This window comes from Sturnus vulgaris, chromosome 29 (assembly GCF_052056855.1).
Source record: "Sturnus vulgaris isolate bStuVul1 chromosome 29, bStuVul1.hap1, whole genome shotgun sequence".
Lineage (NCBI taxonomy): Eukaryota > Metazoa > Chordata > Aves > Passeriformes > Sturnidae > Sturnus > Sturnus vulgaris.
The window spans coordinates 5,129,722-5,241,017 of NC_142271.1; the positions used below are offsets into that span (position 1 = coordinate 5,129,722).

The window sequence follows — 111,296 nt, forward strand, 5'->3', positions numbered from 1 at the left end:
AGGAGCAGCAATCTGAGCATTATTTGGAGCTTTCCCGTGGTGTGTCTGACCCCTCTGCGTGCCTCAGGAGTGACTCCAGGCTTGGCCCTGCATCCTGCAAAGCCCATTTGGCATCCAGAGGGGAGCTGATGGTTTTTTTGGCCGGTTGGAACTTCTGATAAACGCTGGCACATCTGATTTATTGTCTGACTCTGTTCCCAAGGAGACCACATGTGCAGCAGCCTGAGATAAAGCTGCTCACAGCCTAAAGGTGAACGCCTTGAAATATCAGAGTCCCTTTCTCTGTCCCCATCCCCGGTGAGCTCCTGCTTCCCCCTGCTCTCTTTATTTCACTGCTAGCAGAGAATTCAACCCTCTGTGCTCTGCTGGGGAACCTTTCTGTCCTCACCACTGGCAGAAGTTCCAAATTCCAGCGGGTTTCCTGTTGTCATTCCTGCTGGTGGCCCCGGTGGCAGCTCCTGTGCTGAGAGCTGGGGCTGCAATGTCCAGGATCCCCCAGGATCCCCATGGAACGTGCACAGCTGAGGCTTTGCTGCACCCCCAGCCCCTTTTTTTTTTGGGTTCTTCACCCTCCTCCTGCCTTGGATAGGTGCAGGTGTCCTGCTCTGAGTGTGAGCTGGACCATCCCACGATGGTTTGGGGTTGGAAAAGATCTTAAAAATCATCTCACCCCACCCCTGCCATGGCCAGGGATACCTCCAGTGCCAAAGCCATCAGTGGCCACTGCAATTAATGCTCAGGCCATCAGTGGCCACTGCAATTAATGCCAAACCATCAATACCCACTGCAATTAATGCCAAACCATCATTATCCACTGCAATTAATGCCCAAGCCATCATTATCCACTGAAATTAATGCCAAATCATCAATACCCACTGCCATTAATGCCAAATCATCAATACCCACTGCAATTAATGCCAAACCATCATTATCCACTGCAATTAATGCCAAATCATCAATACCCACTGCAATTAATGCCCAGGCCATGGTGCCCACGTGTGAGCCCTGGCAGGAGCAGGGGGAGGCTCCAGTGCTGTCACAGCACCTGATGCTCTCCAAAAGCTGCTGGTTATGAAATTCTGGGGGGGTTTGGGGCTGATTTGCAGCTCAGTTTGCTGAGAAGGGTTTTGTGCTGTCAGGGGAGTGCAAAGGAAAGCAGCAATTCAGGCTCATGCATCACTGGCATGTTTGTATCAAAGCAAAATTCGATCCAGTTAATAAAGTAAAAAGGGTTCTTATCAAGGCCAGTGCCAGCTGCTTTTAAGCAGTTTTTAAATTTTGATTTCCCATAAGGACTGGAATTAAAAAATTGGACATATTTTGCTGAATAAAGGCTTCCTGCCACTTAGGAGTGCTGCCTTCTGGTAGCAGGAGAGAGGGAAAAAAAAAAAACCTATTCATCTGAATTTTAAATTCCCAGCTACCAAAAAAAAGCAATTTGGACTCTGGGTAAAATTTGAAGCAGGGTAAAATCCACTTTACAGAATAAATAAAATTCACATCCAACCTGGGCTTCAAGAAAGAATGGAGCAACATTGTGGAAAGTCTTGTGGTGGGCTTTGCACAAGAGCAGATTGCTTAATTTTTTTTTTCCCAACATTTTAGGCTCTCATCAAACATGAGTGGATGCGAGACTGAATCTGCAGGAGCTTTCACAACCTCCCCTCAGCTGTGACTGTGCCATTCCATCTGCATTTTTAAACCAAATCATTCTCTCATCCTGTTGGCTTTGGGGAGCACCCTGGGGGGAAAAGAAATAAAAAAATTATTGCAGCTTTGGTGTTGTGAGGGGATCCAAACCCATCCACTGCTCTGTGCCCACCTGCAGGAGAATCAATGAATTGCTCAAAGCTCTAAAGAGATTAAAAAATTTAATAATTGGAAGGGCCTGGGTGTTGTGTTTAGCAGAGTCACACACTTTTAATTGAATATTTGGGGTTTGATTGGATATACGGGTTGGGAATAGATGCCATCTATGCTGTCTCCAAGTGGTTTTGGGTGTTTTTTCTGCTGTTTTTTCCTGTTTTTAGCGTGGCCAGGGAGGGCTGGCACTGCTCACACCCGAGGCAGTTTGTGGCACACGAGCTCCTGCCTGTTCCCTTGCCAGCCTTGCTGGAGGAGCTCTGGGTGCATCCTGCAGGCACAGCAGGAATCCCAGAGCACACAATAATCCTTCCTGTCCAAGCCCGAATCAAAGCTGTGCTTTGACAAAATGAAATCAATTGCTGGTTGGAGGAAGGAGCAGCTCTGGTGAAAGGTGCAGACAAAAGGGGGTGGGAGCTTTGTCCCCTTGTGGCTTGGCCCCAAAGCCCCTCTGCTGCCTGGCCAGTTGTCACTGGAGCGTGGTGTTGGCTCTGAGGGACAGATGATGAGGCAAAATCCGGTGAATCTCCTCCAAATTCACCTCTTATTAACCTGCCTTTGTGCCAGGACGTGCCCAGCACAGCCAGCACCAGCTTTGGTTTGGGGAAATCGGGGTGAGGCTCCCAGAATACCTGAATTTGTGGTGTTATCTCGTGTTTTTAGTGGAAATTTCCCCTTCCAAAGCAGGCCATATGCTGGAGAGGGATGAACTCATCAGCTTGTGCCTGGCACAGCAGGGAAGGATCCCAGTGCTCACGGAGCAGCCTCAGTTTTAATTAGCATTTCCCTCCAGGAAAGAAGTGCAGGAACAGAAATTCAAGAGATCAGGGCTTTTTTTTTTTTTTTTTTTTTTTTTTTTCCTCCTCATCCTGGCTTAGTGTGAGGCTGCACGGAGCTGTGCCCATGCAGATGGCAGAGCTGGGAGTGCTCTGGGGCTCAATTTCCCCCCGTGGTGGCATCACCCTGAGCAGCAGCTGGCAGCACCCAGGTGACAGCAGGAGTGAAGCACCAGAGAGATTTGGGTTGGCTTCTGTTTGATCAGCTTTGTCCCCTCTTGGTTTTTTGGTGGTTCCCCCCCCCCCCTTGTTGCTGTTCAAGATGTGAGAAATTTCTGGTGAGAAATCCCTAGTGCAGCTCTCTGGGCTGAGCTGGTGTCACACGGAGGTGACAAGAGGCACTGCAGACAGCAGAGCAGCTGGAATGTCCCCCTGGCCAAAAAAACTGCTTGGAAATGCTGCTGCTCGTTGGGAGAGCAGCGTGGTTGAGATTTCCTCTGGTGAGAGGATGGAATTTGGGGTGGTGCATCAACAGCTTGGAGTTAATTCCAGCGGAGATGCTCGGGGCAGCTCCTCTCTCCAGCTGTTCCCGTGTTCCATGAATTCAATTCATATTCCATGAAATCGAAATGGCAGCTCAGCTCTGTCAGTGCTGTATCTGCACAGGTTTGGAATAACCTGGGTTTTCTGTAGGTCTCTAATGGATATTTTGCTGGAGATCCAGCTGGCAGATGGAAGGATCCTTGATTTAGGTTTGAGGTGTTTGAGTTTGAGATGATCTTTAAGGGCCCTTCCAGACTTTTGTGTGATTCTGTGGCTGAGTCTGTGTGCTGGAAGAGCTGAGTTCTCCCAAAAATTCCTGTTGGAACAGGGAGAAGGGACCCGAAGCTGCAGGAACAGGCACAGTTCCGTTGTCTCTTGTGGTGTTGGAGCTCAGGAGTCTCCTCTTGAGGCTTCACCTCTGATCTCTGGCAGTCCCTGGTGCTTTTCCTTGTCCCCCTTTTTTCCACAGCAGCTCCCCTGAGCCTCCCAGTGCCCGTGCTCACAGCTCCTTGCACAACAGCCCCGTGGTGTGCTGGCCTGGGGACACTCCCTAAATCCAAATAACAGCACACAAAGGTTGTTTACTCGGCACACAGGCTGCTTCTTGGGGCCTGCTTTCAGAAACCACACAGAGTGAAAAAACGTAACCAAACATGCAGCAAAATCCTCTCATTACAAACTATTGGGTGCTTTAATAAATGAACATTTCACCTCTCTCTCCAAAGCGTGGCAGGCCAGGGAGAGGAGCAGAAAAGAAAAGAAAACTCAGTGATTTCTGTCTCTCACTGTTAGGCTCTTCCTCAGAGTCAAAGCCTGGGACTGCAGGTTCTGTCCCAGGAGTGGGGACCCTTCTGTCTCCTGCTGGAAGTGGCTGAGCTGCATTCCAGACTGGCCAGGTGATGGTTCTAAAGCTGAGCCTGGCTGGGTGATCAGGGATCAGTTTGTGCTGATGGAGATGATCAAACTGAGCTCCATCCCAGGGTGATCACAGATCATTTTGTGCCCACTCTCTGGGCTCCATCCCAGGGTGATCACAGATCATTTTGTGCTCACCCTCTGAGCTCCATCCCAGGGTGATCACAGATCATTTTGTGCTCACTCTCTGAGCTCCATCCCAGGGTGATCAGGGATCATTTTGTGCTCACCCTCTGGGCTCCATCCCAGGGTGATCACAGATCATTTTGTGCCCACTCTCTGGGCTCCATCCCAGGGTGATGCCCAGCCCAGGCCTGGCCACTCTCTGCCTCCCTTCCCTTGGCTGCAGTTCAGTGGCAGGACAATTCCTGTTTGTCATTGTAAAACACTGTGGGATGAATGGTGGCCCATAAATGTGAGGTTGTGATGAGGCTTTAGGCTGTGCTGGAATAAGGAAGAAGATTTAAATGGGCTTTTTCTCCCAGTAAATCTTATTTAATATGGAGGGGTGTCAATTTGTCACTTGCTCTGATCCTCCAGCTGATTTTGTGCACTGCAGGAAGGAAAATGGGTGGATATCAATAACAGAGTGATCACACAGCTCCCTGTGACTCAAACACCCAACTGAATTTAGTGATCATCAGTGCCTTTTGGAATTTTTATCCAAACAAGTCTGTGACCCTGAACCTACAAGTCTGTGTTGCACAAGATGTTCAAAACTGCTGGGCTGAGGTCTGGGGTGCCAGGAGAGGCAGCCCATGGGCAGAGGGATGGGCTCCAGCAGAGCTCTCAGTGCCAGCACACTCCAGAGTCTTGCAGATCTGACTCGGAGCCTAAAATTTGGGACCTTTTGCCTGGTGTTGAGTCCCTCCTAAATGAACCCTCATCTGATTAGAGGCACTTTAATTGCTCTGTGCCTTGGGTGCCTCGATGAGCAGAAGGAAAAGCCTTAGGATGCAGATCTTGTTTTTCAGCTTTGTGATTCAGGGGCTGCACAGCAAAGATCACATCCAATTTCCACGGGAAATCCTCGCCAAGAAAAGGAACAACACCTGCCCAGCCCCTCCTGCCCCACAGATCTGCCAGGGAATCCTGCCTGGATCCACCCTGGATCTCTCCATTGCCTGTCCTGGTGGCTTTTTATAGCAGAGGTTTGCAGCCAAGTGATCCACAGCACCAACAACCTCTGATGTGTCAAAAAGCAAAGAGAAAACAAAGCAGAGACCTGAGCTGCTGGTTCCAAACACAGCTTTGGGCAGGGGGTGTTTCTAGAAATATTGATCTGGTTTTGTGCCAGATTTTTTTTTTTTTTTTTGGGGGGGGTTAAATCTGTCTGTAACTGTGGTGATCCTTGGAAACTCAACCCCCAAACTTTGGGGCTCTGTGAATGAGCTGCTGTGGCTTTAACACAAACTGCTCAGTCAGTTTTTTACTTTAATTTCAGACAGAAAGGAGCAGCCCTGGAGATGATCGATTGCCTTGGTGACACTCATGACAGCTGGGGCAATAGGGGATGTTTGCACACTTTGTATAGAATACCTGCAGCTCCTTTATTGCCAGCAAGAAAGGGCTGAGCTCCTTTAAAAGCTCCTCACTCTTAATTTCCAGCTGATGAGGTGAACTGCTTTAATTACACGGCGAGTTCATGGTAGAACTTGCAGTTCTGTGTGTGCAGATGGGGAGCAAAACCAGAATTATGGATTTGATGGGGAGGATTTCATCCTCTGCTCTCCTGGGGGAGAGGAGCTCTGGCCCTGCTGAGTCACAGGGGTGAAGGGTACAAAGTGCTGGAGTGGCAACAATTAGGCTTGAACTCTGCTGGTGCTTATGCAAAAACAATCAGATTTATTTTTAGCTCATGAATTCTGCTAGGAAAAAAAAAAAAAAATTGAGGTGTCACCTTGATGCTGTAATGATCACAGAAACCTGGAAAAAAAATTGGATATTGAGTTATAGAAGGGTTAACAGAGGCTGAGAAACTGTCAGGGTTGTCAGCCCCAAGTGATTTTATTTTTGGGTTGTGTAAAACAAATTCTTAATACTAGAACCATAATTATTCTACTCTTTTAATGCAAGGTGCTATTGCATTGTTTTGATTATCTGATATCATTACACATCCATATTTATGATAACTCTGGAGTCCAAAGCTTTTATCTCCTGGGCAGACACAAGACAAGAATTCAAAACAAGACACACACACACACAAATATACACCAATGTACATTTCAACAGTGCAGAAGAGGTAGTACCATTAATTAAGAAATACATAATGAGCAGTAAAAATACTGAGACAATTCAGATCTGTCTCCATTGCAGCTCTTTCAAGCATCACAAGAGTGATTTGTTCAGCATCAATCCAAATTTCAAAGTGTTCTCTGAAATTATTTTACCTGGATCTTTTTTATTGGTGGCCTTCAAGTGAGTAGTTGAAAGGGACAGTATTCAGTTCAGAAATTAAACATCGTTTATTAACAACTCAGAAAATGGGCTTTGAATTCATTACCTACAGCAACCAGGTTGTCTGTGCACCTCAGGTTGGAAAATTAGGCATGAACACCAAATATTTAATCTCATCTCTTTTTTTTTTTTTGTCCTTTCTCTAAAAAGACACAATTTCATAACTGAGTTTTGTTTTGGAGAGGGGAAAAGAGATATATGTAATATATATATATATGAAAGTGGATGGGTTTTATTGCTGCCCTGAAGAAAATCTCCAGTGGAGCCTCAAAGTTCTACCAAGAAACTGCAGAATTTAGGTTTTATCAGGGAGAAAAAACATGAACTCGATTCTCTGTGGAGACAGAATCCTGAAAGTATTGAAAAATAAAGATGGAAAAAGCTCCAAGAAGCTTCCCAGGGCACATTCAGGAGCATCCTGGGGTGCCTCAGGTGCAGAAAATCTGCAAAGAGCAGGAGATCCCAGAGCTGAGCTCTTCCACAACTCCCCCTGATTATTCCTGAAGGTTTTTTCTAAACTGAAAGCAGCTGAGAGGTTTTGCTCTGTGAAAAGTGCTTTAGGGAAAAAGAAAAGAAGGATTATCAGCTGTGGAGAGTTAAGAATAAAAAGCAAAATAGAGCTGAGTAAATGCACTTTGTGTTTGCATTTCCAAGGTGTTTCTGCTCAGGGGATGCACACCAGGCAGATTCAGCAGTCCAGGGAAGGTTACAGGGAAAAAGCAAGAAGAATTCCCTTTTTCTGGATTTTTTTTTTTTTCCCACAGATTTCCTGTTTTTTTTTTTCCTGTTGTTTAAGCTCTGATGATGATGATGATGAAATTAAAGAAATCCAGACCAAACAGCCAGGCCACAAGTGGAGGGAAGCTCCTGCAGGTGCCATTTATCTGATGTACTCCTCCTCAGAGGTGCAGGATGTGTCTTCTGCTGTGCTCTCCTCCAGATCTGGCAAATTGCCCCACAGCAACACATTCACACCTGGTGAGAAGGAGACAAAGGGAAAAAAAAAAAAAAAAAGATATTTTTGGATTGTAACCTTATTTTTAAGTTGCACAACTGTCTGTTTTGAGAGAAAATAATCCCTGCAAAATCCAGGAAGTCACATTCACGATGAATAAATCTATTTTCTACCTTCCTTCAACGTGATCTTGGGAGTGTTGCTGTTTATTTTTTATCAGCTCAATTCAGAGCATAAATCCCTGCCCACAGGAATATTTATATAACCAATTCAGGCACTTATTGATAACCCCCTCCTGAATGATTTGTTTGTGAACAGCATTGATCCGAGGCACAGGTGACACTGCAGGCTTTGGGCTGGGAGTTTCCCTGGTGATTTATCAGGGGAAAATGCATTCCTGAGGATCCAACCCTGCCAGACACTTGGCATCTCTCCCACCAGGATGCAGGAGCTGCAATTCCAGCTCAGGAGGTCTCAGGGAGGGTCAAAGTGACAACGTGACTCACCCCCCCCCCCCAAAAAAAACCCAAAAACAAACAAAAAATCCCCAAAAAACCGAAATAAAACAACAACAACAACAACAACAAAAAACAACAAAAAAACCCACCAAAAAAAACCTCAAAAAAACCCAAACAAAACAAAAACAAACAAAAAAAAAAACCCTAAAAACAAACCAAAAAGAGATGCCCCTGGACAGCTGCCAGCCCATACATCCATCCCCACTATAAATAAACCTGGGTTTATACCAGTGGTGGCCTGTTAGAGACAGTAAATCAGGAGTCTCTCTGGATTCTTCAGAGAGAAATCAGAGTGCAGGAATTAAATTAAAGCCTTGGGATGGATTGAGGTGTTTTAAGCCACTCACACATAAAGCAGAAGTGAAAGTTTAGGTTTTAGTGTAAGTAAAAAAGTAAAATGGGTTTTTAGGGCTTTTAGTAAGTAAAAGGCCTTAGATACCAGTGTAGAAGTTTAAATTCCAGTGAAGGTTGATAAACATAGATATTAGAAGTTCTGTGGAGGCTTTAGAAACATAGTTTTAGACACAATAAAGTTATAGTTAAAAATATTGATTCTATTTTTCAGATAGGATAAGATAGACCATATTCATAGTTTATACATAGCCTGGTGTGCTAAGAAATTAAAATTCTAATAGGTTAAGAAGTGGTGATTTGAGTTTGTGTCAGCTTGTTGGAAAGTTTTTATATAAAAAAGTGTATTAGGGAGAGCTGGGACATTTTGCCATTGCCTTTTGCTTTTGTCTTTGAGACTGATGTGCTTCTGCAATAAACAACTTTATAGCAGCTATGAACTGCTTGGCTCATGAAAAAAGTGTGGGTGCCTAAGAGCACCCAGAGGTTCCAACCTCACAATTGGTGCCTCGTGTCTAATGCTGTGCTTTAATTCACTTTAATGTGCTTTAATTCGCTGCAGAAAATCCTGACTTATGTCCACCGAGGGGGAGGTTAAGAGCAATTTACACCAAAATTCTCATTCACAGCTGCCTCTGGTTTTCCACATCAGCAACACTTTCCCCTGTGCCTCCCTCCACATGCCCTGGCAATCTGGGGATGCCTCCCCAGGATGGGGTGGGGGGGATCAGGATTTTAGGGAAAGGGGAGGAAACAAAGGTGTCCCTCACCAGAAGGGTCGAGCCTGTTGATGCCAAACACTGCCTGGCTGTGGAACATCCAGAGGTGGCCGTTGTTGCAGGACAGCAGGCAGGGCTTGCAGGGACAAATCACGTGGTAGCCAACAACATTCCCACTGGAAAAAGCAAGAAAAAGAGGGAAAAGGTGGATCTTGGTGGCTTTTTCTAGCTCCAGTTAAATAGCCCCAGTGCCATTATGTAATGCTCGTGTTTTGATAGACTTAAGGGAACGGGGTTAAACAAGTATCTGAAATATTTAGGGAACATCTGTTGGGAGTTACAGAATATCTCAGTTTTAGATCTTTGGCACGCAGAGAAGCGTTTAGTAACCTAAATTGTGTAACCCGGATTAGTTTACATACCAACAAATGCTGGTGGATTTCTTTATTTGTTTTCCTTTGGAAGGCCAGTGATTCCAACCAGCAGAGAAATTCCTCACACCCAAAATCCACCTGTACCACAAGCACCGTGCACAGGAGGGTGCCAGCAGCAGGAGTGGTGAAACTGAGAATTATGGAATGGTTTGGGTCGGAAAGGAGCTTAAATCTCATCCAGTTCCACTCCCTGCCACAGGCAGGGACATCTTCCACTGCCCCAGGGTGCTCCAACCTGGCCTTGGACACTTCAGGGATGGGGATGGGGCAGCCACAGCAGCTCTGGGCCAGGTTATTGACCCTTATCCATCTCCTGGATGGAAACCATAATAGCCATTGATCCTTTTTCATGTGCTCTGATGAGATATTTCTGTCTAAAAACCAAAATATTGTGTCCCTATCACAATTCCCCCCCATCGTTCAAATCTGAGAAGGTGAAAATCTTGATTAGGGAGCTGGAAGAATTCTCTCAGATAACTGTGAGCTATTTGTGAGCTGTTGTTTTCACCCTTAAATATCAGGCATTAAGAAGAGGGATAAAAGAACTCCAAGAACTTTAACGACGGCGCGTTCCATCTGCTCCCAACAACCCGATCTGCCAAGAGGATGTTCTATTAATTAAAATATGAGTAACTGCCTCTTGCTGGGGCCCTGTTCACAGAGATATCTCAGTGTTGAGGCACACATTTCGTGGGGCAGGTGGCACAGAAGCTTTCAGGAGGCTCAGCCTCCTGACAATGCTGTCACATTTCCATTGGGGACTCGCACAGAAATACCCTGGCAGCCTTGCCCAAGGAGCAGCGAGCTGAGTTTCTCCCCAGCAGCGTTCAATTTGCGATTTGCTCGTCCATGCCCTAAGTCCTGCACTGCAGGAGGTGACAGCGAGGAGGGGACACAGGGCTGGGACACTCAGTGCTGTGTGCTCACCACTTCAAACAGGCGATGTTCTTCAGTTTGCATTTGCAGATTTCAGTGAAGTAGCAGTTTCCGATGAAATCGACAGTTCTGGAGGAATAAAATGGACAGAAGTTTGAGAGCTGTGGTGGTCACAGCGTTACAACAACATCGGGCTGAAATGAACAACCAAGTGATGCTGCCATCGGTCCTGGGTGCTTTAAACCTCCCCATGGTTTCATTTTCCTTTTGACTCTCAGCCTTACTCATACAGAAACTTTAACAAGACACGTGACATGGCACGAGTACCAAAAATCCTCCTAAAATAGCCCAAAAAAGCAGAGCCTGCCTTGGTCCTCGGAGGCTCTCGGGCTCAGTGTGGCACTGTCAGAACCTTGCTTAGGGACATCGCCCCGGCTGCTGCCAAACCCAGCTCAGAAACAGAGCAATACCTCAGAGGCTGGGCTGTTCAAACCCAAACCTTTGATTCCTTATCTCCTCCCCATCCCATACTTTCTGATTACCATGTCATTTCACAACCTGATTTCCTTACTATTCAAATCTCGCTATGGGAAAGCAGCACCGAGCCGAGCTGGGGGAGAGTGCTGGCAGCGGTGACAGATCAGGTTTGTTCTGTTTTTATTTCAAACTTTAATCTTCGCTTCGGAAAGGAGCGGGAGGAGCTTCCCGTGGCTGCCGAGCCTGTGTCATCCCCATGGATGGGTTAAAGCGGAGTTTGGATTTGCCCCGCACGGGACATCCTCGATTTTTGCTGTCCTGCCGTGGATTCCGCGGGGTTGGGGATGCAGGGATGGGCTGAACCGTGTTCTGGGGGCTGTTCTCCGGTGACACCGGCTTTTGGGGTGATGCTGAGAACCCTCCAGCCGTGTCCCCCGGGGCTGACAGGACCCCATCCCCCGATGGAATCCACCCTTTTCCCCCTTCCCGGCGCTTACCCCGAGGGTGGCATGTCGGTGGAGTACAGGTGGGTGTCGGTGTCCGCCAGCAGCACCGCCTGCATGCCCCGGGAGCTCAGCACCTGCCGGCAGAACCGGCAGCACAGCACGCTCACGCACCGGTCCTCGAAGGTGCAGCCTTCGGAGGACATGGCGGGTGCGACCCCGGTCCCGATCCTATCCCGGTCCTGATCCGGTCCCGATCCTGATCCCGGTCCCAATCCCGGTCCGGGTCCGGTTCGGTGCCAACGGCCACGCTCCCACCTGTCAGTTTGAATTCCCGGCCGCGCCCTCCCATTGGGCGCTTCAAGCCACGCCCACTCCCCCATTGAAAAATCCAGTGGTACCACCCCTCCAGCCTGGCTATTGGTGGAAAGGAGCGCCTGCCTCGCTTCTATTGGTTAGACCTGCTGTCAATCACATTCCCGTCCCACCCCCCGCGCCGCGCTCCACCGGCGGGGCGGCGCCACGAGCGCCAAGCGGCGGGAAGAGGGGGCGGGCTCATCTTGGAGACGGCGCTTTCTGATTGGTTGTCACGCCCGTCGCTCATGCCCAGCTCTCTGCTCCCATTGGCCGAGGCGCTGGGCGGGGTGGGACGGCGGCGGGCCGGTGCGGGAGACCGGGCGGCGGGCGCCAGCGGCCGGAGGACGCCCGGCTGCGGGAGGCGGCTCCGCAGCGCCCAGGTAATCGCTCCGCCCGGCTGCCCGACCCCCGGCCCTCCCGTGCCACCCCCCGGCGGACCGCGGGCAGCTCCCCGCCGCTGGCCCCGCCGCCTCCCCGGCGCCCCAAGCCGCGTTCCCCCAGCCCCGGGACCCCCCCACGCTTCCTCTCCCCGCCGCTCGCATTGTTCTTCCCGGGCGGGATGCGGATGCGGCGGGTGCCGTGTTTATTTATTTCTTCCTCCCATACGCGCATCTTCCGCGGGGGAATGCGGCCGCGCGCCCTCCTTCCTTCCCCCTCTCCCCAAAAAAAAAAAAAAAAAAAAAGGGGGGGGGGAAGGAATACAAATTGAAAAGAAAAGACGGGGGAAAAGTTGTGTCCCGTCCTGCGCAGCGGGCGCTGGAAGAAACCCTAAATCACCCCCCCAAAAGAAAAAAAAAAAACCAACAAAATGAAAAGGGAGAAGCTGCGGGCGGAGCCGCCCGGCGGGGGCGCGCCCGGTGTGCCCGGGGCTGCCGGCGGCGGGGCCGAGCCCGCGGTCAGCGGGGGATGCTGCGGGGCCCCGGAGCCCGAACAGCCCCCGTAACCCCCGGGAGCCGCACCCCAAATTCTCCCCCGGGAGCTGCACCCCAAACCAGCCCCAAATTCTACCCCGGGATTTGCGCTCCAAATCATCCCCAGCTCCCGTGGGAGCCGCGTCCCAAAGGAGCCCCGGCTCCCCAAACTGTGCTCTGTTCCCCCGGGACCGGCACCCCAAATTCTGCCCCGGGATTTGCGCTCCAAATCATCCCCAGCTCCCACGGGAGCCACATCTCAAAGGAGCCCCTGCTCCCCAAACTATGCTCCGCTCCCCCAGGACCGGCACCCAAAATCACCCTCCGGGACTTGCTCCCCAAATTCCCCCCCGGGACCCGCACCCCAAATCATCCCCAGCTCCCGTGGGAGCCGCGTCCCCAAGGAGCCCCTGCTCCCCAAACCATGTCTCTCTCCCCCGGGAGCCGCACCCCAAATCACCCCCGGTTTTCCGGGAGCTGCCCCCCAAGTTGTCCCCGGGAGCCGCATCCCGGAGCAGCCGCTGGCCCCTGGCCATCCCCCGCTGTAGGCGTGTTCCCTCGGTCACCTGCCCGGGCTGCAGCCGGAGCCTCTCGCTGCTGCTGCTCAAAGGACGATTTGCAATGTCAGGGTGTCAGGGCAGCTTTGCTTCCCATCATAAATTTGGGTTGCGAGCAGTAATTTTCTAAATATATATATATATATTATTGTTGTTATTGTTTGTGTTTGCAGGCAAACCAACCAAAGCTGCTTCTCCTCCGCTGCTGTTCTCGTTTGGGATTTGATTTGCATCATCTCTGAGCCCATTAAAAGAAATAAATTTTAAAAAAAAAAGAAGACGAGAGGAGGAAAAAAAAAAAAAAAAAAAAAAGGACAAACCAAACCCACACAAAACATGTGCGGAAGGACTTCCACTCCCTGGCTGTGCTATTGAGGATCAGGAAGAGCCTTTGGGGGCTGCAGGATCTCGCTAGGCTGATGCTGCTGCTCAAGGATTTGGTGCAGGGAGACAAAACTGCTGCCTCTTCCATCCGCTGATCTCAACATCTGCATTTTCCTGCTGCTGTGCTCCCTCTCACACCCTCTCTCCATGGACTGATTTTTTTATTTTTTTCCCTTTTTGCGGGGGGGGGAGGGAAGGACGAGCAGCAAGCCAAGGCATCGTGCTGAGAGGAGCGAAAATTGCCTTTATATATCTCGTGTTCTGGTGGATCTCTCTCGAGGTTATTCAGCTTTTTTGGAAAAGAAAACATGACGTCGCCAGCAAAATTCAAAAAGGATAAGGAGATCATAGCTGAATACGACACTCAAGTTAAAGGTAAGGAACGGTTTTATTTCCATGCCTTCGTTGCAAGGCTGCCTGGCGATTGTAGGAGTTTGCAGTGCATGTTTGGGTGGGGAAGAGGGAAATCATTTGCAGATTGCCTGGAATTTGCAGGGCTTTTTTCGGAGTACAAAGCTGGGTCGGCTTTGCAGTGCTGTCTGTCCCCATGGGGCAGTTCCTTTGGTGTTGCCTTTATTTTAAGGTACCACGGCAAGGGTTTTATTTTATTTTATTTTTTTTAATGGAACAGCCACATTTTTTTTTTTTTGAGTTCGGGGAGATCCATCTTTTCCTGCCTGCCGTTCCTAGAGACGGCTTTGCATGTGAAATATGAGAGGCAGGGAATTGCTTTTTAATCCTCTGCCTGTCATGGGAATCTTTGAACAATCTGTGCAGTGTCAGAGGAGCATATTTCCAGTGCTGCTGATGGGGGACTGTGCTCCAGGGTCCCTGTGAAGCTGTTTGTGCTAGAAACTTCCATTATTCAGGATTTTTGCTCGGGGTGAGTCCATAATAATTCCCTGCTTCTCTTTGCTGTGCTGGAGTGTAACACCTCGAGGCTGCAGTGTGGGTGTGGGTGTACACACACACAGACACAGACATTTAGAAATGAATAAAACTCGTGCAGCAGCGTTATTCCCATCATCACAGGGGATAATAAACACATTTAAACCGTGGGGTTTGCAATGACCGTGCAAGTCTCCTGCAGAATTCAGCTGGATGGGTTTCAGACCATCATGTGCCCTAGGTTAAAAAAGAAAAAAAATTAAATAAAAGGTGGTGAAATGCCCCCCCCCCCCCTTAGCTGCTTATTTTTGTGAAGTTTTCAGGACAAGACGTATTTAAAAGAATAATTAGGGCTTGTGCATGGCTTGATACGTTGCTGCTAGGAAGTTCAGAGATTCAGTGATTTATCTAATTGGTTAAAACTTGCTTGGTATGCTCAGAGCATGCAGGAAAGATGGCCTTCGGGCAGGGTTGATTGAGTTAAATCAATGCAATTTGAAAAAAAAAAAAAAAAAAAAAAAGAAAAGCCAGATTTAAATCTGAGTAGGAAACCTAGATTTAAATTGACAATTAAGATATTGTTTTGCAATTAGGTGCTCGTTTATTTCTCCTGCTGGGGAGGGGGGGGGGGGTGGGAATCTCCTTATTGGTTGCAAATCATTAAAATTTGTTTTTCTACAAGACATCCTACCCTGACCCAGTGCCCTGCACAGAGAAGCACTTTGGGTACACTTATCTTGAAAAATGCTTATTTGAGCAAACATGAAGCTGTGTTCAGAGTTTATTTAGATTTTTTTTTTTTTTTTTTTTTTTTTTAATATTGAGGTTCTTAAAGTTAGAAATGGAGAAGGGCGTGTTTCTCTTTTACTGGTTTAGTTTCTATTCCTGTTTTCGAGCTGTCTTTGGAACTGGGAATTGCAGTCAGTGTGAAATTAGAGGCTTGTAGGTTCTTTCATTATTTACCCCATCAAAATGTGCGTGATGGATCCGAGCTGGCAGTCACAATATTTGGGAATACCAGGGAAAACGAGGCTTTAGAATTAGCAAAGCACATCCTCTCACCTCTCAGCTCCTGCATGAATTAGAAATCCTTCCCTTCCTTTTCAGACAAGAGCCCGGGAAAATGGGAGAATTTCCCTGCTGCTGCCAGAGCTCAGCTCATCTCTGGGGCTCTCAGTTCATCAGGAAATTAAAAGCGGGTTGCAGTAGTGGCACATGGATATATTTTTTTTTTATTTTTTTTATTTTTTTTTTGGCCTTACAAAGCATTTCTGTGTTGGCTGCGGGAGGTGAAGGGGCCGGAAGCGTGTGAAGGGGTCAGGAGGAGCTGGGAGAAGGGGATTTCCTTCCTGAATTAGTGGCGAGGGCAGGATGAGTTCACCTCGGGATGCTCATCCCGTCCTTCTCCGGCGCAGGAATGGGGAAGGAGGCGCTGCTGCATCTCCTGCCCCTCTGGGAGGGAGGTGCAGGGGGAGCTCAGGGATGCTCACACTGCGATTTGCAGGGTCAGGGTGTCAGGGCAGCTTGGATTCCCGTCATAAAACTCGGCTGGGAGCAGTCATTTTCTAAATAAATATATATATTATAGTTATTGTTTGTATTTGCAGGCAAACCAAAGTCTTGTAGCAGCCCTGTCAGTATCCCAGGTGTATTTCACAGGGGGAATTTACCTTTTCCACACAGCAGTTTTCCAATAAATATATACATATATATATATATTATTGTTATTGTTTGTATTTGTAGCAGCCCTGTCAGTATCCCCGGTATATTTCAGAGGGGGAGTTTACCTTTTCCACACAGCAGTTTTCCAAATATATATATATATATGTGCATATAGATGTGTATATATATATATTATTGTTTGTATTTACAGGCAAACTAAAGTCCTGCAGAAGCCCTGTCAGTATCCCAGGTGTATTTCAGAGGGGGAGTTTCCCTTTTCCACACAGCAATTTTCCAAATAAATATATATATTATTGTTTGTATTTGCAGGCAAACAAACCAACCGTGTCAATATCCCCGGGTATATTTCAGAGGGGGAGTTTCCCTTTTCCACCCAGCAATTTTCCAAATATATATATATATCTATATTATTGTTATTGTTTGTGTTTTTAGCAGCCCTGTCAGTATCCCGGGTGTATTTCAGACGGGGAATTTCCCTTTTCCACCCAGCAGTGACATTTTGGGAGCCGCTTTTCCAGTGGGGGATTGTTCTCTCCTTGCCTTTGGCTCCCAACTTTTGGGGGAAACTTTTTGCTCCTTTTAAAACCCCACCGACCTTTGCTTTCCACGGCCCAGACCTCTCGGTTCTGAGCTGGAATCTGCTGTGATCGCTCAGGGAATCTCTGTGAATTCCAGGGATGTGCAGGTCTCTCCATCAGCTGAGATGATGCCAAATCCACTGGGATCCCCGGGTGTGGTGGTGCTGCCTCATCACCCAGCACACCAAGGTCCTTACTCAAAGATTTTGGTGTCCTGAAGCAAATTCTGCCCTCAGCTGTGGAATTGCTGTTAGCTCTGTTTGAAATCTTTTTTTTCCCTGAGCAGGGGCTGTGGGGGCGAGATGAATCCCGTGTTGGTGTGCTACACGAATTGTGAGGTGGCATCTGCTCCTCTGATGAGAAAACTCGGATTTTTTTCTTTTTTTTTTTTTTTTTTTTTTTTGTGCTTTGCCCCGTGCTGGGAGCTGCGTTTGGAGGCTTCGTTTTAAAACCCTTAATCCACAAACACCTCCTTAAGCACTTTAAATGATTGCTAATGGAATGATGGAGCTTTGTTTAAAAATTTAATAGCCTTAAGTGGTTAATCAGAAACCATTTAAAGAATGGCTTGATTAATAGATCATCGCCATGCAAAATTTTTGATTTTTTTTTTTTATTTTGTTGCTGAATGAGCTCGGTTGAAAAAGGGGCAGCAGGGTAAAGGATCATGGAATATTTTGGGTTGGGAGGGACCTGGAAGCTCAGCTCATGGACAGGGACACCTTCCACTACCCCAGGCTGGCCTCGGGCACTGCCAGGGATGGGCTGTGGATGAGTGAAACTTTCTGTTCTCCCAAAACCATCATTTAGGCATTTGTTGTCCTCCAGTTTCTCTGCCTCTTTTGGGTTGGAGCTGGCTCTTCCTGTGGTGTGTGTGTGTGGAGATAAACATTTGAATGAAATTAATTCCCGGAGTTGATTTATTTATTTTTTTTTTTTTTTTAGCTGGAGTTGCAGTGCAGTGATCAGGGGGTGTGGAGGGAAGGAGGGGCTCTTTTGTGGTGACAGCTTTGGGTGCTGGGTGTGACCTTTTCACTGGGGATGTGCTGGATGGGCTCCAGCGTTGGAGTTTCAGCTCCAAACTCACCCTTGTGCAGAAGGGAATGAACCCACAGGGGTGCCCAGGTTGATTTTCCCCAACACCTGCCCTGAGCTCCAACCTTTCTCTGGGGGTTTGTCCTCTTGGAGAGGCTCCCCAGCACTCCTGGGAGCGCCTCTTTTTGGGGAAACCCCATCAAGAATCAGTGGAATTATCCTGCCACGACACCCTGGGGCTGGCTTTGATGATGCCTGGCTGTGCCATGTGCTCACAGAGCCTGGCAGCCCCGGGAAGGAGCAGAGTGACATTCCCTGGGCTCCACATGGAGCCTTTGATATCTCCAGCTCATCCCCTTGTCTGGATTGTCTCTCCCAATTCCTTTGTGCGAGTTGTGGTGAGGCAGAGATAATGAATTTATGCTGTGCATCGTGTTCCGTGTGAGATCGGGATGCTGCCTCTCCGTGCCCCAGCAAGCACTGTCAGGGTGGGTTTTGTTTTTTTTTTTTTTTTTTTTTTTTTTTGGTTTAATATATTAAATTGGAGTGTACACTTGCTGAGGAAAGAAAAGCCAGTGATTTATCTCTTAATTCTCCTTTTCTTTCTCCTCGTGTCCCACGAGAGCCTTATATTTAATTAGTTTGTATAAAGCTTCAGTAAATAGCTGCATGGTTTGAGCTGCAGAAATTTAATACTGACTTTTTTTTTTTACACAGCGAGGGCTCATAAACCACTTCTGTCCTTGAGTAGTCGCTAGCAAAGGTTAAAATGCATCTCTTGCACATCTTGCAGCCCAGCCCAAAAAGTGCTAAAAATATGACAAATGGATGAGGTAATTTATAGCAGGAGCAAGCAGAGCCCAGAGGTGGTTGCTGAGCTGAGTTTGTCTTTGCTAAGGGAAGATTCCTGATAAGAACAACTTCAGGCAACCTCCCAGCTGCCATCACACTCAGCCTACTGAAATGTCTAAAAAACCTTCCCTTAAACGTCCCCAAAATGGCTGATAAATTTTGGATAAATCCCTTTTTCCCTCTCTGCACCGAGCATCTGAGAGCGTGTTTGATCTGATTGGGATTTTTTTTTTTTTTTTTTTTTTTTTTTGCCTTAAATGCCGTGTGGAAATCTCATTTGTATGGTCCATCTTCCTGAGGGATGCTCGGCAGTTTTTAATCCTGGTGAGCTCTCCCAACTGCTCCAGCACTTCTGGGTGTGAAAGATTGCAAAAGTAGCTGTGACAGGGTCAGCAGCTGTAATTTGGGAGCTGGAAGAGAAGTGAGATGCTTTTGGTGATGATTTGAACCAAAAATTGGCATTTCTCTCAATGCTTGCAGGTTTGTTTTTTTTTTTTACAGAATAGTCCTGAGATTTTTAGATCAATGAGCTGCAATCACTGTCATTTATTTTCCTGCTGAACTTGTGCACTTTGGGATTTTTCAGTGCTGTTGATGTTAGAGAAAAATGTCGATTTTTTGTGCTCGGGTCACCGGGTTGGTCATTGCACACTGTGACTGATCCTTGCACCACTTGGGTGGGGATTCCCAGAGATTTTAATACACCCTGTAAAGAGACTTTCCAGCCACTCACCCCGGTGTGGTTGAGTGAAATCCTCCTGAATTCTGATATTTTGACTCTGCATGCCCTGCATTAACGTTCCCATTTAAAATGTAAAACTACCTTTTAAGGGTTTTTTTTTTTTTGCAGTTAATCACGGCTCTGTGCCTGTAAGTGATTCCATTTGTTTGCAACAATGACTCGCTCCAAACTCGGGGCTCTGGAATTGCTGTGGAATCATCTGGTTTTCTGCAGTTCCTGATAGTGTTAATCCCTGGAGTTTTGGAGCTGGATCGGGCCAGCCGAGCTGCCTTGGTGCCAGAAAAAGGGGGGAAGGGGGATTTGGGAGAACTGCCTTGATGTTCCAGCAATAATTTGTGTTTTTTGTGTCCAACTCCTGCTAATGGATTATTAATGAGGATGGAAGGAGCTGAAGGAATGCAGAGTCTGCCTTCTTTCCTCTCCAAAATCCCGTTGGTTTTTTTTTTTGGTGGGTTTTTTTTTGTTTTTTTTGGTTTTTTTTTGGAGTTTCATCAGGTGTTGGAAGGCTGGAGACCAAAGCTCACCAAACCACTCCATCCTCTTTCAGTGCTGCAGTTTGCTCCAAAAGCACGAGGAATTGCCAGTGTAACTCCAGTAGGGTTCTATAAAAAGTTTACTGGTAATAGCCAGTTTTCCCTGACTCCCAGCTAAGGGACAGGACATTTTTCCTTAGCTCTAAATGATTTCCTTTCGTGGTGAGCTTACAAATGAGTATCTTTCCCTTTTCCTGTCACTTAAAAAGCTTGACTCCTCTTTTATTCCTTTTTTTTTTTTTTTTAAACCCTTCCTAATTTTTTTTTTTGCCGTTTTGGGGATTTACTTGGAAGAATCTCTTTGCCTGGTCAACTCTTTTTTTTTTTTTCAGCTGTCGTTCTGAAGAGTGAAAAATCCGAACCTTTGTTGAGATGGAAAGTATGTTCAAACACATGTTCCCTTGAATGGCTTTTGCTGTGCCATGCACAGTTGATATTCATTACTCACAACTTTATTTAGTTCATTTTTTGGTATGACTTTCACAGATTTCATGGTTTCTCTCGGAGAATTCCTACAACATCACGGGTGTCCTGCTCTTGGAATTCTGTCAGAGCTTTGTAGGGGATGGAAACAAATGCATTTATTGGGATTTATTGTGGGGTAAAAGTGTGCAAGAAAATGGGAGAAAGGCTCTGGACCTGGCAGTAACTCCTTCAGTGGAGATCAGTCTCTATTTTTTTTTTTACTTTCTCTCTCCCCTTTTCTTCCCAACTCTTCAGGAGACAAAACAGGGCATTCTTTCTGTGAAATCGCTGGGTAATGCTCATTAAAACTCCCCATGTGTTTGAAGTCAGAAACTGTATGGATATAAAGGCAGGAAGCTCAACTGGTGTTTTTCCAAGAAGATGCTGTAAATGGATTGGAACCATTTAAATACTGTAATTATTTTTTTTGCCAGCAGAGTAACTTTTTACTGTTATTAAAGTCCAAATCTTCTGACCCAGTTGTTTTGCTTTGAGTTTAGAGTTGGTCCCAGCTTCTCTGAAGGTGCTGCTGAACGTGGTGCAGGAATTCTTAGGTCTGTAAGGGTTTGATTTGTGTGCAATGGGCTGGGTTAGGCCAGGGGAGCTGTGGCACATGAGCAGCTCCTGGATTTTTGACCCTTGAGAAGGAGCCAAATCACCACATTAATGTGGATTTCGATTTCCAGCCCTGAACTGCTGCTGCAGGGTGAGTTGGTTGGTCCTGCTACATCTGATGTTGCTTTTGGTTTATTTTTTATTTTATTTTATTTTTTTACCTTAAATCATAGGACTTTCCAGGAAGAGCTCCTTGGCTTCTTGCAAGCAGGGCAGGATTTTTGGTTTGTTTTTGTAGTCCTGGCATTGGATGGTTTTCCTGCAGGGAGGAAACGATGCAATTTATAGATGGGGAGTGCTTGCAAATTGAACCACTGAAAATACCAGCAGTTGTTGCCTGGGAATGAGTCCCTGAGGGTGTCTTGGGCCAGCAGTCCAGTCCCACTGATCTTAACTTGGTGAATTTAGGTGGGAAAATTGGGAAATTCCACAACATCCTTTTCTTGATGCAAGTTCACACTGGAGGAGATCTCTTGCTGTTCTGCTGCTCTGAGTTTGTGGCACCAAAACACATTTTATGTGATTCTGCTGCTTCTAGGAGAAATAAAAATATCTATTCACCACTTCATTAGCACCGTTTAAAATACAGGGACTTTTTTTGGGATGGGATTGTGTAGCTGAGAAACTTCCACTCCTCCACCAGGTGTAATCTCTCAGTGTGGTGGGCAGGGCTGGTGACACCCTGGAGTGTGACAATTCCCCTCTCCTTCCACCCCAGCTGCTGTGGGAAGGGCTGCAGTGTTTTCCTGGGAATTCCCAAGTGTGAGCAGTGGGTGCCACTGTGGGTAACCATTGCTGGCTGCAAATGAAATTTGCTGATGCTCTTCACCCTCCTGGGCAGCCAGAGCTGTAGCAGGTGCCTGTGAAGCAGAATCAGGGAATTGTTTGGATGTGCAAAGATTCTGACATCCCTTCCCTCTGGCAGGGCTGCTTTCCTTTTTTTCCTGGGCAAATCCATTGTCAAAGTTCTATTTAGCTATACATTTATTGACCTATTAATTTATTTATCCTTTAGCTTTAATTTACTTATTATCTGTAGTTATTAATGGGTATTAACTTAATAAATTAATAGCTAAATTTAGATCATGTAGAATTTATTTTAATATTATTTTGGTTATTCACAAATGTAAATTCAGGCCTGTGACCCATAAAGCAAATTGTCACTGGTGTGTTTTGATAATGAGCCTAAAATGCATCAAAATCTGAGGATGGGAAAGTTCATCAATAAACAGCCACTGTTACTGAGAGGGGGAAAAAATAAAAAAAAAAATATCTCAATTTTCCTTAATCTGTGCAGGGGATGAATGAATGAATGAGTGACAATGCAGAGTGTGGAGGTGCAGATCCCAGGGAGGTTTTCCCCCTGTGTTTGATAAGCAGTCAGTGAGAAATTTAATAAAAGAACATCCCTGTGAAGTGGTTTTGGAAAGGAGCCTGGCTTTGCTTTTGGTCTCTTTAATGAATGGAACCCTTCAAACTTTTGCCTTCTCTCCATCTGCTGAAGGAGGAAGAGGATTCATCCCAGTTACCCTTTTAAAAATTACCAATAACGCTTTTAAAAATTACCAATAACCCACCAGGATTTGAGCTGCTTGTGCCTGTGTGTCCCAACTGCACGGGGAGGAACCCAGAACTGCAGGGAGATGCTGAATTGGGAACAAAAGGCTTTGCCAGTGAAGGACTTTTAAAAAGTTTGCAGCTGGAAAAGGGAGGGGGTGAGGAAGGAGAAAAGCAGCACTGCAAAGGTCACAGGATACACCTCTGATGTTTGGATGGAAACTCAGCTTGCTATGAATGAAATGAAATGAAATTGTGCTCTCGTTTTTTTTCCCCCTGGAGCTGAATGTCTAAAAACTCTCGTTCTGGGTTTTTTTTTGGGCTTGCTTCTTTTTTTTTGTTGTTGTTGTTGGGTTTTTTTTTTTCTTCTTCATTTCTTTTTTTGGTGCTTGTGAGTTGTGCTGTAAAAACGAAAAAAAAAAAAAAAAGGGGAAAAAAGGAGGATGGACATCACCCCCAGACGGGCTGGGAGAGGCTGAAATAGTCTCATTTCTGCCAGGTTCACCAGAGCTGTGACATTATTGGGTTCTGGTGATTTGCAAGGCAAAATTTTGTCTGCACTCAATGTGTGAGGTTCCTGAGCTGGGAACTTGTGCTGTGCTCACCAGGGTTGTTGGATAAACTCAGAATTTTGGGCTGAGCACCCCTTGGGGCCAACTTTTGGACCCCCTGAGTGTTGATTTTATTTCCTGTGTGTGAAGGCTCATTGCTGCTTGCTAAATTGCATTTTTCCCTTCCTTATGCCATCCAGATTGGCTGTGTTTGCTCTGAGGTTGGTTTGAACTTTTATCAATCCATATGCTGGTGTTACCTTCCATTGCATGATTAATTTCTGACTGTAATGATAAATTAATTTACATTAAAAAGTGTAAGAGAAGTCTTTTTATTTAGGCCAGTTGCCTAATGCCAAACACATTTATAACCATTGTCTTCATACTTAAGGAATTAATCTTAATTTAGGCTTTATGTCAAATTATTTCCTCCAACACAGTGAACTTCAGGGAATATAGCTGAGAAGGGTTCCTTGCATTCATTAATTTCCACTTTTCACACTTTCTCCCTGAAAATCTTGGCTAAAAATGCTCCCCACCAAAGCTGTCTGTGGAAATTCAGGTAGTTTGGTTTCAGATTTAAATCAGGAAGAAATTCTGGCACTGGCCCCTCTGGAAAATCCCCACAAGCAGAATTTTCTTTTATGTCTTGAAAGCAGTGACAGATTTTGGCAGTGAAGGAAATGTTTTGGTTTGGTTTTGTTGGGCCTTTTTGTTTTCTTTAATTCTGGAACCCCAAGGTATTTTCTGATAAACACCCTGCAACACTTGGGCATTCCTGCTGTGATTTATCCATTTGCTGCTTGCCTGCTCCTGACTCCTTGATTTTTTTTTTTTTATTTTTTTTTTCTTGTCCTTCCTGAAGTGGCAGAACTCAGAACTGAACCCAAAATTCCTCCATCAGTATTTTGGGGAGGAACAAGACAAACCCACGTGGAAGTTTGGGAAATTCCACACTCTCCAACATCCCATATGGAGGGGTGAGAGCTGATGTTGTTTTTGTGCTGCTGGAGGTTCCATCTGCAGCTTTGAATTCCACAATAAACGCTGCCTGTGAGCTGGACCAGCAGCTATAATTTTCTCCCAGCTCCTTTTTTTCTTTCTTTTTTTTTCCCCCAGCTCCCTCTCATCGTTTGCAGTGGTTTTAGGATGAGGCTCAATGCAAATAATTCCCATTGCACCCCACCCTCTCCCAAACCCAGAGCAGCTCCACCAGCTGCTATGGTTGGGATGAAAGTGCTGCTAATTTGCTGTTACCTTTAATTTAAGGATTCTGCAGCTTGGGGAAAGGCTCACTCTAAGTCAAGTGATTTATATGTTGACTGTTTAAACACATTTATCAGCCCCCAAAAAGATCCACGCCTGTCCTTGCAAGGACGAGGTTGCTTTGGGATGCTGCATGGAGAGGTGTGGGCAGGGCATGGGAGGAGTAAGTAGGTTTTTATTTTTATTTTTTTATCTATTTTTTTTTTTATTTTATTTTATTTTTGATGGAAGCCATCAGCATGCAGCCAGCCCTGCCTGGGCTGTCTTGTGGAGAGGTTGTGCTGAGTTTGCAGAATTAACTTTGGGTTTTTTGACAGCGATAGGAAGAACAAATCCAGCTCTGAGAAGTACAAGGAAAACAGGTTCCTCTTCCTTCCCACCTCCTTTTTTTTTTTTCTTTTTTTTTTTCATTTCTCCTTGTTGTGTTCCTGTCTAAAAGCTGATTTTGTTAATAAAGCAAAGCTCCCCCTGAAGTCTCAGTGCTCCTGTTTATGGCAATGACACCAAAATCTGAGCACAAATCCTCATTTCTCTTACAGAGAGTGGGTTTGATCAGATTGTAGGAAAGCACTTTTGGTTTTATGTTTTTATCCATCAGTGTATGAAGTATTTCTTTATCTGGGTTTGTTTGAAGTAGCCCAAACACAAAGTTCTTTTCAGTACACTAAAGAGCTCTGCAGCTGTAGCACAGATTGCTTGAAGTTTATATTTTATTTTTATTTTTATTACCTTCTAAATTTCACTTAACATCTTATCTCTGCTTAGATTTTGGTCTTGCTTGCTTCTTAGTGTAAATGAGGGTGCTTCTATATAATAATTATTATATAATTAATAATTATATATAATAATTATAAGTGAGAACTCTTGCATCTTTGATCCCTGAAAAACCCGAAAACCAGAATTGTCTCTCAGAGAATTCTGATTCTGAAACTTCCTGCAGCACATTTTAAACATCACAAACGTTCTCAGCTGCCTTAAAGCTAAATAATCAAATTATTAATGGCTATAACTGCGTGTTTATTATCACATGCATGCAATAAAAAATTTGCTTTCTTCCTTTAAAATTAAATCCATTTTCATTTTGAGAATATTATTTATGATCGTTGAAAGAGCATCCAGTTGGAGCCAGCCTGGTGTGATGTGTCAGAGCTTTGTGGGAGTTTTTTTGGTTTTGTTTTTTGGTTTTTTTTGCCTTGGCTGAGGACAGGGATCCTCCTGCCCTTGATCCAGATCTTTTTTTTTTTTTTTTGGGAGTCTGTGTTCTCTGGGTCCTTCAATTGGGGCTTTCAGCACATCCTGCTCAGCCATTGTGTTCCAAGCAGCCCAAAAGTAGGTGAGGAGATTAAATGGTTGTGAATTACTCGAAATGACCTAAATCAAGGTCTCTGGTGAGATTTATGGGATTCAGTTACACATCTTGAAACATGCTGAGAGAACACTGAATTTTTTATTTTTTTTTATATCTTGTTTTTTGTCTGGCAGTGCAGCCTGCGTGGCTGGACAGGATGTGCCTCTTCTTTTCAAGAAAATTACTTGGACAGAGGAGATAACTGCACAGTGCTTTTATTTTGTGATTTTTTTTTTTTTAATCTTTTTTTTTTGTTCTTCCCGGGTTTTTTTGGAGGGGAGAGAAGAACAAATCCCAGGGTGGTGTTGAATGAAGTTTCTGTCCAGCCAAAGGTGCTCCCTGGATCCAGCTGCAAACAGGGAGAGGAGGATGCAGCTCATCCCTCAAATCAAACTGAACTGCAAAGAACAATTAAAACCAACCCCAGGAATGAGTCAGGGCTTTGTAAAGTCTGGAATCAAATTGTCAGGAAGCTGAAATGTGGCTGCAGTTATCCCTTCCTTTGATTTTTTTTCTCCCTTCGCTTTTTTCCTCTCTTTCATTCCTGCTGTTTTGGGGATTAAGAGGGAAATAAACACTGCCCTGAAATGTCCCAACACAAACAATCAGGTTCGCTATTTTTAAGCGCCGTTTTTTTGTGATTCTCCCAAAGTTCTTTTTGCTCCACTGGGATTGAGTTTGAATGGCTGTTTTCTTTAAGTTTTATTTTTAGGAGTGGAAGGCTTGTGTGAACTTTAGTGCTGGCACAGATACCGGTTTGCCAGTCCTGGATGTCGAATTTATATTTTAAAAATCTTGAAATCTTTGAAGCTTTGCCAGGAAAAGGGGCCAGGTGAGAATGTGAAGGATGCTCATTTTGCCACCTCCTGTACTGGGAATTTTTTTTTCCTACATCTGTGAGGAGCCCTTAGTTTCCAACCTTCACTGTTCCCACTGAGGCTGAGCCTTGGGAAGATTTTTAATTTAAACAGGAGGAAGTTTGGGAATGTTAAATATATTTTTTGGGGGGGGTAGAGCAAGCACAACAAACTATTTGTGGGACTGATTCCTTGTCCTTTCCTGGTGCAGAATAATCTCTGTTTCCTTGGAGTGTGCCCCCCTCATTGCTGGGGGATGGATTTTTGGGCTGTGTGTGGGCAAAGAGGGGTTGGTGCCAGGGCAAACAGAAAATTCCCTGTGCTGCAGAGACCTTCTCCTGATTTTCAGTGCCTTTGCTGGGAATTCCCTCCTGCTTTCTGAGCTGTTTATCCCATCAGGAGGCTGCTCTGGTCCTTTCTCAGTGCTCTGAGCCCAGCTCAAGGTGTTCCTGCCTGAACACACACGCAAAAGGAAAAAGCTGCAGAGCAATGGGATGTGTTGGAGGGAGAGGAAAAATGTGTCGGGAGCAAAGAGAATTCCTGCCTTGCCCTGGCATTAATTAGGCTGGACTTGGAATTTCAGCCAGTGCCTGGTTCCGTGGTGATTTCATTTCCTACGTGCCAGGGCTTGCTTTGAGGTCAGGATGTTCAGCCCAGCGTTTTCTGCACACTGAGGATGGCTTCTCTTACTGATGGCAAATTGGTTAATAATGTGGTTACTCTAAATAAACTAATACTGCAGAACGGGTGTCTTCATATTTTTTTCCTACACCTACTATGAACTTGCTGGTGCGTGGGGATTTTATTTTTGGGTTAGTTTTTAGTTCTCTTGAGCAGCCAGATGCAGATTTTTTTTTTTGAGCATCAGCTCTGTGACCATCCATTCAAGCCTTTGGAGAGTGGTTCTTCCCTAGAAAGGCTTAAAATGCCATTTAATGCTCCAGGCTCGTGGCTTGAACTCACCAAGCCGCTTGTTAATGGCTTAATTGCTGTCATTTTGATTTGGGTAGAGGTTATTTTCAGTTTTCTCCTGTTGGCAGGGTTGTTGTAGATGAAGTCAGAAGTCCAGTGAATGCAGCAATTAGAAGAGAATTCATCAGCGAGTTCATTTTTGAGGCTGTTTTTTTTTTTTCCTCTTTGCTTGCTAAGAGGTTCCTTGATTGTTTTTTCTTTAATGCACTGCTCACATGCAGCAAACGGGGAAGAAGCAAAACTCACTTTGGTGCACGAGAAATCAGCGTGGATGACTCAACCTTCATCTTTTACAGGTCCTGATTCAAATTCATCCCCAGTTTGCAGCAGTGGAAATGTCACCAAATGTTCCCCTGGTTGGGGGTGGCTCCTGCCTGGGTGCTGCCAAAGGTGCCTGGTGGGTTCTGGATCCTGCTGGCAGGGAAATGGGAGCCTGCATGCAGAGTGGGAGCATAAATCACTTTTCTGCTCCTTTTTGGACCCAAACCGGAGGCAGGAGGAGCTTTTGGCTCTGCACAGCTGCAGAATAGAAGGAGAAATCCTGCCTTGGATTTGCAGATGTCTTAAGAGCACCGAGGTGCTGATGGGGCTCCTGGGGCTTGAGTAACTTGTTTTTTTTTTTTTTTTTTTAAAGGCTGATATTTGTGTGACAATTACAAATCACAACAATTAATGTTTACAGACGTTGCCTGAGTCTGTGGCTGTGTTTTTGTCAATGGGGTATCGTTCACAGAGAATTAAGAAGTCGTGCTGGGATGAGCAGCATCCCTGGGCATTGGCATTTATTCCCAGCACGTGTCTACTGGTTTTGATATTTTTGGATTTCTTTGCAAGTGACAGAGGTTAGCTGGTGTCGTTTTGTTCTTGGAAAGCAGAGAGGCTGCTGATTTCAGCTTCTGTGGCTGCCTTGCTCGGTGGTTTTGTGATTTATAAAGTACCTGTTTGTGTATCAGTGTAGGAATGATGCTGAATCAGTGGATTTTAATAATTCAAGGTAATTCAGGAAATTCAACGGAAAATTGACCTTCACTATTTCAAACCCTAGCAGTGTGCCAGAGGAACACCTGAATGAACTCTGTACAGCCCCTGGCCAGGTAACTCAATGGAACATTCAGGTAATTCAGTGGAAATCACTGGGCTGTGGCTCAGTGCAGGCACACTCGGAGCAGCAAAATTGGGATATATTTATTGTTAGAGGATTAGCTCACTGTGCATCCCCGTGCCAGGGATTGTCTTTTAAAACCTTGCCCAGGCTGGAAATGGGGGTGGCCTGGGGGTGACATCAGCCAGCTCCTGTTGGGAGGTGACACTTCATGGTCTGGGTGACACGGTGGGGATTGGGGACAGCCTGGGCTCCATCATCCTGGAGGTGTTTTCCAGTCTGGATATTGTGTGATCCTGGCTCATGGATTTGATGATCCTGGAGGTGTTTTCCAGTCTGGATGTTGTGTGATCCTGGCTCATGGATTTGATGATCCTGGAGGTGTTTTCCAAGCTGGATGTTGTGTGATCCTGTGAAGGAGGTGGCTCATGGATGTGCAGCTCTCCACACCTGCCCTGCTGTTTTCTCTCCTGGTTTTTTTGTTGTGAATAGTGGGGTTTTTTTGTGAGATTTTTTTTTTGTGAGTAGTAGTTTTTTGGTGAGATTTTTTTTGTGAGTAGTGAGTTTTTTTGTGAGATTTTTTTGTGAGTAGTGTATTTTTCGTGAGATTTTTTTTTTTTGTGAATAGTGTTTTTTCTGTGAGTTTTCCTCTCCCGTTGTTTTTAATCACAAACTCCACCCCAACACCGAGCGGGCAACGCTTTCAAATCCACAATCTCAAGACTTCCCTGGCTCTGACTTCCCAGCCGGAGCTGAAATCCAAGGAGGAGCTGTGGGAGGCTTTAAATAGCCCTGGCAGGGAGGTGGACAGCAGCACACAATGTGGCCGTGGGGCTCTGGGCTATTCTTAGAGGACAATGGCCGGAATGAAAAGCTGCAGCTTTTTTTTTTTTTATTTTATTTTTTTTATTTTTTTTTTGGCTGGGGAGAGTGGAGGTTCTGAGGGGAAATGGCTCCTGAGAGGAGACCCCAGCTTGCCCCACAAGGAACGGCCTTGTTTTCTGTCGCTGGCTCAGTTTTGAGAAAAGGGAACTGAAACCTCTTGAGGGAAGAATTTTCTGTTCGTTCTGTTCCGAGCGTGTTGTGAAATGAAGGGAAGTTCAGGCTGCTATCAGACGTGAATGGAGGTGATTTGGGACGCTGCAGGAATCAGAGTTTAAAGCCTGTGCTGGTGTGGGCACCGTGTCCGTGCCCACACTTCGGGCTGGATCCCTGCTCTTGGAGGAGGATTTCTAAAATCCTCTCCTCACAGGACAGGTGGGAGAAGCAGTTTCTCTCCCAACTTTTATTTTTAATTAAGGGCAGATCTTTCTGCAGGGAAGCTGCCACAGGGGAAGCAGCTGCTGCCACCCGGCTCGTTCCCCCGCAGCGTGTGGAGTTTGAGGGAGATGAATTCGCCTTGTTCAGGTGTTGGAGCGGTTTGTGTGAGCCCGGTCCTTGTGCCCATCATCACCTGCAAGGCTGCTCGGTGTCACTGCCACTCAAAAGGAAGATTTTTCAGGTTGGGCTGAGGTGGGAGCTGGAGAGGATCAGGCTGGCTCCAGATTGATTGACTTCCTTCCCACGCAGTGGTTTTTTAGCTTAGATTAAAAGCTGGACATCCTGTTTCAGGCAGGTTTTACCCCTCTGCCTTTGCTGTCTGGGTTACTTGGATGCAGGAATGCTGCAAGGATGGATGGATGCCTTGTGCTTATCTGGTTCGTTCCCAGTCCAGCACAGAGCACACTTCCAGCCACACTTTGGGACTTAAAATTCATTTTTGGCTCCCCTGGCTGCTGCAGCGTGTGGAATTCAGGACTTTGGAGCTTGCACACTGACTCTGTATTGCTGCACAGCATCCTGTGCTTGCTGTGTAATCCACGTTCTTCAGGCAAATCATTGTGTCCAGGCTTTGTTGGTGTGGTTTTTGTTGTTGTTTTTTTTTTTTTTTTTTTAAACCATAATTTTATTCCTTTTTAATTACAGCATCCTCTGCAGATGTTGGAGTGTCATAAAAATGAAATGTGGAAACGAATGCAAAGTTGTCATGGCTTGCTCCAGATTCTGGGTAGTAATTAAGCTGTCGGGGAGTAGTGGAAAGTTCGTCTGCTTTATCTGTGTGTCCTTTGGCAAATGACCTCTGGGCTCGTTAATGGGAAAGGCAAATGTGCAATGAGCTGGATCCAGTGCCTTGGCTGCATCAGCGTGTCTGCTTTGGCAGATAAAGGATAAAAACTACCCTGGATAATCAAGTCCAAGATTTGCTTTTTTTTTTTTTTTTTTTTTTAAATAGCTGGAGCCATTGCTGATTGCTGTCGGGGCAAACTGAGGTAGAAATGAGCAAGAATACCCAGATCTGAGTGGTTTTTTTGCTTTGTTTGCTTTTTTTTTTTTTTCCTTTGGTAGAAGGGATCAGTGTCACGATGTTGTTACTGGTGTAACTGGGAATAGCAGCTGGTGAATGGGACAGGCAGGTCCAGGAGTGGCTGAAGGGGCCAGGAACCAACAGAGATATTTCTGCTATCTCTGGAGACACTGCAGGAACTTCAGGCTGCACTGGCTGCTCTTGGGTTTTATAGCTGGAAAAGCTGGAAGGTGAAAAGATAAGCCCTAAGTGGATCCCAGAAGGATGCACGTTTCCTCCCCTCTGTCTGCTTTTAAAGATTTTTCTGGCTGTCTCTAACACGTTCGACAGATCATTTTGTGTAATCCTGTCTGGCAATTTGTTTCAAGATGTTGGCTTTTTTTTTTAATTTTTTTTTTTTTTGAAAGCTCTTGTCTGAATGTTTTGTCCAGATGGTCTCAGTGTGAGTCAGACTGGAAGGTGCAGTGGCTTGCTTTGATAAGGTTACTCACTCTGTTTGGAGAGTTGATGCCTTTATAGGAGTGAAAAAACAGATCTCTCATGTTAATGGGAAATTACCATTCAGGCTTTTAAAAAACAAAAATAGGACCAGAGCAGCTGAAGCTTTCACTGCTCATTTCCCTCTGTAAGTTATTCTGATGTTCCTGTGAAAGTGTTGGATTTTAAATGGTGATAACAAATCCATCTGTCCTGGCTCTTCACAGGAATGTCTCTCCACAGGAAAGGTCCAGCAGCATGAGAATTTACAAATGTCAGTCACAGCTTAATGGCATCAGTGATTGATAAACCTAACGAGCAGCAGGAGCTAATGAAATGTCGTGTATTGATAATCCATAATTCAGCCGTGCCAATAACTGGATTTCCTGTTATCTGAGATGTTGCCAGCATATAAATCAAATTGAAATAATTTTTATTGAAAGTTACACGTGTAACTTTATCAATGGAGCTTTTACTACACCATTTATTTGTGTGCTCAGGATTGTTAAGATAATATTTGTAGAGCTTCCTGACACAGGCTTTTGCTAAGTACAGATATATCCAAAAAAAAACCTCTGAACCCAAACGAAATGCTCCATTATTTTTGGTGCATTAACGAGACTGGGAAACGTGGATATTCCAGGGTTGGTTGGATCTCTGGATGAGCTGGCTCTGGAGGAAGTTTCCTTTCTCTCTGCCTTTTTTTTTTTTTCTCAAGGAGGATGGAGGAATTTCTTCCCCTGACTTTGCACTGGAGCTGTGCTGGTTATTCAGGAGCCCCTGGGCTCTCTGAAGCCTTTGGTGATTTCTGCTCTTTCCCTGCTGGTCTGGTTGCTTGTTTTGGGTGTGTTGTTTTCAGTCCGTGCTCGATGAAGCCACACAAACATTGCCTGTGCCTGCAGAGGAGCCTTTGCTGCTCTTCCCTGTTGGTTTTGGCTGGGTTTGTCCCCAGGGGCTCCCCTGCCCCATGGCTGGGCCTTCAGATATTCCAGGTAAATCAGGCACACCCATTGCTCTTACCTGTGCTTGCATTTCCTCCTGCCCCAGTGGCTTTGACAAATCTCAAACCTGAGTGAAAAGTGTCCCTGCCCATCAACAAAGACGAGCTTTAAGGTCCAACCCAAACCTTCCAACCCAAACCAGCCTGGGGTTCTGTGACTGAATCAAATTTGGATTTTTTTTTTTTTTTTTGGTGGTATTTTCTAGGGACTGAACTGTGCTGGTGTAGTGGCACCAAGCAAGTGAGAAATGAAGGGAATTAATCAGAGCTCAGCTCAAGCTTGAGCTGTGCAGAGCAGACCCAAACCTCAGGTCCCAGCCTGCATGGAAAGTGCAGCACATGGTGTTTAATTTCAGGGAATGCTGTGTACACTCTGTCATCCAGCTGATGCTGGGAATCCAGATTAATGCCTGCATCTGTGTCTCATACTCTGGCTTCAAATTATTCTAAGTTTTATTTATACAAATATAGGGATTTTTTCCCCTTTGACACCTAGTGAATGGTGGGTTGCACCTGAGTTTCTTTAGAAGAAGCTTTTTTTTTGGAAACGAGGTGATTTTTTTCCCCAGGGGAACTAGGATGGGATCAGAGAAGGAAAGAAAAAAAATTCAGATTAAGACCTTAATTCTATTGCAGAAGTTCCTACAGTGCAAAGACTGGGCAGAGCCCTGTGTATTTTCCAAAGAGTGTATGCAGTAAAGTCTTTTATTGAACCTTGAGTCATTTATTGTAAATGCTGGAGCAATATAAATGGTTTCTGAATGATAAAGCACACACGTGTGTGTGTGTGTGTGTGTAAAAAGGAGGACCTGAATTTTAATGTCAGTTCTCTGACAAAGGCTTATGAAAAATAAGCATCTCCTTGTTCTTGCTCTGGTCTAAGCTGTGCTGATTAATGGGTGCTGCTGTAGCTGACAATGAACTGATAGAAAAATGATGATTCACATAATTCGAGCGTTGCAGGCTCTGTCAAATATTCATTTCTTCCTTTACAAGAGATGCTGTGGAGTAAAATGTGAATTCCTTTTGAGACAGCAGTGCTGCACTTACACAGCTGAATATTTATACCTGAAGGAATTAGTGCTGTGATAGGAAAATGCTGCTTGGGATGGCTTTGCTTGCATTGAGTATTCCTGCTGTAAACTCCTTCTGAATGTGAACAGACTGAGCCAGAGAGCAACAGGGAGACTGGAGACTTTTTTTTTTTTTTTTTTTTTTAATGAATGTGTTTTGTGGTTTTCTGTTAGACTCCTGTCTGGCTTCTAGGTGTGTTATATCTGAATCAAAACAATGCTCCAATTTGATTTCTTATGCAAACAGTTAGGGCTGATTTATCATGAGCTCTCCTGCCAGCTGAAAGAGGAGTTACTTTGATTTTATGGGGCATTTTAATGGCAAGTGTTGGTGGGGAAAATGAGAGGCTGCTCTGGAGGAGAGGAGCTCTGTCATCATTGTCCACTGGGACCCTGGGCAAACAACCTGGCCCTTTTTGATGTCGTTCAGGTGAGCTGTGAAGTGTCTGTAATGATGCTCATTATTCACCTCCCCTGGAATGCTCAGGGTTAATTAATAGCCCTGAAAACCTCCCAGAAAGGCGCACACGGGGTTTGGCAGGGAGGCACTGCCAGCTCCTGGGTATTTGAGTCACCTTGTTGACTCCTGGGGACAGTCAGTGTCCTCCTGTCCATGGGCTGAGAGCCGGTGCTGCTGCTCCCGAGGGAAGGAAGGAGGGAAGAAGGGAGGAAGGAAGGGAGGAAGGAGGGAGGAGATCCTCCATGGTCCAGCTGTCCAGGTCCAGGGGCTGCTGGCCTGCCCCAGGCTGGGCTGCTCGGGACAGACCAGGTGAGTTCACCTGAACGGGCTGGGAGGGGTGTCCTGCTGGCACCAGGGAAGGGTCTTCAATCCCAGCATTTAATCCAGGCTGCCTCTGGAATGGTGGGACTAAGCCAAGCTTATCTTTCACTCTTATACAATGATATAACTTTAAAATGAAGCTTCATTTTATTCTCCATTTATTTATTTATTTTTCATCTTTAGATTAAATTGGTGTTGGTTCTTTTTTTAACACAAAGCAAGGATGGAAATTGTCCATGTGATTAAAAAAAAACCCGACCCCAAGTGTGTCTGACTTTCCCCTCGTTGCCTGGAATTTGGCAGCCTTGCTGGAAGTGATTTTGAAATTGAGTTTGCTGTGCTGTGCTTGAGGAGTGTTTACATGTCCCCTTTTGTTCCTCTCTTCATTTCTTTCTCAATCATTTATTCATGTTAACGTGTTAGGGACCAGAGAGGAGAGGGAGGCAAAGAAATCCTGAGGTGAAATTCAATTAGACACCAGCATTAATCATTCTGTTTGTATCTCTAAATATCTGACATCATTCACCAAAGGAGTTTCCTTTAATTGAAGAGATTAAGGCATGTAAGTTGTAAATTGCCACTTTTGTTCTAGCAGTTTTATTCATTTGACAAATATACCTGATGTTACTTTACATGAAATAATCGTGTGTAAGAGAGCAACTCTCAGCTCTCGTGAATTGGGAAGAAACAGTGATTTTTCTTATTAATGCTGTTTCTGGGTTCTGGCATCCCAAATTCTTTAGCACTTCCAAACTTTGAGCACCCTTGACAGAGAAATAAAAAAATTATTATATGGAATTAATGAAATTTTTGCAGAGCAGCTGGGAATGGGGGATTTGCCCCATTCCTGGGCTGTGGAGGGTTCCGTGTGTGTGTGAGGATGCTGCTGTCACCTCGGGATGTGTCTGTGTGATTGTGGCACCCTGGGGACGGGCAGGGAGCTGGAATTGGGATTCCTGAAGTGAACCGAGGCCCTGAGAGCGTGTGGGAAATGCCAGAAATAATGATCCCACCTTCCTGATGAATAACTCACCTCAGTTTAGGGCTTCTTTCACCGTTCCAATAAACCCCCACCCAATATTTGACACAGCACAGCTGAAACACTTGGGGGAGAAATTTTGGAAAGGTGAAAGGAGCCCTTGTTTAAATTCTGTTTTAATCAGCAGCAGCAGAGGAAATCTTAACACTTAGGAGGAAGATGTGTGAGGTTTTAGGATGGAGTTGTGGCTGTTACACAGCTGCTGCACTGTGGAGCAGGGGGAAGGACAGTGGGGTGAAAGGCTGCAAACAGAAACTCTGAAATAAGGCAGGAAAACACAGCAGAAAGTGCTGGAAACAGGAGTTGGGAGAAATGTGCCAGAGTTGTTTTTAAAATAAGAAAAGACTGTTTTTGGTTTTTTTTTCTTAACCCTAAAATCCACCTTTCTGCATCAGAGATTTGGGGCGAAACTACAACCGAATATTTCTGGGCTGTTTTTGCGAGGAGTTTTAGCACCCGTGGCTCCAGGGCTGTGTTTTGGGGACAGGGAAGTTCCTGAGCAGCCTTGGGGGGCAGAGCCTTGTCCTGCTGCCCACCCAAACCCCTGGCACAGCTGGAGCAGGAGCTGCTGCACACAGCAGGATGTTCCCGAGCATCCCCTGGGATGCTCCTGGAGCTGCACGGGCTCAGCAGCATCTGAGCTCAGCTTTTTGTTGAGTTCCTGGACCTGTTCTGCCGCCTCTCCCAGCTGCATTTATTCGGATTTATTCTAGAATAAATAAACAGATATTTGTGTCGAGAGCAAGTGCAGCCTCTCCCTGTCCAAAGGATCTGAGGTGCTTTGTGAGCATCACATTCTTCATTCAAATCTCAAAGAGCCCTGGTTCCCTCCTTCCCTCCCTCCCTCCCCACACCCAGGCAGATCATGGCTTGCAAATGAATTCTTTGCCCTGCTTCCTGCAGGGTGTTTCAGGGCATTTCCCACACTTTTGGGGCACTTTGGATTCATTCTTGAATTCTGATGCTCCATGGGAAGGCTCAGGGTTGATCACTGCTCAGGCACCTTCCCCAAACTGGATAACTTTTCATTAATTTATTTATATTATCCCTTCATAACTTTTTTTTTTTTAATTATTATTATTTTGGTGTTTAAGGTGTTAAAGAGTGGTGTCAGTGGGGCTGGGGTGCTCCAGGGGCTGCTGGAAGAGCAGGAGTTGAATTTTGCTTCCTTGGAGAGTGTGAGCCTTGTGCAACACCCACTGGAAATCCCCACTCCTGCCCTCCCTCCCTGAGAGGATCCAGAAACATTTTGCATTTTTACTTTTTAGTCATAACCAGCCTCGGTTTTGTGAGAAATCAGGAGGAATTTTGATTTAAATGTGTCTAGCACATGCTTAGCATCACTCCTTGCTGCATTCACTCCCTGCTCTTGGGAAGAACTGGGAGCAAATCTCCAGCTCCTTGCACTGAGAACACTTTGCTTTTTATTTTGTGATTAACACAGCAGGGTTTGAGGGAAAAATCTTTTCTTCCTGAGAGAAAGGTTTGGGTGAGCAGTAGGAGAGTTTGATGGAAAATAGCTGAGTTTGGTGCTCCAGGGGGAATTGGTTTGCCCTGGGCCAGAAACAGAAAGGGAACTAAAGCAGGAAAAAAAAACAACCCTTAATATTAAAAATATTCACTAAATTTTTGGCCATCGATACAGTGTTGGCTTTGTCACCCTGCAGGAGAGGAAACCATTGAAATAACTATGAAAAAGTTGTTTGGAGAACATATTATTCCAGGTTGTTTAGTGGGCCCAAAGCAATTCCTGCCTCCCAGGGCCACACAACACTCACTGTGCTCATTGCAGGAGGCTACAAAGAGATTTTTTTTTTGTTCAAATTGTTCTCTGAATCTTGAAAATATGAACTGGGGCATGTGTGTGTGTATGTTGCCTTTGATTGCAATAATAGTCTGTGTGTCAAAATGACTTTAAAATTGTTTATTCTCTAATTCCACGCTGCAAAACTGTGATAAAATGAAGTTTTACAACTCGCCCACGGTGTTTTTTCCAGCATTCGGAAATTGGGAAATCATAAGCAAAGCTTTGCCTGAGGTTTTTTTAATTTTGGCTTGGTGTCAGTTGGGGGAAAACCTTTAGCTGAGTCCAGACAATCCTAAAATAGCTGTGAAACTTCCTGGAGAGGAGGAGCTGCTGCTGCTGTTTGCACGTGGCTATTTGAAATGTATTGATAAACTTTTATTTCTTTTGAATAAACAGTTGTAGAAGCTAAAAATAGATGATTATTACCTGATGTACTCAACCATGTTGCCCTTATCAGGCTTGTTTGGAGGAGTTGCTCACGTTCTGCTGTTGGAATTAGGGCCATGAATCCCTGCCCAGGGGAATTTAATCTGAGTTCTGCTTTTAAACATCCTCCCCAAAAGTCAACAGCATGGGCTGTGTGCTTTGATGATAGCAAAGGAGACCTTCATTAGACAGAAAAAAACCCCTGAAATATTGAATTTGAATACTGGATGGATTAAATTCCTTGGCAGCTTTGTCGACGTGGTTAATTGCAGAATTTTTTTACTTGAAAGCTTTGCAGGTCTGAAGGCTCCCGTCAGTTTGCAGTCTGTGAATATCAGATGAGTGTTGTGTTTGTGTGGTTTTTTTTATTTTTTTGTGTGTGTGTGGATATGGAAAAGCAATGTCCAGGCTGGCTGTGGTCAGTGGGATTTTTTTTTTTTTTAAAGTTCCAGATTTTCCAGGCCCCAGCTGTGCTGGAGGCATCACCCAGGGCAGATGCAGCAGCTCCTGCAAGTGGCACTGGTGTGGTGCCTGCAAAAGCTGGGAGCCCCAGGTAATCAGTGATGCACATAAATTAGGGTGTAGGTGAGGAAATAAAAGCTGAATATCCTCAGTTCTTCCCTGAGACCTGAGACCAGCCTTAATTTTTTTGCTTTTAAGCACGTCTGGCGTCCTCTGCTTTCACTCCATTAATGCAAATCTCCGAGCACTCGTCTTGCACCTCAAAACAATTTCATCAATCTCTGTTGGAAAGAATTTCAGCTCCCAGCACCTCCAGCTCTGTTTATATATTTATAACTACAAAGGGATGCCTGTCAGTTTCTGTTACCCGCTGCTATTATTTCTCAAATGGAATATCTGGCTGGAGAAAGAATATTTACCTTTTCCAGGGCTTACAGTGGTTGTGAACCTGAATCTCCCTCCTGGCTCTGGTCTTAAACAAAAGGCTGTATTTCCTCCTCTTATATCATTTTCACTTCAAAGCTGAGCTTTTAGATTACCAGGGAGATTTTTAAGGCTGTGATGATCAACAGCTTTTGGCTGGTGACACAGCTTGTTTCCCTGGAATTCTGGCTGTTAATATATCAAGGCTTTTCTAAATCATTAAACCTCATAAAGCCACGTTGGGGTTGCTGGGGCTGGGCCTGTCATTAGTCACAGCCCTGTTTGTAATCATGTACCAATAAAAAATAGTCAGAAGTACCAAGTCCTTCACTCTTGGAGTACAGCCTCTCATATGTGATGGCAGGAGAAATGTGAATAATTTAGTGATGTGGTAAGGACATGTCAAAATCTGTGATTCAGCGAATTCTCTGCAAGTTACTTGTATATTTAAACAGTTATTGCTTTTACTTACAAGTTGTAGTGTTGGATGGTTTTGAATGGAGAGTTGGCTTTAAACTCAGCTGTAATCTTTAATTTGGGTTCCCTGGAGTCTCCAAAGGTGGATGCCCAAACATCTCATTCTGGTGTTCAGCACCGAGTGTTGGCAGCTTCCAGGAGAGGGGGGTTAAAAAAGGATGAGGCACAAGATCTAAAATCACTGCTCCAGCTTTGTCTGAAGTGGAGATTTAATTCATTTTGGCTTTTCTTGCCTTCCTTATGCTGTGGGGAGCCTGGAGGATAATCTTGTGCTAGGCTGGGTGTGCAGTTTAGCGTGGCTCCTCCTTAGTCAGGACTAACTGAGCTAACACAGCCCTGCTGCCACCTTCCCGTTCCTGCCTGGGTCCTGCTGTGCCTCCTGTCCCGTTTGTCCCCACCCAGAGCTGCCCCATCGCTGGAAGTGTTCAAGGCCAGGCTGGAGGGAGCCTGGAGCACCCTGGAGGGTGTGGGATGAGATGAGCTTTAGGGTCTCCTCCATCCCAAAGCATCCTCAGCATCCTCAGCCTCCACCGGACACAGCCGAGTTCTGCAGGGATTTGTGTTTTCATCCAACACTTCCCCCTGCCCTGTTGGGGTCCCGTGGCAGTGCCGGGGGATGGGGCAGGTGTGGGACCCCCAGGCACAGCTGGATTTGCAGCTGGGCTCTGCCCGGTGCAGCAGATCCGTGTGGGTGAGAGCCTGGCTGTTTCCCCTGGGCGGGAGCTGGGGCTTGGTGTTTCTGTTCTGCTGCCATCCCACTCCTTTCCCAAGCTTGTCCTCCTTTCATCCAGCGTGGCACTCGGGCTGGGGCGGGGAATCCTTGGCAAAGCCACGCTGGGGATGCAGGAGATGGGGCAGATACTGAGCTGGGGCTGCTCCTGCCTGCTCCAGGTGCCCTGTGCTGGCAGCCTGTGATTCACCCTGCTGCCATCCAGCCCCTGCAGTTCCAGCTTATCCCTGGGGACAGCTGGAACCCTTCCTAGGCAGGGACACGGTGCTGCTCCGAGCAGGAATGTTCCTTAGAGCCCCTGAAGGAGGGCTCTGGGCTCTGAGGTCACCTGTGGGGGAATGAACACGATGGTACAGAAGATTCAGTTCCGTATTCTGACTTTATAGGATGCTTAAGCCTTAAAAAGTGGAGTTTGGGAAATTATTTTTCCAGAAGGTGAATGTTGAGAGCAAGGTGCAGTGGCAGGCACTGTGGATATCCAGGTGGAAGTGTTGGATGAAAACTCAAATCCCTGCAGAACTCTGCTGTGCTTGGTGGAGGCTGAGGATGCTGGAATGCTTTGGGATGGAAGAGACCCTAAAGCTCATCTAATTCCATACTCTGCCAAGGGCAAGGGCACCTTCCAGGGATGGGGCAGGCACAGCTGCTCTGCGTGGAAAATGGGACTAAAATACAGAAGGCAGAAAATCCTTCCTTACCCTCTGAATTATAAACTGGACCTGTCTCCTGTGTGCTGCATGGAATGTTGAAAAGGTGGCTGCAGGATGGATAAAAGTCAAGTGATGCAACTGTCCAGGATTATACAATGCTCTGTCCCTCAGTGACCCAGGTGACTTTATAATCTGGTGATGGAAATGAATAAATGGATTGTTTGAAGCGGATGGAAAACTTTCTGTGGCCACTGAGGATGTTTGCATGATGCAATTGTGAGCCACGGGGGCTTGAAATACAGCAGACAGAATTCAGCAATACAAGCCAAGGTTTACAGTGGGAATACCTGGTGTTTAATCCTAATTTTGCCACTGGTGCTTTACCTTGAATTCAACATGTGCTTATTCACCTTCAGGCCCTTGAAGCACTGGAGCAGAGTCTTGGGGAGGTTGTTCCTTGTCTTCAACATCACAGTGGGTGGGATTGCCAAGCTCGAAAGGAAAGGAGGAGGAAAGGCTTTTTTTGGTGTTTAAAGTGGCTGTTAACCTAATAACCTGTGCAAATTAAAAGATGCAGAAGCAGTGGATTGAGGGCTGGAGTGGTTGTTGTGACTGGAGACATGAAAAGGTCCCGTGTAATTCGGTGACCCTCGGGTTAGAGCCCGACTCTGTGAGATGTGCTCGGGGCAGGGCTGAAAAAAAAAAAAAAAATACCTTCAGCTTGTGTAAGCAGTGGGAAAACAAGCAGACACTTTATACTCTGGAAAACCCAGTAAGCCTCAGGAAATTCCTGCATTCTTGATTTTTTTATTTTGTGGCAGAGGACCGCGGGGTGTGCGTTTGAAAGATGAGCAAGGTTGCCTCGATAAGCCGGGGCTGAATGGTTCATTGTTCTCTGCGGGAGCGCGATCAGCTGTCACCAGCTCCCCTCCAAAACACTGCCCGTATTTATCCAGAAAATAAATAAAAAAAAAAATAAATAAAATGTGCTGATATCACATTTCACACTGGAGGAGAGGTTGCTGGTTCTTGGTGCTTGTTCAGTGAGAGTTGTGTGTGCAGTGTCCACCTCGAGAGCCAAGAGCTCGAGCTCTGTTGGGATTTTCTGATTAAAACACTCGTGCTCTGCTCATCTTGTCTTTGAGAGCTGCTGGGTTTTTTTTGGAAGCGGTCCTTTGGAGTTCTGCTTTTGCTCCAGAAGGTGGTTTTCCAATTGAGAACATGATAGAGAATGTCCAATTTTGCTGGATTGTTGCCCTCATTAAAAAAAAAAAATCCATCAATTGAGGAGGGTGGGTGGTCACACCGTGATCTGCCTGAATCTGGTATTTGCCATCCCTACCCCAATTCTCTTCTCATCCGTGCTGAGAGGGTTGCTGACTTCTGAAAAATTGCAAATGAGCAATCCCTGAATGCACAAATAAAAACATCACAGGCAAAATTTGCTGCATTTGAATCCTGACTCTCTCTCTCAATGTGCTTAGCAGAAAACACCAGATCTGCTCAGGTATTTTCTTTGTGGGATCCCTTTCAATGAGTCCTCAACTTACTAAAATTGGTGTCCTTTGTCCAGTAGCTTCTGAAAAGGTCACAGAGTCGTTTCTGTGTTGGGAAGATCCCTTTTGGTGAGGAAAGGGTGGAGGAGAAAACACAAGGGAAGGAAGAGTTTTCTAATGCTTCTTGTGTTGAAGGATGTTCCTTTTTGGATGCCAGACCTGCAGGTGAGTGTCAGGTGAAGGAGAAATGAGGATTACAGCAAGGAGACGCCACCTCCCTGGCAATTTTGGTGCTGTTATCACCTCCTCTGCTTTAAAAAGTCGGAATGGCAAAGCCTGGGGTGGGATGGGGGTGTCTGGTTTGCATTTCCCTGCTTAAACCAGAGCCTTGCAAATCCTGGAGCAGGTTTGTGGCTCAAGTGTGTGCAGCACGTGTTGAGCATCAGCAGCAAAGTTTTCCATAAATGCTGGCAGGTCTGAATGTGTGTGAGCATCCCAGTTTTCCCCGTGGGCTGCCAGTCCTGAAACACCAGGATGGGATGGGGAAAACAACCCAGGCAGCTCAAAAGCAAAGGGACGTCCAGCGTTGCAGTAAATGCAGCGTGCACATTTCACCTGGTGGGGCTTCCCTGCACATCCAGGGTTGAGTTCCTCGTGGATTTGTCTCCTCGGCACCCTCAGAGGGTGCTGAGCCCTTCTGGGGTGACCCCACACTCTTCCCACCCGAGTTTGGGCATCCCTGAGCCCGGGGGAGAAGCAGAGCTGGAGTGGTTTAGGTTAAAGAAGTGCACAGACAGCTCAGGTTGATGTATTTGTATTTGTGTAGTTGTGTTTCCTGATGAAGAATCACAGGTTTTCTGGTTTTGAAGATTCTGTCCTGGGGGGAAAAAATAAACCTGACCAGCTTTGCTCCCACATTGCAGTGTTGACTCTTCCCTTTCGACAACCTTGCTGGCAGCAAAAATCCCTGGGTACCACAGGCTGAGAAGTTTGGAATGGCCAAATTCGGTGCTGATCAAGGTCATCTTCAAGCTTGAAAACCCCACGTTTGTGCAGCTTTTTTTTTTTCTTATTTTTTTTCTTTTTGGCAAGCCGGACCGGGAGCCGTGTTTTCATACATGTGGTTTGGGTTTGGGAGTCCCTAAAATCAAGATGTGGGGTTTTGTTCACGGAGAATCCCAGATTCCCTAAAACTGTTCCCGCAGATGTGAGCACGATCCGAGGCAACTGATCCTGGCAGTGCATGGCAGGAATGAAACCATGAAGGTCCAGATGGTTTTTCCTTTTTTTTTTTTTTTTTTTTAACCCTGGGCAGAGGGACAAACTCACAGAGGAGCCAAGCTGCTCTCTGTGATTTTTCCGTATTTCAGGAATCAGTGGTGAAGTCGTTGATTTCTTAAAAAAAATAAAAGCAACAAAAAACTGGATTTGGGAAATGCTCCCTCCCTGCCTTCCCCTGGGTGATGGAGCTGTGGGCGCCTGCAGTCTCAGTGTGGAGGTGTGAGGGAAGCTGTGAAACCTGAAATTTTTATTGCTGGTTCTGGGTTCAGCCTGGAACGACTCATCCTGGAAAACCTTTGGAGGGAGCAGCAGTCAGGCCATGGCAAATCTCTACAGTTTCACTGCTCAAAGACCTTTAGATGAAAGGGCATATTTTATTGATTTCATGTTGAGTTTATTGCCTGTGTAAAAGCCAAATAGCCTTTGCTGGCTGCATCACTGAATATTTCTGCATTTTTAGGCTGGGACTGACACACTTCTGCTGTGTTTTCTTGCCCTGTTTGACCGTGAGTGAGTCATTTTACTATTCTGTCCCTCAAATTCACGATCAGTGGGATAAGGAGAGAGCATGGGGCTGATGGAAGAAACTTTGATGTTTGTAAAGTGCTTGAAAACCGTTTGTAAAATGTTGTGTTAACGTAGAGACATTCATAGTAATTATGCTGTGATTATTATGAATATATATTAATAATTAATTATAATATTAACACTTATATTTATGGGGTTCTTAGATGGAGATAATGCTACTTGTAGATATTTTTAAAAGGAAAAGGAGCCTTCCTGGAGATGATTCCCTAATGGGAAGTGCCCTGGTGTTGGCTCTCCAGAGGGGTTTCTTCATCTCTTTCATGGCTTGCTTTATAATGAGCTGCACAGCTGGAGGCTCAGGAACAAACTGAATAATCTGAATTTGGTGCCTTTGGGGAGTGCCCCAGAATGTGCAATGTCTTGTTTCTGCATCAGGAGTAGTTTGCAGAGGAATTTGATAGAAATTCCCTGAAGTGATGTGCTGAGCTGACGTGGGGGATTGCAGCACTCAGTCCTTTTTCCAGACTGAGATTCAGTACATTTTTAGGCAGTGACCACTCGTTCCCCTTGCCAAAAATGCACTTGACACTTGCAGCTGATGCACTTTTCAGCAACAATGCTTTGCTGTGCACCAGGCTGTAGGGTTTGGGATGAATTTCCTGCAATTGCTGTGTCCAAGGTGCAACCCCAGTCCTTTCCTGCTGCAGACAGAGCCAATCCCCAGCAGGGTGACACTAACGAGGGAACATATTTTTTTAACGATGTTTTTTGCTGGAGGACTGCGATGGTGTTTTCTGTCATGGGATTGTGTTTAATCTGCAGTGCTTTTATTTGTTGCAGAGATCCGTGCCCAGTTGGTAGAGCAGCTGAAATGCCTTGACCAGCAGTGTGAGCTTCGGGTCCAGTTACTGCAGGACTTGCAGGATTTCTTCCGCAAGAAGGCAGAGATTGAGATGGATTACTCCAGGAATTTGGAGAAGTTGGCTGAGAGATTCCTGGCTAAAACTAGGAGCACCAAAGACCAGCAATTCAAGTAGAGTATTTGCCTTTTGTTTCTGCCCTTTTTTTTGTCCCCCTCCTCCGATGTAGATTTGATTGCAAGGACAGGAATGGAAAAGAGAATTGTTAGAGTGAATGTAGGCACCAGCGCTACTCTGAATTCCAGAGCCAAACATTCCCCAGGTTTGTGTTGGCCACAGAAGCCATTCCCTGCTTCTGGGTGCTCATTCATGTCAGTAATTCCTGGTAGGCTAAGAGGGAATGGGATGTAAGAGCTGGAATGTGCAAAAGGAGTCATTTTCTTGGGAAAGGTGGGCAAAGCTGTGTGCCAGATTTGATGGACAAAGCCAGGATTTCCTCCAGTGTCAGTGGCTTTGCTTTTCTGAAGGGAAGCCGTTCCCAATCTGTTCCCTGCTGTCAGTTCTCGTTTTTTGGGATCCCACACACGCTCTGTGTGGGAGTTGTGTTGCAGCTCTGCTACTATCACTTCAAACAGCAGGGAAATAAGGCCGGTAGCACTTCCAAAGAGAGCCGTGCCTCTGTGGGTGGGGGAATCCCTGGGTACCGAGCTGCTGGGACTCCATTAAAATCTGAACGTGTCCTCACTGAGAAATCCATTGATTCTCCTGCTTGAAACATCATTGCTGCTGGGCTCGGTGCTGGATGATGGCTCTTCCTCATTGCATGAGCTGGGATGGCTGATGCAGGTGGAGCTCGGTTTCCTGGGCTCACATCCTCCTGGGGGGCTTTTCCCAGGAGAAGGGGCTGCAGGAGGGGTTTGGGATGTGAGGAAGGGGCTGCAGGAGGGGTTTGTGGGGTGAGGAGGGGTTTGGGGATATGAGGAAGGGGCTGCAGGAGGGGTTTGGGGGGTGAGGAGAGGTTTGGGGGGTGAGGAAGGGGCTGCAGGAGGGGTCTGGGGGATGTGAGGAAGGGGCTGCAGGAGGGGTCTGGAGGATGTGAGGAAGGGGCTGCAGGAGGGGTCTGGAGGATGTGAGGAAGGGGCTGCAGGAGGGGTTTGGGGATGTGAGGAAGGGGCTGCAGGAGGGGTTTGGGGGATGTGAGGAAGGGGCTGCAGGAGGGGTTTGGGGGGTGAGGAGGGGTTTGGGGGTGAGGAAGGGGCTGCAGGAGGGGTCTGGGGGGTGTGAGGAAGGGGCTGCAGGAGGGGTCTGGGGGATGTGAGGAAGGGGCTGCAGGAGGGGTCTGGGGGATGTGAGGAAGGGGCTGCAGGAGGGGTCTGGGGGATGTGAGGAAGGGGCTGCAGGAGGGGTCTGGAGGATGTGAGGAAGGGGCTGCAGGAGGGGTCTGGAGGATGTGAGGAAGGGGCTGCAGGAGGGGTTTGGGGATATGAGGAAGGGGCTGCAGGAGGGGTTTGGGGGGTGTGAGGAAGGGGCTGCAGGAGGGGTCTGGGGGTGAGGAAGGGGCTGCAGGAGGGGTTTGGGGGGGTGAGGAAGGGGCTGCAGGAGGGGTTTGTGGGGTGAGAAGGGGTTTGGGGATGTGAGGAAGGGGCTGCAGGAGGGGTTTGGGGGATGTGAGGAAGGGGCTGCAGGAGGGGTTTGGGGATGTGAGGAAGGGGCTGCAGGAGGGGTTTGGGGGATGTGAGGAAGGGGCTGCAGGAGGGGTTTGTGGGGTGAGAAGGGGTTTGGGGATGTGAGGAAGGGGCTGCAGGAGGGGTCTGGGGGGTGATCACGAGTTCCCATCCGGGCAGAGCTCAGCCTTGTTTTGGGCTGTGTTGTCAGGGCAGCAGCCGGGGAAAACACAGAGGAGCAGCCCTGGGACCTGAATCATTTGTGCTTTGGCCATTTCGGGCTGAGAGGATCCATCTGGAGCTGCCCCCGCCCAAGGGCCCTTGTTGGTCGGTTTGGGTGGGGGCGTTCTGGCCGTGTTTGTCCCGTGTTGTTGCTGTGTTTGCAGGGACGTGGGGACAGCACAGCTTCCCGTTCCCGTTCCCAGCAGCTCTCTTTGTGGAAGCCATAAAGGAAGGCACCATTTTAGTTTCCTGTCTGCACAGCTTTGATGTCATTGCCTTCAGCCCTCACTTGGAGCACACGTTGTGCTGTGCTCTCAGGAAAGGCAGAGCTGTTTGACAGGCTGGGGAAGAGTTCTGCATATCCACAGACCTGTCAGAGTCTGAAGGATTTTTTTTTTTCTTTGCCTTTAGAGTGGAAGTGTTGTTACAGCTATAAACTGTGCACACCCTGCAGGTGCCTTTAAGATGGCATTAAAGAGATGATGTCTCGAATGACAATTTTTCCTCTGCAGCATGGTCGGTGTTTTCAGTTGATTTTGTTATTTCTGGTGAAAACCGAGGTGGTTTTCTTTACGTAACATGATATGAAACAACCTATCAGAAGCAGCTTGAGAAAGTTGCACAGAACTTAACCTTCTGCTTGGGGATTTAGAATGAATTTCTAGTGTGGAAGTTTTGACCAGAATCGTGCTGGGTTTGCAGGGAGGAGGCTGGTGCTGCTCAGGATTTCACTTGAGCAGCAGATTGCTCCTGGCAGAAAAATGCCTTGCTCTTGGAATATGCTATCCCTGCAAGGTCTGAGTCCTAAATACACAAATTTAGAGTTGGAATAAGAAAAGCAGCACAAAGTGTGAGGCTGCTGGGCAGTGTTGGTCAGCAGTGGCACAGGTCAGGCTGGCCATGCAAGCACTTTTTTAGCCATTTGTGTTGTGGCTGTGCCAGCCACAGCAGAGCCAGAATGCCACAGGGATGCAGCAATTCCCACTGTAACCACCTGTCCCCAGTGCTGCTGTGCCTGAATCACAGGGACTATCGTGGCTGGCATCTCTTGTGGAGATGCTGGAGCTGCAATGCCATGGGGAGCCCCCTGTTTGATCAAAGGCAGCCATCAGCTCCCTGCTCCTCGGGATTACACGTCTGGGAGAGGAGCCTGCTCTGTAATTGCCTGCCTCTGACCCTATAAATACCCCATAATAGGCTGCTCTCCCCAGAAGCTGGTAATTATGTCAGAAGGTACCATATCATTGCCTGCCTGCTCCCCGTGGCACATCCCGTGTTTAGATCTCCTGACACAGGGGCTGGGAGGAAATCTGTCAGCAGCCACCCTGTAATTTGCATGTGCTTTCCTGCTCTGCAGCTCTTGTGGAATTGGGATCTGCTCCCACTCTTGTTTGTTCAAGGGAATGCTCTCCAGGGCAGGAGGCTTCGGGCTGACCCCTGGAATTGGAGTCTGTGGATTCCTCCACGCTGGGAGGAGCAGTGTGGGAGGTGCAGGCTTCCCAAAGCCTGCTGAGGTTCATTTTTCTTAGATGTGGCTGTCTCAGGTGGCCACGTTTGCAGTGAATCACAGCATGGTTTGAGTTGGAAGGGACCTTAAAGCTCAGCTGGGACATCTTTCACTATCCCAGGTTGCTCCAAGCCCAGCCTTGCACACTTCCATGGATGGGGCAGCCACAGCTTCTCTGGGAAACTTCTGCCAGTTTCTTACAGGAAAGAATTTATTCCCAATAAATATCCCTTCTAAACCTGCCCCCTGTCAGTTTGAAGCCATTCCTCTTGTCCTGTCCCTCCAGCCCCTTGTGAATCATCTCCCTCCATCTTTCACCAGCTCCTTCAGGCACTGGAAGGGCACAGTCAGGTCACCCCAAAGCTTCTCTTAATCCTGAGCAAACCCAGTTCTGGGATGTTTTGTCCAAGCCCAGCTCTGGGATGTTCTGTCCAAGCCCAGCTCTGGGATGTTCTGTCCAAGCCCAGCTCTGGGATGTTCTGTCCAAGCCCAGCTCTGGGATGTTCTGTCCAAGCCCAGCTCTGGGATGTTCTGTCCAAGCCCATTTCTCTGATCCTTTCCTTGCAGGAGAATTTCCCACATGGGTTTTGAGCTGGAGGTGGGTCTGGGCTGAAGGGGCTCAGTTTGGAGGTTCTCTAGAGCATCTTAATGTAATTTCCAGGGGTGGGTGTGTGTTTCCTCATGTGATGTCTCTGAAGAAGGGGAACAGATTGGTTTAGCCAGGGTGACACAGGAGCTGATGGCAGTTGGATACAGCCCAGGTTTTACTTGCTTTTAACTGCTCTGCCATGGCTGTTAGACCTCACTGTGCCTCTTATTTATTTTTTTTTCCTAACTAGGCTATTAAAGGAATAGTCACACACAATATTTGCTGTGTATATTGTACATATTCCTCAGCATCTGTTGGTAAATACCCTTTCAAAGCCCAGGTGTTGTAACTGTGGTTGTTACAGGAGTTTTTTTGTCCCAGGTTTGGTACCTGAGGTGTAAATCAGAGCATCCATCTCACAGCTGACTCCTGGGCCTGGGGGTCCCTGCAGGCTGCAGGGCTGGGGGTGACTTCCAGCCCCCCCAAAAAGGCTCTGTCCCCCTGCACTCAGACCCTGGGACCTCCAACCCCAGCCTTCAGTTCTCCTGTTTCATGTGATTTTTTTTGTCCTGGAGGCGTTTGCCTATTCAAATCATCAATCAACAATATGAAAACCATGGCAAATCTTGAGTGATTGCTTTTGAGGGAGAAAATGGGAAAAAAAAAAGGAAAAAAAAAGAAGAAAAGACAATGCTATTTTAAGACCATATTTTAAATCAAGATAATCTTTGGAAGCAGGATCCTGAGTAGCAATTGTCAGCTGGAGAGCTGAATGTCCAGGATATCCCAGCATGAAATTCAGATGGCTTTCTGGCAGCCTTTGCCTTGAAGTAGAAGATGCAGAATAAGTCTGGCAACCTTCAGGCTGAGCACTTGTAAACAACAGATGTTCATGACTGGAATCTTTTGGAAGAGAAGGGCAGGGAGCAGCGTGGATGTCCATGCTTTTAATTCCCAAAATTTGCAGTTAACACAGAGCTGTGTCAGGGAAAATCAAATGTGGATTTGAATGAGCAGCTTGCAGAGTTCAGCTTTCATTTGCCTAAAATCAGAATGATTTCTGTAAAGCAGGGGTGATACAGGTTATGAGGGAGGAATTGACAGAAGCATTTGGCTCACATGGACTTCACTTACATTATTAATAATAATAATAAACATTGCCATAGGCTATTTTTGTGGTTCTTTTTGCTGAAACCGAGTCCTGCCCATTTTATTCTGAGCCTGTCAAACAAGCCCATTTGGAAGGATTCTGTAAGCATTAAACATTCATTGATTCAGTGACCTCCATGAATGCAGAGAGCCAGGGATGCATGACCAGCAGAAATGGATGGAAAACCTCAGGGAGGGTTTTTGTGCTCTTTTCCATCATCTCAGTGATGCTGCTCTCACACCCTGTTGCTGTGATTTTGGCCTCTCTTGCCACAGCACAGAGGACAGAATTCAGAGAGGGTTGCAGGAGTGTTCAGAGGAACAATTAAATCTCTGCTCTCACACTTGGCCCAGCTCCAGCTCCAAGGCTTTGCAGAGCTGACTGTCCTGGGATGCACCAGCTTTGGAAAAGCCTGTTGGACACATCTAGGGAAAAACCTGGATATTTCGGGTGGAACAGGAGACTTCAGGTGTCGTTTTAAACACCTCATTCACAGCAGGGATGGCCGGGGAAGTTTTCTGTTGCCATGGACAGTGGGATGTCCCTTGGAGAAGAAAACCCTTCATCAGGACAGGACAGGGAGTGATGGGTTCAGACTGAGAGGGGGTTTAGGGGAGGTATTGGGAAGGAATTCTCCCTGTGAGGGTGGGGAGGGCCTGGCACAGGGTGCCCAGAGCAGCTGTGACTGCCCCATGCCTGGAAATGTCCAAGGCCAGCTTGGACAGGGATTTCTCAGCAGTAATATTTTCATTCTCATCTGGTTCATTGCTTCATCTTGTGCTCCTTATGGAAACACAGGGTTCCTATCCCTGCTTTGTGGGTGTGGTTTTAGACCATTATTTATTTTTTTTTATTGGCTTTTTTTTTTTATTTGAATCTATTTTGTAAGAGGACTTTTCTCCTCTTTCCTTGCAATGCCCAGCTCAGCGTCTGTCGCTCTCCCCTGCTCGCCTTGAAGCAGATCAGCCTTGGATTGTCTGCAAGTCCCTTGTATGAATGAGTAATTTAATTAAGATTGAGACTCAAATCTTCCCTTATGATCTTTTTGAGACCCAGCTGAAGCCTTTGAAGTGGAAGCTGTGCAGGACCCCATCAAGATAACACCGAGTAACCACAGGGCTTCGTTTGTGGTTCCCTAAAAATCTGTGCAGGGCTTCCTCTTCCTGCTGCCAGCCAGCCCCCCTCGCTGTGCTCTGCTGTCATTTAGGCTAGCCTAAATCAACCCTCCCTGCTCACTATCAGCACACCATCTTTACACCAGGAGAAGCAGTGCTTGGAATAAACCTGGATAAAATTTGGCATCATCATCATCTTCTTTTTCCTGCTCATGGGGGAATTAAGAGTCAGAAAGTTGTTGTCAGTGTGAAGGAACCAGCACTCTGGCAAAGTTCATGTTCACATCCTGGAGTTTTTGGGAGTTTTGATCTCATCAGTTTTACCTCCCCAGGGTGAGGGGGGCTCTGTCCCTCTGCAGAATGAGGGGATGGAGCTCACCAGTCCCTGCTGAGATTTCCCTTTTCCACCCCTCCTCTGTGGTGCCGTGGAGCTGGGAGCAGAATGCCTTTGCCAGCTCCTTGGGGGGCTGGAATGGTTAATTGGGAGCAGAGTTTGCTCCCTGCCATCTGCTTGTGCTGAGCATTGGAGAAGTTCTGCTGTGAGCAGTTGTGGAGCTCCTGCTCCCTGTTGGGAGAACTGTGCCCATATCCCACCCCAGGAGCAGCTGCAGTTCCAGAGGTGCATTAAAAGTTAATGTGTGTGGAGTTTTAAACTGCTGCTTGGCAGGTTTGAAGCAACTCTTTCCTTTACTGTTTCATTTCTGCCTTGAATATCTGCTTTTTGTGGGTAACATCATCACTAGCAAATAATGGAGAGGTTTTGCCTCCTTTCCTGGCTGGATGTGTACAAAAGCAAGTTGCAGCAAGGCATTGAAAGGGTTACTGAAAACCAAGAGACAGCAAGAAATTAAAGGAATTTAAAATGAGAACCTGGCTGTGTGTGGCTGGAGCATCCCAAAGGTGACAATCCCGGAGTGTGTGGGGTTTGGGCTGGTTTTTTTCCTGCAGTTTTGCCCTTTCATGTGTAACCACACAGAGCGTGTCAACAACCCACGTGGCGCCAGCACATCCCAGCCTTTCCTTCCCCAGCCTTTCCTTCCCAACCTTTCCCTCCCCAGCATTTCCAACCCCTTATTTCCATCCCCAGCCTTTCCTTCCCAACCTTTCCCTCCCCAGCCCTTCCCTCCCAACCTTTCCATCCCCAGCATTTCCAACCCCTTATTTCCATCCCCAGCCTTTCCCTCCCACCTTTCCCACCCCAGCATTTCCTACCGATTATTTCCCTCCCTGCCTTTCCCTCCCCACCTTTCCTACCCCATTATTTCCCTCCCCAGCCTTTCTACCCCAGCATTTCCCACCCCATTATTTCCCTCCCAGCATTTTCTACCCCATTATTTCCTTCCCCAGCCTTTCTACCCCAGCATTTCCTACCGATTATTTCCTTCCCTCCCCATCCTTCCTACCCCAGCCTTTCCTTCCCAACCTTTCCTACCTCATTATTTCCCACCCCAGTTTTTCCCGCCCCAGTTTTTCCTACCCCAGCATTTCCTACCCCATTATTTCCCTCCCAACCTTTCCCACCTCAGCCTTTCCTACCCCAGCCTTTCCTACCGATTATTTCCCTCCCCACCTTTCCTACCCCAGCCTTTCTACCCCAGCCTTTCCCACCCCATTATTTCCCTCCCCAGCCTTTTCCTGGGCTCCTGCTATTGCTGTTTTTTGGGGTTGCTGTGGCTGGCACAGCTGGCCTTGCTGCAGTGCCCTCCTGCAGCTCTGCTCTCCCTTTCCTTAGGGAATCCTGCTGCTCCTTCCCCTTGGTGGCTCCCAGCTCTCCTCAGGCTGTTTCTGGTGGTGATGGAGCAGGAATGAGGCTCTGAGGATTTTTGGTCAGAGGATTTTATTTTTTTTTTTTTTCACCCCCCCCCAAACTCGTCATGGTAGCTGGGTAATTTTCATTTGTGGCTCTGCCAGCTTTAGAGGGCAGTCAGTGGGTGAAGCAGTCTGGATCACAGGCTGCAGTCAGTCATGAGCTTTCCAATTTATTTTATTATTTTTTTTTTAAGAAAAAAAAAAAACCACAAGGTCAGCTGTTCTGAAATTCTTTATCTAAAATTATCCATATTGCAGCACAAATCCAACTGCTGGTGTCATGAGAAGGGTAATGAAACTCTGCCCTGGCTCAGTTTTCCCATTTTCCCAATGTTTCTTGCAGCAGAGATTGCTGTCCTTTCAAGTTCAGAATATTCCCTTTGCACTGGAAATTAAACTGCATTTTTTTTTTTTTTTTTTTTTAGGAGGAAAGAAATCCTCAAGATAGAGTCTTGTACAATAATCAGGGAGAGCTCTGGCTTTGCACCAGAGGTTTTTCTCTTTTCTAGATAAATATTATTGTGTAAATGAATGGCAAACAGAGCTGCAGAGAAATAAATTCTGTCCTTAAGGCTCCACCTGTGAGAGCCCAGCTTCCACCTGGGATGAAATGCTGCCCTGAGCAACGACTTCTTCCTTCCAATACACGAAATATTGACCCAAATAAACCAAGGTTCCTCTCCTCTCCCCTGCTGCCCTTTGCTGGGTGCCTCAGCTGAAAGAAGGTGGGGAAAGTTCAGAGATGAGAAAATTTTGGGAGTGCTGGGGACAGATAGAGGAGCCTTCCCTGAATGGGCTTTGCACAGGAGACACAACATTTTGTTCCCTGTGCAGATGCTGGTTGGCTCACTGGGTGCTTGAAATCTTTTTTTTTTTTTTTATTGTGATTAAGACCCAAATGCTCGAGACAGGAGTGTGAAACTTTCTGTGAGACACTGGAGCCATCAGGCTCTGATTTATGCACAAAATCCTGGATTCAAAGGGGAAAAATGAAAGCCTGCATTGGCACACTGCAGCTTGCATTTGCAGGATCTGTTTGTTGGGGGACAGAAGCTGATGGGAACTGGAACTGAGCGTTTATTTTCTATATTTTCCTCAGCATCCCACCCACCCCGTGGCTGCATTTAGAGATACAGAAATCGTGGTAGGATCCTGTGCAGTTTTTCCTCTTGTGTGTCCCCTGCAGGAAGGATCAGAACGTGCTGTCCCCAGTGAACTGCTGGAACCTGCTGCTCAACCAGGTGAAGAGGGAGAGCAGGGACCACACGACCCTCAGTGACATTTATCTCAACAACATCATCCCACGCTTCGTGCAGGTCAGCGAGGACTCGGGACGCCTCTTCAAGAAGGTAACAGAGAGCTGCAGCTTCACTTTTGGGGCTCCTAAAATACAATTTACTTCTGCTGGATCCGTTTATTGGGGGTTTTATTTCCTCTTTGGGCTCGATTTGCCTTTGATTTTTTTATTTTTTTTTTTTTTTTCAGGCGTTTTACCCGGTGTGGTTGAGATTTGTTGATGTAAATTAAAGCTGTGTTTTTCTCCTCTTAGCCTGCTCCGCGGTTTTGTATGGGTGTTGAAAATTTAATTAAATCAGCAGAAACCTTCCAGTTCTACTCTGAACATGAGTCAAGAACAACTCTTTAAAGACAGAATTTTATCTGCCACGGAGGAATTGCCGTTCAAAGAAGAATTAGGGAGAATTCCTGCTATGCCAGATAATAAAAGGACGTGTTGTCCTTATCTGGGAAAAGGAGAAAACACAGCTGAGGTCTCTTTTGTTTGCCTTGTCCCCTTGATTTCCACCTGAGGAGGAAGGTGGGGCAGTGTGGGAGGGTTTTCCTATTAGGAATCTGTTCTTGCAGTTATGGAAACGTGATCTGGAAGCTTTGGGAGTGCTCAGGGGGTGATGCCTGATCCCTGCAGATCTTCACTTTGAAAAACCATTTATTTCTCTGCCTCCTCTCCCACCCCTGCAACCTGTCCTGAGTTATTTCTGCTCTTGCAAGGCCTGGAGAAGGGAGGGGTTGTTCAGATATTTCTTGTTTTCCTGTCTGTTGCTTTAAGTGTCCAAAAAAAAACCGATAAAAGGTTTGTTTAGGCTGCTGGAAAATGAGCAGTGCTGGATATTGTGAAGTTCCATGTCAGGGTGCACCTGAAGGAGCAGAATGTGGGTGTGTGTTACCTGGAGAGCAGAGTGCCCTGTTCCAGCAGGGGTTTGTGGGTGTGATTTCTCTGACAGAACAAAATCTGCTGTTCCCTCTGTCCTGCCTATTTCTTGAGTTTTTAATGATAATAATTCCACTTTTACATTCTGTTTCTCTTCTACTTCTTTTTTTTTTTTTTTTTTTTTTTAAGTCATTGCCTGAGCAGAGGAGGAATCTTCTCCTTTCCAAGTAATGTCACACTGAGGCCTTTTTGACCTTTTAAAACTTTCTGGTAATTACATTATGGTTGATTAGATACTTACACGGGATTATTGAATGGCAGTTACTCTCCAATTCCTCTAATCCCTCCAAAGGAGGAATAATCTCCCTGCTGAATTTCAACGAGGTCTGTGCTGGAGCAAGGTGGCCTGGAAAATGCCTTGGCAAAGCATTCCTTGGAAATTGATATTATCCCAGTTTGGCTGCAAATGGCAACTTTATCTTCAGCCCCTCATAAACCCGTGTTTATACTTTATTTTGTGTGGCATAATAAAAACAAATAAATAACCAATCAACGGCAGAATACCCTCCCTGGTTTGTTTCTCCCAGGCCAAGGGCAAACTCCACGTTAATTTGTGCAAACAAAAGGCACTTGTTGCTAAATCCCAGCTCCTTGTTTGGCTGTTGGCCAGGAATACCAGCTTGGCTGAAGGCCACATCAGGTGTTTGATTACAACTCCACTTGTGCTGGCTCCTTCAAACCAAAAATTGCCTCCTCTGTTATCTGGTAGCAGCTGATAAATAGAGAAATTTGGCTTGTGCTTTTTCACTTGAGTCTCTCTTCCCCTCCTGAGCTGCAGGAAGCTGCTTGAGTTGGTACAAAAGTTACTGCAGGCTAGAAAACAGATGAGGTGTGTGATTAAAATATTGCAAATCAGCTTTGCAGTCCGTGGAGTTAAAGAAATGTCACCCATTTATAAACCCCCCCGAGTGGCACGTTTGTAAAAAAACATCCCCAAAGCAGCACAGGAGGTGTCAGAGTATCCCTGGACCTCAGGAAAATGGGACCTTTTCCCCCTTTTCTCTTTTCCCCCTTTTTTCTTTTCTCCCTTTTTTCTTTTCTCCCTTTTTTCTTTTCCCCCTTTTTTCTTTTCCCCCTTTTTTCTTTTCCACCTTCTTCTTTTCCCCTTCTTTCTTTTCCACCTTCTTCTTTCCCCCTCTTTTCCCCCTTCTCCTTTCCCCCTTTTCTCTTTTCCTCCTTCTCCTTTTCCCCCTTCTTCTTTTCCCCTTCTTCTTTCCCCCCTTCTTTCTTTTCCCCCTTCATTCTTTTCCCCCTTCTTCTTTCCCCCTTTTTTCTTTTCCCCCTTTTTTCTTTTCCCCCTTTTCTCTTTTCCCCCTTTTCTCTTTTCCCCCTTTTCTCTTTTCCCCCCTTTTCTCTTTTCCCCCTTTTCTCTTTTCCCCCCTTTTCTCTTTTCCCCCTTTTCTCTTTTCCCCCTTTTCTCTTTTCCCCCTTTTCTCTTTTCCCCCTTTTCTCTTTTCCCCCTTCTTTCTTTTCCAGCTTCTCCTTTTCCCCCTTCTTCTTTTCCCCTTTCTTTCTCTTCCACCTTCTTTCTTTTCCACCTCTTTCCCCCTTTTCTCTTTTCCCCCTTCTTTCTTTCCCCCTTCTTTCTTTTTCCCCTTCTTCTTTTCCCCATTTTTCTTTTCCCCACTTTTTTCTTTTCCCCCTCTTTTCCCCCTTCTCCTTTCTCCCTTTTCTCTTTTCCCCCTTCTTCTTTTCCCCCTTCTTCTTTTCCCCATTTTTCTTTTCCACCCCTTTTCCACCTTTTTTTCCACTGTTAAAAGCAGGGACAGATTGCTGGCCCAGCCGGGTGCCTTCTGTAGGTGTTGATGAGGAATCCCCCAAGGTGAATTTGGGAAGTTTTCAGGTTGCAGGTAACGCCGTGGGATGTGGAGGGGATGGTGACCCGGCTCCTCACGCTCTGAGGACAGCCCAGAGCACATCCTGAGGCATCAAATCCTTTCCTCGGGTTCCTGCTCCCGGGGGTGTTTGGTGTCCTGCTGGGCTGGGAGGACACGCAGGGACAAGGGAGGTGCTCGAGGTCCCTTTTGTCCCTGAGCTCTTGAGCTGCTGCATCCCCGAGGGTGTGGAGAGCTTCACTGAGGACAGAGGGCAGCTGTGCTGGGGATGCTGGCTGTGAGAAGGGTGGGAAAGAAGAAGGGAAAAGGGGAGAAAAAGGGAAGGAAAAGGGAAGAGGGAAGGGAAAAGGAAAAAGGAGAAGGGGAGAAAAAGGGAAGGAAAAGGAAATAGGGAAGGAAAAGGAAAAAGGAGAAGGGGAGAAAAAGGGAAGGGAAAGGAAAGGGAAAAGGGGAGAAAAAGGAAAGAAAAGGAAAAAGGGAAGGGGAAGGAAAAAGGGAAGAAAAAGGGAAAAGGGGAGAAAAAGGAAAGAAAAGGAAAAAGGGAAGGGGAAGGGAAAAGGGGAGAAAAAGGGAAGGAAAAGGAAAAAGGGAAGGGGAAGGGAAAAGGAAAAAGGGAAGAAAAAGGGAAGGGAAAGGAAATAGGGAAGGGGAAGGGAAAAGGAAAAAGGGAAGGAAAAGGGAAAGGAAAGGAAAAGGAGAAGGAAAAGGGAAGAAATAGGGAAGGGGAAGGAAAAGGAGAAGGGAAAGGGAAAAGGGAAGAAAAAGGTAAAAGGTGAAGGGAAAGGGAAAAGGGAAGGAAAAAGGAAGGGAAAGGGAAATGAGAAAAGAGAAAGGAAAGGAGAAAATGAAAAGCAAAGGAAAGGGGGTTGGTCTCTGTTTCCACAGAACGACAGGACACAGCCTAAACCTGCACCAAGGGAAATTTAGGCTGAAATGTTTTTTACAGAAAGAGGAATAAAGTGCTGGAATTGTCTGCCCAGGGGGTGCTGCAGTCACAGCCCTGGGTGTGTTTGAAGGCAGCCTGGATGTGGCACTGGGTGCCATGGCTTGGTGCAGGTGTTCAGCACAGCTTTGCTATTCTGGTCACCTCTCCCTGCTTTGATGTCTGCTCCTTTTCATTCCTTCATCTCCCTTTGATTTCTTCTCCTTCAGCACAGCCCCCTTTATTTTTTTATTTATTTCTACATTTCTGTATCTAGGTATGTTTTTATATTTGTATATGTTTTTATATTTGTATATGTTTCCCCCCCCCCTCAAAATACTTTTCTATTTGAGCTGATCCCTGCTTTGATTTCCCCTTTTCTCTCTATCCCCCTGTCACCCTCTCTGTTTTTATATTTATAGATGTATTTTTCCCCCAAAAAAACCATTCCTCTATTTGAGCTGATTCCTGCTTTGATTTCCCTTTCTCCCTCTATCCCCCTGTCACCCTGTCTATTTAATGTGACCCTTCATTTCTGTGCATGGAACAACCTTCCTGTTTCTTGCCTGGTTATCAGCTTTTCTTGCCTCCAGTCATATCTTTTGAGTGGGATCCCTTGGGATTATTTATACATGTACAGACCTTTGAGCAGCAGCCTCTTTAATTTGGTCTCTTTAATCACTCTTTCTGTGTTGTCTCTTTGAAATTTTTCCTAGAAGCAGCCTAATAATCTTGTTCAAATTGAAGGAAAAAAAAAATGAAATTACCTTTTTTAAAAGACCAGACTGTGGAAGCCTCACTTTGGGCAGTGTCTGAACAAACTGATTATTTTCAGGTAGATTTTTTACACAGGGATATTGTGAAGTGACTGGCAAATGTTATTGGGCAGAAAAGCAGATTTATTCTGTGGGCAGAGGGGCCAGGTACCAGCTCAGCATCTGCCTGCCCTGCTGGGTTTAAAACATTAAAAAAAATTTCCTGCTCTGCCTTTAGTTGGGAGGTTCCATCCACTTAATTGAGAATATTTCTGGGGAGAAAACCCCGCTTGGAATCAAGAAAACCAACGTGAGGATTTGAAATTCTCCTCCTGTTTAGCACCTTTGGTGGGAAGAAACCCCAATTTATCTCCTGGTACACTGCAGGCTGTTTGATGTGAAATGGAAAATCCACAATGAGTTGGTTAAAAGCCTTGCAGTAATCAAGGAAGAGGAATTATTAATTCTCTGAAGGGGTCTGGCATGACCTACTTTACACTGTGGCTCTTGCTGCTCTGGTACCAGAATGTGACAAATCTTAAAGCACCCCACACATTGCAGAAATGTAATGGTTAAAATGCTGGGCATTTGTAAAAGTATTTTTCTGTCACGGTGTAAATTTGTGGATGTGCAAATGCCAGGAGCAGAAATCTCACTGAGGTGCAGAGGTGGCTCCTCTGTGCTGCAGCCTTGCTCCCCTCCTGGCATCCTCATCCTCCCTCCACCCCTGATTCAAGAAACATGGCAATATTTAATATTTATTCTCCACCTAGCCATAATTAATTATTACTCTTAAAAAGATGCAGAGACCTGATACCGTTCCACAATCAGCAGATTTGGGGCTCCAGCTGTCACCCTCTGACACAATTTGAGGCAGCAAATTAGATAAAAATCTCTTTATCTTGCTGTGTTACACATTCACCCTCCCGTGGTTTGAGCCCTTGCTGGCTGATGTTGGGTTTTTGGGGAAAGCACCTCAGGAACTGCAGGAAATGTTGGGTTTTTGGGGAAAGCACCTCAGGAACTGCAGGAAATGTTGGGTTTTTGGGAAAAGCACCTCAGGAACTGCAGGAAATGTTGGTTTTGAAGCCATCCCATCTCTGTGTCAGGCTTTGCTGGGGCTGCAGATCCGGGGCAGAAAATGTTGACAGCATTCCTGAGCTCTCCTCTTTATTATCCACTTCACCCCCCCCCAAATATTTGGAAGCTGAAGTCGTTAATGTTGGGTGGAATGCGGAACAGCCCCGCAGTAGATCCCAAAAAACATCTTGATTAAATTAGAGGGGAGGTGGAGGGGAGGAGGGCTGGAACAAAGAGGCTGTTGAGGAGCTGGCACGGCCCGTGCTGGGAATTTATGTTCCAGCCAGGGGTGGCAGAACCTCCAGCCCTGCACATGGTGTAAGATCCACCCTGGAGTAACAAAGGAGTGTGTGTGTGTGTGTGTGTGTGTGTGTGTGTGTGTGCTCACAGCAGCCTCCTGGGCTGGGCAGGACCTGCATCCCCAGCCTGGCATTCCTGCCACATCCTGCTGGGACTTCATGGGTGCTGCTGCTTCCCTGGCTGGTAGAGAAGGGAAGGTGTGTTCTGATTTTCCTTGGTTTGTAAAGAAGGGAAAGTGTGTTCTTCTTTTCCCTGGGTTGTAGAGAAGGGAAGGTGTGTTCTGATTTTCCTTGGTTTATAGAGAAGGGAAGGTGTGTTCTGATTTTCCTTGGTTTGTAGAGAAGGGAAGGTGTGTTCTGATTTTCCTTGGTTTATAGAGAAGGGAAGGTGTGTTCACCACCTCCATGGTCTGTAGGGAAGGGAAGGTGTGTTCATCATTTCCTTGGTTTGTAAAGAAGGGAAAGTGTGTTGTTCTTTTCCCTGGGTTGTAGAGAAGGGAAGGTGTGTTCTTCTACTCCATGGTTTGTAGGGAAGGGGAGGTGTTTTCTGTTTTTCCTTGGTTTGTAGAGAAGGGAAAGTGTGTTCCTCTAATCCATGGTCTGTAGAGAAGGGAAGGTGTGTTCTTCATTTCCCTGGGTTGTAGGGAAGGGAAGGTGTGTTCTGATTTTCCTTGGTTTATAGAGATGGGAAGGTGTGTTCATCACCTCTCTAGTCTGCACAGGAGAGGGTGTTCATCACCTCCATGGATTGTAGGGAAGGGAAGGTGTGTCAGAGTGTGCCCAGGTGTGTCAGAGTGTCCCTCAGTGTCCCTCAGTGTCCCTGTGTTTCTTGCAGCAAAACTGATCAGAATATCTTTTATTTATTGCCTTGTTTACAAAATCAATCTTCCTGCCTTTGCAAAACGCTCAGAGTAAAAGAGAAAACACAGAGCAGCACAGTATTGAGACATTCACAGCTGCCAGGACTGGTGTTGTCTTTCCTTGGCATGGATTTTATTCCTAATTCCGTGGTGCTTTCTGGCATGACTCTGGAATCTCTGGTGCCTCAGCAGCCTTTAATCTGCACTTTGAATTCCCTGGGAATTCAGGGAAATTCTATTTTTTCATCACCTGCACTGCACTGGCAGTTTTTTCCTGACATCCAATCCCATTTTCCTCTGACTTTCCCAAGCAAACCCTTCTGCTTCCTCCAATGTATTTTCATTTATCAGGGTCAGCCAGCTCAGCTGTTTTTTTTCTCCTAGACATTTTTTTTTTTTTTTTTTGGTGGAATCAGTGCAGGGAACAGTTTTACATTACCAGTGCTCATTGCACACTCTTGTTCTGATGTCCCCTGTGTTCTGTCTTACCTTCATTTTAATGGAAGGGATTTTTCCAGTCCAGCAATCCAGCAGCTCCTTCCTTCAGAGCTCATTTGGAAGCACAGAGGGTTTTGTGCTTTGGCAATTTGGCATCTTCTTTACCCCCTCCACCAGAATCTGCATTAAAATACTCATTTTAACCTCTGCTGTGTAATTGATGCTTCAGCAGTTGGTGCAGCAAATGAACGATTTTTTTTAGTGCAAAAAATGAGCAAAATGGGCTGGGAAGAGCAGGGTGAGAGGCAGTGATGGGGCAGTTCCAGCAGCACTGGAAATCTCCTTGTGTGTGAAAAGTTCAGTGCTCAGGGCACTGCAGGCAGCCCCTTCCTTTCATCCCCTGCACAAGGAGGAAAAGGCAGCCAGAAAACCCCAAATCACTGCAGGGTTGAGCAGCAGCCTCAGGAAATCCCACAGGTTTGTTCCTGCAAACTGCCCTGGAGGTTGGGAATCACCAATTTTCTTTTCTCTGAATTAGACACTCCTCGGAAAAAGCTTTGCCAGCTTTTGTGTCAGATGCTCTTTTATTTTCCTGTAGCACCTGGGCAGCAGAGTGAGGAGTATGGGATGGGAACACGTGGAAAATCCAAAGGATTGGGGCACTGGATACTTGGGAATCCCAGGGTGAGGAATATGGGATGGGAGCATGTGGAAAATCCAAAGGATTTGGGCACTGGATACTTGGGAATCCCAGGGTGAGGAATATGGGATGGGAGCATGTGGAAAATCCAAAGGATTTGGGCACTGGATACTTGGGAATCCCAGGGTGAGGAATATGGGATGGGAGCATGTGGAAAATCCAAAGGATTTGGGCACTGGATGCTTGGGAATCCCATTGTGCTGCCAAAAGAGCAATTCCAGGCTGGTCTGAACCACAGCACCCCAAAATAATTTTTAAAAAGTCTCTAATGAAGCAGATTTTTCGTCTCAGAAACACACTCTGAGCACTGCTGAACTGGGCAGTGGGGGGGGAAAGAACAATTTAAATTGAAATCAGATAATTTTTGTCTTCTGGCTTTTCAGTTGATCAGTGTGTTGTTGGGTTTTTTCCTCATGGCTTAGCACTGTCTTGACTTCCAGGGCAGAAATGTTGATTTAAGCACGGGTTTGACTGCATTGCCTCTTTATCTGGCTCTTTTCCTGAACGTTGTAGGCATAAATAATCTTGAATTTATCAAATTTTCTTGCCTCAGTAGATATTAAACACTTGTAACGTGAGGGTTGGAGCACACAAATGCTGCCTCAGTGGGCAGTGAATGAATAAAATCTAGAAACTGAATTAAATTATTCTTGGTACGTGGTGCTTTCCTTCTCCTGCTTTTCTTCAGCTCCCACACCAACCTCTCCTGTATCCAGGTCTTGCTTGACCCTGTGAAAATGGGAAAATTCTGTATTTTCAGCCTTGAAAACTGAAAATTTCTCTGGAAATTTCCCATCTCTGTCCTGTCTGTTTCCATTTCTTTTCTTCCTGTGCCCATCTTGAGGTTTCATTTATTACCACTCCCGGTGCAAGGTGCCCCTGGGTGTCTGGGCCGGGCATTGATTGGATTTAGAGCACGAAAATTGTTGTTTAATTGGGTCTGAATTCTTGGTGGATGCCCCGTGCTCGCTTCCTCTGCAGCATCTTCCTCAATTAACTTTCGTTTCTCTGTTCTGTTGCAGAGCAAGGAAGTGGGGCTGCAGCTCCAGGAGGACTTGATGAAGGTTTTGAATGAGCTGTACACGGTAAATCAAACTGATTTCTTTGGCATCTCCTCGTGCACGAGGGAGAAATGTTTGAATTCTCCCACCGAGGCTGAGAAAAGGCTGCAGTCCCTGCTACAAAACTCCATAAATTCCATTTTTTTCTTTTCCCCCCCCTCACCCTCTCTGTCCTTGTGTTGTTTCAGCTCTCTTAAGTGTTGGCTCCCCCAAGATCTTATTTGCTGCAGTGGTGGTTTTAAAAAAAAAGAGCCAGAAAAGGAGAATTATTTCCAAATACTCCACAAAAATCTTGGGGTTTGTGTGGTGTGAGCATTCAGAGGTGCCACTGAGCTGGTTTGTCCCTCAGCTCCTTTCAGAGCAGGATTTCCCATCTGTGCTTTTTGCTCCTCAATAAATGCACTGCAGGCACTGAGGAGGAGGAGGAGGAGGAGGAAGGATGTGTCCCCAAGGGTTCCTGTGCTGCATTGGGATTTTTCTTCTCCTCCTCACACAGATGAAATGGAAAAAGCCTCGATGAAAATTTTGCTTTCTGCAGCTGTTACTGAGCAAGTTCTCCTCTTTAAAAGCAGAACTCGCTGTTTAGAGGCTCGAAATGCTATTTTTATTTTGTCCTTCCTTAGTGATTTGTTGGGTCATGACATTGAGATTTATCCTCTGGCCTTCCTCCTTGCCAAAGGTGACCCAGGGTTGTTTCTCTGGCCGTGGCACATTGACCCTGTGGTGAAATTGGGGGTAAAAATCAGATTTTGAGAGGGTTCCCTGAAATTTCCTGCATCAGTAAAATGTACAGAGGGAATTATTTCCATACAGTTTGTTACAGTTAGAGCTTCAAAGCCAAATATTCAGGCAAATCAGAAATTGTTTTTTTATTTGAGGCCATAATGGGCTCAACTTTGGAGTCCTGTCATGGGTGGGATCCTAAGGAAGGACGTGGATGTGCCTCTAGAAACAGATTTTAGGAACTGAGATCAATTTCTGATCCAGGTTCAGTTTCTGGCTCTGGAGTGGCTGCTGAGTGCAGATTGATGGGCAGGGGATCATTTCTGGCTGCCAGGTTCTGCCAGGTCATTTTTGGAGCCAAATAGTGAATTCTGCTCATTTCTCTGCCCCTGGAAGGAAGAACATCCAAAATTCAGCCTTGGCTAAACAAAGTGATGTGAGGTATTGATATTTCTGATGGCAGTGCTGGGAATCTGAAATTTTATTTATCAATTCCTCCTGCTGCAGGACTCGAAATTGTCCCTTCAGCAGAAAATCTTTTCCTTTGCAAAAAGCCACTTCTGATCGTGCTAAAAGAGACTTTTTGCTGGAATTAAAGCCACCCCACCAGTGATTAAATTTAGTGGTACTTCAAGAAATAATTCCACCTTTTTTTCCTGCTGGCTGTGGCACTCAGGGCTCTGGGCTGGGTGACAAAGTGAGGATCAACCAAAATGATCCTGGAGATCTTTCCCAACCTCAGTGATTCCCTAATTCCACACCCAAAGGATTGCCAGAATCTCTGCTTTTAGGCAGAATGGATCTGGGTGAAATCTTTACTTTTTCTACACAAATCAAACACAGAGAGAGGGTTGTGGGGTTTTTTTCTGTCTTTTTTTTTTTTTTTTTTTGTCCTGTGCCATAAAAACCCATTTAAACTGGGATTTCTCCCTCTGCTTCTGCTCTCTGCCAGCTCCACTGTGAGCAAGAGAGGAAAAGCAACTCCTTTGCATCTATTATTATAATTATAAACTGCTTTATAGTCTGAGCATCTGCAGGGGCTGGCAGTGTGAATTATTCAGGATGTTCCTCAGCAGTGGCTGCAGTCACATTCCCTTTCATGTTGGAATCCAGAGTCTCTTTGGATCTGGGACCTCTGCTGATCACTGCAGAGGGGAGCACACAGCCCACTTAGGTAAAATTGTGTTATATTCTAGTGCAAAACGGCTGTAAATGGGTTTTCAGCTGAGATAAATCAAATTATTCACAAGTGGAGCCGTTATTGCTGCTGGAATGGGTGATTTTATGCAATTGTGCATTTTTTTTTTTTTTGCCCCCTGTGAGTGTTGTGTTTGTTTTGATGTGGGATTCAAATTGCTTTGCATTAATGGATAAAAAGCTGGTTTATATCTCATGTCCTTTGGTTCTATTTGCTTAGCACAAATCTAGGCATTAATATCACATGAAGCAAATGGGATTTTTGTGACTGTGAGGGGATATTTATCCATATTTACTTATAAAAATGTGCTATAATAGAAGTTGTCCATGCAGCACAGGGTGCAGGTCTCCCTAAGTGCAAGATCCACCCTTGTTTATTAATTTATTTTTATTACATAAGGTACCCAGAAATATTTTTTGGTGTCCCACATTGGATTTGAACGAATGGCAGCTGAGTGGCTCTTGCACTGGGGCTGGATTTGCATCCTGTGATGTTTAAAGCCCTGACTCACCCAGATGAAAGGCTGATAGGGCTCCCTTCAGAAACCTTACCTGCTGATGAAAAGCTCTCATTTTCCTGCCATATCATTTCCTTTGAACAGTCAAGGAGGCTGGATTTAGAATTTAGTCTGCAGCCTTTTTTTTTTCTTTTTTTTTTTCTTTTTTTTTTGGTTTTTCGTGCCTCCTTTATTGGCTTGTGCAAGAAGGCACACGCCAAAGTCAAACAAAGCAGCAGCTGCAGAATCACCCACTTGGATTTCTGATTCATTCTGGGGCTCAGGCACTTCCTGACATGAGAAGTTTCCCTGAGTGGTTTTTCTTTGCTGGTTCAGGTATTTCAGACCAACAGCCAGCCTTGAGTGTTGGATTTTGTTGTCTGCAGGTGATGAAAACCTACCACATGTACAATGCTGACAGCATCAGCGCCCAGAGCAAGCTGAAGGAGGCCGAGAAGCAGGAGGAGAAGCAGATTGGGAAGTCAGTGAAGCAGGAGGACAAGCAGACCCCACGCTCCCCCGACTCCACCTCCAATGTCAAGTTTGAGGAGAAGCACGTCCGCAGGAGCTCAGTCAAAAAAATCGAGAAGATGAAGGAGAAGGTACAGGCAGAGTGCCCAGCACCCCTCCTCACCCCCAAACCTCCTCCTTTGTGCAGGTGCTGTCCCACACCTGGCTGAAGGAAAGGCAAAGCCAGCAGCAGTTGGCTTTGGCACAGCCAGGTGCACTTGGTCTTGTCCCAGGGGATGGCACAAAAGCCAGGCTCGGGTGGGAGAGCAGCAGTTGGCTGCTCGGAATTCGTGGTTAATGTGATTATTTTTGTTATCCAGAGCACAAGGGCTGTGCTCCAGGGAGCCCAGCAATCCCAGGCTGGCTCTGGGGACAGAACCAGTGGCTCACTCCAGCAGTTCAGCTCTAAGGTTCAAACCAATACAAGGGAAGGAGTCATTTTTGGATGGATTTAGGCTCTGGAAGGACCAAGTTCAGGCCCTGGAAGAGTTGGGGTGTCTGTAGCAACCCTCAGACCCTCCTGGGCTTCTCTGGTGGTGCTGGAGCTGGGCCATCACCTCCTAAACCCCCCTTGTCCCTTCATTCCTCCTTTAATCTTCCCCATCCCAAAGTCTCAAGCCTTTCAATCCAGTGCAGCAATGCTTGAACACATCTAAATAATTAATCTGCATTTCAAGTCTTGGAGTCCTGGCAAAACTGGAACTGAAATGGGCAAAACCTGTGTGAGCAGAGTGAGATTTGTTCAGTGTTCTCTGGTGTTGCTCAGAGTGCTGCTCACCTCTTTTAAAGTTATATTCTGGTTTTTGTTTTTGTCTTTCAGCGCCAAGCAAAGTACACAGAAAACAGGCTGAAGGCAATTAAAGCAAGGAATGAATATCTGCTGGCCCTGGAAGCCACCAATGCCTCGGTGTTCAAGTACTACATCCATGACCTGTCTGATCTCATTGATGTAAGTGCTGCTGCTGGGGCCAGGAGCCTCCCTCTGCACAGCTGGGAACCTCTGCACAGCTGGGCTGGGCAGCGTGGGGGTGGCAGTGGCCCAGCTCAGGTGGTCACTGAGGTGTGACAGGAGCTTTTCTCAGGGGGCCACACAGGCAGGAGAGAGGAGGAGGAGCTGCTTGGTTAAAGTGAGACCCAGCTTCAGTGCCACACTGCTGCCTGGCATTTTCGTTTGGCTGTTTTAGGCAAAACCCCAAAATTTTAACTCAGAAGCATGGTTGAGAAAAAGATTTTTCAGTGTAGAAACGGTGGAAGAAATTTGGTCGAAGAGAGGGAGTTCAGAAGTGTTTCCTGAAGCTGCTTTTGGAAAAGTCATTGAATTATGGAAGGAGTTTGAAGGGACCCACAGGGATCATCCAGTCCAGCTCCTGGCCCTGCACAGACATCCCAAAATCCCAGCCTGTGCCTGAGGGTGCTGTCCAAGCACTCCTGGAGCTCTGGGAGGTTTGGAGCAGTGCCCATCCCTGGGGAGGCTGCTCAGTGCCCAGCACCCTCTGATCTCCATCCCCAACCTCCCTGACACAGCTCCAGCCATTCCCTCAGATCCTTTCCCTGCCCACCAGGATCTATTTCAGTCTCCCCACCACTCAGGGGGCAGCAATTCTGCTTTTGCTAAAACACACTGCAAAAAAAACCCTCAAAATTCCCCTTTTTGATACCTCAGCAAAGCCAGTGAGGAGCCCTGAGGTTTTTGCCGAGGATGGAGCCTCCCCTTGAGCCTGGACACGATGCTGAGTGTGGGGCTGTGGCTCTTGGTGGCCACTTCCAAGGCCACCCCTGCTGGAGGGAGCTGCTGTGGAGGAGCAGGGAGTGATGAGCACAAGAGTCTCTAGACACGGGCAATAAAGAGCACTCAGATCTCTGTTAATTACTCAGCTATTCGAATAAGCAGCAGCCTGTAGGATCCATTCATTCAGCTGATGATAAACTTGCACTGGAGTGCTCTTGTGCCAGGTGTTGATTTAAACCTGTCCTTTGGAGGTCAGGGCTGTCACTGGGAGGGGGGATTGAAAAATGCTGTTATTTCCAAATGTTGTGGTTTGCAGCATTGCTGCACTCCCAGCCCTGGTTTGTTTATTCCTGCTGCCTTTTTAGGAGCCCTGTTTTGGTTAACATTTGCTCAGCCTTAATTGTGTGGCCCTGGGTTTTTAACAGATTAGAATTCTCTGGATATATTTATATCAAAGCTACAAGGTTGGGATTGATTTCACCAGCATCAGCCTGATTTAATTGTTTTAATTTTTTTTCATCTAAAGCCCTCTGTCTCAAGTCTTCCCCCAAATGCTGCCTGGTTCAGTTGCCTGGTCCTGGTGGATTTTCATGAATCTCAGGTAGCAAAGAATCCATCTGGGGTTTCACAAGCCCAGAATAATTTCTAAGCACAGAGCTCTGAGGTGTTTTCAGCAGGACAGGACAAATCTGGGCTGCCCAGCTTGGGAGGAGGAGCTGCTCTCCCTGCTGTGTCTGGGCCATGGCAGAACAAGAATCCAAAATTCTGAATTCCAGGGATTTGTGTGTTCCCAGAGAGGAGCCCTCGTGGCTCTGGGTGAGCCCCTGCCCTTGGAGCATTCACTTTAACACTACAAATTCCCATCATCTGCACAATAAAAGTGTTCTCTGCTCTGTGTTCAGGCATGGAAAAATGTGGGACTTGTCTGGGAGCACAGGAGATGGAGTTCAGTTATCTCATTGTTAAGACACAGGGAAAATAGATTTATTAATGCCTTTGATCCTGAAGGATTGAAAATTAACAGTTATAACCACTGATGGTTCTCTGAGCCATCTGACTTGAATAAAAATGTGATTTTTAAGCCAGGCTGTAATGCCTTCCCTCGATCTAATCATTTGGTGATATTGAATTCTGAAATATAATCTAAAAGTAATCTTCAAAGTTACTTACAAGGAGATTGTGTTAGCCCATACTGCATTAAACTTGATTTTTAATGTCATGTTTATCCAGCACATTGTTCCCTCTGCAGTGTGAGGGAAGGATAACAGGGAGTTAATTCTTTCTGGAGAGTTAAGAGCAATAAATTGTTTCTGCCATAGCCCAGTAGTTTTGAATTTCCTGACTTTGGGGACTGAGGCAGCTCTTTGATGCTAATGAAATATTACAGTAATGGGGAAGTTTGCATTAACTCATATTTATAAAAGGGTCACTAGGACAGGATTGGAAAAAAAAAAAAAAGATACAAATGTGTGTGAGAGTCCCAGACTTGCTTTGCTCTTTTAGGAATTGGTGTTTCATGGCTGCTTACTCCAGGATCTTCCCCTTCCACATGTGACTTGCATTTTAAAACAAAGGGGCTTTTCCCCCTTAAATCTTCAATTTTTGAGGCCTGTTTGAAAGCTAACAGGCAAAGGGTTAATCAGCTGTCATGTTGGGAAGTGAATTTGAATGAGTTATCATTAAATTCTTATAAAAAATTGATTTCCTTTGAGACCGATTCCATCAAACATTTATATAACCCAGAAAAGGGATGGCAGGACTGGTGCATTTAGAAACATGGAACACTGGACTTAAAAAAAAAAAAAATCTCTTTAAAGTGGGGGAGTGGGCTGGGAAATGTTTTCTGTCAGTGGCTTCAGTAGCAAAGAGCCAACACATCCTGCTGAGCGAGGGGGGCTGTGCCACATCCACTCCCTGTGCATTCCCAGTCCTCCCAGTGCATTTCTGGGGACACTGGGAGGGTGCACAGGATGGCAGGGGGTCCCATCAATCAATATCCCATTGATCCATGCAGATATCCCATTGATCCATGCAGATATCCCATTGATCCATGCAGATAACCCATTGATCCATGCAGATATCCCATAGATCCATGCAGATATCCCATTGATCCATAGAGATATCCCATAGATCCATGCAGATATCCCATAGATCCATGCAGATATCCCATAGATCCATAGAGATATCCCATTGATCCATGCAGATATCCCATTGATCCATGCAGATATCCCATTGACCTATAGAGATATCTCATTGATCCATGCAGATACCCCATAGATCCATGCAGATATCCCATTGATCCATGGAGATATCCCATAGATCCATGCAGATATCCCATTGATCCATAGAGATATCCCATTGATCCTTGCAGATATCCCATAGATCCATGCAGATATCCCATTGATCCATAGAGATATCCCATTGATCCATGGAGATATCCCATAGATCCATGCAGATATCCCATTGATCCATGCAGATATCCCATTGATCCATGCAGATATCCCATAGATCCATAGAGATATCCCATTGATCCTTGCAGATATCCCATAGATCCATGCAGATATCCCATAGATCCATGCAGATATCCCATTGATCCTTGCAGATATCCCATTGATCCATGCAGATATCCCATTGATCCATAGAGATATCCCATTGATCCATGCAGATATCCCATAGATCCATGCAGATATCCCATTGATCCATGCAGATATCCCATTGATCCTTGCAGATATCCCATAGATCCATAGAGATATCCCATTGATCCCTACAAATATCCCATAGATCCCTACAAATCTCCCCAGGGAATGTCAGGATGGTGCCAGGCTCTGTTCAGCCACAGGACAAGGAGCAATAATAAACTCAGCACAAGAAACTCCACCTGCACATGAGGCAGAGCTTCTGTCCACGAGGGTGGCAGAGCCCTGCAACTGCTGCCCAATTTCCCTCTCTGCAGCCCCCCCAAACCCACCTGGACGTGTCCCTGTGTCACCTCCAGGTGACCCTGCCTTGGCCTGGCCCATCTCCCTTGCAGCCCCCAAAATTCTGTGCAAAGCAGCTGTAAATGGGTTTTCAGCTGAGATAAATCAAATTATTCACAATAATAATGCCCAGTCCCATCTTCCCTGCAGAGTGAGCTGTGGGTGCCTCTTGATCCAAGGCTGCCTCCACACGTGCAGATTCTCAATCAAGCCTCTTTTGTTTTGCTTTTGAGTGTTTTATTTTTGCTTGGCTGGTTTTGTTTTTTTTCCTCATTGATTGTAAAGTCCCTTAATTCTCTGCCTGCAGCCCAAGCAGCAACTGCAGCTCTTTTTTTTCCAAGGCTTCACACCTGCCACAGCTTGTTTGGCACCAGAACCAGGCTCCCAGCCCTCGGTGGCAGGAATTCTGTGGCAGCAGGGAATGGTCCAGCAGTTTCTCATCCCTCTCCCCCCACCCCTCTTCTCCTTTTTCACCCCCCCTTTTTTTTTTTTTTCCTCTGCCTTTGCAAACAATGACAGTGATGAGACCCAAATGATGGGCGAGGAGGAGTTTTCCTGTGAATTCTGCTTACAGAGCAGCACAGCAATCAAGCAGATGGTCTCTTTCTTTCCTTTCTGGATATTCTCCTAGTGGATGTAATCTTGCTTGTAATTCCAAGAAGGTGGGCTCCTTCTTGCTCATGGTTGAAAAATCCAGGCTGGTTCTGAACTCATGCTGATGAAAAGCTCCTTTTTTTTCCTCCTCCTGAAATATGAAAACTTGGCTCTGCAGCCGTGGTGGAAATGAAGCTGCTTGATTGTCTCCCAGTGACATCACCCCAGTGTCAGCCATAGCCAGGAAATTCTTCACCACAACCACTTCTTGCTTCAGAGTTTTTTTGCTCCTCTGTTTCACCCCAGCAATGAAATCATCCCAACTGGTGGCTGCTGGGTTTGGGATGTCTCTGTTTTCATGTCCAGGTCGTGCTCCTCCTTCCTGAAGTGCACAGAGTGAAGCAGTTTGCTGGAATTCTGGGATTATTTGGGTGCAGATTGGCCTTTGTAGATGGTGCAAATCCTGTGTTTTGTCTCTCCAATAGTGCCTTCCTTTGAATGATGGCATTTAAGGATTTTGGAGTGTATTCATAGGAACAAGACCCCTAAAAGTCAGGTTATAATTCAGGGAAATCCACTGCCCTGCTGTTGAACTTCAGCACTTCATTTTTGGATGGAATGAGTCTCTAGTTCTCTGTGAAAAATGAGTCTCTAAAACTCCAAGAAATTGGAGTTGTTACAACAATTTAAGCTAATATTGTATCTTTATAACATGGTGATAAAATGTGCATGAGGTTACAGGCTGAGGTGTTCTGTGCAGTCAGAGAGAGATGTGGGACCTCCCTGCCACCCAGGAGATGACAAAAATCCCACAACCCATTTCCCATTTATCCAATTCCTTTGGGAGTGTTCAGACATAAAAACCCCACAACCCATTCCCCATTTATCCAATTCCTTTGGGAGTGTTCAGATACAAAAACTCCACAACCCATTTCCCATTTATCCATCTCCTACTTTTGGAAGAGTTCAGACATAAAAACCCCACAACCCATTTCCCATTTATCAACTCCTGCTTTTGGGAGTGTTCACAACCCCTTCCCCATTTATCCATCTCCTACCTTTGGAAGGGTTCAGATACAAAAACTCCACAACCCATTCTCCATTTATCCAATTCCTTTGGAAGTATTCAGATACAAAAACCCCACAACCCATTCCCCATTTACCCACCTCCTTTTGAGAGTGTTCAGATACAAAAACCCCAGAGCCCATTCCCCACTGCCCCTGCCTTTGGGAGTGCTCAGGTTCCCCCTGCAGCCTCCATTCCCTCTGTTCATCGGGAGCTGTGTGTGTGTTTTCCAGCAGTGCTGTGACCTGGGCTACCACGCCAGCCTCAACAGAGCCCTGAGGACGTTCCTGTCGGCAGAGCTGAACCTGGAGCAGTCCAAGCACGAGGGGCTGGATGCCATCGAGAACGCTGTGGAGAACCTGGATGCCAACAGTGACAAGCAGAGGCTGATGGAGATGTACAACAACGTCTTCTGCCCCCCCATGAAATTCGAGTTCCAGCCACACATGGGGGACATGGTCAGTGTGGGTCCCTGCTGCAGCTCTGCCTGTTTGTCACGCTCGTTTTTTGGTGAATTGATCCCCTCCAGGGTCGCCTGTTTGGCTCTTTTGGGAGCCTGAGAGGTGGGAGAGGGTGTGAAGATTGAGCTGAGGCTCGTGGCAGGGATATTTAAATTTTTCTATTTGGGCTTTCAAAGCTGGATGATCTCCAGGGGTCTCTTGCAACCCCAAAGATTCTGTGAAAAGGAGCAAGTGCTGCCTTTAAATCCAATCTGATCCTGATCCTTGGCCCTTCACTGGAGGTGAAAATGCCTAATTAGACTCAATATTAAATGTGAGTAGGAAATACTAAATGTGAGAAGGAAACACTTTCCTTCAACCTGCAGCTTAATCCCCAAGATTAACAACCTCTGAATTTTGAGATTGGAAGGGCCAATATAAGAAACCTAAATGCTCTTTTTTTTTGCAGCGTCTGAGTGTGGAACCTGAGATGCACAAATGCTTTGCAGTGATGCTTTTTACATCCCCCTTGTGAGCTGGGGCTGTCAGAGGACTCAGCTTTTTTGGCAGGACAAGCCCCCTCTCCTTTCTGGGTTTATCAAGGTGTGCTTGCCCAGCTGGGAGCTGTTCAGAGTCACACGCACAGGGTTCAGAATGGCAGCAATGCAGAGTGTGACAATTTAGGTCAGCTGGTTGGATTTCCAGATTATCCCCCGAGCACAGAACGATCTCTTGCAGGCAGCCTCTTCTTTTGGGCTGGCAATCACAGCCACTGCTCCAGGCTCTTCTTTGTCTCTCCCGTTTTAAGTGAAACCTTCAGACTGCAAATGACCTTTCCTGAGTTTTTCTGTGCTTCTGATGCTGTGAGATGATGGGAAGAAAAGGAATTACCTGCAGAGTCTCACTCAGGAGCAGCTCCCATTCACTGAACCATTTATCTGGCTGCCTCTCAAGGCCAGAGGAGTGTTTAGAAATGCAGCTGATGGTCTTGTTGCAATGGTGCTGCACGCAGCAGATGAAATCAGAATGAAATCAGAACGTGTGATCCTGTGTATGCACGGGTGGGATAAAACTCCCAGTTTCCATTTCTGTCAGAACAGACAGCCTCAGGCACTGAGGTCAGTGTTTTCTTTTAAAAAACCCACACCAAACCCAGAACAAAACTAAAGGGACAAGCTGGCTCCTGCTGTGGATTGAATCTCTCTGAGCAGCTCAGGGAACCTCGGTGTTCTGGTGTCTGTGACAGGTCCCCAGCCTGTGTTTTTTCATTCCAGCTGCCCTGGATTCATCCAGGAGTGACCTGTGCCTGCTGCTGTGCTCTGCAGGTGGCTCAGCTGGGCAACCCCAGCCCCTTGTGCCCCTACCCCAGGATGCCAGGCTGACCCAAATTCCTCATTCTTGATGTGATTTCTCCAAATACGTGGGATAAAGCACCTGCAGACTTCCCAAAGCACACATGGAGCCGACATCACTGAGAGCAGCTGATGTTTTGTAGCTCTTCTTTGATGTTGCAGAATCAGAGAAACTGCAGTTTGGCACAACCTTCTCCTCTGGATGAAATCCGGGTTGACCAAGTTTTGAAGTTCAGAGAATGTTTGTGCCCGATAAAGAAATGAGTAATTGCAGTGCCCTGCTGGGCTGCTTGTCTTGCAGGAGTCGCAGCTCTGTGCCCAGCAGCCAGTCCAGAGTGAGCTGGTGCAGAGGTGTCAGCAGCTGCAGTCACGGTTGTCAACGCTGAAGATTGAAAATGAAGAGGTCAGTTAAGAACTAAAATTCAGCAGCCCCTCTCTAGCCACTTCCAGTGCTTACTGAGCACTGGTTTTGATGATTTTTTTATTAACACTTGTGGTAAAATTCAAGGCCAAAGCGTCTTGTGCATTAATTGTTGTGTGATCTCACAGGAAGGTTGGGTGGATGGAGAGAATCCTTTGAAATACCTCCCCTTGTCTCTCTTGCCATCCTTAACTTGATAAGACTGGCTGTGTTGCCAAAGTTGAATTTGGATAGCAAAGGGAAAAGGAGGAATTTAATGTTTTGAAGTGAGTTTGCATAACCTGAGTTAAAGTGATTTTTGTTTAATTGGCTACCCAAGATGAGAAGAAGATGACAGGAGTGGGGATCTAATCTCTGCACCTCTGTGTTCTGGAACTTTGGGGCAAAATTTGCAACCCCTTTTATGTCTAGAAAGTTGATTCTGGCCTTCAGTAAAAATGCACAGTGCAGCAGAGTCCTGTTTGTAATTAACATTTGATGCCCAGTAGATGCAGCTGCAGAAGACAATTAGAGAATCTTTGTTCCAGCTTTCTTTGCTTTGAGGTTAAATTTCTTTCCTCCTGATCCCAGCCTGTGAGATCACAACTGTGATCCTGGCACAGAGTCCTGGCAGGTTCAGGGTGCTGCCAGCTCAGTGCTTGCATGGACTGTGCTGCTAATGAGCCAAAATTAATTACAGCACACAGGGTGTGAAACCAGTAATATCTGTTTATTAGCAAAGTGCTGCGGGCGACTTCCCTGCCCGTCTTGTTTACTTACACCACCAATCCTGGAGGTTTTGAGTTGTCCCCTCCTTGCTGGGCAGGTGAAGAAGACGATGGAGGCCACGCTGCAGACAATCCAGGACATTGTCACCATCGAGGACTTTGATGTCTCTGACTGCTTCCAGTACAGCAACTCCATGGAGTCTGTGAAATCCACGGTGTCCGAAACGTTCATGAGCAAACCCAGCATTGCCAAGAGAAGGGCAAACCAGCAGGAGACTGAGCAGTTCTACTTCACAGTAAGGGGCTGATTTGTAGGGATTTAGGAGGGTTTTTGGGGTTTTTTTTTTTATCTTCTTTTGGGAAATTCTCCCCTGTGAGGGTGGGGAGGCTCTGGTACAGCTGTGGTTGCCACATCCCTGCAAGTGGCCAAGGCCAGCAGAGGCTTGGAGAGTGGAAAATGTCCCTGCCCATCCCCTGGATGATCTTTAGGATCCTTCCCAGCCCATTCCATCATTCTGTAATTTATCAGTGTGGTGTGTTCAGAGTTATCCTCACAGCAGAGTGCAAAGTGATGCTCTTGTCTAACAAAAAACGCTTCACTCACTGATTTTGGGCAAGCAGAGGAAACGTGTTGGGGTTTAAAAATGTGTGCTCTCAATTCCCTAGAAATATTTTGGGATATCTCTGTTGATTCAAACGTAGTCTGTGGGTAAATTATGTCAAATTTGATTTCTTCTGCATCTGAAAAGGAATTTTCTGAGGAAGAACTTAATAGCTTGTAAACATGAAATTTCAAAACTAGTGCAAACTAAAAGAACGTTTAGCTCTTTCATTTTTTGTTCTCATCCTACAATTTCAGCCTGCATAAGCTTTTCATTGAGTCAGTGTTTTTTTACAAGATGCTAAGAGCTTTTTGATACTGAATTTCATGCCAGACTGTGTGTCCTTTTCCTACATCAGATTTATGTTAAACAGTTGAATTTCTTTCGGGTTTCAAAATATTTTGGAGCAGCACAAAAAAATCACGGATCTTACCCTGGTGGATTTGTCATTCCTTTGGGCATCCTTCACCTTCTTCCTCCCAGAATGGCATTGCTTGTTAAAAATCTGAATTTTCAGTGCAAATGGCACTAACTTGGCAGGATGGATCGTTAGGCCTTGACTTAAAAAAAAAAAAATCCAAAATCCTTGACTGGAGGTGAAGCTGGTTATTGAGAGAAGTGGGTGGAGAAGCTGCTTCAGTTAAGGATTGACCACCCTGCCCGGGGTTATGGAAACAGAAAAGTGATTTTTAATTGAACCCTGAGCTGCTTTGAGTTCAGACAGGAGGAGGAGGAATCCAGGGCTCCGTTTGGATGGGATATTTCTCTTTTTCATGTTGGTGGTGTTAGGGAGAAGCCCTCTCTAAGCAGCCTGATCAGATGCTGCATTGATCTGCTATTGACCAGGCTTATAAATGGCCTTGATGAGGATTTCCAGCTCTGAATCTCTGAGGAGCAGCTTTTTCCAGTGCCTCAAAACCCCCTCAGATGGGTATTAATGAGGCAGAGCTTTGTGTAGGGGATAAAAAACAAAGTGCAGTGCAGAATTGAGATTTAATTCCCTTTTACCTCGTGGTGTGCTGAGTGCTGGGGGATAGGAACTGTCAGCAAAAACGCTGATTTAAAAGAATATTCCTTATGAATGTGACTCAGTGAGGGAATTCCATGTGCTGCATCCTCTTGGGTAAATACAGGGATGGGAATTTAGTGGAAGGAGGATCTCCAGGCTGGAATAATCTGCATTTCCACTGGAAGCACACCCTGGCACGCCAGTGCTGATGGATCCCTTGCTGGGCTTTGAAGGGAGATTGGTATTGAGGGAAATTTCAATTTCCCAGCGAGCAGGGCAGGGTGGGCTCAGCCCCGAGCTGCTGCAGGTGGGTGAGGCAGGGAGGCAGCAGCCAAAAATGCAGGGATGTGCTGCTGCTGCTGCCATGGTGACAGCCCTGCTGCCCGGGCAGGGATGCTGGCACAGCTGGCCAGCAGGGCACAGCTGGCACCAGCCCCACCTGGGCAAGGGGGAAATGGTTTCATTCTTTCACCTCGTTTGAGTTCTTGGCTAAAATGTTGGGTTTTTGTTTTGTTTTTTTTTTTTTTAGCTCTGGAAAGAGGAGGAGGCAGAGCAGTGGTGGCTGTGTGAAAGGTTTTAGGGTTAACTGAGGTTTGGTTTTTGTCAAGGCTTTAAGACATGGGGAGGTGTGGGATAAAATCCTCCTGAATCCTGAACTGGGGGGGTCCCTGGGAATGGATCCAGTTCCCCCTTCCTTCGTCTGCTTTGGAATTATTCCTGGGGGGCCGAGGGAGAGGAAAATCCTTTTGTTGTCGTGGCTGGAGATGGATCAGGATGTGGGGCAGTGGCAGAAATTTGTTTTTCTTTCTGTCCCGAGCAGGGAGGGAGGCAGGGTGTGGGTGGGGCTCTGCTGCTCCTGACTGGAGCATCCCGCAGGATTTTGGGCTCGCTGGGATCTGTGGCTGCAAAATGCTCCTCTGAATTGTCCCCTGCACAAATGAGGGGACTCAGAGACATTCCTGGGGTGTTCTGCACTAAACCCAACTCCAGCTGGGCTCTGCCCCACGTGAAACCCTCAGGACTTCTCCTGTGGTTTGATTTTTTTTTTTTTCCCCCTTCGACTGTTTTTATGACACCAAAAATCCAGAGTTAATTCACTGAGAAAAGCCTGAAGCTTTTTTATTTTGAAATTAATTTTATTCTTTTTCATCAGCATCCTTGCAACAGGCAGGGAACAGAATGTTAGGCATGAGGAAATAGTAAAAAAAACAAAAAAAAAAAAACAAAAAAAAAGAGTTTCTGCAGTGGATGGGAACATCTTTTTCTCCTTTAAATCAACCCCTGGTACCTGTTGATGTTTTTAATGCCCTTGAAGCAAGTCCCAGCGAGTGCCTCTGCCCTGCCCTGCCTGACCCACCTTAGGCTGGGCTTAAGTGTTTAGATCTGCTTCAAAGGGGAGCTTAACTGTGCCAAGAGGAGTTGATCTGCTGCTCTTTAAGCTTCTGTTTGCAGCTGAGCCTTCCAACCCTCCTGTGCTTTCACCTGTGACTCTGGAACCCCCCAGAACCAGATTTATCCTCAATTCCCCACTTCAGACTGGTTATTTTTGTTAGTTTATACCCATCGTATTTTCGTCTACAAAAATTTAATCAATTGAGCAAAATATAGTTAGGACTTAGCAAACAGATTCTACAGGGAAATTAAAAAAAAAAAAAAAAAGCAATTAATTTTTCACAGTAGTGAGGGTGCTTCCTGTTTTCTTCCAAAACAACAAAAAAAATTTGAAATATTAATGAAGAAAGCAGGAAATGCTGAGACTTTCCAAAGGGACTTAATTCTTGTGAAGTGTTTCTTTCGATGTTGTCAGGCAAGGGGACATAAAGCACAGGCTTTTGGCAGTTAATTAAAGCCATTTTTGTTTGTTGTGTCAGTGCTGGGGACCCTCAGGGGAAGCTTCCTCAGTTCCTGGAAGGTTTTCCCTCACTACAGCCTCAGTGTGTGTATATTTATTTCTTTTTTTATTCCTATTTATTTATTTTTTTTTAATTTCTATTTCTTTGGGTTTTTTTATTTATGTGTTTATTTTTACCTGACCCTTTCCATCCTGCACAGAGGCTGCTCCTGCAAAGGCCAAGCAGGCTCCAGGCTCTCCTGTTGTTAAAAAATTCCCATTTTTACCTGAAGGATTTGCAGTTTCATGGGGCAGATCAGACCTGGAAGGAAATGGATTGAACTGGGGAAAACTGGAAATGTCCCAGGCCAGGCTGGGCAGGGCTTGGAGCATCCTGGGATGGTGAAAATTGTCCCTGCCCTGGACCTGGATGAGCTTTGGGGTCCCTTCCCACCTAATTAATTCCCACCTAATTAATCCTAATTTGAGGATTTGATTGTAGCAAGAACATTCCATTATTGGATGAGAATCCTCTCTCTGTGCTCATCCTGCTGGCTGAATTTTGAAGATGTCTCTTGATCCCAAAGAGTGCTCTGTGATTTTTTGCAGGGGTTTGTGGTTTTTGAGTGCAAACATGTCCCGTTTATGATGTGAGCAGAGTATTGCACACGAAATAAAACTGCTCTGAACTGCAAGATAAGAGATGAAAAGAGCTGAAAAAAAAAAAAAAAAAGAAGAAAAACCCCAGCGTTTGCAGAGCTGTGAAAAAATCAGGGAGCAGTGGGAAAAAATGCTTTCGTGGCTGTACAATATTCCACTGCCAGAATAAATGTGAACTTCAATAATATCTTTATTTGCTTTGTCCCGTGCCCCCTGTGCAGCCCTGTGGATCATCCAGCGTGGAGGATTTGACAAGTAAAGTGGGGGTGAGAGAGGTTAAGTGAGAGAATCAGCACAGCAGCAGCTTTTTAGCTGCTTCACACAGATTGCTCACTCACTGCATCCCACCCTGCCTGCCCAGGGATGGATGACAGCTCTGATGGCTCCAGAGATGCCAAAACATTCAGCTGATCCCACACTGAACAATGGAAATTGCCCTGCAGATGGAGAATTCCCAGAATTTTAGAGTTGTTAAGGCTGGAAAAGGATTCTGAGATCATTGAGCCAAGCTTGGTTGGGCTCAAAATGTGAGTGGCCTTGCCCAGATACATAAGCCAGGATTTAGTTCATGCTTTAAGCAATGAATTTCAGAGTTATTCTGTCACTGTGAATTTTGGTGTCACTGCAACTGCAAATTCAGTGTCACTGTAAATTCAGTGTAAGTGTAAATTCAGTGTCACTGTAAATTCAGTGTCAGTGTAAATTCAGTGTCACTCTGTAAATTCAGTGTCACTGTAAATTCAGTATCACTGTAAATTCAGTGTCACTCTGTAAATTCAGTGTCCCTGTGAATTCAGTGCCAGTGTAAATTCATTGTCACTAAATTCAGTATCACTCTAAATTCAGTGTCAATCTGTAAGTTCAGTGTCACTGTAAATTCAGTGTCACTGTAAATTCAAAGTCATTCTATAACTGTAAATTCAGTGTCAGTGTAAATTCAGTGTCACTCTGTAACTGTAAATTCAATATCACTGTAAATTCAGTGTCACTGTAAATTCAATGTCACTGTAAATTCAGTGTCACTCTGTAAATTCAATGTCACTCTGTAACTATAAATTCAGTATCACTGTAAATTCAGTGTCACTGTAAATTCAGTGTCACTCTGTAAATTCAGTGTCAGTGTAAATTCAGTGTCACTCTGTAAATTCAGTGTCACTCTGTAAATTCAGTGTCACTCTGTAAATTCAGTGTCACTCTGTAAATTCAGTGTCACTCTGTAAATTCAGTGTCACTGTAAATTCAGTGTCACTCTGTAAATTCAGTGTCACTCTGTAAATTCAGTGTCACTGTAAATTCAGTGTCACTCTGTAAATTCAGTGTCACTCTGTAAATTCAGTGTCACTCTGCCCTCCTGCTCACAGCCCAGCAACCCAAACACTCGATCAGAGGAATCCCTTGTCCACTCACCACGCTGTTTTGTTTTTTTTTCCACAGAAAATGAAGGAATACCTGGAAGGCAGGAACCTGATCACGAAGCTCCAGGCCAAGCATGATCTCCTGCAGAAGACCCTGGGGGAAAGTGAGTGTGTGTGCCCAGCTGGGATCTCTGCACTTTTTGAATTATCAGCCCTGGATTAGGGATGCTCGTGTTTTGTGAATTCATTCCTCTCATTCTGCATCAGGGGCAGGCCAAAGGAGCTGCTTGATGAGTGGTGATCACCAAAATGTTTAATGAGGCGCTAATGTGCATCCCTGAGCCGTGTGCTGCCCCTTCCTTCATCCTCCTCTCCCTCACACCCACCCTGCTTTTCTCTCCATGGTGTGTGCTGGCCCAAACCTGCAGATTCACTGATCATTTCAGGATTATTATTCATTTTTGGGGCGGTTCAGCTGCTCCTCAGCTCTCTGTGGGTTCAACCCCGACCAAAGCCATGCATGGGAGCCCAGGCTTTTCTCAAGGGAAGCACAAACAAATTTCAGAGCATGTGAAATATGTTGCCTGTCTAGAGGGCATCACTCAGGGGGCAGCAGCCAGAGCTGAATATTCATTTGCTGTTAGAGCCAGAACAAAGGCAGATTTCTTTCCCTTCATGGTATGGGCAAATCCTGTTGCCCAAAAACACTTCAACTATGCATCCAAGTTTCCATAGAAACCTGCCTGCCTTGCGTTTGCAGAGGAGAAGGTTTGAGCAGTGGAAATGTCAGGTCAGAAAGTGGCTCAGCTCAGCCCTGGCTCTGTGCTGGACTCCCCACAGCTCCTGGTGTGCAAATCTGCTGGATGAAAACTCTGCCAGCACGTGGGCTTTGGAGTGCTTTGCTTTCCGTTTGAAAATGCACATGAAAACTAAAATTCTTCTGGCTGCAGTAATGGAGGGTTTGGTGTTTGTCACACCCCGGCTGCTGGGAGGTGAGGATGTGCCTCCCTTTGGGCTGCCTTGGTTCAAGCTGCTCATCTCTCCAGCTCTCCTGTAACAAAGTCAGGCTGAAGCTGAAGTTTTGTGTCCTCAGGGCATTTTTTTTTTTTTTTTTTTTTTTTGGTGCCTCTTAAATATCTGTGAGTGACAGCAGTGCTGCCCCTGTGACTGATGGCATTCCTGGGGCAGAGCTGACCCCTGCATTCCAAGCCCTGTTTCCTCTTAACCTGCCTGGCCCCTGAACTCAAGCTGTGCTAGGGGGGAAAGGAGAGGAAATTAAATGTGATTTCTGTATTGCTGTGTGGGTTTAAAGGCTGCTTCTCTTTCCTTCATTTGCTGTTTGCAAACCAGAGATTTTAGTGGCCTTGTGAAGGGACCCCCTGAGTGTCAGGATGAGCCCCAAAAAAACTCCTCGTGTCGTCTGTGAGATCAAAAGGAGCTGGGAGTGGGAGGAACCATCCCATTGCCCACCCCACAGGAGCAGGTTAATGGGACAAACTGGGGATCATGCCTAGATTTATCCATAAAATGTCACTTAATTGGGAAATGGGCAAATAAAACTCCCTTCACACGTCCCCAGAGCACAGTTAGGAGCTTTACAGGAACCTGTGCCTCCAGCTGGGTGTCCTCAGTGCCTGGCAAGTTCAGGGAGGGGTTGTTATTTTTTATTCTCCTCCCCTGCCCCATCCTCAGGTGACATTCTTTAGTCGTGGTGCAAATTGCCTTAATCTGAAGATGACAAGTCCCAGTAATAAAAGGAGCAGCAAATCCTCCTCTCTGCAAGTAACGATGTCCCTGCCTCCTGTCCCCATTTGTCACCCTAATGCAGGAGCCCCTTGATGCTGCCACAGCCGTGTAATTTCTCTGTATGAATATTCCATGATGGAAAACGGGACAGATGGCTGCGAATTCTGCTGCAGAATAACATTTTCATGTAAATGATGCACTGTTTTGGCTTTACAGTGGGGGAGAGCAAAAGTGGCTATCAAGATGTGCTCGACTAATTGTCAGCCATCAGCAATTAGCTGCTTCCCTCACTGCTCCTTCCATCTCCCCAAGGAGCAGCAAGACAACAGGAGGGAAGGTGGATTTTTCAGCTGGTGGGAAATCAGTTTGGTTTCACTGATTTTTTTTTTTTTTTAATTTATTTTATTTCACAAAAAAAAATGAGCCTGTCCCACTCCCAGCAGCACATCCTCCCGTTTTTTTGTTTTTTTTTTTTTCCCTGCCTCTCGTGTTGTGATGTTTTAGGTGATGCTTCATTAGCAAGTTCCTGAGCTTGGCTGCTGCTTCCTCGAAAACTCAGCACAAGTGAAGGGAGTGTTTTTATAAATATGTTTGTGGAAAACACCACTGAACGTCTGTCTCTCAAAATAGCTTCAGTGCCAGCACTGTTCAGGCTGTGGGCTGACAAATCTGGGAATGTTTGCACTTTTCCTCAGGGGCTTGGGGAAGGAGAATCTCTCACCCCACCAGAGGAGGGAGGGAGGGAGGGACAAGCCCAATTTTTTGGGCAGAAATCAACAATTCGAATGCTCAGGGAGGTAATTTCTATTTAAAAAGAAGAATTCACAGAGATTGGACAGCCAGGCTGGTTCCTGGTTGGATTTGGTGGAGCTGAGCTGGCAGGGATGGATTTGGTGCTGTCCTTGGAGCTTCCTCTTCTCTTCCTCCTCCTCCTCCTCCTCTCCTCTCCATCCAGAACTCTCTGTATAAAACATTAAAAGCATTTTCCCATTTCTCTCTCCTCATGCTGGATTTCTTTGTCTCCTGCACAGGTCAGAGGACGGACTGTGCCCTGGCCAGGTAGGTGTGGCTCAGGGAATTGTGTTTTCAAGGAAAATCTGATGCAAATTGGTCATTCCAGATCAGTTCCCAGCCCAGGATATTGTGTGTCTGTTTGAAAAACGCACAGATTCAGAGGCACAGGATGGAATCATGGGGTGATTTGGGTGGGAAGGGACATTAAAGCTCCTCCAGTGCCACCCCAGCCATGGCAGGGACACCTCCCACAGTGCCAGGCTGCTCCAAACCCCATCCAGCCTGGCCTGGAACACTTCCAGGGAGTGGGGCAGGGGTTTAACAAATGGAATTAAATTTATGATAAATTTAATTAATAGAAACAAATTCCTTCCCTTGCCCTGGTGTAATTCCTTAATTTCCCTGGGAAATTCCTTAATTTGGTGCTGTCACCCAGAGAATATTCTCCATATTTAGGTTTTTATAACCAAAATCCTGGTCCTGGGAGAGAGGTGAGCCCAGGGACTGTGCAGGGCTTACCCTCAGGCTTGAGGACCATAAATTGGGGAACTCCTGATGCCAGAGCTGCTCTGCTGTGCCTGGATTCCAGCAGGGTGGAGAGCAGGGAGAAGAAACATTTTCATTGAATTAGGACCAATCCCAGAACCAGCTCAAAGCTTCTGGTGGGGCTTTAGTAAAACAGAACAAAATCCCCCATCTCCCAATTGATGGATCCAGGGGCTGGGCCAGGGGCTGTGCATCTTCCTGCCTCGTTAACAAAAGGAAGGTGATTACCACCAGCATGGACTCATTACTGCTGTTCCCATTGCTCACAGCAAAGCAAAACTGACAGGTCCTAATTAGACCCTGACGTCTGTAATAATAAAATATTATTCATCATGAAACAGTTTGAAATATCAAAGAACCATGCCCACTCACAGTTTAAAACCCACCTCATTGTCTGTGACAGCCCATGGAATCGGATTTTTTTTTTATTTTTTTAAAATATTTTTGTTTTTCATTCAGTGTTTTTGATTTTTTTACAAAAGGAATTTCCCCCAAATTAACACGTTGTACAGGCTTTTTCAAAACCACCCTTCTAATCCCCTTATTTATAATTCAGCAGCCATCTGCCCTGGCAGGGAATTGGCTGGAATGATACATTAGTGCTTCTCTGCTATTATCTCCCTTGCTTCATTTTTACAAGAAACTAAAGGAATTTTAAACCCCAGTAATAAATTTTGAGGGGAAAACCCTGGCAGAGCAAGGGGTTTTTTTCCTATTTTTCTGCCATTAGTGTCTACCAAACATCAGCAAATGAGAGCAGACAGACAAGGCTGGTGTGTGCTGGTGTTCTGTGTAATTTATTTATTTGAAATCTTATCAAAACTGGAATAAGGACTCCTCAGTGGCAGCTGTTAACAGCACAGGGGGACCCAGCCTGCTCCCACCTGCTCCTCCCTGAGCAATTCCTATCAAACTTCATCCCCAGCCAGCAGCCCTGGATCACAGAATTCCATCTGGTGGGAATTAAAATGTCAGGGCTGATCTTTGGTCAGGGCTCCCCTGTGCAGCTTTTGAGTGATTTAAAGTCACTTCAAATCTTGCTGGAGTTCCGTGAATCCAGTGAGGCTCTGGCTTTGTCATTGACTCCATCTCTGGCTCCTTCCCTGCTCCAAAATGTGCTGGGGAGCACGGGAGGGATGAGCTGGTGATGGTGGAGGATGATCCTGACTCTCCTGTTCTGCTTTTCCCCCATCCTGGACCAGTGGCAGGCGCAGCTCCACCGTCAGGAAGCAGGTAATTAATTCCATTAACGTTTCCCTCGCTAACGAGGCAGGGATGTGATGTGGAAAGGAGGAGGAGTGGTGGGAAACAAATTTTTATCTTCCATGAACCTTCTCGGTCTTGGCTGAGAAATCCCCGGATCCAAAACCTCGCTCATTTACCGAGGCAAAATTTAAAATTGTTCGTAACTCTTTTGTGTTTTGACACACCTGGAATCACAAATCCCAAACAGCCTTGAGCTGCTTGGACAGTCTGGGTTTATGGGATCCCCTCTGTTATTTCTTTGTCTCCATTCCCTTTGTTTGCCCTGGAATCCCTCTGTTAAACCTGGTCTGCCTTCCTGTAATAAAGACTTACAAAGCCAGGCTTTGTGTCGCTGGCCTTGGGGATCATCTGTTGCTTTTTGGTACCCGAGTGAGCGAAAAGGTTTCTTTGAGATAGGGAGGACCCAGAGTATTTCTGTTCATCCTGTAAGGATAAAGTTTGGGAATTCCAGTTCACACAGTCTTGGGCTGCTGCTTTGGGGATTTGGAGTAAAGAGAGCAAGTTGTGATCTTGGTGTGCAGAGTCAAACCTTTCTCATATTTTGTTCTTTTATTTTCTTTTTTTTTTTTTTCTGCCTGCTCCTGCTGTAATTCCTGTCTGGGCAGGATTCCTCCCAAGCCATTCCCCTGGTGGTGGAGAGCTGCATCAGATTCATCAGCAGGCACGGTGAGTTGTGCTGAGGGTATCCTGAGCCATTCCTGTAAAATAAACCTTGCAGAGGACGTTCAGGGTGGCTCAGGACGTGCAGAAGCTCCCACAGAAGGAGAGTGGCTCCGATTTTTTATTTTTTTTTTCCCCCCCTTCATTGCTGCTGTTGTGTGTGTGCCATGACTGCTCCAAACAGCTGACCTTGCAAACGTTGTTTTACCAACAATATCCCTTTATTCCTTGCAAAATAAGCTTCCCATCCACAGCCAGCACTCGTTCCTCCCCTGCACTCACCTTCCTTTGAGCCCTGCAATGTGGCCTTCACCAGAACAATCATCCTCTTCACGAGGAGGAGGAGGAGGAGGAGGAGGAGCAACACTCGCAGTGCTCCAATGTAGGAGGTCAAGCAGTGAATTAATTGTTCACTTGCTGCCACAGAGAGATGATTTATGGCTGCTTGGAAGGTTGACCCCTGCCAGCCTTGAATGCTGTACATTTATTGCGATTTGTTTTCGTTTTTAATTGATATCATTTGTTAGTGGCGTGTGAGGCAGCTGTTAATTAACAGGTGGGAAGAGGTGGAATCTGTCTTCATTAACCAAGATGCAGGGGCCAGGCCCTGTTTGTTTTCCTTGTTCCATTACTCTTTTAGAAACCATAATCTGGAGTCCCATTCTCATCATCACTTGCAATAACCAAGTCCTGTAATCCTTCTTTAAAGCCATCCTTGGCTATTTGCTGGAAAAATCCTTGAAACCACATTGAGATGGGAACTGATGGGGGATAACTCGAGGCCATCAGGAGGTGCTGATTTCACTCAGATTCCAGAACTGGCTTCCATTTTCCAACAGTCTCAACTGAGTCCTTTGTAAACGTTTTAAACGTTTTCCTCCTGGCATTGGTCATATTTTACTCCTGGCTGCTCCACTGCTGGTTTATGACTTCCTCTGGCTTGTAAAATCCTCTGGGGATCCTCCAGGGTGAGAGATAACATGAATGGCTGTCAGAGCCCTGTTGCTCCTGCAGTTTAGAAGGGTTAATAATTCTTCTGCCTGTGCTGGGTTCTGTTTTTTCATATTCTGGACATCTCAGGGAAAGGTGGCTTTTAAACCAGCATCCTTCTGCCTGGGTTCTTATTTTTCCTTTATTTCAGGAGCTGAAGGTGCCATCTTCTTTTATCTAATCTATCTTACCCTGTTATCAGCATCTCTTGTTTTCCTCCAGGTTTGCAGCACGAAGGAATATTCAGAGTGTCTGGGTCACAGGTGGAAGTGAATGACATCAAAAATGCATTTGAGAGAGGTAAGGAATATCCCAGGAATTATTGCCAAGTGGTGTGTGGATCTGTGTGAATACTCAGAACTGGCCTGAATGCATCTTGCTCCTTTTTGTTCCTTTGATTTTTGTGTTTCCTGAGTGAGGCTCTCCCAAACACCTCCCTGGTGCTCATTAACCTTGAATTCTCACTTGTTTGCTGTTGTGCTTTGTACCCTGTGGAGTGTCTGTATAATAAATATTCTGAATTCAATCTCCTCTCATGTCTGATAGCTTATTGATTGTTTGCAACACTAAAGGACGTCGAGGATTTCATTATTAGGTGTAACTGCAGTTTCCTCCCCTCTCCCCCAGCTCTTTGTGTGCTGCAGGATGAATTTCCATGGGGTTTTTTTTTTTGTGTTGTTGAGGCACAGCTTGGCTACATTTATTCCAAATACCATCGAGGGAGAGAGGGAAATTTCAAGAGAGTGTTAATTTGAGGTAGCTTTTAATAGATTGGATTTTTTTTCTCTGGGAAGAGCCATTCCATACAAAGGCAGGGAGCAGTTGGGAGCCTCCTGACTCATCAGCTCCGTGCTGGGCTGTTCTCCCTGGCAGAGCAGGTTCAGAGGAGCTGCTCCTCAGGCAGTCCCTGGGTCACTGGGAACAACAGGGCTTGTGTTAATCCCTGGAATCTGTTGTTCCCAAAGAATGGGATCAGTGTTTTTCTCTGCTTGCTGCTGCAGGAGAGGGGCAGTCATTAATTAGGCACAGCCAGTTTATTTTGCTTTTGGGGCAGAGAGAAGTTTAATGAGCGACGTGTGGTGGGTGGTGTCACCTGTCCTCGGCTCCATCTGCCTGAGAGTGAAAACCCTCAGGAGCACAGGAAGCAGGAATGTGTGTCATTGTCAGGAAAATCAGAATCAGCTTTTTATTTAAAGGAATACCCACTTGTTCCATGCAGAAATAAAAAAAAAGAGGATTTTTCCCTACCTTCAGATCACTTGTGTCTGTAAAAGCTGTGATGTAGAGGACTGCCAAAGTTAACAATAAGGTCCCTGCAGTTTATTACTTCATCCAGAGCCCTTGGTGGCAGTTAATATCAGGGATAATGCTCAGGTTTGGAGTGGCCCATTTATTATCCCGTGTGTTATTAAGATAATAGGCAAGCTTTGGTAATTTCAGTCACATAATGGATATATATAGCTTCAATTTGAGGATTGCCCCATCATTAAATCTAATTATGTCTGATAGGGAGTTTTCCCCAGGGAACAACTCCTTGAGTGAGCATCTTCCCTTTGGTAATGCAGACAAACCCTGGTGCATCTGCAGCAACAAATTGTCCCAGAAACATTTCCCCCACCCCATTCCCCGTGTCTGCATCACCTGGGCCAGGTGTGTGATGCTTGTGTGTCCCCTTGTGTCACCTGGGCCAGGTGTGTGATGTTTTTGTGTCCCCTGCATCACCTGGGCCAGGTATGTGATGGTTTTTTGCCCCTTGTGTCACCTGGGCCAGATGTGTGATGCTCAGTGTCCCCCTGGGTGTCCCCTGCATCACCTGAGCTGCAGTTTTGGGTCTGCCTGAAGCCTCCTGTCAGGTGCTGGAGCTGTGATGTTCACACCTGCCCAGAACACCTGGAGGAGCCCCACCCACCCCGGGGTGTCAGCTGTGGTGACATTCAGCTGACAGGACCTGTCCCAGTGTCCTGGGGTTCCTGGCACAGTTCCCACCCCGGATCTCTCTCTGCCTCACCCTTGCAGTGCAGCTGGGCTCGGTGGGATTTACACAAATCCTTCTCTCCCAGTGTTTTATTTCCTCCAGAATTCTGATTTTTTCTCTGCTGCTCTTTTCTCCTTGCTCTGAAGGGGAAGATCCCTTGGCTGGGGACCAGAATGACCACGACATGGATTCCATAGCAGGAGTCCTCAAGCTCTATTTCCGAGGCTTGGAGCACCCCCTGTTCCCCAAGGACATCTTCCATGACCTGATTGCCTGTGTCAGTAAGTACATGAAGAGCTGGAAAGAAGCAGGATTCATTTTTTTTTTCTCATCTCCCACTTCTCCTTCCTCCCTTTCCCCATTTTTCCTGACTCCAGGGTGAGTTTTTGGGTTTTCTTTGGCTGGGTTTGTGCTGCTGGGCTGGTCTGTGTTACCCAGTCCGGGCAGTCACCTTTTCACAGCCATCCTTGCACTGACATGAATGAACAAGGAGATAGAAATTCAGAGGTTTTAAAAGCTGTGTGATGGGTTTTTGTGAGACAGTGCTTGGTGACAGGATTCTTTTAAAAGAGAATAAAGCAAAAAACCCTCACTTGTGTAAGATAATCTTGAAGAGCTGTCATCAGAGGATGTCAGAAATGCCCTGTGCAAGGCAGGGATCAGCAGCAGGGTTCCCTGCCCTGTGTGCTTTCCCTGGATATCTGCTGCCATGCTCCTGTGTGCTGGCCTCAGCTGACAAGGTAGTTTTTATTCATACTCCTTTTAGCTTCATCCCCACAAGGGACCATCCAGTGCCTCCTGCTCCAGCACATCAATCACCAGGGCACTCACAGCCGAGCTGTTAACATTTTTCATGCTTTCTAAAGGTGCTTCTGCCAGGCACAGGGTTGTTTGTGGTTTCTGTATGTGAACAACATCGTTTTTAAGTGGCCAGGCTCTTGCTACATCCCCCAGAAGTGAAGAATGATTGCATTGTCCAGGCAGAGAAATGGCCTTTGCAGGGGCAGGAGATCACTGAGGGGGAATGGCCTGTGCTTTTCTGCTCCTGATAAATGCATTTCCAGACTTGGATTCCTGTTATGTGGAGAAGCAAAATCCTCTTTCCCCTGAGTGAGCTCTCCCTTCTGAGCTGATTTTTGCTGCCCACTTCTTCCTCAGTGGGGGCTGCACACGGAGCCCTTTTTTAACCATGTCACCGTGAGTGTTCACAGCTTCTCCCTCTCAAACCGAGCTGCCCTGAAGGGTCCCTTGTGCCAGGTGACATGCAGAGCTCACAGGGAGGATGTCCCCACGTGTTTGGGGACCTTTTCTGGCACGGGCTTTGCCAGCAGCTCTGCAGCCACATCCCGCCCTGCTGGTGCTCTGCTGGCTGCCCAGTTTGCAGGGCACAGGGCACTGGTGGCCCTGGGCTGGGGGTGACTCTGGTGCTGTGTTTCCCTTGCAGCCATGGATAATTTGCAGGAGCGAGCTCTGCACATCAGGAAGGTGCTGCTGAACCTGCCCAAGACCACCCTGATTGTCATGAGATACCTCTTTGCATTCCTCAACCAGTGAGTACCCCTGGGAGCTGCAGGGCCTGGGGTAAACGTGGGGTTATTGAGGATGGGCAGGGCAGGGACACCTTCCTCCATCCCAGGCTGGCCTTGGGCACTGCCAGGGATCCAGAGCTGCTCTGGGCACCCTGTGCCAGGGCCTGCCACTCTCCCAGCGAGGATTTCTTCCTAATATCTCATTTAACCTCCTCTCTTGCAGAGTAAATCCATGGCAGGGGGGTCCTGCTGGAACCCTGGTGTTGAGTTGGGCTGCAGGTGGGCTCTGAACAGCAATAACAGAGAGGAAAAAAAGTCAAATATTAAAGTCAGCACCCAGAGCTTTCAAACTCCCTTTGCAGATTCTGTTTCATTTCTCAGTAAATGCCATCAGTGTCTCATTTTTTACCTGGATCCAGAACATTTGTGTCCCAGAAAGCCCAAAGCAAACCTGAACTCGGCTGTGTATTCTGAGCAGAGGGTGGTGATGATGATGAGGATGATGAGGATGAGGATGGTGATGATGATGTCTGCTGTTCACCCTCCTTCCCACCTCTGTTTTTTCTTGCAGTTTATCTCAGTTCAGTGAAGAAAACATGATGGATCCCTACAACCTGGCCATCTGCTTTGGGCCCACGCTGATGTCTGTGCCCGAGGGGCACGACCAGGTCTCTTGCCAGGCTCACGTCAATGAATTGATCAAAACCATCATCATCCAACATGAGAACATCTTCCCAGGAGCCAGGGAGCTGGAGGGGCCGGTGTACAGCAGGGGTGGAAACACAGAGGATTACTGGTGAGAGGGATGCTCTGAGGAGAGCCATGGGTGGATGTTTATGCATGGCTTAGGATGCTGCACTTGTGTTGGATAATTTGGGATTGCAGCATCTGGCCCAGCCTCTCAAAAATCTGTTTTATAGCAGCAAAGATGGCTCTGGTCTCTCTGGAGAGTCATCAGCTTAAAAGAAAGAAGCTGGTATAAAGTAGCTATTCAGTTGTCAAACCTCGCTCACTTATCTTGAAGGGCAAGGTTGTGGAGGGATTTTCTTGGATGTTCTGGTTTGGTAGCTGCCAAAATCAATCTCTTTTCGTTGTTTTTTATTTTTCTTTTTTTTTTTTTTTCCCCTCTCTCTCCTGCTTTTGCCTTTTCTCCCTGCCTGTCTGGAGTGCTTCAGACACAGGGGTCACTTGCAGCTGAACCTCCAAGGCTGTGGCACAGTTTAATTTAGTTTAATTTCCAGGGCAGCCCCTGTGGAGGGGGAGGGAAGAGGCAGGAATGCAAAATCACCATTTCCATGCAGCCTGGAGCTCCAGAGGCCGGGCCACGTGCTCAGTCTGAGAGCACATCTGGAAGCAATTCAGGCAGAGCAGCTCCTGTCATCTGGGGTGGAAGCAGTGGGGGAAGGAAAGGAGGGCTCTGCTTTCCTCCCTCTGAGGATCACCCGTGTTCATTCGTGTCCCACTTCTCCCCCCATGGCTCCTGCTCTCCTTCAGCGTCACAGCACTGTCAGAGATTCTTTTTGTGCACTGAAATAATTTTTTTTTTTTTTTTTGTTAGTGAAGTCACTGTGGTGACAGAGCAAGCCTTGTTTCCCTGGCTTGTCTCAGAGCTGTGGGATCACTCCTCCTTCAGAGGCTCCTCCAAACTCACTGCTGTGTGCAGAGGACTTGCCAAAACCTTTTGGAAATTCTCTTAATTTCACCCCTCTCTCTGATGTTTTTAGCTGATGTTACATATGAAGGAGTTGCAGGGGGGAAAAAAAAGAAAAAACTTCATCATATTTATGGCCTTCAGGAAACACATAAATTTGGACAAGAGGTTTTATCCCATGAGGTGGAGGGAATAAAAGTGTGCTGAGTACCCTCAGTGTGGGTGTCAGTGCACAGGGGACTGTGGGGGCAGAATGTCCTGGGGGTGATTTCAGGGAAGGAGATAAGGGATGGATGAACCAGGAGCTGGAAGAACCCACAAGGATCATCCAGTCCAAACCCTGTCCCTGCCCAAAATCCCACCCTGGGAATGCTGTCCTGGAGCTCTGGGGCTGTTCCCATTCCCTGGGGAGCCTTTTCCAGTGCCCAGCCCCCTCTGGGGGAAAAACCTTTCCCAAATATCCAACCCTGGCCCAGCCCCAGCCCTTCCCTGAGCTCCTGTCCCTGTCACAGGGAGCAGAGCCCAGAGCTGCCCCTCCATTCCCTGAATTCCTCAGCTCCATTCCTCTGGCAGGATTTGCTGCTGTCACCTCCAGGGCTCCCAGGGTGACACCAAAAGCAGCATCCAGGGCTCAGGCAGCAGCAAGGACAGGATTTTAGGTGGAAAACTCTGCTTTTTAGGAGGCATGGCTGGGGAGAGGCACGTGGGCTGTGAGCAGGGCTTGGCTGTGCTCGACATGACTTCAGAGTCTGGGTGAAACTTTAGCCCTCGATGCTGCTTCCTCCTGGGGCCTCCAGCTGGCTTCAGAGGCTTCTGTAAACTTTATTAAAGAGCACAAAGGCTTTGCAGAGGATGGGAAAGGTTCCTTGCTGAGGTGCTGGCTCGGGGCACGTCGAGCAGCCTGGTGTCCTGTGGATTGGGCAGAACGAGACGCCAGAATTATTCACACATTTCACCCCTTCTTCTGTTTGCCTCGTGTTTAAAAGAGCACTGTCCAAGCATCACCACTTATTTTAACCCTTGCAGGGCCAAAATGAGGGATGAAATGACTCCTGTGTGAAGAGGATTAGAAAAATCACCTTTGAGGAGTGTGGGAAGGCAGCAGAGGAGTTTTGTGGTGGAAGATGAAGAGCAAGCACGGGGTTTTTAGGCCTTTTTTTCCTCCCGGGAGGAGCAGGCAGGGCAGGCAGGCAGGGCTGCCAGCTGGCAGCAGCTCTTGGAGCTGCCTGGGAGAGGCTGTGGATCCTTTTCCAGTTTCCTTTCTGCTCCTGTCCAGAGGGAGCTGCTCGTGGAGCTTCTTAGAAAAACATAACCTTTGGTTGCCACTTGTTGTCTGTTGATCCTTTCAAAGCTTTTCTTCGTGCCAAACATAAATTGAGTCCTCTTGGTAGTTCAGGTGCTCTGGAATCTTTATTTACAGGCAACTAATTGGGCTGTGGGAGTTGTTCAGGGAAATGAATGGGACATTGAAGATGGTGATAAAAGGGATGGAGGGAGATGACAAACACAGACCTGGAAATATCATTATAAATCGAGGAAGGATTTCCCCCAGGAAGCTGCAGCTTTCTCATCAGCCATCTAATGAGCTAATTAGAGCAACGGAGAGTGCAGCCAAGGGAATAATGCTGGCATGGCAGGGGGAGGCTGGACCCGGCCTGGCACTGCTGTGTGAGTGCTCAGCATCTCCAGAGGTCCAGGCTGTAAGATGTGAAGTTGGACTTTGCTGATGGCACTCAGAAGGGGTCGCCAAGATGTTTGGTTTGCCTGATCAAATAAGAAAATTTGATTTTTCACCCACAGCGACTTCAGCACGTGCAGATGCATCCACAGAGCAGTCTGTAGCAGCAAAACCTAAACTCTGCCTCCTGATGGGGATTCCCAGTTACATCTGCTGGTTTCCCAGGATGTTCCCAGTTGTGATTGCTTTCCAGGGTGTTCCCAGTCCACGAGGGCTGTCAGCTCCCAGCAGCTGAAGCTTTTTTCCTTCTGTTGCAGTGAGAGCCCTCATGGGGAGAGAGCCCTGGCAGAAGATTCGGTGCAGGACGTCACAGCTGAGCACCACACCAGTGACGATGGTAAGGGGCTTACTGGGGGAACTGGGGATGGTGAGGAGCTTACTGGGGGAACTGGGGATGGTGAGGAGCTTACTGGGGGAACTGGGGATGGTGATGAACTTACTGGGGGAGGCTGTGCTTGTTTCAAATACCAGAGTGGAGCTGAAATCAGAGCATTGTCACAGGGCAGCGTTTGATGGCAGGAAGTACAGAGGAGTGGGATCAGTGGGAATCTCTGGAATTACCTGAGAGTTTTGAACGTGTCCCCTCCTCTCCTGGCTGTGTTTCAGTGTCCCCTCCCACTCCCCTCTGCCTGGGCCAGGCATTTCCATGCTCAAAGCCCCAGCCCTTTAAGGGAGCAAGCAAAACAAACCCCAAACCTGCTTGTGCTCCACGGAGAGCTGGCTTTTAGAGCAGAGGATCCTGAGGGCCTCTCTCAGAGATAATTTTTGCATTTCCTTGAGGAAGCTCCGTTCAGTTTCTTGTCTGCTCAGTGAAAAGAGGCACCAAGGCTGAGAATTCCAGGATGTTTCCTAAGGACAAGGTGACACTGCAGTCCTGAGTGTCCCTGGTGTTTCCAAAGCCTCCTCCTGGGCTGGGGGACATCCTGTGAGCCCCATCCAGAGCCGAGGAAGGATGAAGTGAGTGATGTGAAACGAAGATCCCTGGCATGCTGAGCAGGCTGAGCACCAGGACAGGAGTTGGTTTTGTTCCTGTGTTCAGACCCTTTGCAGCTCTGGGAGTTCCAGGCTGCTTTTGCTTGGATGATCTCAGTTGCAGAGGTGGGAAGCAGAATTCCCTTAAAATTAGGCATCCTCCTTTTTGAGCTGGCCTTCAGGAATTTGCTCAGTGGCCCTGCCAGGTGCTGCTGTGCTGCCTCTCTGCTCCAGCTGCTGCTCAACAAACCCTGCCCGGGCATCCCTGGCTCCCAGTGGCCTCACAGCTCACTGATCTTACAGCTCTGGCCCAGCCTGAGCCATTCTCTGTGACCCTCTGGTGTTCACACACCAGTGAGAAAGGAAAGGATGCCTGGAAACGCTGGGAAATCACTTTTCCCTCAGCATGAGAAGGGAAAGGATGCTTGGAAAAATGCTGGGAAATCCAGGAGTGGCAGTGCCAGGGTTGAGGGGAGGAAGCACAAAGCCTTGGGGAATGAAACACAGCATCACTTCCCTGCCTCGAACAGAGTGTTCTGTTTGACAAGTGGGAGCTGTGAAAAATGCCTGGAAATGTGTCCTGGAGCTTGGATCTCTGAGAAAGAGCAATTTGAATAACTGTGAGGAAGGACAGGCCACCTCATCCCACAGCTGTGAGTGAATCCTGGGATGGAGCTGCAGCCTGCTGCGAGATTGGGCTGTTTGTGGCTGGGGTTTTTAGGTCTTTTTGGAGGGCAGAAGGGTGAGAAAGGAGCAGAGATGAGAGAAGGACACTGCTCTGCAGCCCTCTGGAGCCGGGGTGTGTGGGCAAGGTGAAGCCGGGAGGTGTTTTGGATGGAGTCCTGTGGAATATTCCATAGGAAACTTTTGGGAGGGAGCACTTGGCACTGAGGCACAGGAGGCAGCTGGGGCTGGGTCTCTTCTGTGTGGTTTAATTAAGGAGTCTGATGCTAATTGGGCTGTGCAGTGTCACACCCTGGTCACACCTCAGCAGTGCACAGCTCCACCGTGGATCTTTCTGGGGTTTTTTTCCTCCTTCAGATGGGTCCAAACCTCCTAGAGCTCTTTGGGGAGGCTGGGGTTAATCCTCCCAAAGTAAAGCTGTCATCACAGCCACCTCCAGTGCAGGAAGGAATTTTGGGGTGAGGGGAGAGGTCGTGTTTGGCAGAGCATCTGTGCAGTTCATCAGCCTCCCTGAGCTGATTTGAGACAGGTATGAGAGGTCAGAACTGCTGAAAGACAAGCAGATTGTGTGTTTGTTGAATTATAAATACCAGTGGAAATGTTTTAATCTGCTGCTTGTCTGCCCAAGCTGTCAGACTGGCAGGGGGAATTGTTTGGCTTAGCCTTATTGCTCTTCATTCACACAGTTTTCTTCTCTGAGCAGAAGTGTAAGTAGGAAAAAGCTACTGGAAATTCAAGTCTAAAATCAGTGCTCTGGAGAAAAGCCAGAGTCCTGAGAAGCAAATTGGAAACATAAGAAACCTGAGTGCCACGCTCATGTGGAACAATAAACACTTGTTAATGAAGCAGATGGAATCCACCAAACCACACTCCCATCCCCTTCCTACATGGAGGGGACCCCCAAAACCAGCATTGGTGGGGTTTTTGCTGTTAGGACAAGCTGGCAGAGCAGGCCAGAGGGAGAAGGAGCCAAACCCAGACAACCTCGTGCTTTGGGGAGTCTGCCCCAAGCTGCCAACGTGGGCCAGGCTTTTCCCACCCTTCCAAATCCCTGTTTGGCTCCTGAGGACTCCATATAAATGGGATCTGGGTGAGTCTTGACCACAGGCTTACCTGGAATGGGTGGTGTGAGAGAATTCTGAGCTGTCAGGTTTGTGCTGGAGGGGTTGTTGGGGGTGGATCTCACACACCCTGTGGCTGATGTCGCTTGGTGCAGGGTAATTTTTGGGTGCTGCTGGGGCTTTTTGGGGGGGAGATGCTTCTGCTCTGCCCCCTCAGCCTGGCTGAGGAGCTCCCAGCTGCCTCAGATGCATTTACACCAGTATTTTCTCAAGCCCTGCTGCCACCTTGCAGCCTGCAGGCAGCTCCAGAGCCACTTCTGGAGCACTGCCTGTCCCAGGGAATAACTGGGAAAGCTGTGCCTCATGTTGGGCCTTTCAGCCCATTTTAGTTTTCTCTTGCACCGTGGAAGCTTCCTGTGGTGCAGAGATCTCTGTGTGGAGAAGCAGATCTCCCTTTGATCAGGGGAGAGGAACCACAAATCTCTTTCTGCAGGGAAGAACTCAATTTCCATGGATTGCTTGGCTGCATTAAAGCTCCTTTAAAGTAATTAGAGGGAGCCCAGTGGGGCTGTGTGGTTGAGCTCATCTCCATTCCCCTGATCCCTGCCCAGAACCAGGAGCTGCCTTAATACACATTTACACTCCCAACAGTGGCAGATTCTTTTCAGAGCCTTAAAAATAATCCACAGGAATTCCACATTGATTATCCTGAGTGTCTTAAATGCCCTTATTGTGCCTGGGTATAATCCCAGAGTCCTGCAGGGACCTGGATTAGTGGCAGGGCATGGCTGGAGCTCCTGTGTGAGCTTTGCAGGAGTGGGCAAGGAGCAGCCCAGGGAGCAGCTCTGTGTCCTCACCCTGCTCCAAGCCCAGCTCTGGGGGATCTTTTTCCTTTGCTTCCATCACACTTGGATGAATAGCAGGGCCTCCCACCGTGCCAGAATTCTGCTCCCCTGGCTCAGGTGAGCCTCACAGGCAGCAGAAATTTCCTTCTGAATAGAAGCTTTATTTCTGGAGCAGCTTGGAGTGAGAGGATGTTTCCCTCCCCTGCCTGCCCAAGGGGGTTCAATTCAGCTGCTTTTAAGGAAGAGAACCACGGGCAGATTTTTGTCTGGAATGTACCTGAATGCTTCCCACCTCTGAAACCTTTCTGATTTTAATGAAACCCTAATTCTGCCCTTGCCATCGTTGTTGGCTTGAATTGCTGTGAGGAGTTTTAGGGCTTGGAAAATACAGATGTGCCCTCTGTGAGGTAAAGGATGAAAGGGCAGCATCCTTAAGTTTAAGTTCCCCTCTGAATTTTGCTGGCTTAAGAAGGAAGGAACACTTTATCCTCCCCATACACTGGTTTGTGGCAGGTTTAAACTGCAGACTGCTCACCTGAGCCCAGGTGTTCACTGAACTGTTTATTCTCTTCTATCTCCTGGACTGTGAGCCTTTTGATTTCAGTGAAACCCTTTTGATTTTAATGAAACCCTAATTCTGCCCTTGCCACTTCCATCATTATTGGCTTGAATTGCTGTGAGGGGGTTTAAGACATGGAAAATACAAATGTGCCCTTCGTGAAGGATGAAAGTGTAACATCCTCAAGTTTGGGGGCTCCCCTGTCAATATTCCTGCTTCCAGCCCTCTGCTGCCAGAAAAGGAGCACTTTGTCCTCTCCACACTCTGCTTTATGGCAGGTTGAAACTGCTGGCAGCTCACCTGAGCCCAGATGTTTAGTGAACTGTTGTTTATTCCCTTTTATCTCGTAGAGTGTGAGCCCATAGAGGCCATAGCCAAGTTTGACTACCTGGGCAGGACTGCACGGGAGCTGTCGTTCAAGAAAGGAGCCTCTCTGCTGCTGTACCAGCGAGCCTCGGATGACTGGTGGGAGGGGCGGCACAACGGCATCGACGGGCTCATCCCCCACCAGTACATCGTGGTGCAGGACACGTACGTGAGCCTGGAGCCCGGGGTGGCCTCACTCCGGGGAGCTCTGAGAGCTGGAGCCTGGGGGAAGGATGGTGCTGGTGGTTTGTAGCCGTGGAAAGGGGTTTTAAGAGTTTTAAGTGAGGTAGAAATAAGATGCACGGCTGCGTGGTGGTGTTTCATGACAGGAAGAAGGAGACAAGTTTATTCACAAACACACTTGGTTTTATAGCAGGACTGCAACTCCCAGAGCAGAGAAAAGGAGATTGGTTCAGAGAGAAGACACCCCATGGCCAGGGCCTGGGCACACACCACAACAGGGGTTCTGTTTGTTATTAATTCCTTTTTATTTTTATTTTTATATTTCTCCCTAGCCTTGAGCTGGACCAGCTCATGGGCTGGGAACAGAGCTGAGAAGCTCCAGCCTGGAATATTTTTCAGGCTGTAATTTTTTAACTTTCTCAATATGTGTCCCACAGTGTTTGGTGAGGGTGTGCACAGATGGGATGTCTCAGGTGCTCAGGAGGAGGAGGGCAGTTTTCTACAAGGAGGGCAGGATTAGTCTGGGTCTGTGGGAAGGAATTGTTCCCTGTAAGGGTGGGCAAACCCTGGCACAGAATGCCCAGAGCAGCTGTGGATCCCTGGCAGTGTCCAAGGCCAGGCTGGACAGGGCTTGGAGCATCCTGGGACAGCAGGAGATGTCCCTGCCGTGGCAGAGGGGTGGAACAAGATGATTTAGATAATTTCCAGCCAAACCATTCAGTGACTGAAGGACTCGTGGTGGTTCCCCAGCCCCTCACCCCGTGCTGCTGTGTGCATTTACCCAGCGCTGTGCTGGGCATCCAGCACTGCTGCTCCTGCCCTGCTTCTCACACCCTCCCCTCCTCCTCCTTCCTAGTGAGGACGGGATGTCGGAAAGGTCCAGTCCGAAGTCGGAAATAGAAATAAATTCGGAGCCACCGGAGGAAAAAGTGACAGCCAGAGCTGGTGCCAGCTGCCCGAGCGGGGGCCACGTCGCAGACATTTACCTTGCCAACATCAACAAGTAAGAGCAGCCTTGCATTGTTTTCCCTGCCTGTCAAGGGCTTGGTGATGAGTCCAGTGAAAGCTTCCTTCCCTGAGAAAGGTTCATTAACAAGCACTGCCACCATTCTTCTCTGCTTCCCTCTCTTTTAACTCACATTTTGCTGTCCCCTCTCTGTCACCAGCGTGGCCATCACTCGTTAGAAACCCCACTGGCTTCTCTTCCCTGTCTCCAAGGTGCCATCTGGTCCTGTTTTCCCAAATATTTTTTCCCCCCAAGCCCTGTTCTGTGTGCTGAGCAGGCAGAGGAGGGGAGGGGAGTGGCGGGCTGAGATCTCGTGTCGTTGTCCCCATCCCTCGTCGTGTTCTGTGATCTGTCACGTCTCCCCCACATCGACCACGTCCTGTTTGGTGGGGTGGGGTGGGGTGGGGGGGGACAATTCCAGCAGGAAGCTGTGTCCCAGTTTGTGATAAATGCCATACCTGCAGTCCCACCATCTGGCACTGCCTTTGTTTCTGCAGCACTGCTCACCTCGGGTTACTAACCATATGCTTGCAGTGGAACAGCACAACCCCCTGTTGCTCTAACCTTGCCTCCTCCACCAGAAATTGTTGCTTTAGCCAACACTCAACATAATAAAAAGCTGGAAAATCAAGCTAGTAGCAGACTAAATTCCATGATCTGTTAAATAATTTTTCTAGACAGGCTTATCCCCCGTGTATTTCTGATTATTTCCTCGATGTTAAAAAACCCCCACCTCCCTCCAGTGTGCAGTGAAGGTATTATGTGATAATTACAGTTTGATGGGAGGGGATGTTCTAAACCTTCAGTTAATTTAACACAATGTAGTCTGTGAAGGCATTAGCACAAAAGCATCCTTTTAAAAGGTTTGGACCCTGCTCATGGCCTAGAGAGCCTGGGCCTTCCTTATGGGATTCAGCAGAGCTCCACTGATATCTGGGAAGCCGAGTTAATCTGCATCAGCTTGGGCTCTGGGCTTTCTTTTATGATATTTGCTGTCTGAGCCACTGGAGTGGCCATTCTGCCAGTTGTGGAGAGATTTGTGTAATAACAGACCTGTGCTGGAGCTTCACCATCTGCTGGCCTCGCTAGAGTTGTGCGTTGTGGTTTTTAGAAGCCTGGGGAATGTCCACTCCAGTTTTGGGGTTTTTTTTTTCCCCCTTTACTAGAGAACCTGATATTTAGCAATAAGTAGCATAAGACTCATTTTGTTGTTTTTTCTTTAGGAATGAATCTTCTGACCTATGTGTGAACAGACTTGAGCAAAATTAAATCAGATGGTTTCGCAGTGACAGTTGTGCCACCCACTGAATTATTATTTGGATGCCAAAATCCTACTGGAGTTAACACTTTCTTGCAGTTATTCGTGGGGCTGGTGCTATATATAAATGGATCCTTCCCTGTATAATGGATGCCAAGCTTCAGACCTATGGCATAAAGTATTCTGCTGCATTGGCCTTCCCATGATTTGAGTGGAATCGTGCTGTCAGACCTCATGGTGCTGGGGTAGAAACTAAATTCTTTGGACCAGTTCATCCATTTGACATCATCCCTTTGGTTTATCTGTAGCCCTGCATAGATAATGCCTTGTGGTCCTGCCAAAGCCATGAAAAAGAATCATCTCTTACCACCAGCAAACATTGGAAATGATCATTGACCCCAAACTGGGGGTCTTTGCTTGCTGATCTCTGAAAATAATAACTTGATGCCTTGGGCCAGGAGCTTAGTAGACTTATACTGTGTCCTCCAGTCAAAGATTGTAGCTCTGCTCTTGGAATGTAATAAAAACACATCATCAAAACCTGTCCATGGCACAGAGGGTTTTTATTTTTTATTTTTTTTTTTGTTCCAGTATAAATTCTTCTCCTCTTGACCAAGTTAATCACGTTCCACCCAAGTTTTGTGGTTTTGCTATGAATGTGCACAGCTGCCAGGACTCAGTCTTCTTGTTAGAAGCGTGAAACTGGAATGATTTATAATTTATAATTATTTCACCGTACCCGCAATCACTCCTCAACCCCTGGGTCTGTTTGTAATCTGGGTACCTCTGTGTCTCTTCCCATTGTCCTGTGTGTTGTTTTTTGGGGGGAATATCTTCAAATGACAGCCCTGTACCTGCTTGTATTGACTTGTTTTGCTTTTGTGACTGAAGGCAAAGAAAGAAACCAGAGTCAGGCAGCATCAGAAGAGCGTTCCGCCAAAGTGACGGCCACGGCCTAGGTAGTTCCCTGGCAGAACCAGCCTCCCCCGGGGCCATAGGCGCTTCCAGGCCCTCATCTCAGCCCATTATGAGCCAAAGTCTTCCCAAGGAGGTTCCAGACAAATGCTCCATCAGTGGCCACGGCAGCCTCAATTCCATCAGCCGGCACTCGTCGCTCAAGAGCAGGATGGACAGCCCGCAGATCCGCAAGGCTGTCACGGCCGGCAGGTCCAAGAGCTTCAACAACCACCGGCCCATGGACCCCGAGGTCATTGCTCAGGTCAGCAGCAGCTCCTGCACGGGTGCCTCGGGAGCTTTGCAGGATTTGGGGTGCAGGAGGTGTTGGGAGTGAAGGGTGTGAGTTAATCGCGTGTGTGTTCCCCTGGAGGGAGGAACAGGAGAGACCCAGAGCTGAGCCTGGAGAGATTCAGAGCTGAGCCTGGAGAGACCCAAAGCTGAGCCTGGAGAGGTTCAGAGCTGAGCCTGGTCACTGTGGAGAGCTTTCCTTGGGAGGTTTGGAAGATTTGGGGTGCAGGAGGTGTTGGGAGTGAAGGGTCTGAGTTAATCTCGTGTGTGTTCCCCTGGAGGGAGGGCAGCTCTGGATCAGGAGAGACCCAAAGCTGAACCTGATGAGTCTGGAGAGGAGAAGGCTGAGAGGGGATCCCACTAATCCATACAAATGTCCCCAAGGAGTGCCAGGATGGTGCCAGGCTCTGTTCAGCCACAGGAGCCGTAGATTAAAACAAAAAGTTGAACCTCAACATGAGGAAGAGCTTCTGTCCACGAGGGTGGCAGAGCCCTGGAATTGCTGCCCAGGGAGGTCCTGGAGTTTCTCTCCCTGTAGCCACCCCAAACCCACCTGGATGTGTCCCTGTGTCACCTCCAGGTGACCCTGTCTGGACAGTGGGTTGGGCTCCAGAGGTCCCTCCCAACCCCAGGCGTTCTGTGGTTGTCTCAGTGCAATATTAACTTTAATTAAGGACACAGCCCCAGTCTGGCCTTTCATCCCCTCTGTGTGCAGGGCACTGAGGCTGCTTTCCTGAGGGAAGATGAACAGTCAGGTCCTTCCTCCAGAAAAACTTGGCCCTGTTCCTTACCCAGAATTTAATCTCAAGACTAAAAACACCCATTTCAGAAAGTGACACAGATTCCAAAGCTGTCAGCAGAGAATTAAACAACCGTAACCTCGAGACATGAGAGAAATGAAGTATTTCTTGTGGATTTAACACGCTCCTGGTGTGGCATGGGAAGCACATGGAGCAGCCCAGCCCAAATAAAAGCAGGCTGCAGTGCTCCAGTGCCATCCTCATCCTCCTGCAGGGCTCAGAGTGTGACCAGGAACCAGCTCTGAACGTAACCCTGCTGGATTTCAGGAGTCAGTTATTGACACCAGGGCCCTGAAGTCAGGGCTGGCTCCAAAAGATGTGGAGTTAGAGATTTCCCCTTCCACGAGAGTGGATGTGCCTGCACTCGAATTTGTCTGTAGCCACTGTTTGCAGGGTGGGATGGATGGGTCAGGCTGAAGCAAAGGAATGCTCCAGGCTCGGATTACAAACCCAGCCCTGGTAAACCTGACAGCTCTGCCTGGCTCAGGGCTCTGCAGGTTCCTAAGGAGCTGGGGGGAAATACGTGAAAATTAAACTTCATTTTTATTGACAGAACAGCAACTCCACGTAATAAATAAAGGGCACGTTAAAACCCCATGGGTTTAATGCTGGTGGGAATTTGTATTTTGCCATTTTTTGAGTACCTTGGGCCCATTTGTTACAGTGGAAATGTCGTGTGCAGCTCCTGTTGTCTTCGTGGTTCCCTGTCCTGTCGAGGCTTTGGTTGATATAAATCAGATTCTTGGTTTTTTCAATTAGGCTCTGACTGAAATTGTTGTGTCTCCTCTCCCTGCCAGAACCTTCACTCCATTGTTTCACTGGAGAAGAGTCTGGGGACTAAAAGGAAAGAGGAGGGGAAAATAAATAAAAAAGAGGAGGGGGAGAAAGCCAAAGCTGTGTTAAATCAGTGTTTTTCTCTGTAGTATCTGCTCAAACACCATCCAATAACCATCTTACATATTTCCCCAACTTCATAACGAAAATCTGCCTGGCCTCAAGATAGAGTGGGAGGTGTCAGATTTCTGCCTCTGCTTTCTTCCACCATTCCTTGAGTGATTTACCTTCCCCACCCCCTGAAAAAGCTCTGAGGAAGCTGGAAAGCCGCAGCCAAAAGTGTGAGTCACAGCCAGGCTGAGCTCTCCTGCTCCCCAGGGAGTTCTGTGCACCACGGCACTCTCCAGCAGAAACTGTAGGTCCTGAGACAAAAACCCCGTGCTTTTAACTCCCAAGTTCTCTTTATATTTATTTGGTAATGACTGTAATACTTTTTAAGAAGGAAGGAGAAGGGCCAGTTTTGGTTTCTGCACGTGCTTCTGACATCTTCTGTGTTTTCTAAAATTCTCGAGTCCTGTGAAATACATTTCTGGGAACAGCTCAGCAGGAAAACCAATGAGGCAGCAAGAGCCCACGAGGATTTCAGCATTCAGTGTGTGGCCCATCAGTGCTCCCTTCAGGAATTCAGCCTCCTGAATCTCACGTGCCAAATAAAGCACAGGAATGGGCACCGGTGCTTTGGTTTCTGTTCATTGCTGTAGTTTGGGGCTTTACTTTGAAGTCTGGGCAGCATCAGGAGCAGTGAAAGGGCCAGATTAGCATCAAGGCAGTGCTAGCAATTATTTTGCTCCCCGATGCTGGAAAATTTTAGTGATTATTGGCTGCAGGACGAGGAGCCGCACAGTTTGGTCCTTGACCCGGAGCTTGGCGCGCTTAGAAAACAAAAACTCAAAAAAAAAAAAAAAAACAAAAAACAAAAAAAAAAAAAAAAAAACCTAAAAAAAAAAAAAAAAATCTGGCTTTTGTCCGGTTATTCGTGTGTCTGGGCCGTGCCTTCACCGTGCTCCTCTGCTCTTCTTGCAGGACATTGAAGCCACCATGAACTCAGCCCTGAACGAGCTGCGGGAGCTGGAGAGGCAGAGCAGCGTCAAGCACGCTCCCGATGTGGTCCTGGACACCCTGGAGCCCCTCAAAACCTCCCCGGTGGTGGCGCCCACCTCGGAGCCCTCCAGCCCCATGCACACGCAGCTGCTGAAGGACACTGAGCCCCCTTTCCAGCGCAGTGCCAGCACGGCCGGGGACATTCCCTGCACCTTCAGGCCGGTCAAGTCGGTCAAGGTGGCCCCGCAGGTGAAGCCGCCGGCCACGCGCCCCAAACCCGCCGTGTTCCCCAAAACCAGCGCCAGCAGCCCCGGCGTGGCCCCCTCGGCAGCCCAGCAGCCCCCTGACAAGTCGTGTACTGTGTGATGCTGTTCCAAGTGAGGAGACTCCGCCAAACGCGCTGGGATTTTTATTTAACAAACCCCTCGGACTGAAAAGCTGCGAGGTCCCGAGCGGCCGCAGCCTCGTCCCCGTGTCCCCCCCAGGACAGCTCCTGCCACGCCTGGGGACATCCACGACCCACGATCCACTGTGAAGCTGAGCAGGAAAACACCGAGGGATGAGCTGGACTTTGGTTTCCACGCCTGGTTTGGGTGTTGGGCCGCTGGAGGGAACGTTTGGTGGTGTCCTGTTTTGGGATGCTGGTGTAGTGACTTCTGTATTCTGTGTTTCATTTATCACAGGGAAACAATAGGATAGATTTTAGTCTGTTGCATGTTTTGGTGCCACTGGTTACGTGGAGCTTGGACATGCCTATTTCTTGTGCATTATTATTATTATAATTATAATTATTATTATTATTATTATTCCGTCGCCCGCTGGTGCCACGGTGGTTAAGGGTCTGTCTCGACTTCCATCACATCCTCTGGTTTTGTTTGTTTGCTCCCCATTCCTCCCCCTCGGGGCCAAAGCCTTTGGCCATCCAGCCTCATGCTTTTGTTGTCATGGAAAAAAATAGTTTACTCTGGAACACTCGTAGATTTTGTGGAGTTCTACGTAAGATGTGTCTGTGCAAATATAAACAAACACGTTCCTGAGGTCTGGGAGCACAAGAAAAAGCCCAGTTGTTGCTTATGGACAATCTTCACTGGTTTCCCCCTTTGCTCTCCCATATTTAAAAGCAGCTTTATTGTTTCCAGTGTCATTTTCAGCCCGTGGGCTCTGATGTGGTGTTTGCTCTCGGGAGACTGAATGTAAAAAAAAAAGAACAAAACAAAACAAAAAAAATAATAATAGATAATTTTGAAAACGAGCATCCTCTGCTGGGAGCCCATCCCCAACACACACTCTGCTGGTTTGCCCATTGCTCAGGACAGATCCTGACCCCAATCCCAGCGCCAAGCACTGTTAAAAACTTCTCCAAAACTTCTCAGAAACTTCTCTCAGGAGTTCTCCAGCTCCCTGCCTCGTCCCTCTCTGCTCCTCTGGGAGCTGCCCTGGGGATCTCTGCTCTTATAGAGCAGTGCAGGGAGCGCTGCTGGGGACAGGGATGTGACAGCACAGTGGCCTCTGGAGTGGCTTCCCTGCAGGACTGACCTGTGAATGAACGAATTCTTTGCTATTATTTGTATTTATCCGTAGCCAGCAGCGTCCACGGACTCTTTTGTACTCCCCTGGGAATTCTCTGCAGCGCCCACATTTATTTAATTTCATAATTAAAAGGCTTGTGCCACTTAAGGGTGGAGACTGGCTGACCCTCAGCTCGCCTGGTTGTTCAGCTTTTCCAGGATTTCACACAAGCTGCACGTCTTAGGCTTCCATCAAACCAGGAATTCAGGACAACATAACAAAAATCGTTTTTCTCACCCGTTTTCAGCTGAGTTTCCTTTCACTTTGTGGGTTCCTGGTGACTGCAAAGTCAGTTTAATCGGCACTTAGAAAAGAAGGAACGAAGAAGAGTTGCTGAAATGTCCTTTTGTGATGCATTTAAGATGCTGGAAAAACGGAGCAGGGTTTTCTGCAGCCCTGTTCCCTGCCCACACGCACAACCCCTCCCTACAGAAACAATCAATCCAGAATTCACGACTTTCCTAAAAGCTTCCCCTGGGCCCTGAACCAAGGCCGTGCAGGAGCTGGGGAGCACTGGAATGGTTTTGGTGAGGACACTCCTGGTTTCCTTTTCCTCCTGAGCTGTCAGGAGCTGGGGGAGCCCCATGGTACGAGTGTGACTGTCCCTGTCCCTCCAGGAGATGCCACCAGCGACCTCTGCTCTCAGGTTCTGATGGACTTCCACCACCAAGGAATCACTTGTTCTTTTGGGGGAAAAAAAAAAAAAAAATAGAATGATTAAACTTGTGATTTTTTTTTTTGCTCAGGCAGAACTTTTTGGCATTTCCTTTTTAGTAAGAATTTTTGGGTTTTTTTGTTTCCTTTCTTTTTTTCTTTTTCTTTTTTTTTTTTTTTTTGTTGGTCTCAAATGACCGAAGTTAATCTGTGTCAAGAGCAGGATCTCTGTAAAAATTGACTTTGCCTCATTTTAATGCCTTATTTTCTTTCTATATTTTTATGCCTAGCATTCAATATTCCTAAGAATAAGTGTTCAGCCACGCACAGCACATGGGAGGAGCTGCTCTTTTCCAGCTTCAAGGTCTGAAGTGTGGAATTAGATGGAAACAAACAAAAAAAAAATTAAAAAAAAAAAAAAAAAAAAAAGACTTCAGGTTACTATAACAGCAACTGTCTGTATCTGAATTATTACTGTGCTTCTCTAGCACCCACAGCTCTGGGACAATCCTGCTGCCAAGGTGCTTGGCAGGATCACCTGGATATGGAGCAACTCAACTGGAATTCTGGTGTGCACTGTGATTGACACAAGCAATAGGACAGGATGAAGCTCGTCCTTCCTCTTCCTCACACACAGAGGGGATGAAGCAAGAAAAATCACACAGTAATAATGGGAAAAAAAAAAAAAAAAAAAGATTTTTCAGCTTGTCCACCTCGCTCTGTGAACACACAAGGCTGAGAGGGTGTTTGGCACGAGTGTTTTATGAGCAGTCACTGCTGCAAAGGTGGGGAGGAGGAACTGGAAATGTTCCCTCCCTGCACAACCACGAGAGGCTGGCGTGGAGTGGACACACAGGTTTGCTTGGGGAGGTACCAATGGCACTCCACACCTGCATATCCCGAAGGAATTTTAGCTCTTCCACGGAAATTCTCTTTTCATGACTTTTCCTGTAACGTCTGTGTCAAATATAAAGACAAAAGAAGTGTTTGATAACTGGAATTATCGTCTGTCTGTTCGATAGTGCTTTGTATGAACCTTGTTCATCAGGTGTTGGATTGAAATAATCCAAAGCAAAAAAAAAAAACAAAACAAAAAAAAAAGACAAACTTTTAAAATGAAACACGGTTTTAGGTGATCAATCTGAATGGTTTCTGAAGCTCAGACCTTTTCTGGGTTATTTCCCTAGTTGGGAATGGAGCAGTGTGCTTTAACCATTGCTTAATTTCTGCCTCTCTGAGGTCGTCCAAAGTTTATGAATTGTAAATTTGTCCTTCATGTCCGAGCAGTGGGACACGATCAAACCCTCTCACTTTATCTGTACTGGGTATTTTATTGCAATGAAAATGAGTAAATAATTAGAGTGCACTGTGACAGCAGAACAAAAAAAAAAAAACAAAAAAAAAGTTGTTGTATATGTCTGTATTTTGATACCTGTTCAAAAGGAGTCTTTGGGTTTCCTGTGCTGAATACCTCATGTGTTGGGTTTTGGGAGTTTTTGTTGATTTTTTTTTTTTCCTTTTTAATTTTTTTTTTCTTTTTTAAGGCAAGATTGTTCTTGCACAAAAGTAGGTTAAGATAACCGAGTTCTCATAAATTTATTTACACTTCAGCTTGGCAAGAAATCCCATCTGTTGTAGTTCCCCCACCTTGCACTGGGTACGGGCCTGGCACACCTGGAAGAGCTCCAGCAATACTGGGACAGGAGAAGTTCATTGCAGGTGCAGTTTGCTGCCTTATTTCTCTTCTTCTCTGTGTCAAAAAAACCTCAAATTCAGCGGAGCATGGAGCAGGTTTGGGGATTTATGGAGCTTCTGGGAGATGTTCTTCTGGAAAAATCGCCGTGTCTGGTTCTCAGCACTTCAGATCCTTCCTGGGGACGTGGACTGGGGAGACTGGAACGTGCTGGGGACACTTCCAGGAGGTGTGAGGGATCAGGAGTGATGGAAACATGCCCCAAAAATCCCCCTGGACCGAGTTGGATGGGTTCCATGAGAGGCTGAGCTCAGCCCCTTGTCCATCCCTGAGCACAGGTGGGAGGGGAAGGGAAGGAGGTGCCCCTGTGGCCCCAGGTGTGGCCAGGTGAGAGGCACCTGTGCTTGGCAGGACCAAGCCCTGGGATGTGCCCCAAACACACTGAACTCACCTGTGAGCCACGGGGTGGGGAACTGCTTCAAAAACTGCTTCAAAAACTGCTTCAAAAGCACAGGAAAATGGGAGCATCGGGGCATTTCCATCACTTATGGACCTGCCCAGAACAGAAAATTGAGTTTAACGAGCCAGGGATTTATTTATTTTGAGATTTTTAGCTTTCACAAAAATAAGCAGCCCTTTTTTGGGCTTTTCTGGCCTTGGCTAACACCCCACAAATGCAGGTGGGGACATAAAGCTGTTCCTTTAGTGGGCTGGTAGCACAGGAGGTGGAAAGGAGGGAATGTCCTTCCCCCAGGGACACTCCCTGCCAGCCCTGGGGAAACACCAAGCACTTCATGGACTGAACTTTGGGGTTGGAGCTCTTCCCACATCGGCTCTCTGCGTGTCTCTGTGTCTGTGTGACAACCTGGTACTTGAAAATAAGAAATAAAACCAGAAATACTTGACCCTGGTGCCTGCAGGGCTGGGATAGCCCTGGCTGTGTCACGCACAAGCCCACCAGAATAATTCAGGTGAATTCTGTTCCAGGCTGGGTTCTAGCACCAAACCATCCATTTGGGTGGCTCTAGAGATGCCAAAACAGCACTTCAAAGCCTGGAAAATGTAAGGATTTTGTTGGTTTGGTTTGGGTTTTTTTTTTTCCTTTTTCCCTGTTAAATTTTGTGCTTCCTCTAACATCGTTTGGGATGAAAGTGTTTTTCAACCGTGGGCCAAAAAAAAAAGGTGAAGGTGGAGAGGGCAGGCAGCTTGCTGCCATGTAATACTTGATCTGCCAAGCTCCACACAGGGTAAATACTCAGCAGTTTGCAGCAGGATTTGTAGGTGGGCCTGTCCTTTCTGTAATAACCTTAATCCTGGACTTCACCAGCCTTTCCTGCAGATGATGATGATGTGAAGAACAACCCAAACCCCAGGGGTTGGACTCGTGAGGGTGCCAAACTGCTGGAGCAATATTTGTGAGCAGCAGCTTCCCCAACAGCCCAGCTCGATGTAGCTCAGACAGGGCAATTGCTGAAAGCCAGCTCGGCTTCCCCAGGGTCACAGTGGTGCCCTGGTCCTGCTGCAAGGCAGCACAATGGGCTTGCAAAGTGTAGGAATTGTGGGTTTGTTTTTTTTTTTTTCCTTTCTGGACCTGGGGTTGTCGGCAGCAGTTGTTTCATGGTGGGATGGAATGTTCTTGCTAAAACGAGTTTCCACTGTTTCATGTCTTCTACACCAATATATATATGGTGTATATATAAAACTGTGTAAAATTGTACTTTGTACATAGAACTCTGTACAATATGGAGGTACAGCCTTTTTTTTTTTGTTGTTGTTGTTGTTTATTTTCCCCCTTTTGGTACAGTATTGTACAGTATTAGGAGTCGATGTGTTGGAACTGTTAAATCCATACTGGGGCAACAAAATGTATCCATTGTCATTAGCAATAGTTTTGGAGAAATAAATGTTTTGGGTATGGTGGAAACACTGACCTGAGGGTGCTGGTGTGTGATGTCCTGGGTGTGAGTGGGACAGAGAGGGGGAGCATGGCCTGGGGGAGGTTCTGGAAAGCTCAGGAATGGTTTGGAGGGGCTGGTGAGGGGGTGAGGAAGGATCTGCAGGACCCAGGGGGACACGGGACACCGAGGATGTGGTGATGGGACAAGGGAATGGCCTGAAACTGAAGGAGAGCAGGGCTAGATGGGATTTTGGGAAAGAATTCTTCCCTGGGAGGGTGGGCAGCCCTGGCACAGGTGCCCAGAGCAGCTGTCCCTGGATCCCTGGCAGTGTCCCAGGCCAGGCTGGAGCACCCTGAGATAGTGGAAGGTGTCCCTGCTGTAGAATAAGACTTTAAAGGTCTCCTCCAACCCAAACCATTCTTTCTGTGACCCCACTGGTTCCTGATTGCAGCCCCGGGCTCGCACGCACCCACACAGCTCAGGATTCCCCGGGGCAAACACTTCCCTGGCAGTGACCTGATTTAAAAATGCTTAATCTTCATCATTTTCCTGCGGAGGATGGGCCCTCAACTGTGTCAGGAAAGAGGATTTAAGATTGAGATTATGGATTGGATCATTATTATTATCATTACCTGCTTTTTCCCATCTCTTTTTCAGAGCACAGAGGGGGATCATGGCAGGGCTGTGCCATTTTGGCTTCCTTTTCTTCAAATTCAAAGGAATGACTTTCAGCGAGGTTTGATGTTTAACTGAGGCATTTTGGCCCCCCTGTCCCTGGGGTGAGCACCCCTGTGCTCCCTTGTAGGGAACAGCTGGAAATCTGGGATGCTTTTACTCCAAAATCACAGCAGCCTCTGTGGTACCACCCTAGAGCCAGCTGGGCACGCTGGTGGTGGATTTTTGTTTTTTTAAAACATGAAATAGGAGTCAGGGAGCAACGGGGTGGCACAGATAACAAGGGATTTTTGATTTTCCCTTGGTCACTGTCCTGCAGAAGATGCTGTGATTATCTCTTAAACTTTCGTCAAACCCCATTATGGGGGTTTTTAACGCAGAAACAAACGGTGAGTGCTGGGAGGGTTCAGCTCTCACAGGTTTGTCACGGTGACACCGTGGGGACTCCACTGTGCTCGTGGGATTCTCGGCTTTCCTGACCCCAAGGACGAGGTCCCTGC

The 111,296-nt window shown here is 46.8% G+C and overlaps 2 protein-coding genes across 4 annotated transcripts; one reads left to right on the forward strand and one right to left on the reverse strand.

The window, feature by feature from the left end:
* Positions 1-6,074: 6,074 nt before the first annotated feature.
* RUMY1 (regulator of UNG2 and MKLN1 interacting yippee protein 1) lies at positions 6,075-11,659 on the reverse strand. Its single transcript, XM_014872682.2, has 4 exons — positions 11,382-11,659; positions 10,459-10,536; positions 9,149-9,273; positions 6,075-7,529 (listed from the first exon to the last, which is right to left on the reverse strand). The coding sequence occupies exons 1-4, from the start codon at positions 11,531-11,533 to the stop codon at positions 7,435-7,437; spliced, it is 450 nt and encodes a 149-aa protein (XP_014728168.1). The 5' UTR covers positions 11,534-11,659; the 3' UTR covers positions 6,075-7,434.
* Positions 11,660-11,975: 316 nt separating this feature from the next.
* SRGAP2 (SLIT-ROBO Rho GTPase activating protein 2) lies at positions 11,976-110,153 on the forward strand. Of its 3 annotated transcripts, none has more exons than XM_088180543.1 (23): positions 11,976-12,064; positions 13,326-13,911; positions 44,415-44,607; positions 53,677-53,839; positions 62,629-62,691; positions 65,471-65,686; positions 66,415-66,543; positions 72,195-72,419; positions 74,055-74,156; positions 74,980-75,177; positions 80,418-80,502; positions 83,116-83,143; positions 84,847-84,877; positions 85,516-85,576; positions 86,783-86,860; positions 88,682-88,816; positions 89,980-90,085; positions 90,636-90,860; positions 93,711-93,790; positions 97,925-98,105; positions 98,980-99,126; positions 101,279-101,606; positions 104,290-110,153. In XM_088180543.1, the coding sequence occupies exons 2-23, from the start codon at positions 13,845-13,847 to the stop codon at positions 104,671-104,673; spliced, it is 3,225 nt and encodes a 1,074-aa protein (XP_088036669.1). In that variant the 5' UTR covers positions 11,976-12,064; positions 13,326-13,844; the 3' UTR covers positions 104,674-110,153. The 3 variants fall into 3 exon arrangements, with proteins under 3 accessions (XP_088036669.1, XP_014728139.2, XP_014728138.2); XM_014872653.2 differs by having other exon boundaries at positions 72,198-72,419; XM_014872652.2 differs by lacking the exon at positions 11,976-12,064 and having other exon boundaries at positions 13,163-13,911.
* The last annotated feature ends 1,143 nt before the right edge of the window (positions 110,154-111,296 follow it).

Coding starts and splice junctions, on each gene's coding strand:
- RUMY1 (XM_014872682.2), bottom strand. CDS start 11,533: ATGTCCTCCGAAGGCTGCACCTTCGAGGACCGGTGCGTGAGCGTGCTG. Junction 10,537..11,381: donor ACCGACATGCCACCCTCGGG/GTAAGCGCCGGG, acceptor TTATTCCTCCAG/AACTGTCGATTTCATCGGAA. Junction 7,530..9,148: donor CAACAGGCTCGACCCTTCTG/GTGAGGGACACC, acceptor CCTTCTCACCAG/GTGTGAATGTGTTGCTGTGG.
- SRGAP2 (XM_088180543.1), top strand. CDS start 13,845: ATGACGTCGCCAGCAAAATTCAAAAAGGATAAGGAGATCATAGCTGAA. Junction 44,608..53,676: donor ACCAAAGACCAGCAATTCAA/GTAGAGTATTTG, acceptor TGTCCCCTGCAG/GAAGGATCAGAACGTGCTGT. Junction 74,157..74,979: donor TGAAGATTGAAAATGAAGAG/GTCAGTTAAGAA, acceptor CTTGCTGGGCAG/GTGAAGAAGACGATGGAGGC.